General features: G+C 39.9%; 3 protein-coding genes across 11 annotated transcripts; 2 read left to right on the top strand and 1 right to left on the bottom strand.

The window, feature by feature from the left end:
• The first annotated feature begins 3,975 nt into the window (after positions 1-3,975).
• On the top strand, positions 3,976-55,147 carry MARCHF6 (membrane associated ring-CH-type finger 6). 7 transcript variants are annotated; one of them, XM_074899507.1, is made up of 27 exons: positions 3,976-4,047; positions 8,824-8,920; positions 9,708-9,781; positions 17,552-17,695; positions 20,428-20,500; positions 22,516-22,684; positions 24,093-24,285; positions 24,590-24,651; positions 26,682-26,714; positions 28,389-28,440; positions 30,871-30,903; positions 31,815-31,873; positions 32,560-32,640; positions 33,826-33,894; positions 34,007-34,081; positions 34,858-34,992; positions 35,476-35,595; positions 37,700-37,800; positions 38,481-38,618; positions 40,409-40,610; positions 44,834-44,903; positions 46,074-46,270; positions 47,638-47,772; positions 49,536-49,625; positions 51,064-51,196; positions 52,098-52,233; positions 54,391-55,147. In XM_074899507.1, exons 1-27 carry the CDS (start codon positions 4,029-4,031, stop codon positions 54,479-54,481), a joined length of 2,781 nt encoding a protein of 926 aa, XP_074755608.1. In that variant the 5' UTR covers positions 3,976-4,028; the 3' UTR covers positions 54,482-55,147. The 7 variants fall into 7 exon arrangements, with proteins under 7 accessions (XP_074755608.1, XP_074755612.1, XP_074755613.1 ...); XM_074899506.1 differs by having other exon boundaries at positions 4,020-4,047; positions 8,821-8,920; XM_074899508.1 differs by having other exon boundaries at positions 4,020-4,047; positions 8,821-8,920; positions 46,089-46,270.
• A 6,183-nt stretch (positions 55,148-61,330) lies between these two features.
• On the top strand, positions 61,331-74,587 carry ROPN1L (rhophilin associated tail protein 1 like). 3 transcript variants are annotated; one of them, XM_074897845.1, is made up of 7 exons: positions 61,331-61,378; positions 63,725-63,882; positions 66,437-66,560; positions 66,722-66,883; positions 69,215-69,390; positions 71,696-71,783; positions 74,451-74,587. In XM_074897845.1, the coding sequence occupies exons 2-6, from the start codon at positions 63,752-63,754 to the stop codon at positions 71,757-71,759; spliced, it is 657 nt and encodes a 218-aa protein (XP_074753946.1). In that variant the 5' UTR covers positions 61,331-61,378; positions 63,725-63,751; the 3' UTR covers positions 71,760-71,783; positions 74,451-74,587. The 3 variants fall into 3 exon arrangements, with proteins under 3 accessions (XP_074753946.1, XP_074753945.1, XP_074753947.1); XM_074897844.1 differs by lacking the exon at positions 74,451-74,587 and having other exon boundaries at positions 71,696-72,038; XM_074897846.1 differs by lacking the exons at positions 61,331-61,378; positions 74,451-74,587 and adding an exon at positions 61,521-61,531 and having other exon boundaries at positions 71,696-72,038.
• On the bottom strand, positions 73,360-81,556 carry SNRNP48 (small nuclear ribonucleoprotein U11/U12 subunit 48). Its single transcript, XM_074897843.1, has 9 exons — positions 81,472-81,556; positions 81,268-81,381; positions 80,978-81,038; positions 80,198-80,272; positions 77,356-77,544; positions 76,310-76,431; positions 75,750-75,865; positions 74,510-74,674; positions 73,360-73,641 (listed from the first exon to the last, which is right to left on the bottom strand). Exons 1-9 carry the CDS (start codon positions 81,505-81,507, stop codon positions 73,602-73,604), a joined length of 918 nt encoding a protein of 305 aa, XP_074753944.1. The 5' UTR covers positions 81,508-81,556; the 3' UTR covers positions 73,360-73,601.
• Positions 81,557-124,183: the final 42,627 nt, after the last annotated feature.

Raw genomic sequence — 124,183 nt, forward strand, 5'->3', positions numbered from 1 at the left:
CCAGGAGCCCTTCACCAAGCAACAGCATGACAGCAGAATCCCAACCAAGTTGAAAGGACCTATGTTTAAACAGAAAATCCACTGTAATTAATACATGTGAAGAGATCCCTGCTGTGTTTAAACAGTGTCATTTGGTGATACACATTCTGCAGATCTTGAGAAGAATCATGAAGTTCTGAAAATATTTCCTTAATGCATGGAAATGGATAAGTGTCAATCATCCAAGTATTACCTAGCTTCTTGAAATCTAAACATATATAAACAGCCTTGATTTTCTTCTCAGTCAAACCTATTACACAGTGATTTCTCCTGTAATATCATTTTAGACTAGGTAGTTTACACTCTAGCCAAACCTCACCTCTTAATGAAAATGCTAGAGGGCATAGTTTATTTTTTGGTTGAAATGTTAATAATCCATAGGAAAAACACCAGTGCACAGCCAAGCATCTAAGAAATATTTTCTAAAATAAGCAGATCTAGACCCTATATCATGGCTTTGTCTGATGGTGCTGAGCCATTATGTCCATCCCTACATTTATTTTCGGTGAAGTACTGCTACACATTTTATAGCATACAACAGGTGTGCAAAACATGAATCACAAGTCACATTTTCATTCAGAAAGGTTGATTCCTCAGGAAGGTTGATTCCTCAGGAAGCTACTAATCATAGCCTAGGCTCGGTAAGAAGCGAACATCAGCTTAAAGGAAACACACGGGTCCATACTAAGGCTTTAGAGTCTGTATTTAGCATCAATACAACAGTTTGGGCCACCCTCCTGGAGCAGCAGTAAACTTTGTTGCAGACATAGTATATCTGAGACTACTCTTTGTCTCTGTGTCAGGAATCCGCTGGCACAGCAGCTATCTGCTGGTTAGAAGCAGCTTTATGAGATGGCATGGCAAAATGTCCAGTCACCAGGAAACGCATCCTCTAAAGGCCCTGCAGTGCAAAGGGAAGATCCAGGGTGGCCGTGGCTTTCACCGTGTGTTTTTGTACTCCACAGACTTTCGTGCTTTCTGGTTGTGCCAGGCTAATTTTCTGTAGGCCAAACTTTGTGCTACATGCCAGAGCTCCTGCTCTAACAGTTTCTCTCCTGCCATGGAAGCTCTAGACCTCCCTAGTGGTGGTGCATCAGTTGTTTGAGAAATAGATACATGTTTACCCCAAATACTGCCTGATTTTTTAAGACACAGTGGCATCCATTCAGTTTTCCGTAAATTAATCCATTATGTTTTCCACATCTCTGTAACTTGCTGTTTATAACCAGCTGAACCATTTTTGTGGTGAGAGTCAGGCACTCACAGCTGAGGAAAAGAACTAGGGCAGCACTGAAATAAATCAAACAACTGATTAAGAAAATAAATGCATTTTGAAATGTTCAGCTAAAGAAAAACTGATAAGCATTAGCTTTTTTCTGTTTGGCTTTTTCAAAATAATTGTAAAAGTGTAAGGGAATAATTTTTATGAAGTCATTTTAAAATGGGAGAAAAGATAGAAATGTCATATGCTGGATAGTTCAACAGTACAAAAGCTGGATGGTTTAAATTTTGCAGTATTTACTTTGTATTCTCTTAAGAGAACTTTGGAAAAAAAAAAAAAGACAATATATTTTCTAAGCATTTAAAAGTTACAAAACTAAAATGTTTTACCAAAATAAAACCGTGTTCAAAAGAATCTAGTATTTTTTCTGCTCCTCCCACCCACTCTAAATATGCTCTTCCTTTTGCCATAAACTTCTGTGATTTGTGGTTACATCTATTACTGTCTTCAGTTTCCACCTGTAAAATGTCCTTATTTCCTCTGTTATCTAGACAGTAACTTCTTTGGAGCAGATACTTTTTTTTCCAGTATGTTTGTCCAGTGCCTGTTGGCACTAATTCTTGACCTTGATGACAGTCAGAAGCTAATAATAACATCTTCCTTTGTACCAAAGATTAAGAACTACTTAAGACATGGGTATTTCTGAGGTGAAGAAGACCTAACGTATTAACAAATAGATGAGGATTAATAATATGATCACCAAAAACACCAAGAAGGCCGAGAGAGACTTAATTTAATTCAGTTTACAACAAATGATTCAATTTTTTTTCTTTTCTGTTGAAAATATAATGGCCTGCCTTCAACTCACGTTTACTGGTAAGCTGTTGTGTAGCCCATGCTGAAACACTGAGCAAGAACAAAATTTTGGGATTAATTCTCTCTCAATGCTGAGAAGATGGTATACATGTAAAGTTTGTTAGGCAATTTAAATGGCTGACTAGATAGATCCAGACAGGAATGAAATTATTCACTGGCAATATATAGCAACTCATTTCAAAAGCTTTCATCTAATTTAAAAAAGCCTACCATGAAAGACTGAAATGGGAAAATTATATACATTAATCCTGCCATGGTCTTTTGAATGTGAAAGCTAATTTAGAAAGTTTTATATGACATTTAATTTATATTTATTACAGCAGAATAACAACAATGGTTACATGTTTGGGAAATAAAGAGTGGGAATTACAAATGCACTTGAAAACCGAAGGGCCCCATTTCTTGTTTTCTTCGTCTGTTTTTTTCATCAATTTTCCTTTGTTCAGACAAATTGAATATACTGACATTTCTCATATCCTCAGTACTATGCTGGCACTTTTTTAATATGCCAGAATAATTTGCCAAGGGGAAAACAAGCTTACTTTTACAATAAACTTTTTTTAAGTTAAAAGTGGAAGCTTTTTTACCCTGCCTTTCTGAGAGGGAGGACATGGAAGAGGTGAATATGATAGCATAGCCCATGTAGTTTATTGCAGCACTTTAATTATACACTTACTGGAGAGCCACACCAAGCCTTCATATTTTCCTGATATATTTTGCTTACACTGGCCAGTATCATATACCCTACCAGCTTGAAGAAGGTAAGCTTAAAGGCACTAATGTGGTTAAAATTGAGGAAGAAAGAGTTGTAAATTGTAACTTAGGCATGTGCCATCTCTGCATTTTAAGTCCAGACTTGAACTACCATCCACTTCTACTGCTGATGGCCGAAGGTTTAATGCAAAGGATTTAATGACTGGTTGGACACAAAGGGTCATATGGTAAAGAGAGCTGAAAGTTGCTACGACTTGTTGATCAACTAAAGGGGTTAAAATTGCTGCCACAATGGAAGACTAGAATAATACGCACATGCATTTCATCACTATAGAATTTCTCTTTACCCTTAATAAAATGAACTTGTTTTCTTCCTTAATAAGATTCTTGTCCACTCACCAGAGTGACACCCGATAACTCTGTGCACCCTGCAGACTACAAAGATTTAATGAATGCTGTCCCACCTACTTAGGCCAGCAAGACCTGAAAACATAAATGATTAAATTAAAAGAGATTTATGTGTTTTACTGAAGAGTTTAATAGTTCTGTTGAAAATTTCAGGCTTGGGAAGGAGAGCTGGGCTTTGAAGAAGCGCATAGTTTAACGGCTTCCCCCGGGGAGGCGGGGGGCTGTTCCCCAAGAAAACCTGCGGCCTGCGCTTTCCCGATCCCTGAAACACTGACCCTGCCGAAAGCTCGGCCGACTTCAAGTACGAATGCGACGTTTGGGGTAGAATTTAGGTTCGGTTTTAGCTCTATTTTGTCTGAATTCCGTGCTCTTCCCGGCACCGCCGCTTCCCAGAGCACGGACGCGTCCCTCCGCCGCGCCAGGCGCCGCCGTGGCTACCAACCCTCCTCTCCCGCTCGCCTTGTGCCGCCCTGACTCGCTTCCGCCCGCAGAGGCAGGGCCAGGCGCTGCCGGAGGGGGGCAGTCACGGAGCAGCTGCCGTCGGGCCACCTGCACGCCCGCCGCCCGCCGCCCCCGGCCCCGCACGGTGCCCCGCTGCCGGGCCTCCCGGCCCCGCCACCGCCACCAGGCGGCGCCCGCGGCGAGGGCGGCGCTCTAGCCCTGCCGGCTCGGTGGTGCGGTCTCTACGGTGCCCGCACCGCTTCCCCGCGCGGCCCCGCCCCCCGCGGTCACACCACCCGCTCGGCCGGCGCTGCGTCAGCCACACAAGATGGAGACCGCCGAGGAAGGTACGGCGCTCGCTCCGCCGACGACACCCCCCCACAGCCCCCCCTTCCCCGGCCCAGCGGGGGCTCTGCCCGCGCTGCCGCGAAGGGTGAAGGCGGGGAGGGGGCGCGTCACCGAGCCCGGCAGCCGCTGCGCGGGCCGGGGGCTGTTTATGCCCGACGGGGCTTCGCTTACCGGGGCGGCAGGTGCCCGGGCCGCCCCCTTCCCCCCCGCGCCCCTCCTCTGCTGGGCCCGCCGGGCGGGAGGGGGGGGGGGGACACGGGACACGCGGGCGGGCGGGCGCGCGCGCGGGCGGGCGCGCGCGCGCGCGGGCTGGTGCGCACGCGGGTGCCCCTTACATAACCGCGGCCCTTGGGAGCCACGCGCGGCCTGGCGGTGGGGAGGGTGGTGCCGCGGGAACACCCCGCCGCGGCCCCGGCCCTTACCGGCGCTCGGCCCGCCGCCTCGGGCGGCCGGCACTCGCCGCAGGCTTCCGCCGGCCGCGTTCCTTTGCGGCTGGGGCTTCGCGCGGGGCGGGGGGGGGCTCGGGGGCGAGTTAGAGGTTTTGTGAGAGGAAATGCCGGCGCGGGAGGCAGAAGCCGGGGCTGCCCCGAGTCGCGCAGATTTCGTGGCCGGACCCGCTTTTCTCGTGGCCGGCAGACGCTGTCATACCCGCGGCTGTAACTTCGCGTGTTTTAAATTTCCACTCTCGGCTGAATAGTAACAGCAGGTTTAGCTGCTGCTTTTGCAAGGTTAACTTTGTACGCTGGAAAATCTACGTGAAAAATTGAAATAGTAAAATGATGCAGGAGCTGACGTGTTGCTCTGTCTCTTCCACAAGAGAAACCCAGTAACTTTCCTCATTTTAAAAAAGTTGACAAAGAGATCATAGCCATGGTGGTTTAATGTGTAGTTTCTTTTTATAAGGGTATTGCTTTACTTGAGGTCAGATGTGGGTATGTTTTGTCAGCACTTTTGCTCTGCTCAGATAATGTTCGGGAACTATGTAGCTCAAGCTGATAATGCAGAATTTTCATAAACCAGGACTTCATGTTGTAGCGTAAACCAAAATAAATAGAGGATGTGTGTTGTGCTATGTTTCTTGCAGTATTTGGGTTTTGTTTGTCATCTTAAGCAGTAACTACAAATACACATTGCAGTAGTGAGTCAGTTCCAAGGAAAGTGTTTTGTGTCTTGGCTTTTGTTACTTTGGCATCATTTTCAATGTAGCTTTTTATCTAGTGGCACTTGATTTTCCAGTTTGAGAGGATTAAAAAGAAAAAAAAAAAGCTGGGAAAACACGAAACACCAGATGAAATGACAGCACCTTTGTAGAAATGTCCCTTGGGTTGTGCTGTAGACATCTTTAGTATCTGTGAAAGCAGACGGTTTATCAAAATATTGGTATTTTTAAGATCTAACAACTTCTAAAATTACTTGCTGCAGTGCTGTCGTGCCTCTGCAGACCAGCACTTACACTGATGAAGTTAACGTAGTGAAACTTTGATTGCTTGACCTCTGGTTGCCCAGAAAACTAGATTATTGTAAACTGTGAAGCGGATACCTGGAAATGACCAGCTGAGTAGGTAATTTTTGAACGACCACTTCAGTAGTTGATTAAATCCCTCTCTGTGGATTTAATTGAAACAACATAGTTGATGAGTTGTTACAGGCTGTGAACGGTGGTAGTCTTTGATCTGACCTGCTTTTACAGGACTTAAGTTGGTGAAGGGAGAGACAAGGAAGAGAAAGAAGAGGGGGATGTTAATTACATCCTAAGGCATTGTCTTCTTTACCTAAATCTTCATGTTAAACTCTACACTTGGAATTTGGACTTTTCTGGGTTTCTATATAAACACAAACACATATACATGTGACCTTATATATTATATTGTAGTTTTATCAATATTACCCTCAAAAGCTCTGAGTAGTGGGATGAAAGTAACTAGTCTATATACTCACTTTCCATAAATACCACTAGAATGTTACAACTTCTACAGTTTCAAACTATTGGAATTTCCCACTATTGGAATTCCACAACACTTGCCAGAATGCTGAAGAGACTTCCCAAGGTTAGAAAGCTGTAAACACTAGGAGCAGGAAAGACCGCTAGTGCCTTAAGGGAGATGAAGTCCATGCTCTAACATTATCTTGTGCCTGAACTTTTGCTACAGTGTCAAGTGGACTTTCCTAACTATTGCTAGCCCACTAACAGTAGTACAGCCATTTGATTTCTGGTGGGTTTCTGCTTGACTGAATTATACTGTGGAGCTAGAAAACTTTACTGGGTGGTGAGAGGTCAGGTAAGAGGCAGTTTAGGGTAATAACTGTCAGACCTAAGTGGCAGCTTCCTTGCCTTGGAATGAATGTGAAAAATTGCTTCTCTGTAGAACCCAAATGCACCAGATACCAGGTTTTGATATATCTGTTTCTTTCTAGTTAAATCAGCTACATAACATAATCTTTACTTTTGGATACTACAGTGATGAACATCCAGTTAGAGAGGTGATAGGCAGAGAATCATTCCCAGGGGGAACAAAAAAGGACTGCATTACCCAAGGTCATTCTTTCCAAAACACACACATGAAGAATGGGGTGCAGAGTGTATGAGCAAGTGGAAAAATAGCATCTGTTACACAGTGGAATTCCCTCTGAATGTGACAGTAGGTCATAAGGTGCATATCTTTACATGTACTTCATCGGGGTTTATTGATTTGAAGCGATCGACTACTTAACAGTCCAGATTGTTGCACTCATATGTTTGTTTGGATTTATAAAACAAGCGGGAATAGCTAGAAATTCTCATAGCCTTTGAAAAAATATAATTGAGATTTACCTTGTTTTAGTAACTTAAACAAGGAAATCCTTTTTCAAATAAAGAATTTATTTGTTTTCAGTAAAGCAAATTATGTCTTTTTTTCCCCAGCAGTCTTGAGAATAAGTGAACAGTCTGCTGTGAAAGCCAATGGACCATTAATGAGTGGGTTCAGAGAGCTATGGGGGTCTTTCAGAGAACAGTGTGCTTTTAACTTGCTTTCTTTGGTGCCAGAGAGCATTCTTAAAGCAGCGGTTTCACGTCCTGTCTCTTGTGCTGGCTCTAGCGCTTGTCTGACCCTTTGTGAGGCTGATTCAATGTACAAAGTTGTCAATTTACTGTAGTGAAATAGCTCGGCTTGGAAGAGTGCCGCAGGAAGGTGGGCATGCCACAGCTAGTGGGTAGGTCCTGCCCGTCAGTTGAAGAGACCTGTCCTGTGCAGCTACCTGGAAGTACTCTCTAGGATAGAAGAATCACTTGTTAGGTGAAGTAGCACTTCTGGTTGTTCTTGTTGGTGGAAAACCCAGGGGCTCTTGATGTTTGCAGTGATATGTCGTTGCTCAATATGGCTGTGACAGAAGTACTTTCTATGTCTCTCTGTAGCGTCACTGATGTGGTACTGAATGTGTGTTTCTGTTAATTCTATGGTTTTGGCCTGCCTGAGTGAATTCAAGCCCTTCTTTTATAGATAGAAAATTGTTTTTTCTTGGGAATCATTTGAATTCTATGCTTTGTGCGTAGAAACTGTTCTAATACTGAGCAAACTATAGATATGGTCTTATTGTGACTTCTACAGAAAAAAGTATTTTACTGTTTTGTATCTTTTAGAACATTGTGTAGACAAACGTTGACTTTTGGAAATTTCAACTAAGAACAGAGATAGGTGATTCAAACTTGAAATTGCGTATTTTGAGTCCTCTTACATCAGTACTTTAAGCTGCTATTTTTTTAGCAAAGATCTCTGATGTGTATCTGTTACACTCTTGCAGACTTGCTGGATATTGTCGATTAGAGAAATAATTAACAAAAGAGAAAATCCTAAACTTAAGTCTTCTATAGAAATGGGCATTTTATGTTCATTTCTTTAATAGAATTAAAAGGAGGAGTAAAGGGAAGATACCACGCATCTGTCAGTAAGCAAATAAAATACTTAATTTTTATTTATATCTAGTTGTGTGTTTAAGTGATCTGGATAACTGAATGGTATTGAAATAGATATCTGTTCTTTGGAGGGAGAGATTTATGCGCACTTCTTTGTCCACGAAACATCCTGCAATCTTCAGTTGTAAGAAAATGTCAAAAATAGACAATAAAGAAGGTGCAGGACCTATGGATTTAAACTGAAATAAGAAACAGAAAATGTCTTTCTTCTTGTGGCTGGACTGTAGACTGCTAAATTGATGGCCTTATTCCACTCAGGTAGCAAACTCACAAAATACCTATTTCTGTTTATGATGTGTTTGTTTCCCTTTCATCAAGAACACCAAGGAATACCCATGTTAGGTTCAAGAGTAGCAAAGGTTGTGTTCAGGTCATTGTTAAACATTAGTAAATTGCTTCTGCTCAGCCTCTGTTTAACTTGTTCAAATCTCAGATGGACTTTTTCCATTTCTAAGTGTTCACTTTCAGGAGGATTATCCTAAACAATCTGTATGTTGTTTTACTGGTAACTTTTTTAGGCAAAGAACACCTCTGCATATCGTCTTACTGTGTCTTATTTCCTAGAAATCTTAAAAATATAATTAGACATGGTTTGTGTTTCTTACAATGTGATCGGGCAGATAACATTCTTGTTGCTTTTTCTGGTGATCTGTCTAGTCTTTCATGTCTTGCATGAGATGAAATCTGTCTTTCATCCTCTTTCAATTGATTTTGGCTTCATTTTGCTACATAGCAAAGTTTCTAGAATTTAATTGTATAATTTGTGTTGTAAATTTGAGTTCTTTAAGCAGTAGTGTAATAAGCTTTGTGTCCTTGTCAGCAGATATATGCAGAGTCTGTCGGTCTGAAGGAACTCCTGAGAAACCCCTCTATCATCCATGTGTGTGTACTGGCAGTATTAAATTTATCCATCAGGAATGGTGAGTTCTGTGTTTGTGAGTTTTTAAATTTTTTTAATATAACGCATTAACATGTCTCTAAAAACAGTATGTCCTAAGTCTTCAGGTTAACTAGTAAGTAATCCAGTTTTCAGTGGAAACGTCTTGGGGATTTTGATGTTTTTTACATGATGGTTCATTACACTTCACAAATAATTAATTATGAAAAGTACTGTTAATTGTTTGTGTTTAGGACTACAGTTCTACTCATATGTCAGCTTTATGAAAACTAAGCAGAAAAATCAGTATGTTGGGGCTTTTACTGTCCATTTATAGGTATGAATAAAAAGAAAGCTAACCTCATAGCAAGAAATAAAAATACTTTAGTCCTTTTTGGTCATTTTGAGGTGTATGGCTGATCAGGGAAATGCTAAAGTGAAAACTATAATTCTGGTCTATAGCACACATTCCTTTTGATGGCATTTTAACAACCATTTTTTCACAAATACAACAGTTCTGAATCTTAGCTGTGTATGTGTCATATCTTGAAATATTTATAGGGATTGGTGTCACTAGTGGGTGTGATTTATTGGTAATGTAGGGGATGTAACTGAAGAGTCACTATTACTCAGTCAGCTTAACTTTTACTTTTTGAAACTTACTTGATGGCCTAAATGGACATAATAAACATGCTAATTTAAGGCCTGCCTCGATAGTACCAACATCCTCATCTATATTTGAAAATAGAGAATTGATGTGCTTTCCTAATAGGAGGGACAAGGCAGAGAGATGTAATAGCATGTTTTAATATGATCCCTTTTTATTGCAGCTTAGTTCAGTGGCTTAAACACAGCAGAAAAGAATACTGTGAATTATGTAAACACAGATTTGCTTTCACACCAAGTAAGTACATTTTACTGGTGGGGTTTTTTTAGAATTTCTTTGATTTTTTTGTCTTAGTATGTATGAAGTGATTACGTTTTCATTCAGCATGATAGATCCAAACTTGTGTTTTAACTTCTATATTCTTGTTGAATTGCAGTTCTTGTGCATATTATTGCAGACTGTGTGTGTTGTTTAAATAATGAATGATCTGGTTCTTTCATAATCTTACGTGAGCCATAAAAGAAGTATTATTCTGTACGTCTTCTGACTGCCTCAGTCCCATTCTTTTGTTGCCGGCATTAAAGCATATGGCATGTTTTCAGCCTCATTGTTAAATGTGTGTGTTTGGAAATCTGAATGTTAAGGTGAAACCCCTGCAAAATTCGAATTTGAAAACCAGTTTTCAGTTACCTTTGTACTGTCCACCTGCAACACTACCATATGACTTTGGTCAGTTTCAATTCATATGGTCCTGATAATTATTCCACTTGCATTTCAATCAAAATACAGTAACTACCTAGTATTACATTGCCTTTTATGTTGAGATTCAACTAAATAAGTTAGGCTACTTGTGATGAAAAATGACCGTATCTTTGTATAGTTCCCCGAGGATTCTTAATTACATTTTAACAAATAGTAGTAGAAATAAGTGAGGTCCTTTGGTTTGGTGGCAGACTAGGCTCATTATTGCCAACTTACTGCTTGTTGAACAAGTAAAGTAGTTCTTGTGCTACATGTTTTTCTCATTATGATTACTTGTGCTGATTTATTCTTTACAATTGCTGAGCTCAGTTCATGGTGCAGAATGTAATTTAATTTTTTTTTTTAACTGAGGAGTATCTGCACTGTAGAAACTGTCTTGAGATGGGAAAGATGATGAAGTTTGACTATTTTATGTGTGTGGTACAATAAAAATCAAAGCTCCTTTTTTAAGATAGTAGGTCCCAGTTAGAAGAATAGAGTGCTTATCTTCTCTCCTGCTCCCCTCTAACCCTTTTTGGGTTATTTTTTTGCTAGTTTTCTACATTGGAAGACTGAGGCTAAATAGCCAGATGGTTTAGTTCAAATATTTTCTATTCTAAAAATCCTGTAATGTACCTTCCTTCCATATATTGAACCTCAGAATTTTCCATTTCTGCCAACAATTAAACACATTAGACCGTTTTTTAAATGATCAGTAGAAAAATGTACAGTATTAACTCTGTCTTACCACTGTGAGGAGAACAGCATGTTTTACGTTGATCAAAGCAATGCTTTTAGGTTTTTCTTTTTAAATACATTTCTTGTACAGGTCTCTGTAGTAAGAGAGGTGTCATCTGCTTGTAGGTTTTATTTGTTAAACATTTTTGTAAAGACATAGAAGCTTTGCAGATAGAGAGTGATCCCCAGTTCTGGAGCTTCCTACAAGCTCATTAGCCACCTTCAAAATTGCATTCTCCTACTAGGTCCTCTACAGAATTTTGTGTGCAGGACCAGAAGACTGCATTTCAATTATATACTTTCTTCTAAGAAGAAAGAGGACTTCCTAGTTTTGTATGAAAAAAAAAGAAAAAAGTGTATAGTGTTTTCCTTAGGATATAGGAAGAAGAGTATGACAAGTCTTAAATGAAATACACTTTGTATGTGTGTTACTGCTGATACTAGAAAGCTTATTCACTGCCCTTATCAACAGAAGTGTTCCTGCAGAAGTTTAATCCTTGACTGACATGGCTGTTACCAGCACAGTTTGTAATGTAGTTGCAGATTTATGGACACGTGAGAAAACATAATTGAATTACTATGGTTTAACAAGTTACCATTTGTTATTGGAGCCATGAAATTGATAAGCAAACCTCTTTCTTTCCTGTGTAATAGAGTACTTCCTCCACACTCAGCCTCTAGCAAGGGTCTGCTTACCTTCCTGTTACACACTGGCCACTCCCCAGACTAAGCATCCTCAGCTGATAGTGTTTTCTTCTTAGCTTCCCACATTGCACAGCGTGCTTTTTTCCTACCAGGCTGCACACATTAGTAGCATGTGTCAGGTGCCTAGCACAGATTCCTCCAGCCCTTTGTGCCCAGTGTGTCTTGTTTCATTGTTTCTCTTGCAGCCAATACTCATGCAGTTATGGTTTCCTTAGTTTCTCTTATCCCTCTTTATTTGGAAGACAATGTGGATTTCCAGTCTGGAAGCTGGATCTTCTGCCTGTGGGAGCTGGGAAAGTGTTGCAGGTGCTGGAGAGAGAGTGACAAGGGAGAGGTGGGATTGAGGTCTATGCCAGTCATCCAAAACAAAGATGGATCTGGCCTATAATCATACAAGATTTAAAACGCTTTCAGATAAGTTGATTCACCATGGGATATGGTCAAATAAATGCATGTACATAATTAGTATCTGTGCCTCAACGGACAGGCACTAAGTTGAGAATAATAGTGCAGTAATACCAACAACTCCTCTTTTAGTTTAGCTTGGTTCGCTTGTTAAGGCTGTTGCTGTCATTCTGTCAAAAATGCTTCTTTGCTGGTATAATTTTTTTGTCTATGGAGTATTCATAAATATTCCTAGCATATATTCTTTAAGTCCTTCACAGTCTTCAATTTCTGTAACATCTTATGACTTCTTTAGCACCTGAACTACTAGGTTAGTTACTGCTTGGAAGGAAGGAAGGAAAGAGTAGAAGGCTCAGCTTGCATCTTGGCAGGAGTACAAAGGAACTGATTTTTCTTTGGAATAATAGAATCGTTCTCTAAAAATGTTTTGTCATGTAAGCAAATGACTGGATTTCCAAATGCACACTTTGAAGCTAGATTTTATATGTTTTATTATTAATTCATTTTCTGCAGTTCTTTAAGTTATGAATTAATACTACTGGTTTTTTTAAAAAGTAGCTTTGGTCTTTTTCAATTATGTCAATGTGCTTGTTCATTTTTAACTCATACGTTTTCCTTCTGAGTTTTTAAAGAGCAACTACTTATATTGTTTTCCTCCCCACACATGCACTTTCCTTTGTCATGTGCTAGTATGCACTTTTCTTGATATCACACTAAACGTTCGTAAGCACTGACTCATGATAGAAGGTGAGGCTGTATTTCCTATGAGAAGATAGTTTTCAAAACTTCTAGTTTCTGTACAAAGGTAACATTAATATAAATATTTTCAAAAATGCAAATATAGAAGTAGACTAGCCTGATCTTTGGCTGGAGATTGGGATGGGTTCATTCTGCTTCTTAAGCATCTGTATTGCTGCTAAGTGATTGATACGATGTCACAAGCTTAGTTCATACAAAGATTGTAAAACGCAGGGAAGCCACATGGGTAGGATGTTCTCCAGTTTATAAATCATTATAATCTGAAACAAGCTTTTGATTCATGCATGCAAAATTATTAATTCAAGGCTTGCGTGCACTTAGACCTCGCTGTTTTATTGTTGTAGTCCTGGTTTGTTACTATTCTTCCTCTTTCTTGTTGTTGGCCATGTTTGTTCACATGTAACTGTAAAATCAAAGTTTGTTGGATCAGGAACTATTTGTTCCTGTGAATCATTTGGACTGATTGAGCTCCTCAGCTATCCTATAGCATACTGAAATTCTCTACATTAATTACTAAAGGTTGGGGTTTTTTTAATTAATCCATAAGCCTTGATACTATTTGATCATCTTAAAGCCTTCCAGATATGACTAGCATATCTAGCTTATTGTGAAAGAGTTCAAGGTTCATAGATTTTAAGGCAAAGAAAAATGAGAATCATTCTGATATAACTGTAAAATACTAAGTTATATATTTCTATTTTTAAGTAATTTATGAAAAAAACCCCCACCATTTAGCAATTGCATGTTGTTTGTAGTAACGATTTATTAAGTTCTGAACTTTCGGATCTTTAATGTTGTACAAAATGATCTGTAAGAAGCTATGTAATTATACTGAAATAAGTGGGCCACTTTGTTGGGATCGTGATTTGAAGTAATTAAGATTTTGTTGAAGGATATAATGGGCTGATCTTTAAATTTGTTCATTTTGACAAACTTTAACACTCTAGTCCATAACTTCAGCATTTCTGAAGAGTCTAGTTGGGAAAAGCATAAACTTCTGAAACAAAATAATACATGCTGGTACAGAATTCAACGTATTTGCTGCCAGTTACAGGGTGCAGAATAAAAATGCAGTTGAGATGCACATGAGTGTCATTTCATATGTTTTGTTAGACCTGTGGCTTGCATGATAAGGGGTGGCATTTTTCTCCTTTTACCTTAGCAGTCTGGAGTGAAGTCTGTGTATGTCTCAAGAATGTAAAACAGAAACATAGAATGGTTTAAGTTAGAAGAGTCTTTTGAAGTTCTAGTCCAACCTAAAGAATAACTTACAACCCCCGTTTTACCAAACCAGTGCTTTAACCCATGAACTATAAAACACATGGTTTTTACCAGTGAGTAACATAGTCATCTTTTGTGATCAGTGTACAAGGATGATTGAGGTGGTGTATAAATGGCTTGTAAGTGGAGTATGCTGGTTTTGTGACAGTTTTACCTAATCAAAGGTAGATGTTTTGCTTTCTTCCACACTAGGCAATGCACCTGATTAGGTTATGGTCAAATAAATAGGCTGACTTGCATGGGGAAAGAGTGAGAAATGAAATAGGATACAGTTGCATTGTGACAGTTGTGGAGAAAAATAAGACTTATAACAAAATTTGAGCCTTCATAATAAATAGTGGTAGGGGTTTTTTGATACAGCATATGTCAGAAGGCTGTTGCTTTTCTAGTGTCTTTCTGCAGCTCTGCTTCCTTCAGTGAAGAGTAAGACTATAGGAAGGGACTTGTGGAAGGCATGAAATCTGTAGGTATAACATAAACTGGGGAAATACGTTTAGGATCTTTATTTCCTTCTGGGGGGGAGATTTGCATTTTTAAAATGCTACTGGCCAGTGACATGAAAACAACAGGAAGTTATCCATAGTATTTTATACTAGTTCATAATGATCATATATCTGACTTCTCTGCAAATGTTTTCATGCTTAAAAAAGTATCCACTTTTTACCTCGTGGCAGAACTGGCCATAAATGGGGGAGATACACATATTTAAACCTGCACAACCTGTCCTTATTCCTTGGGAGTAAGCCCTTAGGAGACAGGAAAAGTCTTGGATGGTTGTTTTGTGATCAGTTACACATTATTTGGAGGAAGTGGTAAATAATGCAGGAAAGTGATTTCTCAAACTGAGTTATGAGAGATTACTGGGATGGGAATTAAGGAATGGAGGAAAGATGAGAAGGACACGTGTGCGAAAGGGAATGAAGAGGATGTATACCGTGGAGGCAGGGGTCAAAGTCTCAGACCTCATAGTGGTAGTGGGGAGTGGATAAAAGGGGGTGGCATGTGGAGAGAAAATGGCAATAGATGACAGACACAAGTGAGGGGGATTCGTTATGAAAATCACTGGCAGCAAGCTTCAGTGCTGCAGTATTCTTGCACACCAGGGGTTCCTGTCATGCTAGGAATTTTTGCGTTTCACCCACATGAATGTTGTAGAACATAGAAGGACCTTATCATCCTGGTATAAAGCTTCTAGTGGTGGAAGCTTTATATACTTTGAGGTGTGGCAAAGCAGAGAAAAAACAGCAATCTTGCCCTGCCCCCAGCTCTTGAAATCATCAAAAATCACCAAACTATTAAAATTTGGGTAATGTAGCTTGTCTTCTCTGAGTAGTAGCTACATTGGGCATTTATTTGAATGCTCAGCTATAATCCTAAAGCTGTTAGAAAAACGAGCATGTAGAGATGCTAACATTTATTACCACTTCAGCTTTACTGAGTTAGGATGGGCATCCTTTTTTACAGTCCCCTGTGTGAGTGCTCAGTAATTCCTGAAAGATGCATTTTAAAAAAACTTTAAACCCACCCCTAACAAATAAATCGTTAATGTAAAGTTAATGTTTTCCTTGTAGCCTCTGTTGCAATCCCAAAGTTCTGATGAAAATACATTTTTCTGAAAATGAAAAATAAGCCTCAAGATATCTGCTTAGTTCAATTTTGTCTGAGTGATACCATAAATGTATAACAAATATACTCTAGGTAGGTATTCTTGTAGCACCCTTAACAAAGGTCTGCTTGTCTCCTCTGATAATTTTCCAGAGTATTTGTTCAGCGTGAGCTGAGAGATCATTACGAAGTCTTCAGTTAGCATTTTCTATGGTACTACCAAATTGTATACTAAATCTGGTTTTGTAATAAGAAAATTATAAGTTGGCAGTGTCAAAATATGTTTGTGTCCTGCTTTCGATTTACTGCTTTATGTTCTCATAACTACACTTCCCTAGTGCTATATTTTTATTTTTTTTTTTTAGGAATTCCAGTTCTTTGCCAGGTAGCAGACAACTAAGAACTTCTGAAATTTAAAACGAGTTACTATTTGTCTTATCGTTACTGTTTTGTTGTTACTTTGTGTCAATGCAATCCACTTGTTGAAATGCACCAAATTCCACCCTCTTTTGGCTACTTGTGCATGTTGATACTGCTTTTCTATGTTCTTGAGTTCTCTTCACAATACAGAAACTTAGGGAAATAACCCTGAAGAGAAGACTTTTTTTCTCCTGTAGAGGCTTCCTCTCTGAGATTAGTAAAAGGATGATTAGGAATGTAGGTAAAGGTAGTAGAGAAAAGGGGGGATGCAGGTGGATTGTATGAAGCAGTATTTCTCAGGCTTCTAAGTCAAAGGATTGTCCATGAGAGGAAAGCAAAACTTTTCTCGAGTAGTTCTTATAAAAATTTAATTTTCTTATATACTTAAAAGTATGTGGTATTTTAAAAAATAGTCCATGAATTAAATGTGTTAAAGTCTTCAAGCTCAGCTGTTTCCAACATAACTGTTAAACATCCAGGCAGAGATGTCTTTGTGCAACTCCTAGCTGTAGTTTATCTTCATTTGAATCTATTATTGATACTGTGCATTACCACTTCACAACATCCATGTGAGTGTGTAGAAGCTAACTAAATGCCATGAAATTGTTAGAGATGTTTTCTAATCATTTACAAAAGAAGCAGCCATGTCACTGTTTTTCTTGGCTTTTGAGAAGGAACAGGTTTATGTGATATATAGGTGTGAAATTTTAAAAAGTCAAGAAAATTTACTACTATGAAAATGTCTATACAGGCTGAGACAATTGCATTATGTTCTGTAGCAGGAGTGCCCTTAGAAGAAATCTTGCATGGTATGAAACAGATACCTGTTGAAAGTAGAAGTCATTCTGTATAAATTTCAATGGCTGTAGATACTTAGTTTCCTTCAGTTTTCCTGTCTGTGTGGTGCTTTCATTTTGCTGATTATTTTTTTTTGTGTGTGCTGTTAAATAGCAAGTGGAATCTAAATTATCTAGCAAATTGACAGTATGCAAAATTAATAAGTGCTCTTGTTCCTTGTGCTCTTTCCTTGAACTAGGTTTATAAATAACAGACAGGGATATCTTTGAGGTAGTGCTTAGTGGGAGGGCTGTTGAATTTAGAATCTGCTTTTCCTTGCAGGCTTGAGCTTATTTCGAGATAATCAGAGTTTGCAGTTGATAAATAAAGCTAATAAGAAAACTTCTCTAAGTCAAAAACTAGTATGATGTTTATTAATTTTTGCCATTCCACTCAGTACACAATGTAACATGTGTTAAAGGGTTTTTTTATTTGTTTGGTGTAATCTCTTGGAAATCTATAAAATATGCATATTCTTCTATTCTTGCCCAATACAAGCATTTTGTAGTTGCCAGGACTTTTACATAAATGCTTCTTTAGAAGAACAACTGTTTCATAAGTGCCTTTTCTACACAGTTTATTCCCCAGATATGCCTTCACGGCTTCCAATCCAAGACATCTTTGCTGGACTGGTTACAAGTATTGGCACAGCAATACGATACTGGTTTCATTATACACTTGTGGCCTTTGCATGGTTGGGAGTAGTACCTCTTACTGCATGTAAGTATTAATTTTTTTTTACTGTAATACTCTTATACACAGGAAAACATGCCTCTTCCTGCAGCAAAGTTTTATGAGACCATGGTTGGTTTATTTTAGGAAAAAAAAAAAAAATCAAATACATTATTTCACTTATTTTCCCTCAGAAAATGATAATAATAACTCAGAAATTTTCACTAGCTATTTGACTCTTAAGCCAGTGGCACAATGCAGGAAGGTGGTGGGAGACAGAGAAAATGCTTAAAAGGGCTTTTAAACTTATTCCAGTAAAATGCGTCTTTTCAATTATCTTCCTTAAAATCTGTATGGAAGTTTTTATTTGATACCATTCATTAATATTAGGATAGAATAATTGTCCTGGTTTTTCTAAGCCATCTATAAATCGAAGTGCGATATTTTGTTTAGTATGTAAAGTGAAATTCCTTTGCAGTCATACATAAAGTGATTAATAAAATACCTCTTAAAAAGTCTTAAAAAAAGGTCTATAAGTAGTAAACGAATTTAACAGAAAAAGAGTGCACATTTGAATTAGTGCAGTATCCAGTTTGAAATACACTTTTCAGATACAAATGGAAGGCGAACTATTGATGTTTCAACAAGCTAAACATATAAAGATGAAAAAAGTTAAAGAGGATATAGTGTTCAGTCAAGGAAATGATTGGAAGTGCATCTTTACAAGCAATAATATACCCCTTGAACAAAAGAGCAGGGAGCCAGTAAATGCATCTCCCTAGACAGTTTCTCAATACATTCTGTGCTTTTATTTGTAGCTGGCACTGGCTTAGTTTGAGAATAGCACAATACTGGCATCAGCTACAAAAGAGTGATCCAGTTTCTGCAGCTTGTCCTTCCTGTGCAAGGAAAAGAGATGTTATGGGCATGGAGCAAGCAAACTGAGGCATTAAAACTAAAAATATTTCAAGTTTCTTTCTTGGGTTTTTAGACAAATGTTGGTTTTCTACTGTTGTCTTTCAAAATGCAAATGTTGTACATTTTTCTTACTAAAGCTTCTGAAGGACAGCAAAATAATATTCAATAGATTAATTAAGGTAATTATGTTTCATAACTGTCCGTAAACCTAATGCTGGCTCTTGAGTAATACTGAAATGTTATCAGAAGTCACCACCTACAACTTAGTTACATGAGACCTTTTCATTGCACATGTACCCCTATTTATGTATTCCTTTAAGAATTAATGCATTGTGAAGGGTCACAAATTTGCACAGGAAGGTACCCAACCTGACAGAGCCATTCAGTCTAACAAACCTTGAAAAAAACATTTACTTTTGAAATTTGTCAGGATCTGTCGTATGGGTGTGATTTTTTTTTTTTTTTTTTTTGTATAGATCTTGTCATCTTGCATTAAACTCCTTTAACGTAATCTTTCATTTTCTATAATATTGAAATACTTTTTAATGTAGTCTTTTGCCTTCCCTGTTTCTGTCATAGCTCACATAATCGTGTGTGGCTGGCTTCACAAAGAAGTATTCCCATTATTTTATATCTGGAAGAAAAATGTGCAGCATAAAAAAAACTGTCAAACATACCAAAGGAGATGTAGGGTTGAAGAAATCTGTCTTCCAGATTAACATGATACTCATGCAGTTATCCCATTATGGGATAAATTCTACATTCTTTTTTGGTAGTGTCACTTCTTTATTGCATACCCATCTTATGTGTTGAGTAAAAGGAATTCATCTCTTTGTGCATACCCTCAGCCTACTTCCAGCAGGCTCTGGTATGCTCTTGCTATTCTGTTAGGACAAAGCATATTTATGTTAATGGATGAAAAGTAGGATTAATTGGGCCAATTTAATCCAAAATGGGTTTATTCTCTGTGATAATTGTATTTAGCTGTGTGGTTCCGAGAGTGAAATACCCAAGGTACCTACACAGTATGCAGGGTAAGAAAGAGGTGTACACACTGAGTAAAGTGAATGTGTACAGTGAGGCAGTAGGAAATGCTAGACTGAGAGTTGGATTGTCTGAAGTGCCTCCTTTATCTCAGATTTTAAAAATCACTGTTCGTGACCCTGATATGGCACGTGAATGTATTTTTCTGGACTGATTCAGTTGACATTTTTTACCAATAAAAGAACTCATTAAAACAGGTAATGAAATGGTGAGAGTCCTTGCTACAAGGTGTCATAATACCAAAGGCTTATACAGTTTCAGAATATCACAGAATCGTCTAGGTTGGAAAAGACCTTGAAGATCATCCAGTCCAACCATTTACTTAACATAGACAGTTCCCAACTACACCAGATCCCTAATTGAGCAAATTAATTCTGGGGGGAAAATCCATCAAGGATTAATTAGCACTGAGATACTATGGCACAGGAATTGAGCTGCTTTGCATGAAGCATGTGAGGATGTACTGAGGAGGTATTGCTGCAAGTATTTTTAACCTGTTTCCATATTCTTCCTTAGGCATCCATTGGTGTGACCAGTGCTGGAGATAGGACTAGATGAATCTTGGGTCTAACCTAGTATGGCAGTTCTTATACTTTGAATGCATACTTCATAAAGAATGTTCAGATAAAGTAAACACAGTTTTGTTCTACGTGGTTGCATATGGTCTTGAGTTCTGTTAGTTCATTGAAAGTTGAGATTTTTTTCCCTTGTCATAAATTTAGCTAGGACACCGAGTGAAAAGAGGGTTCCTATGGTCTTTTCCAAGTGAGGCTGTAACCAAAATCGAATTTATATCACACTTCTCTTTTTTCATGCAGGTCGTATCTACAAGTGCTTGTTTACTGGCTCTGTGAGCTCACTACTGACACTGCCATTAGATATTCTGTCAACGTAAGTACTTAAACAGTTTGATATAAATAACTTTTCTAGTCAGGTTACCATCAAAATGGTTGCTTTGGAACTTAGTGTCCCTTTCTTCTTGACATGCTTGTTATCTTCCATCATCTTACATGAGTAGCTGCTTGTTACCCTTGTATAATTAGACGTATGGCAAACAGTATTACGGTAGAAATCATCTCACTTTGAAGTTCTGTTATGCAGGTTCCTTGGAGATGGAAAACTGGCTTTACAAAATGGGCCCTGGTTAATGAAGATTTGTATTTGATGTCAAGGAAACTTACACTGCAAAATTAAACTTAATAATAATTTAAAAAAAAACCCCTATGGTTTAAATTGGATGCCATATAGTAGAATGTTAATATATGTTGCTAATAATATTAATGTCACGTTCTGTTTGCTTTGTTACATTTTTATATTTTGAATTTAATCTTATCCATAATGAGTCTGCTATGTGGTAGGGATTTCTTTTTATCAGATTGCCTTCTAGCTGACAGATTTTAATGCTCCAACCATATGCTATCAAATATTGTCTGTCTTTGTCTTTTTAAAATCAATTTTACTTAAAGAATCAGTAAATACCAACAGAACAAATTTTCAGTCTGGTTCTTACTTTTTTCATTATCTTGAACCTGAGGAACTGAAACTCAGTTACAATCAGTAGCACATCCAGCAAATTTTGAATGAATGGCCTGCATAGTTCAGCTAAGTCATCTCAGTTGGTCTGTTTGATTTAAGCCATCAGATCATGTTACATTTAATTAATTTTTATTAATGGAGAGAGATGCACACTTGAGATTAACAGGAAGAATACTGTTATTATTGCCCAATAAGTGTAGATTTTATTTTTCTGTGAAGAATCTGAAACAACTGAACCTAAACTACCTCTTCTCATATCTTCTAGAGTCTAGGGAGAAAATAAATGACTCGAGTGTGTGTCAGATTTTAATGGCATGTGAAGCTGTTCTTTAACATGTATTTCTTTGACAGAGTCAATTTCAATAGCATCTTGTGTCATCTTTTAATTTTGGACTTCTGAGCCCCATGTTATTCACTGTGCTGTGCAGGCACAAGTGTTTGTGCAGCTGCATGGAGAGCCAGACTGATACTTCTTTGGGGATGACAGAGTACTATGATGACATATTTCTTTCTTATTTTGAAGAACATATTGGAGTTGGTTAGCTTTGTGAGCAAATTCACTGTGGTCAAGGAGTAGTGCATGGGTGGAAACAAGTGGGAAGCGGTACCTGGAGTTAGGGATGAGGGTTGCTTAAGCTAGTGCTTAAGGACCTCTTGCATTGCGTGAAACCCTAGTTTCAGTTGGCTAACTGAACCTTGTTTTGCTACTGCTTTACAGTTACGTATGACTTGTAGATTAGGATTTTTAAAGTATAGAGATAGTCTTTGGCCCCAGATACTATCTGACACATAGAGCAATCAAAGGCAAACCTCGCAGTTCCATTCTTTTGGTTAGGGTAGCTCAGCAGAGAAAATATTTCAGTGGACTGAATATTATGCATCTAGCCGTTTAAATAGGCCTTTTACTATAGCAAGTCATTTACTTAGCGACTATTGTGTTTTCTTCACTATTCTTGAAGATTGTTCTTCCTGAACTACTCTTGAAGCTTTTCTTCATATTGAGTCAGATCCTGTTTTGCAGGAATATTTATGTTAAACAGTAGTAATTTCACAAACCAAACCAGAGGGAAATAAAATCTTTTCCAAATCATTGTTTATCTTGGCACTTAAAATCATTTGTACACCGGTATGTATGGCCTTCCTAAAAGAAACTTTGCTTGAACAGATTTATTTTTTTTTTAATGAAAATTAGGTGAAGAAAGTATCTAGCTGTAGACACATAAATTAATTCAGCTTTTTGCACAAATACCAGTTTATTTGTTGATTTGAACTAAGAGGATTTGTTTTTGGTAGTTAACAATGATTAAGTTTAGTCTTATTAGTAAAATATCTTTTTCATTGGTGTTTGGTTTTTTTCCTTTCTTTAACAGGGAGAACTTACTGGCTGACTGTTTGCAGGGTTGTTTTGTGGTAACATGCACTCTGTGTGCATTTATCAGCCTTGTTTGGTTACGTGAACAGATCGTCCATGGAGGAGCTCCACAGTGGTTGGAACAAAATCAGCAACAGCCACTCAATGGTGTTGGTCAACAAAATGAGGTAAAACTTAACTGCTCAGTAGTTCACGATAAATTTAGAAAATGTGTTTTTGTGAATAAATAGGTTGTCAGAACCCAACAGTAATGTTGTTTTGCTGCAGGGTATCTATTTGTATGTTAGCAGAAGTTGAATGTGTGTTCCTGTATAAACTCAGTGACACCACTGTTATATTTTTGGAGTTCTGTAAAATGGAATGTTAATTTATTTGTTATGGTATAATGTTTGTAAAGTAACTTTTAACATTGTTTAGATCCTTATGTCTGTATCTTTACACTTTTTTAAAAGATAATTTTGTACATATAAAGCCAAATTGTCATCCATAATCAATGAAGATGCAGCTTGCTTTTATTTTGTCTTTTTCGTAAGTATTTCAGTTAGTTCATGAGGTAACAATTTACTGTTCTCAAAGTAGTTGAAGATTTTCTTGAAACCTCTGAAGTTGGAGCTTCTCTGCCCTCCCCCCACCCTCCAACACACACATGCACCTCTTTAGTGCTTACAGGATCCTCTTGGGCAGGAGGAGATGTGATATAAGCAATACATGCATGGGGGGGAATAATTAAAATTTTGTTTTTCTTTTGTAATAAATGTCAATTTTTTTTAAGACAGTTAGAGGTTCTCAGCTTGATGACTGACTTGTCTTGTCCTTGAATTATCGTCTTTCTAATACAATGATAGCTTTCATAAAGTCAAGAGAGTTCCCCTCTATGGAGCACTAGTGAGGCTACATCTGGAGTGCTGTATTCAGTTCTAGGCTCTGCCAGTACAAGAGCAAATGGACATAGTGGAGTGAGTGCAGCGAAGAGCCACCAAATGATTGAAGCACTGAAGCCTCTGACGTACTGAGAGGCTGAGAGAACTGGAATTGACCCGCCTGGAGATGAGAAGGCTCAGGGTAGACATCATCAGTGTGTATAAATGCCTGATGGAAGGATGTAAAGAAGACATCGCCAGAGTCATCTTGGTAGTATTGAGTGACAGGCAGGGCAACAGGCAGTAGGCTCAAATTAAAAAATACATAAAATTCCATTTAGGAAAAAAGAAGTGGTTTGGTTTTTTTTACTGTAAGTGTGATCAACTACTGGAACAGGTTGCTTAGAGAGGTTGTGAATTTTCCATCTCTAGAATTACTCAAAAGCCAACTGGAAACAGCACTGAGCAACCTGCTGTAGCTGACCCTGCTTTGAGAGTGAGTAGGTTGACTAGACTATCTCTAGAGGCCCCTTCCAACCTCTTCGTCATTTAAATGTTTCTCTTCCTTATTTAAAAGGTTTAGTGGTCCCAAATTTAACGCTTATCTAAAAAAATACATTATTAACATTAATACTCTTCATTTTTTCTATACACAGGGTAAAAGTACAGAGAGAGATTGATCAATTTAACTGAATACTAAATCCTGTTTCTGTAGGCTCAGGCTGTTGTAAATGGAGGTGTTGAAAACGCTGTGCTTGATCAACCTGCAAACCCAGCTGCTGAGAATGTAGTTGTAGGCGAGAACCCTGAAATTCAAGAAGAACAAGTAGATGAAGAAGAGGATGATAATGAAGATGAAGAAGATGCTGTAGTAGAAGATGCAGCAGATGCAAACAATGGAGCACAAGGTAACAGGTGACTCAAAACAGTAATGTTCTAGTTCTTTTCAAACATAAATTAAACCACTAAAAATCGAACTTTCATAATTCAAGGAAGCTGTATAAATTCTCACTTCAGCTAATTTATCTTGGTTTTGCAAATTTCACATGCTGCTTTTCAGTACTGAAGCATTTGCTTGCTGAAAAGCTGTCAGCAGTTAATGAGTTGAATTTTAGGCCCTTAAGTCTTTTTGTTTGTTTAAAGCATAGCATGGAGTGGTTACATCTTGTTTTGGGTGAGTCTGAGCTGTAAAAATGGCTCTTGTGTCCTCAGATGACATGAACTGGAATGCTTTGGAATGGGATCGAGCAGCAGAAGAGCTTACTTGGGAGCGAGTGAGTAAGAATCACTTTCTTGAATTGAATAATTCAGACTCATACTTGAAATTATTTTTAATACTGCTTGTGTTAAAATCCGTTTGAGATTAGATTTGGATGCCATTGTCTAGTGTGAAAACTATGAGTGAGAGGCTATAGTGACCTAAAAAAGTAATTGTATTGAAAACAAAATTGTTTACAATAATGAAAAGTTATTGAAAACAAAAGTTATTCTGCTACTTGTTAACTATCAAAAATACATTTCTTTTGATTTGAAATATAGTAGCAACTTAAAACATGGCTTGGCACAGACTTTTTTGAAGTTTTCAGCTTGGCCATGTTTAGAAATGAGTTGCAGCCTGCAATGAGGATATGAGGCCAGATTAGGAGCACATAGGTGTTGTGTTATATATAGTTTAATGATTTTTTTTAATTAAAGCATTAAACTAAAGCAATTAAGGAAAACTTCCAGTTCTGTCTCTTACTTTATTTACAAAAGACAAATTCTGTTCCTTAAACATGATGGAACATTTTAATGTAACATTGCTTCTGTTTTGTTTATGGATCACAGATTCTATAATTAGAGCATGAGATGCATGTACACCGTAATCATAGAGCAGTGTAGAAAAGAACTAGGCTTTTTTGTAGCTGTTTTGGAAGTAGCCAACATCTGAGTTCAAAGCTCACCACATGCAGCAAACTCTACCGGAAGGTAGATACAGCAGCTTCACAAGATTTACTGGCATTACTAGTGCTTATGGCAGACAGTTGTAAAGCTAGTTGCTGTATCCCTAGGCTATGTTATAGTTGTTGCCTTGATTGTAGTGTAGTAGAAATAGTTTTCATCACTAGGGAGAGGTCCTGATCTTTGTTTTGTATCTAGTGAAAACTGGTTTTGTTTTGAAAGATACTTGATAAAAAAGGGGCATATATAAATTCAGCTTTCTGAACCATTCTACTGTGTATCTCAAGCTGGAAGTGTTATATTTCTGAACCCAGTTTATGTGCTGGGAAATGTTGATGTACTCCTAATTGAAAATATTTTGATGCTTCTCCACTAATATAGAAGTTAGTTTTAGCAAAATCTCATAACCCTTTCCAGTTCTATGTGCTTGCATAGCCAATAGACATCTGGTTGGCATTTAGTATCAAAACTGGGGTAGGTTTTTCTGCTATTTCATCTTGTGAAAATAGCGTGCAAGCTTTCTGAGTTTTCAGAAATATTTGTATTTTGCTTTACTTCATAAAATATGTACAACTTCAATATCTTGGAACTTAGTGCAAAATCCTGGTACAAAGTAGCCTTGAACCTGGTACTTTACCAGTAATCATGGAGTAGGAGAATCTGGATTCAAATAGTAAGAAAATACTTGAAGTGGGGGGAAAGGGGAGATTTTTTTTTAATAGATGCTCTATTTTTGGCTCATCTGTGGACTCTCCTGGTAACAGCTGTGCAGTGATAGAGGATTTGTGTCCTGTCTTCCCTAGCTGTAAACCAATTCTGTTCTAAACTTAACATACAGTGTAGCAACATTATCTTGTTACTAGTTGCTTTTATACTTTGAAAGTAAAATATTAACCTTTGACTTTTCTCAGTGCAACATAAACTGATACTTTGTAATTAGGAAGCAAAACCCCCACTTGCTCTTATATATTAATATTGAGTTGTTTAAGCATGTTTTTAAATAAGAGTTCGACCGCTAAAATCTTTTGCAAATACAAAATCTTTGTCAGTCTTGAAAGTCTTGGAGAGAAATAGCCTATAAATTAATTGATTATATGTTTGGCTTGCCGTATATAAATACATGTGTATTAAGATATTCCACATGTGTATCACCTTTGATCAACTGAGTTTACTGTGTTGAACAAGAACTTAGATTCTGTCTTCATCTTTAAGAATTTATGTCCAGGTTCTGTTGGTTGAGCAATAAAAAAAGCTTTTGACTCATTTGAACATTAAAAGTTAGTGTGAAAGAGGCTTCTATGAGACTTATTTTAGATGAGTGTTGCTTGTTTTTTCTGATCAGTAAATTAACTTACCTTCACAGATGCTTGGACTTGATGGATCTCTGGTTTTTTTAGTAAGTAACATCCTGCATTTCAACAATTTCTATAGAAGACTACTTTAAAAGGAAACTGTATTTTTAAAAACTACATCGTTCTATTTGAAGTCCCTATTTTCATATGATACGTATTCTTTAAAGAGACTGTCACATGATATCATGTTCAAACAGTGTTTGTTAGGAGTTTCACAGAGTGGAGTTGTGTGTGTGTGTGTGACACAAAAGTGGAATTTCTTAAGAGACATAGGTAACTTTGGGTCACATACTACAACTGTAAATCAAAGTTAGACCCTTTAAAAAAGCATACACTGAAAATATATATCTGTTCTAGCCTTAAATTTTGCTCTTTATGATTAAAATAGTGTCCTCATTCAGACCTCTCTGATTTGCCCTAATGCCACAAGAACACCACTAGTGAATTTTTAGTGTAGACTAGATTTTTAAATTTAAGATATTCATTTATGTTTCTTGACTTTACTTAGGGTTTGGATTTTTCTTGTTCCTCCCTGAAATTTTTCCCTTCTTGAATATTATTTTAATTGATATCAGTATCAGATATTTTTTTTAAATTTCACAATAGTCAGTCTGTCTTATGAAGCACTTATCTTTTAAATTGGTTCAAAAAATCTTTATGATTCTGATAATATAGCAAAGCACTCCTAAAAAGGCTATTGGCTTTTTAACACTTGTCTGTGGGTCAACCTGTGTTGACTATCTCCCTGACAAACTCTTACATATATAATGCATATCTTCTTGTGGGTTTTGTTATAATCATTTATTTGAAGGCGCTCTGCCTATCCTACCTGACTCTAGAGATGTCTCACTCTGACTTCAGGGTCGGGGGGAGAGAGTGCAGAGAGTCGATGGCAACAAAACTTTAACCCATCCCAGCTACATTCACAGGGTATCATATGCCAGATCACTTTTTTTTTTTTTGAAAGAGAAGTCATTTATAAAAGTGAAAAAAGATCTATGCTATCTTCCAGCAGTATTAATTGTATGTTATTTAATGTGTAAAAGAAATATAATTCTTAAATAAGAGTATGTTTATTAGATACTGTAGTGTATAAATATCTTGTGTCTGAAATAAAATGTCTCATATTTTAAGGTAATATCTCATGTTTAAAATAATGTAGCTTATTATGTCATGATTGACCTAATTAAATATTAATATAAAAAAAATAAAATTTCTGTGTACTTGTGGCTGAGTTTACATCTTAGCTAAAAGTAATATTAAAAAATAGAAATGTGCTGTCATTTCTAGAATGAGAGCTGTCAGTTTTGTTAATTTTTTTAATGACGAAGTCTTAATTATTAAAAGTTCAGGTGAACATTTGCTTGTTTATAAAACAAGTATCTACATACATTTCATGTACTTGTTTTTAGGGGTATAACTATTTGTATTGATTTTAAAATAAAAGGTTCTTTTACAAAATAGTGTTAAAGCAAGTACAGATGATCTTATTTAGGTAAATGTCCATGAACATAATCATATGCTTTCATAATCTGTCCTGCATGTTGGTCTTTGTGTTAGAGCAAATTTCTTGGTTGTAACATGAGATGTGCAAGTTCCAGTAATAATAGGCAGTTGAAATAAGAAGTTTAGATACAAAAGTGAAGTCACTTATTTAAATGGCTGATTGTACTGTTTCCTTGTCGTCTTCCTCCCTCCTTCCCCCATACTCCTTGCAGGAACATGTCTTTTGGGTGGTATCTTTAAATACGTTGTTCATACTTGTGTTTGGTAAGTATCATTTGCTCTTAGGTTTTAAAAAGATCCTTCATTGTGAGGTGATAATGCAGGTTATTTTTAAGGCTGTTCTCTTGGATAAAAATGAAGTTGTGATATATAAAAATGGAACCACAAGCTAACTGGGAATATGAATAATTAATCTTTATTGCTTCTAGTTTTGTAATTTTAATTTCTTTTAAGTGAATAAGTTTAAAATAGGAAATCTACCAAAAGCTTAATAGTGTCAACCAAAGCACAGAAAATAATACTTTTTTGGAATACAGTTAAATTAAAGGACAGGCCTCCTGGAATTTAATTTATGAGCAAATACAGTACTTTCAGGAATAGCTAGGATTATTTTTTTTTTTCTCCTTACAGTTTTCACTAGTTATATAGTTAAATGACTTTTTCCATCAAGAATCTATTTTTGGAGGTCAAAATTGCAAGGGATGGGATACACAAAAATGTAGCTGATGTGTATGTTGTCAAATGTACTTTCATTTTGTGTCAGAATTGCTATGGAACAACTTTCCTTAGTTCATAAAATTAGACTTACTTAAATTTTAGAAAACAGTAAATTCTAATCAGTGGTGTGTTTTTATTTTGCTTTCCTTTCTCCTTCCTGTAGATGCTGAAGCTTAACTGCAGCTTTAAATGTTTGCAAGACTCTTTCTATTTCTTGTACAAGATAGGAATATTGCCATGTTCTGATACTGTGTATAATTAGCGCTAGGAAAATTTCCAGGACATAAACTTGTCAAAACATTTTAAAAAATTAAAAAAGAAAAAATCCCAAATAGTAGGTACATATTTCTCAGTCATTTCAACCCTAAAAGTAAAGGGTAAAATGCCTGCTTTATTGTAAATAGCAGTCAGATCCCCCTAGAGAGTTTCTGGAATTCCAATTTTGTATTTACTGCTTAAAAATATGTAGGGTAACTCTGCATTTCTATTCTGGTTTTACTGTAGAAAGGAGGGTAACAAATTTAGAAAAAATTTTTTTTGATCCTCCTGAGAGTCATTAGACTATGATTCAGGTTCTTTTTTATTTTTATTTATTGTACCTTATATTTGTTGAGTGGCATGGGAGAATAACAGCTCTTCCCTGTGTCTCAATTTTGCCTGTTTAGCTGCTAACAGAAGCTTTTGGATTATGTTGGTTGAGCTCATTAGTGTTGTTAATTTGATGCAATTGTGTGCAGAAGCAGCAGCATCTTAGTGACAAGATAGAGCATTTTACGCACAAGAAGAGATAATGGACACAAAATTTCACTTGCTCTGAATTAGTAGTTTAGAAAGGGATTGGTTAGGTTGCTTTGGTTTTTTGAGTGGTCTTTCTTGGCAGAAGAGTTTAAGATTTAAAAACTGAAGTCATACTGTAGATAAGAATTTTTTGATTACAAAGTAAAGCTCACAATACTGAAGATTTGAGCATCTAGTTAAAACAAATCAGCAGACCAAAAGAAAATAAGAAGAATTATCATGTATATTTAATTCACAAAAAACTATGTTTGAGTGTAAAATACTTTAATTATTTTTCTGATAATTAGTCTATTTTAATCTGTAGTTATCAGAAGTTAATTAGGTATTTTAGCTGCTATAAAATTTAGACTTTTTTAATAAGTAGATAATAAATATGAAATCTTTAAATCCTTGATTTAAATTCAATAACGAGTAATAAGAATAATTAATATGGTTGTCATATAGATGTTTTCAGTAGCTCGAAGTGTGCTTTAACAAGTAAAGAGAAGGGGAATGACATTCCCAAGCAAGCGAGCAGGAGATCTGGGAATTGTGCCTCTCAACCATGTTTTTACTATCTTTTCCACTAAGTAATACTGTCTAATTTACAACTGCAAAATCTCTTGTTATTCATAATTACAGTCCTGATGAGTTCAAATGTCACAGGAGGTACTTTCTAGAAGATAAAAGAGAAGGAAGGCATTTGGAACCTTAATTACTGGTCCAGAAATTCTCCTATGATGTTTTCTTAGACAAGTTAATTAAGTTCAACTTAATTCATGTTTTTTATAACTCATTTTAGTACTCAGAGGGGTTTGTACTCCTTTGTGCTTTTTATCAAAAGGGATCTATTATAAATTTTTAAATAAAGTTATTTTAAAAAACATGATAAATGTATGAGATTACAGTGCACAACACTGTCGAAAAGATACAACTTTTAAGTCATGAGTCTGTTTATAGGAGTTGCAAGTGTGGGGGTTTGGGTTTTTTTTTTCCTGTTTTTTATCTTGGTTCTCTTCTTATTGGGCAGGAAAAGCTTATGTCCTCGGCTTTTATGTTTGTGCTGTTCCCGGTAACTGCTGATTTCTGTGAAAGGGACATAAATTAAAACTTTCTGATCATTGATTGGGGTAATATGGGTCCTGCTAAGTATTTTCTATTTTTTTTTTTTTTACATATTGGTTATGTGGAAATGAGAAGAAGAGAGAAAATCATCAGGGTTTTCATTTGAGGGTATGTTTAGTCTACAGTAGTCCCCAGAGTGGATTATTGTGATACAGTGAAGACACTATAGCTGAAAATAAAAGCTTGCAGTTACTGCAGCCCCTCTACTTCCTATTGACTCCCTCTACTCCTGTAGGAAAGTCATGTTGAATTCTGTAGTCCTTCATAGCTTGGTTAGAATACCACAGTGAGTTAAAACAGCTACTTAATCCTGTTGCAAATACACAGGTGTCAAAAAATAGGGAAAGTGCTGTGGTTTTTAATTCATTCCGCCTGAGACTTCAGCATTGGCAAGAGTGAGTTCTCAGGAACGATGACAATTCCTAGTATATTAATTCAAAGTAAAAGACCTTGCAGTTGCTCCTTATCCCTTCACTGGAGCATTGTCTTTCTCTACGTCATCTTTTCTTCCCTTTGCAAATTTCTGTAGGGCTTGTGTTTTTCACAGTATTCTTATAAGTTAAAGCATTAAACCTAAAACCTTGCTAAAACAAGTCCCATCTGACCAAGATGTAAAATGGCTACTTAAGTCTTTTAGTGCATGGGAAAAAATGAATATACAGAACTGATTCCTACAGCAGTCTGAGTCCAATGCCCCCCCTAGTATGTACAACTGAGAAATTGAACTAATTTTACACACAGCAAGATAAACTAAGAAGGAAAAGACTCTCCCTTTTTCTATATAGTTTTATATTGTTGTAGTCCCTCAGTGTGAACTCTGATCTGATTTTCACTGTTTGTAAAATTACACAATATAACACTTGCAAATAATTTGCACAGAAAGTAGTTTTTGTTAGTTGTTTTCACAAAATTGATGAGAGGTAGAATAATTGCCATGTTACAATACACATCCTGCAAATACGATCCATTTTGCAGTTTTCATGGCCTTTTTTCCCTTTCTTTCTGCTTATGTTATGCAGCATTTTGTCCGTACCATATTGGTCACTTCTCCATTGTTGGCTTGGGCTTTGAGGAATATGTAAGTACTGTTTTATAATTTCAGAAAGAAAAAACTGCTGCTATTTATTTAATCACAGTTTCTTTGCAGCATCCTTCCACTCTTATTTGTGATTGCAAAAGTAACCTAGAGTGTGTCTCATTTTTTTTTTTTTTCCCTTCAAACCCTTTCTAATCTATGATCAAAAATGTTCTCTCACACTTTCCCACTTCCTCCGTTATTTACAGTTCAGGAGAGGGGAAACCTTTTAAAAAAAATGCATACGTTTTTGTTTAGAGTTTTTTTTTTTCTTAACAGCCTTTTTTGTTCCTGATGTACAAAAAGTCACATGTACATTTTTAATTTCTGTACTGATTAATTTTCTTAGTTAATATTACTATTAACTTACTAAATAGTTAATAGTAATATTAACTACGGAAAGCTAGGAGGTAGTGAGGCAGTATAAGGTGACACTTCTTGTTTCATATATAGAGGTTGTTTCATGTTTGAAGAAAGTAGTTGTTAGACTTTTCCAGTAAAATGTAAACATTTTCTACTCCTGATGGAGATACCAAAAAAATAGTAGATTACTAAAATATGTGAAAACTAAAGAAACTTGTAATTCTTCTAGAAGAGTTGAGATTTAGAATTTATCTTAATGACATAAAATGGAGATGTTCTCTTTAGAAGATTGATAAACTCTCCCTTTTTTTCCTCTTCCCCTCCAGGTTCAAGCTTCTCACTTTGAAGGCCTGATTACAACTATAGTCGGATATGTTCTGCTAGCGGTGACTCTTATTGTTTGTCATGTATCCTTTTATCAGTAGTTATCTGGTTCAGATTTTACATATGAATCATATTTCTGATTATATTTTTAGGAGGCAGAGGCAAGATACAGTTGCAATTAATTTACTGTTTTGCTCTGCTCTTTTGGTGAAATTAGAAGAGAAGGTCTCTTCTCTTGGATGTTTAAAAGTTGTCAGTGTGACTGCATTCTTCAGAACTCTTGCACATGTTCAACACACAAAATCATAGGTTTTTATGACTGTTTGAAGGCCTCCAAACAGATTTTGAAGGACTGTTTGGGAAGAGCATAGAACAATTGTTTTTTCCTCACTGTCCTTACGTTATTTCTGTGAGCTACATAGTTGCAACGTAAAGAGAAATGGGATTATGAAAATATGTAAGGTACTATAGGAAATTTATTCACATGTTTTTGATCCTGCCAGATCTTTAGTGTGGATTGTTTCAGTTTCTCTTTTATGTCTCTGAACCACTGAGAGTTTGCAGCAAGGATTTCTTTCAGGTGATAACCCTCATTATCACAGAGAAAATTAAGTAATGGCAGAGTCCTGAAAGCTAGAATGATTTGGTCGCAGGTAAAAGGTCTACATTCTAGCTGCGTGTTTGTAAAGGTACTACACCAACTTCAATTTGAAAAAAAAAACATTTGTTAGCAGTTTTCTGTTCAAGAGTACACAGAGGAGTACATCAACTTTAGACTGCGCTATACCAAAATGCAGTGCAAAGGTGGTAAAACAGTGCTTGTCTCTGTTTTGCCTCTTAAAAGAAAACAAAACAAACGCCCAAACTGTAATATGCATCCAGCTTTTCTTGGAAAAGGTGAGAATTCATTTCAGACTGCATGAAAAGGAAAGCTAGCATTTAAGGTAGGCACTTGCTTACTTGTGTCAGATGTTTTCAAAGGCAGCTGTTTATTGCTTAGATTATTTCTTCAGTGCTTAATTTAAGAAGGGTGGTAATATTACTTATAACTTATTTTAGATGCATGTTTGGGGGGGTTATCCAGCACTTCAGATTGTAGATTAGAGTCAGTTTTGAAAACAGAGTCCCAATGAAATATGTACTTCCTATTTCACTTTTGTCTTTTATAAACTTTCCTGTTGCTAAAGCCACATAATATAGTATTTCATATTCATCATACTATGCGATGAAGTATTCTTCAGTGTTATTTTCTTGACAAAACTATTCAGGGTTTGGCAGCACTTGTTAAGTTCCAGCGATCACGTCGTTTATTAGGAGTTTGCTATATTGTTGTCAAGGTAATCCCTATTTTTTTGTGTGTAGCAAAAAACCCTCTCAATTTAACATTATAGTTTTCTTAGCATTTTCTGTTAAATTAGTGATATGTTATTTTCTCTTTTTTTCTTAAAGGTTTCCTTGTTAGTGGTGGTTGAAATTGGTGTGTTTCCTCTCATCTGTGGCTGGTGGCTGGATATATGCTCTTTGGTAAGAATGGAAATAAATGGAGTAAAATATTTTTTAACAGTTAAAGGAAAAAAATTTCTGATGAGAAGAGGGTTGTTGATAAGGAATTCAGTAGCACTCTTCTGTGTTTCCACAGGGAAAGAGGGTTTTTAGGTACTGCTTAATGCTAATTTTGTTTTCTTTTATGTTACTAATTACAAATTAACATGCTGTTATTAAAATAATAAGATCCTAATCCTTTTTACTGCATTTACAAGACCACTGTGATAATGAACTTGCTTATAGGCAAACTATAACTATAGCCATCTTATGTGAAATGGTAATGACTGCATATTTTAATAGTTGTCCAATCTCTTTCTGTTTTGAACAAGATACATGCTGTTTGCTTGGGATTGAGAACATTTTTTTCTGTCCTGCAAAAAAATTAAGTGATTTATTTCAAATGGGGGAAATTAATTTCTTCTAGCCTTAGTAGAAATAGAATTTTACTTAAGGGAATTTGCTTCCATCACAGTGCCACTTTATTTGAACTGATTTATAACTTATGTAATGTCAGTTAGTGCTGACTTCTTCTTTCTGTCAGAAGAAATAAATTGATCAGAAATTAATCAGTATTTGCTGTACTTCTGTAAATTATTCTCTTTTTTCTAATTAAATGCTATAATTATTTATGCATTAGCACAAGGCAGACATTTAATTTAAATGTTTAGCAGTATATATGAACTAAGGTAAACAAAGTGAGTAAATATGGAGGTTTTCCAAGCATTATTCATGTTTGTTTATTACTTACTTTCTAGGAGATGTTTGATGCCACTCTGAAAGATAGAGAATTGAGCTTTCAGTCTGCCCCAGGTACCACAATGTTTCTGCACTGGTTAGTTGGAATGGTTTACGTCTTTTATTTTGCATCCTTCATTCTTTTACTGAGAGAGGTAAGTCTGTAAGAACAAGACTGGTATGTAACATAGTTAGCGAAGTTTGAATGTTGAAATGTTAGTTAAATCTTTCATGTGTGGGTATTGCTGCTACTGTGTTTTGTAGGTGTATATTGGATTCAACTTTATGCAAAAAGGGTCACACTGATACTGCAGTGAAAAGTGATGATTGAGAGTGTATTTTACTTAGAGATTTTTAGTTTACAAAGAGCCCTTAGACATGGGTGTTGCCTTCAAATGAATCTAAATACATTTCAGTTGTTTGATTAATATTTAAAAGTTAAATTTGTTATTTGTTACTGATTCTACGTTTCTGTATTAATGTTTCTTCATTCTATTTCTGTACCATTTCGTGGAAACTTGTTCAACAAATGCCCTTGTTATGTTTAAAACTTATTTGCTGCAGCAGTCTTATCTAAAATAAAAAAGAATACACAGATAACTTTTTCTTTATGTATTGTTCTCTCTTTCCTACTTCAGGTATTGAGACCTGGTGTCTTATGGTTTCTCAGGAATTTGAATGATCCAGACTTCAACCCTGTGCAGGAAATGATTCACTTGCCCATTTATAGACATCTCAGGAGGTTTATCTTATCAGTGGTAAGAACTTTTCTCAACAATTTGTTTATTTCTTATGTTAGCTCACACATATGCTACCACATATTTAAGGGAAAACGTTTTCACCATGGAGGTAATTAGACACTGGAACAGATTGCCAACAGGTTCTATGTCTTTTGAGATAATCAAAACTCGAGTCCATGAGGTTCTGAGCAACCTCATGTAACAGCATCTGCTCAGAGTAGGGAGCTCGTTTACCAGCTGGTTTACCTCTAGAATGTCCCTTCTAAAACAATTTTTCTGTGGTATCTTCTCCTTATGCAAATCACAGTAAATGTTTGTGTGTACAGAAAAGTGTTTATTATTATGGATATTGTAAATTGGGTAACTTTTTCATGAAGCTCCTATTATTGCAGTAAACATTGTGTGTCCAATTCAGCTAAAGCAGTACAGCAGAGGTAGAGTGTTTTGGATTGTATTATGCTGATCTAGCCAGTGGTGTCTGTTTCCAAATTATCATGGTAAGATATTGAATACAGTGAAAGTTTTTTGCTTGTTTATCTGAAGTTTGCCTAGCATACAGTAAGAGAAGGCTGTTTTTGACATAAATGTCACATCAACTGTGAAAACTGACACACACCAGAAACATTATTATTTGACATACTGTATTAAACACCTAAAGTGCTTTGAGCAGTAAAAGCTCATAGAGAGATCTTAGTTCTATTAGAGAGCCCTTTAGTACATGAGAGGAGCTGACTTGTCCACCTTTCAGAGTATTTTCTCCTTAGATAATCATAATGCTTTAGCTGCTTGAAACTGTGTCACAGCAGGTGACCCAAGTAGAAGCAGCAATGTGCTTGTGCTAAAGGTCTTAAAGATATGTTCTCAGATTGTGCTGGAACTGGCAGTTACTTGAACTTTTGATTTGCTTAGCTAATTAATTCAGAACTTTTACTGGCCTCATGCTAGAATATGGGACCCAGAATAGCAATCATTTACAGGTTATTGTTTCAAAAACAAGTCTCACTTTTCAACTTGTGTTTCTTTCTCAATATTTTTAAGAAATTTCTTGTGCAGTACATAAACTATTAAATTTCAAGAAGAATGAGATTTTATTTTTCTTCTTCATATAGTTAAACACTTTTATTTTTAGTCTCTGATGGTGCATTTATATGAAATGTAAGAATGTGTTTAAAATATACTTGATTTTTAATCTGGTTCCTTAAGGAAACAGGATTTTATAGAAGTGCAGGATCTTCATGCACCTGATCTCTCCTACTAAATTTTGATCTTTCAGCCAATTTAAAATGTGAGCAAATAAAAACGGAAAGATCTTTTGAGGCTTCTACAAGTCGCTTGAAAACTTAGCTGCGAAGAAAAGAGAGGAATCCAAAATTAGTAATCCTGGTGCTTGGGGGACGGGAAAGAAAGTCTGTCTGACATTATCCTAACGGTCAGCTGGCCAGTCAGTGCTTGTTCAGCTGCAGTCCTATTTGGCAAGGGCATCACAGTGTACTGATCTGCCTGGGATGGAGTTAATTTTCTTCATGGTAGACCATGTCCTTCTGCACTTCGTTTAGGGGATGGAAGTGTTGCTAACACACAGCTGTTTTGGCTATGTCTGAACAGTACTTGCACAGTGTCATGGCTTTTTCTTTATCCTGCTCTGCCCTGCTCACTCACTGTTCCAGTGAATAAGCTGGGGGTTGGGAGGGTGATATGCCTGGGACAGCTGACCCAATCTGACCAAAGGGGTATCCCATACCATATCACGTTGTGTGATGTTCATGGTTATAGTGTTGGTCTTCCTGAGCAACTGTTAACATGTGCTAAGGCCCTGCTTTCCAGAAAGACGCTAATCATCTGTCTCCTGATGGGAAGTAGTGGCTGAATTCCAATTTGATTTGCTTGTGCACACAGCTTTTTCTCTATTAAACTGTCATTATCTCTTTTCATGAGTCTTCTTGCCTGCCTTCTATCTTCTCCCCATTCAGCCAGAGAGGGGGATGAGTGAGCAGCTGGGTAGGTGTTTGGCTATTAGCCAGGGCTAACCCACCACACACAGGAAACATGTCAGAGATGGGTGGGAAACTATGTTTGGTTGTTTCTGCTATTCAGACTAACTTGTTTTACTTATTTGTTGCAGATTGTCTTTGGATCAATTGTACTGCTCATGCTCTGGCTTCCTATACGCATCATTAAGTATCTGCTACCTAATTTTCTCCCATATAATGTTATGCTCTACAGGTAAGCACTTAATGTAAGAAAGATGTTATTTCAGTCTCTCTTTAACTAGAAAAATGTGTATTTGCACTCTCAGCATTAGTGTGGCATTGTTTGGTATGTTTTGTTTGTTTTCAATTAATCTAAACTTCATTGTTCTAGAATAGTAAAAAGGTAGAGGATATGGATACGTTATACAATTTGTCAAATAAAAACCTACTAATAAAAGGCATTTTATGCTGTTTGTCTAATGGTAATTATTTGGTGTTTATATGCACTCAAAACCCTTCATTTTTTTTGATAGTGAAGTGCTGCCATGTTTGTTTTTCACATTCATTTCTGATTATTATTGTTTCAAGAATAAAAGAATACCCATAACTGCATTTCTTTTTAATGATAATGGTATCTTTCTGTTTCTAAATAATGTTGATACAGCAATGATAGAAGAAAATAGAAGAGCAAATCATATTCCCTGATATAATCTTTCTCAACATTTTTTTCTTAAATTTCTTGTGCACCTAAATGCCGAAACACTCACGAATGCTTAACCTGTGCTCAGAGTAGTATATAGGGAAAAATGTCTGCAAAATCTTAAGAATTGTTCCTGTTGACATCCAATATATTTTTTTATTTTGGTGGTGTTAGTATGATTACTATCAGAATGGTCCTTATGTTTGATTTACTGCTTTTCCCATTGTTTCTAGTGATGCTCCAGTAAGTGAACTTTCCCTAGAGCTCCTCTTGCTTCAGGTGGTGCTTCCAGCTTTACTAGAACAAGGACATACAAGACAGTGGTTGAAAGGTCTTGTACGAGCGTGGACTGTTACTGCTGGATACTTGCTGTAAGTACAGAAAGCCAAAATCAACTAGAAGCACTGTGTCCAGCTTAGCTTTTTAACTTGACAGGAACATGCTTTCAGAAGAGTTATCCCAACAAGTAGCTTTAATACCTGTTTTACAGATAAATACACGATGAAAAACTTCTATAGTGATTTCCTATGGAAGTATCATCTAAGTAATAGTTTTACCAACTTCTGGACTAGTCTTTGACAGGTAATTATTTTGGTATGCTATTACAGCATTTGCTTAGTAAAAAATCTATAAAAATACAACTAATAGCTTGTTAATTTCCTATTATGTGGAAGAATGAAAGAAGGAAGTGTCAGCAGAGCATTTCCATGAATCATCTAAGTAAAATTCATGTGTACTTTTTGCATTTCTTACTATAAGGGGGGAAGGAAAAATTATTTAGAACATTAAGCTGAAGAAGTGAGTGCCTTTTATATTGGGTATTTTAAAGGTAAAAGGTCAGTCTCTAAAGAAGGATAAAACTATCTTTGCCAGCTGAAGTAAATGATTATACGAAGTGAGTTTCTTTCATTTAGACTGCCAGGCAGAGTTCTAGCACTTGAAATTATTTTTTAGTTCGTATGTTGTTTGTCAAATTACTCAAGAAAAAATTAAAGTTGACTTTGTTTCTATAAAGTTTTAAATCTAGCTTCAAAGTATATTGGCATTCTCCCACCATGTCTTGCTCATTGTGGGTCATGTCAATGCAGCACTATTGGTATGAAGATTTATTCTTTGCTAAATTATGCCTGAGAAAAAAAATGAAAGACCTTTTTCTCCCACTGCAATCCAAAATATTTTTTTTAGCTTCTCATATGGAAACTGCCCACCCCTGTTCCCTTAGTTTGCATTTTAGAAAGTTATTTTTTGAATGAATTTGTCCATGTTTTTTCGTAGTGCTTGAGTATGACGCAAGAAGAGAATTTTGGAGATGATGGTAGAAATGGCTTTGCTTTTTGCACTCTTGCAATTAAGAGCAATTGTGAAATATCTCTTCAGCAATTTTAGTTGAGCAAAGATGAAAATCCTTTCCTCTGCTTTTCTTCAAAAGCAAACTGCTGTGAAAATTATTTCATTGTCTGCCAGCAGAATACCTGCATGCATCTTACTGCTAATAATTCTGCTAAAGCTGAGGAAAACTAACTTCTAAATATTTATATTGGGTGTTGGGCAATAAATGCCTATTAAATAAATATCTAATGGTGTGTGCAGAAAATACCAACAGAACTCTTTTTCAAGTAGATTGACTTTTCCTGGATTGATGTTCTTAGAAAGTTGTGACCAGGTTTTGAGCAATTTAGAATCTTCTTGAAAGACTGTGACTGTACTTTCAAAAACATGTCTTCAGCAATACGGTACTGTCGTTGTCCAACTGAGGTTTAAAGCAGTTGTTTCCAATAGAACTTAGTAGCAGTAAAATAAAAGCTGTCAGTTGAGCTGCCTGCTTACACAAACTGAAACATCAATGCAATTTTCCTTTTATATGCACAACAACTTTAATACCAGACATTATTTTTAAAGCAATCAAACAGATAAGTGATCTTTATTTGTGGCTGTATTCCTACTGTTCTCATCTGCATCCACGCTACCATTTTTCTTATAAATTCTATGTTTAGAACGACTGAGTACTTTATCAGAAAATGGTTTATTTTACTTTACCAAGATTCTGCCAGTACTCCAGTATAACTTTTGTACAACTTGTACTCATTCTGAGTAGGCCTGTCTTTCTGTAAGATTTGCATCCGTATCAGACAGAACAAAACTGAAATTTTGATTCTTACAGGGATCTCCATTCTTACCTACTTGGTGACCAGGAAGAGAATGAAAACAATGCAAACCAGCAGCCTAACAACCAGCATGCTCGCAATAATAATGCCATTCCAGTTGTGGGAGAAGGTCTTCATGCAGCTCACCAAGCCATACTTCAACAAGGAGGACCTGTGGGTTTTCAGCCTTATCGTAGGCCTTTAAAATTCCCGCTCAGGGTAGGTATATCTAATGCATTAAGAGAAAAGGGAAAGGCATTTGAAAAATGGGTAAATTTTTTTTGTAAGAAAGATTTAGCCTCCATGTTATCAGAAGTCAAATGGTGGATCATGTTGTTTTTTGTTTGTATAGTTTGCATCTTTCTAAAAAGTAGACTTACAGTTATTCTCACATATAGCTTTTTTCAGCCTATAACTTAAGACTTTCAATTACCATTTTATTTATAGATCCCATACATGTTGTGTATTATCTATTAGTTCACATCTTATTTTCCTAATGGAGAGAAATATAATAACTGCCAGCAAACAGGTAGTTCAAGGAGTGTTTCTGACAAGGCATGGCTTTCAAGAGGGCATACTTTGGTCTTGTAGCTGCAGTGTATTTTAAACTATTTTGCTTTATTAAGAAATTAAATGGAGAGCTTCTCTTGCATCTGTATTAAACATAGAGAGGTGTTCTAATACTTGAAAGTCCTAAATCCCTATGATTAGAAGGGAAATGTTGGCAAATACTTCAAGTTCTAGAATAATATATAGGTCAAACTAGATAAATTGTTTTGTTGTCACCAGAACTGAGTTAATCAAATACAAACTTAAACACAGCTCATTTACTGTGGTTTGAGGGACAACTCAAGAATGGAAGTAATGGCTAAAGTTAAACAGTGTAGTATTGCTGCTGAAGTTCCCTTAAAATACTGAATCTGCCACAATTCTCATAACAAAGTACAAAATAAAGCACGCTTTTTTTCGCTGTAAATCTCAACCTAGTAGAACTGAAGGCAAATTTTGAAAGTATTTTAGGATTTCACAACTGTTTTGCTTCTGAGTGTTTGAAGTTGGAGCTTTTTTGGGGGGTGAGGGGCGGTGTTAATTCCCTCCACTGCTGTGTTTACCCTCTAAATGGTTCTCCATAGGAACACAGGAGCTGCAATATTGTTGTAGAGAAAAACAGTGGGAGGAAGTAGCTCAGAGATGAAAAGGCTGGGAAAGCAGAATGAATTTGCCCCTCTTACAGCAGCTGCTGCCATACCTCAGTTTGGTCATAATAGGAAGTCAAAGCATGCTCTGACTGAGACCAATTTAATCTAGCATAAATATGAGCTTACTGCTAAAAGGAGTGGTGCCAGTCTTTCCACAGCAGTTGCTCCTTCCCTTCTTAGCATGAATGGCTGTGCTAGAGCATACACATGATGAGCTGGAACAGGAAGCTGGTCCAGCTGAAAACTGAGGTAATATGCAGAGGGCATTAGACGTGTGAAAGTTCAGATAAGACTTAATGGTGTTATTTTTAAAGAAAACGTGATACTTGTAACATTTTTACTTAGACTGAGTGAATTTCATATGAAGTTGCTGGGATGACGGACAGGTTAAGTAGAATGAGTTCCCTGTTTGACTGCTAAGGAGGTGATTAAAGTGGATTCTCACTGACATGCTGCTTTCAAGGAATGGGTGTGTTAACTAGGGACTCATTAAATCCTTTCTAGAACTACCTTTGCATGGGTTATTTTGTTTTTTGTGGATGCCTCTGGATAAGGACATGTGCTGAAATCATCTCTTCTCTAGCCATTGCATAGTATAAGCTTTCAGTAATTTGGGGTGCTAACCTTGAACTGGTGATGATAACTAAGCAGATTAATATTCAGTTGTCAAAGACACTTTCTTCTGGTCTACTTACCTTCATCTAGATGTTTTTAAGTTGTTCTTGGAGACTTCTACAGAATGTAGAAATAAAAGAAGGTGATTTAACTGAATTTCTTTCCATTGTTTTCATCAAGACGAGCACTTGCACAGTCTCAAACACATGGTAGCTCACTGAAATGATACTGTGTCCCTGGTTCCACTTTAAACAATGAATCATTCAGGATCACTGTAGGTGCTTCAGTTGTGATTTTTGGTATATTGATGTTGGTTCTACTCGGTTAAGTTCATCTTATGGAAAGTGTCTCCCACACAGACTTCTGCTATGGAACAATATCATATTTTAATTACTTTTTCAAATGGGATTTTAAGCATTTGAGAAGAAAAACAAACAAGAAGTTGTAAACATCTGATCTCCTCTATGCTTTCATTAATTTTTTTCATTTTAGCCAGATTGTAAGAACCTAAAGGTGGTTTGTATTCAGTTTTTATTATGTATAAATTTTTTTCCACTAGAACTCACTCATCATGTCCATATGGATTGAGCAAAAAGGACTGATCCTTCATGTTATTTCAGTTACAAATAAGCATATAAAATTATGGTTTTGATTATTTGTTTAAAAATTTAAGTACATACTGTTAATCTTGAGAAAAATAAAGGTTATTTTTAATTATTCTACATAAAAGCCTATCATCAGTTTTACTGGGTAATCTAGATAATTCCTCCAACTCATTACTTTTTAAAATAAATGTTATCTTGTGGGGACTTCCCAAAGCCTCTCCGGAACAAATGCTGATGTGTAGAATTTGTTGAATTTTCCTGCTGCTTCCTTGTCTTCCTTTAGCCTTCCTTTCGCAGTTGTCAGGAGAGCCTACAAACTCTCTGGCAAGCTTTCTTTTGAGGATTTTTAGATTTTGCTACTTTATTGTTGATACTTCAAAAAAAAACCTCTATGAAAATAAATTTATCATTTCATAGACTTGGTATGTTATTTCTAAAATCCCTTTTGGCTTGTCCTACTGTAGTTTTTAATTTCACTTGCCAGAGTTCATCCAATTTCTGTTTTGGTTTTTTTTTTTTTTTTTCCCCTGTGGATTTATTTCCAACTTCTGGAAATATCTTTTTCTGGAAGCCATTTTTATTTTACTGTTTACACTGACAACTTTGGGGAGACTTTTTTAAGTTTTATGATTAGTAGTGTGAGTTTGTGGCAAACCTTCACTTCAGTGTATCTAAATGTATCTCCTTTGAGCATTTTTCCTTTTGACTACTGTTTTCAATATTCTTTTAATAAATGTCCTCCATTTAGCTAGCTCTTTTTTTAAAATAATATTATGGTTGATTTTGGAGAGAGGAAGGCTGTCCTTGCAAGATCTTTGAGTCTAAATGTTTTGCAGTCACTGTCAGTGCTTTTGTGATATGCGTGACTAGCTGCCTGTGAATTGTTTAGGTCCAAGTCAAGAGTTGCTGCTCTTCTTTTACATTCTCTTGCTCACTGATCCAAGAAGCAGCCATGTATAGCATTTAAAACTCCTTATCAGCTTTAGTCCTTCATGTGTTGTTTATTCCCACATGGACTGACGTTTCCCCAGCATTCCCTAAGTAGCTATTTAGACATTATTGGTCTCAAGCAAGTCACACCACGTGTTTCTCACCACTGAGAAGCATCTTTGCCTACAGTCCAGTTGTCAGCTACTCTGGTTTTCTTCTTTCTGTCATTTGGGATTCCTAACCCTACATTAAGTATTCTGTGTGAAAGACGGTATGTGGCTGTCACCTGTCAAGTAATTGGGTATTGTGGAATCATCCCTTTTCACACAGGCTAAGTCTACAAAATCACAAGATGTTTTTGTTCCTTTAAGCAGTGTTGAAGATCCCAACCTAGATATGAGACTGATCTACATTATCCCCAAAACTCTCATCAAGGAAAATGTGTTACAGATTTTACTTTCTCTTAGTAATCTGTTATGATAAGGGGTTAGTTTTCCCATAGTAACCTGGCTTGTTGTGTGGCTTTGATTAGTGAAGCAGAACTTCATAGCACATGGTGCTTGAGACATTCAAATATTTAAAGAATTCAAGTACGCTGGAATTCTCTGATAAGATGTAAGCCTGACTAAGGAGCCACCAGCTTTGCTGTCAGCTGCTGGTCACATAAACCTGAGGCCATCTGGAAGAACTTTATCAGCAAGGTTTTCTTATAAAACCACTGTCTTGCTTATCTGGCATACAGAGCTGAAAACCTTTCAGGGTTAGTTGAGAGTCATTGTGCTTGTCAGTGCAGTAGAGATTGTTTTTTTAATGTAACATAACAAAGAACTTCAGTCATTCTGGATTCAAATGTTTCTACTGTTGTGACAACTGATGCAAACTCTTAAAAGAAATACAGAATGCTGTAGGTGTGCTTCGTGTACTGTGGATAGGTTTCTTGTTCCTGAGTTATTTATCCAGTGAAACATCAGCTGGTATTTCAACATTGTAGTTTAGCTGCCTTTCTAGGATGATACATTTTTTTTTATATGGGTTTTTTTTGCTTTGGTTAAGTAACCTTCTAATAAACTGTTTCTCTTTTTTCTTGTTTCAGATATTTCTTTTGATTGTTTTCATGTGCATAACATTACTGATTGCTAGTCTTATCTGCCTTACCTTACCAGGTAAGTCTGTTATTGTAAAACTGAAATTAAAAACAACTCAACATGTTGCCATGCTCAATAATGGCAGATGTTTTAAAACCATCGTTGAAGTTAAAAGGAGAAAACATGGGAAATTGTCTCATTTTTAATGGTACATCATCAAATTTTAATCATCTAAATGATAGAGATAATACCTGTATTTAAATGATAGAGATTGACATTTACTTTGTTTTGCTATAGAATAATTCTCTTTTAAGGCTAGGGCTCCAAGTGCTGAGACAATCTTTGTAGTAGTATTGAGAGAAAAAGAGAACTGAAACTCTTGCACCTGCTTCACCGTTTAGGGAAGGAAAACATGTAGGTTGTTACCAGGCCTTGTACAGCATCTTCTTTAATTTAATATTCTGAAGGTGTCATTACGACAGGTCACTATGAGGCTTTGAAGTGATATACATGCCACTATCCAAATATGTGTGAATAAGTACTTCAAACAAATCAAAGGTGCTTTGAAGGTTTTTAAAATAATTTGGAATAAATTAAGACGTGAACTCCTGAGAATTTTATAACCTGACTATCATCTTACCACTGCATTTTTTACCTCCTTGTATTAATGATCCTTAAATCAATAATGTGTTGAGATCACTTACAAATTTTGTGATGGTTTTAATAGTAGTAAATAAAATAATTTCACTACAATACTAGTGAGTCAAAGCACTATTAAAAAATGAAATGTAGCAAATGAGTCTGCCACTTTTGCTGGAGAGCTTCAGAAGCCCCACTTTTAAGTAAGTCTTAAATTACGAGGCAGTGAAGTAACCCAAACATAGCTCATAAGGTGTAAGTTCAAGCTTATGCACTAATCCATTATTGCCTTTGCAGTTCTGAAGATTAGTGTTTAGGCTCTGAATAGTGCAGTATTCAGTGCATTGTTTTGCTGTAGTTCAGAACGCATTGCTGGTGTAATAAAATTTTCCTAAAAGGAAAAACAAAATCTACATATGTATTTGGCATCTTATACATAACTATTTACATAGTGCTTCACACATTCATGCCTTATGGGTATAGTACCAAAATACTGTTTCATGCTGAATACTGTATGTGCTGCTATTTATATTTAACAATAACTTTGGTAAGTATTTTTCAGTAGGCATCCTTCCTTAATACATCAAAAAGCATTACTCTATTTAACAGTGTTTGTGTTTTCAGTATTTGTTGGCCGATGGTTAATGTCATTTTGGACGGGGACTGCCAAAATCCATGAACTGTACACAGCTGCTTGTGGTCTTTATGTCTGTTGGCTATCTATCCGAGCAGTGACAGTGCTGGTCGCCTGGATGCCACAGGGTCGTAGAGTGATTTTTCAGAAGGTCAAAGAATGGTCTCTCATGGTGAGTCTTGTGAAAAAAATGTACTGAATTATCAAAAGAAGTAGTTAACAAGACTTGTTTCATCTTTTGCTTGCATGTTTTACTCTGTAATGTATACTACATTTTCCTGTTCAGACTATTTTGAAGCATTTGCAGCTTCTGTTCTCATTGCATAGGCTAACTGTATTTTTGGAAACCATTTAGCACAATGTTAAGCAATCAGTGTAAATAACTTGGCCTATATAAACATGTGTGTTCATATAGACAAGTACATTTTTCTGTTTTCCTTTAAAAGTTAATATGTTGCGTTATAGTATCACATATGTGATGTGTCCTTAAATAAATTTGTTTTCACGTACACCTGAAAGCTTAACTATTACTCATTTAGCTACTTGACATTATCAAATAAAAAAACTAATAAAGCTGATAAATGATGAATGTGTCTCTACAAAGTAGCTTGATGCATATTTTCAGAAAGATCTGTATGAGTTGTCAGATCTTCGTGTTGTTCAAATTAATGTTTTTAAAGAAAATATCCTTTTTTATTACCAGGAGTTCAGATTCTCACCATGGCAACAAATTTATATCCCACCTTTTTATCTTGGTTTTGATGATTTCTATAGTAGATTTCTTGCCTAAGTATAGTAATTTTAAACATTCATAGCATAAACTGTATCTTGTGGTGGATATGCTTGTGTGCTTGTTGGACTATTAGAAACAGAAGAGCAACATAAGTGTATATTTCATGTATTAGGATGTTTTCCAAATATCTCATCCGTCCTTTTCATTTAAGAAAACTTAAGCTTGTTTAAGAAAATTCAGCACTAATCTTCTACTTGTCCTTTGTCCCTTCTCCTGATCATGTTAACTCAGACTAGTTTTGTGTCTGATTTTTTAGGTGATATGTATAAGTCAAGAGAATTGTAGAAAAAAGAAAGATTCAAGTGTGGTATTCCAAGTCTTTAATTTTTAAGTTGGAACTATTCCATAATGAGTGAATTCTTCAGGTTTGGATTTCACTGGAGAAAAATGGGCAGTTTTTCAATGACTCTTCTCTAATTTTCCAACATACAAGAATGCTCAATATAGTGAAGTGCCGTTGGATAGTATTCCCTACTGATAACAGTCAGAGGTGACTTTATAGTTTAAAACTATAGGCAGGAGACAGTCATGCCTTTTTGTGGCAGGGACATGGAATATGACCCAATCTTGAAAACTTGCATTGCAAAACTATCTATGTAATAAATTATTTCTAAGGATGTATACGTATGAATTAAAGTTTTGTGCAGTTTTTTTTCTCCAGCTTTATCTGTTTGTGTAGTTTGTTTTGAAATTTAAACAAAACAAATCCTCTGATAAACATGTTAATTAGTATCTCGGGTTTTTAGATAATGAAGACATTAATAGTGGCTATACTGCTAGCTGGTGTGGTTCCACTTTTGCTTGGTCTTCTGTTTGAACTGGTCATCGTTGCACCTTTGAGAGTTCCTTTGGATCAAACACCTCTGTTCTATCCTTGGCAGGTCAGTTGCTTCCATTTTTCTGCTGTTGATACACTTCTTTACTTAGAAGTGGGGAGTATGGGAGTTCTTGTTTCATGTTGATTTGTGCCTCAGAGCATTTTCCATAAGTATGTTGCCATGTGGCAGAGAAAATGACAGCCAGTCTGGGTGTGAGGATTATTTAAACCAAAATAATATGCTTAGGAACTTTTAAGTATGAAAAGCTGAACTTCGTGGGATGATAACAGAGGACCTTTGCATTTCAGTGATCAGATAGACACTTTTTTTCAGTAGAATAATTGTAAAGTTATGTACAGAAGTTAGTATAGCTGTATGTACATACGCACAGATGTACATATTGTCTGACCCTTCTGGAAAACTTTCTGCCTACAGTTATGTAAGAAGAGGTTTAGTTGATCTTTTTTTCTATACAAGGTTTTATTTCAGTGATGATACACACTATGAATGTAATTTTGGTAGGCCTTAGGGTCATTCTGGTTTTAGGTTGAAATGTCAAATCATTATCTTTGAACACCACAATACAAAGAAGAATGTGACTGCTAATTTAATTATTCTGTTATTTTATAATACGAGTATACTTTGGGGGTGTCTATTTAATTAAATGACTAATAAGTCAGGATGTCATATGATTGTAGTAGTAGATGGTCATGATTTCCAAACAGTTTTGGAAAGAATTTGTAGTGCTAGTGATTCTAAAAATTCTTAAATTTTGCATGTTAATTCTTTAAAAGTTTGGAATTAAATATACAGAAAGATTTTGTTTTCATGTGGCAGAGCTTCCTCAAAATACCAGATTAGAGGGATTTGAGACTTGTTTGAAATTAACGAGGATCTATTGAAATTGAGAATTGTTCCATTTTTCACAAAAGAGAGTACAAGGGTTATACAAGGGTTACATGCTTGAGCAAACAGAAAGCAACTTTAATGCTGACTTTTTTTGTAACAAGTTTTTAAATTTTTTAATGTATCTGGGGTAGTAGATGTTAACAAAAGCTGTCTTTTTTAATAATTGGTTAAAGAAAAGGTATTTCCCCAGCAGTTTAAGAAAGTTCACCTATGATGTCTTAACTCTTACTGTTTCTGTGGCTGTTTGTTCTGCCTTGTCAACCTATGCTTTGCATTCTATTTTTAGTGGTTTTTATTGAAGAATCTCTTACAAATGTGTGTAATACAGAAAGGGTTCACTCATGATGGGTTTACTAGAAGCCGGTCATTATATTGTGCTCTTTTAATTCCATGCCATAATAATTGTGGTATGTGTTAAAGCATACACTTTCTTCTGAATAGTGTGTTGTTCTTTTGTGAAGAGCATTGCCTTGCTTTATTTAGCTTTTCTCACATCAGGTAGGGTTTTGTGAACAATTCAAATTTAAAAGAAAAAAAACCCCTTGTTTCCTGACTTGTGTAAGCATCTTTGTATCTTGTTTCTCTTCTTTTTTTAAAGGAAACAAAAGAACTTATTTCTAGGTAAATGTTACCAGTGTTAATCAGTTTGTACCAGAATGTTAGTCTGTTGCTTTAAGTAAGTGCAAAGCTTTTATTTTGTATTTGTTCCAGGTAGCTGAATATTTTACAGATGTCAGTGAAGTTTGAGAGCAACTTTCTTAGGAGTCTCCAAAATATGTCAACTCTTATAAACAATATACTGTGTAAATAGAAAAGTAATTACCTTTTCACCTATAAGGAACAAGTTGCTCTAAAAGCTTCTGGTTGTCAAACTATTTAAAATTGTTAATGCTAACAGTCCATTTTTATGAAATTAGGACTGGGCTCTTGGAGTTCTGCATGCCAAAATAATTGCTGCTGTAACACTGATGGGTCCCCAGTGGTGGCTGAAAACTGTTATTGAACAGGTAGGAAAAAAGTGTCCATGTGAATTATCTGTATAATACATTTTGAACAGTTTTTGAATGTGTGAGTCAGAAAACAGAGTTACTTTTGTAGTAATGGAGTAGTTGAGTAAAACTCAACTTGTCTTGTAGAATCCTTTTAAACTGTGTAGCCTAATCCATTAAGGTACACTGAACAATAAGACAAAAAAACCCCTTCTGAAATCAAGAAAACGCTGCGTATACATCTGTGCAAGTTTATCAGGTTTGTATTTAAAGTGAGAAACATCATTGTTTGTTCAGATGAATTCACATGTGTCCAAATTCTGGACACTATTTATGTCCACCACTCAAGAACAGAGAATTGCTGCCTTCTCCAGATCTGTAGAGATTACCTTGTTCATAGATAAGTGCATATGAAAGACACCATTTCCATTCCTCTTTGATTATTAAGCAAGACAGGAAAGCTTCTGTGAGCAGTTCTGAGTCACATGGCCTGTTGCTTTTTTTGGCAGAAGTGTTTTCTTGATTTATAACCTTTAAGTTCTACACTTACTGTCTCAGTGAAGTATCTCAACTGTTGGTCAGAAAGTAACTTTTCAGCCCTGCGCTATATGTAATCGCTGTGGAGCACATCATGACCTCTGTACAAAAGGTGCCTCTCTTGTTTAAGGCTAGCATATAGTCCTAGTTATTAAACCATTTACTGATCACTTTAGGTGTCACACCGGAGAAATGCAGTCTTTAATTCTGTGAGTACCTTTTGAGGCATACCATGGCTCTTCTATTTTGAATGCTCTCCCTGGACTTTTTTTGTTATATACTCGCTCTCCTTGAGCCATCCTTAGAAATGGTTACATCCAAGCTGTGAGACAGAGGCCGTTGTCTAGATGTGTGTGGTAACCATTTGAAATTGGTCTTTTCCCATGATTAGTCATGTTGAGACCTTAGTAGCTGCAGAATAGTAGCTGCAGAAACTCAAGAATTGTGGAGGCCCTGTCTTCAAGCACAGACTCCACATGCAGAGGCTCTGGTCTGCCCAACCAAGTACAAAATAAGATCCTATTTTCTGCCTGTGTTACTGAATTTAATAGATTTGTTCTATAAGCATGCACAGGTTCCTTTTTCAGCAGGTTAACAGCACAAAGCTATCCCAGGTCACCTACAAAACCACCATCCACAGCTCTATTTAATGATCTTTCATCTGATCTCTTGCACTTATGCAACCAAATCATGACACTATTCCAGATTAAGTTGCTTTCCTGGGCACTAATGAAATGACTTTCTGGAACCCTCATGATGTAGATTGACACAGAGTTTTTTCTTTTTGGACTGTGGCCATCCTGGTTTTCTTCAAATTGGATACACAAGGAGAATTGTGTAAAACCTTGTAATTATAACTGTAAATGCAAAGCATGGCTTTCTTGATTGATCCATTCTACTTCTAACTTGTTCTTCTTAGGTATATGCAAATGGGATTCGTAACATTGATTTACACTTCATAATCCGTAAACTGGCAGCACCCGTAATCTCCGTTCTGTTACTTTCACTGTGTGTACCATACATCATAGCTTCTGGTGTTGTACCTTTATTAGGTATGTATACATTCAGAATACCTCTTTATCATCTGGTGGTTTAGAGCAATGTACATATATCTGGAAATAAAATGTCAAGCTCTAAGTTACTTAAAAAAACCCAAACAACCAAAAACCAATTCACTATTCTGCCAGCAAATGTAAATGCTTAAAGATTGCTGTTTCATCTTGAAAAGTTGGGGATTTTTTGAGAAATGCAATACATTGTTCTGACTGGGTCTATATTAAACTAAATGCAGAATACATCAGTAGTACGGGACTACATAATATCTAACAGCAGTAATGTAGGTATCTAGCTAGTCTGGGAAAGGGGTGATTAATTAGTTTCTTTGGACAATGAACGTTTAATTTTAGTCTCAAAGAGCTATACTGAGCTGAGGACATCTTTTCTGACTTGTCACATTCTAGAGGAAGCAAATATAGGGGGTTTTTTTTTAGACTTTTCTATATTCATAACTGAAGGAAATAATTTTATTAGAAGCAGGGTAGAAGTGCTTTTTTCATCAACAGTTGTCTTTTGCTAGTTAGTTTTGATATTAACAATATGTTCAAGAAGTCCTGTTTTATTCTTCGACCTCTCACGTTAATGTGGACTTCTGTGGTGTCAACTTTTTTCTGATGTGAGCTATACAGTAATCAGTAAGTAAGAAGAGCTGATAAGCCCAATTTTTTTACTGTGGATTTTCACTGTGTTAATGGAAAACTTTCAACTTTAATGCTTCAGATGAAAAAAATAAACAGCAGCTGTCATGTTGGATCTATGAGAAACTGATGTGTTTTTATTTCATAGTCCTACTGAAGCTACAGTATAACAGAAAGCATAGAAGCGGGTACAGAAGCAGAAATGCATGTGTTACTTTCACATAACCTAACATTGCTAGAGTTTTGTCTTGTTTTGTAGGAGTTACTGCTGAAATGCAAAACCTAGTTCAGCGACGGATTTATCCTTTTCTGCTTATGGTAGTGGTTTTGATGGGAATTCTGTCCTTCCAAGTCCGCCAGTTCAAGCGCCTTTATGAACATATTAAAAATGACAAGTAAGTATATAGCGTGGGTGTTTTTCCACTCTAAATTGTGGTAACTTCAGATTTAATTCAAGAGTTGTAGATACTTAGGTCTAAAAAGAATCTTAAGAAGCTTTCTAGACAAATGACCCTCTGAGGCACACCTAAACTCTTCTTGCCAAATGTTTTATCTGTGGTTCAGGTAAATAAACACAGGAACAGACTGTCTTTATAAATGTAAGACACCTCCCCTATGTCTAACTTGAATGCATTTTATCACAAAACAAGCTGATTGCTTGTTTGTCTCCCCCTCTGTGGTCTTGAATGACAAGTGAATGTAATAATTATAATGTATCTGGAATTAAAATCATGTCTCACTGCAGCTTATAAAACCATTTCTCCAACTTTGTCTGCATAACTGTTTTTCTTATTCTTTCTACTCATTAGTCCAATTAACCTGCAAAGGAACATTCAGTTGATTTGATAGAGTTTGTCCTTACCAAATCTTCTACTGTTTTCTGATGTTTTCAGTAATTATTACTATGTATTACTCAGATACATGATAAAATATTAATTTTACCAGTGTTTTTTCTGGTTCTCTGGCTTAATTTCTAAGGTCTTTTTGTGTTATCCTTAGTATCTGATTTTTTGTTACCCTAATTACCTTTTGTGTTGGTTATTTAGAAAAACAAGTTTTGGATCCCAGCAACTAGTCTTCCCAGGCGGCTTTTGTATTGAAAAGGAATAAATTAGTTTGTTGTGTTCATATCCTGAGTTAACCTAGAACAGTTTTGCTTTCCACTGACTATAAAAGGAGTCAAATCTAAAATAAACTTGTTTGAATCGTAAATGATAGATGACTGATACATTAAGTGTTGGCTGTAAATGTGAAATTAATAGTATCTACAAGTATTAAGAGAGTTGTAACTAAAATGAAACTCTGAGCAGATCAATTTATATTTTAGCACCTTTTATGGGATCAACTGATTTTAAATCCTGTTCCCCACCTCCCTTCATAACGTGTTCTGTAGTATTTGGCCTACTGTAGTAAGTATAGCTGGTAAATATTTATGTTTACAAATGGGGTTTGAGCTAGATGTTAGTATTTTTCAGGCAGAATGTGTATTGAATAGCAACTTGCATTAATGTTTTAAGTTGCTTTCTTATGTAAATAAGGCATGTAAACAGTATACAAAGCTGTAAAAATATATCTAAGTGAAAATTACTTTGATATTAAATAAGTTTATTAAATGTTATAAGCATCCTTGTAGACAAGAAGTTTGGAGAACTTAATGATCTCATTTCAGGAGTTAAGCAAGCATAGTCATGCCAGCCAGTAGAGATTTATGGTTTAGAAATACACTAAATTAAATCTTCCATGTTACAAATTTCAAAAGCATATACAAGTTCTTGTGACATTCTGAAATGTACAAAAGTACATGGTGTTGTTTGGTTATGGTACTGTGAGAAAAGGAGCAGTGGTGAAAAAGTTTCTGAAGGAGATGGAAGGTTTCAGGGAAAGAATTTATAGGTATATTATGGCTCATCTACAGGTAGATCCAGAATACAAATAGGAAGCAAGGGAAGGAATTTAGATTGCAAAAAGAAGTGTGAATCAGTGATATAGAGGAAGTAAGGAATAATGTGAAAGGTAAGAAAACTGCTAAACCGATGAGATGGTGAGATGTTGAAACAGAATTTAAATAAAGGAATCTTGCAGCCCTTAGGCTATCTTCTCTCCCTTTAAGAAAGATTGAGCTGCCGTAAAAGTTCTTACTTTACAATATTTACTCTTTTCACTCAGGGTGTTTTTCATTTGATATGTGAGCTGAGCCTCTTACTCTTGCCTAATGCATGTGCTATATAGTGGCAGATTCCTTTTTGGACTTAAAACCTCATTAGCACTCTTAATTGGTTTTATATCCGAGTTGTTCCAGATGTTCAAGTGGCAGTAGCTCAGACAGACACTGCAACGAAGATGCTCTTAAAAGTATCATGCAGCAAAAGGGCTGGGTATATAAATAATGCAAACACACTATATTTCATATCTTTATTCAGATTATGCCTGAATTGTATGACTACCAAAGTCATACAGTGAGACAGCTACTTCTGCAGCAAAGGAGAGTGAATTTGTGTTACAGAATTGTATTAACTTTTGTTAATTTCTCACTGGTTTTTTTATAATCCCAGGTACCTTGTTGGTCAGCGACTTGTGAACTACGAACGAAAGTCTGGTAAACAAGGCACATCAACAACTCCACCTCAGTCTTCACAAGAATAGATGGTCATATTAAACATCGTGACCTTCCCTTTGCCTTTGTGTCCTTTTTTCATAGACTCTTCTTCAGTCTTTGGATATCTCTCCCAATAATACTCTCAGCAGTGTTTTGGCTTCTGTTAGTAGCATCCAGATAGCATTTAAGGCTCTGATCCTTATCTGCATTTTCTGATGTTATCAATGCTGTCTGAGGTCTGTATATGTGTAAATAGAAGTACCCTCACACCCTAAAACCTTGGATTAAAAAGAATGTGCATTGTACATCTTTAAAAAAGTATATTAATTTATTAAATCTAGTTGTCACTTTATTTTGGACTGCTGTTCTGTTGACAATGTGCCACAAAGCAATAGTGCGAAGAGGCAAAATGTTTTTATAAAATTTGGAGCTTACTTTATGGTGTTCATAACAGTTCTTATTGTAGTAATATAGTATGTTTTTTCATGAGTGGAAAGGTCACACAGAGAATATCAAAAGTAAATAATTGTCTTACAGTCAGCAGTGAAGTGGCTGTAGTGAGAACATAATGAACTATGTATCTTGCTGTCAAGTCTTTTTTATTATTTTGTATAACACCAAAGCTGTTGTACATTTTTCTATTGCCTGATTGTTTTTCATGTGTCTGAGTTTGTAATATTGTACAGTTGCTGTTAAGAAAATATTTCCTCTTCTGAGAATTCAGATGTAATTGTTGAGGCTCAGCTGGGTTTTGCTTTAGGGTGGGGGTGGGAGGGGAGGAAGGGGAACAGGCAGAGGTTAGCTTTGGGAATCAGGATTTCCTGAATTGAAACAGTAAGTAAAAAATTTATGGATGCTAGATGATGGAAGCATTTAAAGATACCAAGGAAAATTAGATAGGTTCACAACTTAAATTGTAGCCAATTTCTTATCAATAACAGAATTTTTAAGGCCTTCAGGAGGAGGGAAGAACCTTATCTGATGTGTGTGCACAGAAACAGAGTGTAGTGTAAGCGATGTTCTGACCTGGTCCTTAATTAAAGAGCTTGAAAAGTGGTTTTTTTTTTTTTTTCCTGTAAGTTACCAAAGTTGCGTATTGTAGTATGAATTTTATATTGCACAATTACTTAAAAAAGGACCCCCAACAACAAAAAAAACTCTTTCAGAATTGGTCGCTGAATTTTGGGGGGAATAATATTGAAGGAAGTGATTCATCACGTACCACTTATTTCCCTGCCCCACAGGCAATATATACACTGTTAAACAGAAAATGAAGAGTGAGTAGATTTCTTTGCAAGGACACAGTCAAACGAGCCACCAGGTCAAGTCTGTGTTACTTCCATATGTAGATAGAGTTCTTTTGCAGTAATGTTTGGGGTTTTTTATGTAGATATTTTAAAATACATAACAGTATTGCAAAGCTTTAAGTAGCATCAAATCACATGCTTAGATCGCAGTATCTTTCTTAGATTAAATGGGGGAAATGTGAATATCCATCGCAGTAACCAGAGAATTGATGGAACATTTAACTTGCTACTTGGTACACTGTCCTTCAGTATTCTGTACTTAACCATATGGGTATATAATTAATACTTGAGAATCTGGCAGGGGCTTTGAGAGTGTCATCTCCTTTTATTGATGTTGCATCTCTAATCTGACATGTTTTGAGTTAATGTGGTCCAGGCTGTGGTGGTGGTATTTCACTTTTTGGTGTCTGGACTCATGTTCTAAGGCAGTGAGCACAAGCTAAATGCATCTGAATCCAGTGGCAGAAGGATTGGGCTGTCACTGTCAGAAGGTCAGAAACTACTATTTTACAGAACTTCTGTTGTCCTGATGGTTTTGAACCACAAATAGTACCCTTTGGAGTGATTTATTAGGAAATTTCCAGTGAAATCATAGAAAAATAACCAAAATATTTCTCTCATTCACTGTTGCTGACTAAATGCTAAAGTGAGTATTCGCCCCATATATTTTTGATGTGCATAAATAATTGCATTTGACTATTTACAGTGGTGTACATTGTGGGACAGGTATTTTTTCACGATATTAAATTCACTGGTAACATACATTATTACTTATGACAAGATTCTGTCTTTGACATATATTTCGTAAACAGTTCCAAAAATGTTTTTTGCCACTCAAATATTGCAAGCACTACTGTGCATCGTGCAGAATTTGCAGTAGTGTGGTTCTTGTAGCCTTGTGTTTTTATCCAGACAAACTGGTCTTAACATTAAAATTTACTAAGAAAAAGCCTTTGTGCTGTTTCTTATTACTAGTTTACAAGTCATGACAGAAAAAATTGAATCAGGGCAGTCATGTAATGTGAACTGTAGCTATTTTAATGTAGCTTACATTATCTGTGTCACTCTTTGTAATGGAGAACTGGTTTCAAATCAAACTGTTGTGTTTGCTTTTGCACTGCTTTATAGATCCCAGGTGAAGTTTGTTTCTGAAACTGTCCATTGTGAATTTTTAGAAAATCTCATCTCCTTATCTTCTTATTTTTACATGTGTTTTGGGAAAGATGATGGGGGTTGTATAGAACAAGAATCAAATAACACTACTTTTTTATTGTTTTAAATTTTAATAGTTTGCCTTGTTGTGCTGTGTGTACTCCTGGGATAGAAACTTGATAGTAAGCATGTAAGTTAACTGCCTGTTACTAAGACAGCTGACGAGCTCTGTACCAGTGGCTCCCATCTGTGCTAGAGTAATACAGCATGCAGTGGTCTTGTATTACTCTTCAAGTGGGAAAGATTCTGTGTGGGTGCTTTCAGCACGATTTGTGTTGAACCTGGGTTTTGAATGGAGGGGTGGGAGATGCGTACTGGCTTCACTGTATCCCCTTTGTGGTGTTGAATCTAATGCTGTCGGTAATTCTGCAGGCCTTCATCCAAGAACTGTCAGATGGCTCTGTAGCTATCTCTTGCATGCTGAAAGAAGTTAATTGCAGCATGGCTTTGACTGTTTTTACACAGATTATTTTATATTGATTAAAAATAGTTAAAACTCTGCATCCTTTCTCTGACTCCCCCTTCTCCACTGGGTAAAGCCTAAGTTACTTGTTTTTCTGTCTGAGGGCCCTCTGGAACCTATAACTATTTTCTGTGAGTAACTTCCTGGGTAAGGTGCCAACTCCAACACCAATTACAGTATTCACATCACTTCAGCTGAGTGTGTTAACTCCTTCCTTGCTTTCCCCTAAGCTTGAACAAAGGTCTCTAAAAAATGTGCACAGCAGCCCCACTGGTTTTTTTAGAGGACTCTAAAATACCCTTTACCTTACAAAGCACAAATTACTTGTCTGGTGACTCCAGTGCCTGGCGTGCTGATCAGTGTCATTCTGTTTCCTCGGCTGTCTGTCTGTTTATATCTGGATTGGAAATTGTGGCAGGGTCAGTGTTCTTCTTCTGCTTGCCTTGTGAGCGGGCACTGTGCAGCTGGAGCAATGAGTGGGGTTCTTGGCAGGAATGATAGTACAGATAGTAAAAACGTTAAACAGGGAACTGAATCTTGGTAGTATAATAAAGTTCAGGATGCAGAAAAAGCCATCTTCTGAAACAGATAAGGAAACAACCTTTACAAAGCATAACGGTAAATTAGATCTCTCTTGATATTTCAATTCTTAATTAGATTAACTAGAACTAAAGAATTGCATAGTTAACAGCAATTTTATTAAGTCTCTGAATATTCCAGACAAGCTATGCTTCTTTTGCTTAATTTTAAATTGAGAAACAATATGCGAAAATCAAAGTTACTCAATAATGGAAATTTTTGGAAGTTGGTATTTCCAGAGGTCAAATACTGTCCAAAATAGATTGAATGTCTTGAATTCAATATAATACGGAGGGATGGAGCAATGGGAAGATAATTTCACAACTCTGCGCATCAGTTTCTCTGCTTAAACGGTTGCTTGGTGTTACCTCTTGTTGAGTAGTGGTCAGTGCCAAAGCTGCATAGGTGGTTGGTTTTTCCCCTGTATAAGGAAAAATCAACCATCTAGTTGTCTGATATTGTGGGGGTGGGGGCATTTAACCTTACTTGTCTGTATCACTTGGCTTTAGAGGACTGTTTCTGTTCCTGGAAAATGACCCTACTTTTACTTAGAAGAGACTTCCTTGTTGCTTACGAAAGCAGAGAACACTGCAAAGCTCATTATTTATTTACATTGAATGGAATTTATGTATCAAAACCTGAATAGTGAAGATCCTCATTGGTGTGCCATGTTCAGCAGGTGCCAAGTGTGTAAAGGCCTGATGAAATTCAGTAAAAAAATGTGCTGAATCTAAAATCTGCTGCATTGGAATGGATGGAATGGATACGTGGGATATTTCGGCTAGTTGTGACCAGGGGTCATAGAAGCAAGAAGCAGCAGCAGAATTTTGAAGCTGAAATGAGACAATGCCACTATAAAGCAATAACTTTGTCCATGGATATACTTTGAAATGCTGTTTAACAGAGTAATCTGTAAAATGCATGGGGGGTGGGGGTGCAGCACTCAGTGTCTAAGAAGAATCTGAGTTATTTCTTTCACTGAAGCTACACTTGTAGTACCTGTGTCTTCACAGAGTTTGATCAGCTTTTTCTTAACATATTGTCTAGGCCTTACTACCTTTCTGACTTTGGGCCAAGTTTCTCATTATGATCCATCAGCATCCCTTTCACTGTGCCTTTCTGTGATCTCTCTTCCTCATTGAAAGGGATTTGTCAACCTAACAGCCACATTACTTACCTGTGTAATCCTGAGTTTCTTAAACAGCCTTGCATTAACCTGTGTATAACTAACAACTGTTGTCACACCATCAATGATTGAAACCAAAGCTGAAGCCTCCCTCGCTCACCTACTTCTTGCTCTTAATTTTACTCACCAACTATCTCAGAGGTTATTCCTCTCTATTATTTGTTACGCTTAGTCTTCTCCCTTCTATATCCATGAATTTCAGTAATCTTTAAGCAGATGTTTTAGTGTAATTGTATGTGAAAAGTGTGCAACTTGTAGCTAAAAATTAGTTCCCTGAAGTATAAATGACTTCTTAAAAGGGACTCAATATCCCAATATGCCAGAGTTAAAACAATATGTGTAATTATGCACATAGTTTGTGTGCTGTTAACACAGGAGTATTGAGTAGAAAACATGCAGTACATCTGGTTCTGCTTATAAATCAGGAGACTGTGTAATAAGGATGATTGTAATTCATGTAACTGCAGGTTTCCATCCATCCCAATTCATCCGGTTGTATGTGTCCATCCTTCTTCTCCCCGCCACCCACAGTTAAATACACGATCATCTCCGGCCAGTTGGGGTCAAAGGAGAGAGGATAACAGTGCACATGCTCTTCTTTCTGTGAAGAGCAATCAGCGTATTCCCCAGAGGGTTTTTTATTACTGGATGCAGTATGTCTTGTTAATTTTTGTTGCATGTAAGCATTTAGGTTAATTTAATCATGTCTTTATAGATCAAGCATGTTCTGGAGCAGCATGTGATCAATTGGTCTATTTTCCACTTATTTTTCACTCATATATGAAAGTACTAGCCTTTTGCTTTTTCCACCAGTTTGCAATTTGTGTAACATTAAGAATACAGTTTTTTGTAAAATACTCATAGAAAAACCTACATGCTGCTTTTTCTCATAATATGGTCTAGCAGCTTTATGCATGACTTCACTGCACTGGATCAAATATCTGAAAGAATTGAGGGTATGGCATTTATTTTTTTGACCATTTTTAGGATAGTTCCTAGTGTGTTCAAAGACTGAAGATGGAAGAGATATGACACTTTTGCTGTTTAACTGTTATCCCTAAACCCCTTTGAAAAACTGAATTGTGAAATTAATTTATTAGATTCCATTCTGTAAACCCCTGCAGGATAATGTTTGGTACAGATATTTTTTTGCTGTAGTGTTCCTAATTGCTTTAAAGTATCTACCCATTTAAAGAACAGGTATGTCATGATGTCAAAAGTTGCTGTTTTCATGTAGTTGCAGGACTACATTAAATACTTGGCCTGTACCAGAGTATTCATGTTTTATGGAAGATTAAGCAGTTCTTAAAATGTGTGCTTTTTGTTTTCCAGACACCACCATTCTATCTTTGTCCTGCATGTTCATCTTTGGGGATATAACGTGGATTAAGAAAGGCTGGCTTCAGATAAGATTGTGTTCTTTCTCAGTAACTGTTTGGCCTGTTTTAAGCATGTGGCACTAAAGTTTCTTAGAAGCAATGGCTTGTGAAGGCTTTCTGAAGTGAATAATCCTATTACCAAATTCACTGGAGTGCTCGGGCTACTTCTAGCTGTGTCAGAAGAGACAGGAGGAGCGTTGCTTTATAATCAAAAGATACGCTGGTGTCTTTACAGAGGATGGCATTCAGGTTACCTCCAGTGCTGTTTTTATCGGCAATGGAAATAGCAGAGGTCTTGTAGTCCTCCACCAAAACTTTGAGGCGGAGAGGGCCCTTTAGCACCTTGCTGTCCCAGAGTAGGGGGACAGCCCCTGCTGCCTCGTCAGCAGGTGTGGTGCCAGGTTTGGAGCAGTGGGTGCTGAGGAGCAGCCGGCACTGGCCCTGCTGTGCTTGGCGGGGCAGCCCAGGCCGCCAGCGGCATTGCTGAGGCCGAGGCACCAGGCCGGTGCTCGTGGCCGAGCCTGTCCTTTGAAGCAGCTGCTACGGGTAAGTAACGGGAGTTACAGGAGGCAATACGTTACCCTGTTCTGGCAGCTCAGGCAGTGTTTGTTCCCCTCTTATCCGAGCCTGGGAAGGAGGTAGGAGAGAGCCGATGCCAAAAGGGATGTGCCACACTACTGCTGCTTCGCAGGCAGTGCAGCATCCTGGCCGGGGGACACGCTGGGGGGACCGGGGGGCCCCGGAGACCCAGCGCCCCACCTCCCCGCGACGGGCTCTGCCGCTGACTTAGCGCTGAGGTGCTTCAGGTTTTGTCAGAGGTTTGTAGAAAACGGGTGTTGCTCTTGCATTTCCAGCAACGTTGGCAACAACCCTCTTCCCCCGCCGGGCCCCCGCCTTGCCCGTTAAGCACCCGGGCGGCCTCCCGCCCCTCCCGCGTTGCCGGGGCAGCGGGGCCGCGGAGAGAGGGGCAGGTGAGGCGGCCGGGCCCGCCCGGGCCTCCCCCGAGCCCCGGGTAGCCAGGGGGGGGCCCTCAGGGCCGGCTCGGCGGGTGTTGCCGTTGCGGGGTGGAGGGGGTTGAGTGCCCGGGGCCGCTGCCCCTCCGGCCGGAGCCGTGGGACGGCGGTCGCGGTCCCTCTGTTCTCAGCTTTCCCGGCGCCGGGGCCTGGCGGCGGCCGAGGAGGGCGAGTGCGTCAGGCGGCTCCTAACAATTGGGGTGTCCCGGGAGGAGGGGGCGGCCGTGGGGCCTGGGGCGGCCGTGGGGCCTGGGGCGGCCGTGGGGCAGGGCAGGGCAGCCTCGGCTGCCCGCTCGTCCGGCTGGTCTCGGCCCCCAGAACGCCTGGGGCCAGTTTTGGGTGCGTGAGCGGAAAAACAGAAAATAAGAGCGAATAGAAGGAGGTGGGGGAGATTAGATGACCTTTGTGTTCAGCAAGAGAGCAACCCGTGTTGGAGTACAAGGGGTAGGTATTGCTGTGGGCTGATGGTGAAAAGCTGTGAAGGCTCTCTGACCTGAACGTGTTTTTCTTTGCTCATGAGGCGTGTATGTGTGGAGGAGGTTCCCTTTGAACACCTGAAAAGCCTTTTTCACTGTGAGGGTGACTGAGCACTGGCACAGGTTGCCCAGGGAGCTCGTGGAGTCTCCATGCCTGGAGATAACTCCAAAGCCGTGTGGACACCATCCTGGACAACTGGCTGTAGGGGGCCCTGCTTGAGCCAGAGGATCTCCAGAGGTCCCTGATAACCTCAGCTCTTCTGTGAGACTCTGTGATTAATGACTTACTATAGAAAAGCAGGTCTCATGCTCTTCGCCCCCCCCAAATTTTTCTTTTCTGATTAGTTTTTTTTTTTTTTACTGCTCCCAAGGACATGTGCACACTCTTGTCTATTCCTTCCTCGAGGTTTTCCCGTTCTCTAGGTTATCCTGAAATCCTGAACTTTTTGCCTTCAGCATCGGTCCCTTGGCTAGAGCTGCATTCTTGAATCATTACTGGAAGTGCATGACCAATGTAGCAATTAAATCCACACTCGGAAGACTGTCCCTGATGAAATTTGCTGCGTTGGAGTAATGAAGACACTGTACCCTGTCAGAGTTTCTCCAAGAAGTGAAGTTCTAAGTATGGTTTGATCTTCAAAGGAGCCTTGAGTCACAGCAGTCCTATTGCTTCATCGCTGACTTTCCGTTTTCTTGCCATACAGGAAAATTCACATGATAGGGGGAGAAAGCCATCTGCCAGATACTCTTATTTTAATTTAAGAAATTCAAAATAAATGTAAACTTTTAAAGGATGGTGCTGTTACATTTATTTTTACATTGATGCCATTGCTTTCACTGCTCTTCCCTTCTGCAAATAGCTTTTTTCAGATCTTTTTGCTAAATCAGTTTAAGTAGGCCGTAGTTTGTCCTTGAAATGATGAGGAAAGTGCCCAGATTTCCCACCAAATGTGCTCTATTGCTATAATGGGAGAATGGCAATACAATAACCTATGTCTGTCCCTTCTTTTGGATCCTGGGGAACAGGATTCCTTGCAACAAATAAGTTATACCCTGAGACAAACCTACCTGTAAAACTATATTAGTAAAGTACAGTGCGTGATTGCAGCACATGTGAATGTTTTGTTCATCACTGTAATTTTTTAATGTGAAGTCTGCCAGCAGCACAAATTAGGAACTTTTTGCTACAGTTTTTTGAATATGTGAACACAGCAGAAACTTGGTAGTCTGCATACTCTCGCTTCTGTACCGAACTGACAAGACTCTTCTTCACTTGCAGTAGCGAGTTGTCAACATCGTTAGCTTTCACGTTGGCATGTATGGTGTGACTTGTCTGCACTACCTGTTTTATAAATTCATATTGTGGTAGGTTTGAGGAGAAAAATACATTTAAAACTATCTAAAGATATCTGTTAAAAGAGTAGTTCTCCTCACCCGGAGCTGTGGTTGCTGTCTGAGCTCCAGTCTTTTTCCTTGGTGTTGCCATCAAGTATAAGTTTTTTACAAGTGTGCAATGCTCATCTGTTTACCCTTCCAAGTCAGTCAGTTCTGCAGTAGCTCCAGCTGTCGAGTAGGACAGGAGGGAGTTTGGGTACAAGTACTGTTGGCCCCCATGTGCACACACAGCTTTCCATTCACATTTTGCATCTATGAACTGCTCTTTTATTTCTTTCAGGTCCCTGTAACTGAACACAAAGAGACCATGCCTCTTCCAGAAACCATGTTCTGTGCTCAGCAGATCAAAATCCCCCCTGAGCTACCTGATATTCTGAAGCAATTTACTAAAGCTGCTATTAGGACTCAACCTCATGATGTTTTGCAGTGGGCAGCTGCGTAAGTACGATGTTCATGTAATGATGTAGTGCTGTGCGTATGGACCCACAAAATTTCACTGCTTCTGTTTATTGTACAGCGGAGCTGGCTGAGTATTAAAGCAACCTGTATATTGCATACATGCTTCTCTGTGTTAAGGCAGCATGTGAGCCTTTTAAAAATAGTGTAGTAGACTTATTTTCTGTTTTGCTGAGGTTTAGGACTGGCATATTTCTGGAATACGTTGATATCCATGCAGAAAAATGCATCTTAATATTTTTTTGGTTAATTTTTCTATCCTAAAGACAAACCTTTTTTCAGTTGCTTTTTTTTTTTTTTCCTCCTCTTGTGTGAGACTTAATTCTTGGAATTTAAAGGAAACTAGAAAATAGCTTTCTAATTCTTAAGCTTCCTTAAATTTTTTTTTTACCTGTTTCCAGAACAAAATTAAAGGGTCTACTTAAATGTTACTGAAATAGGAAAAGAGCCTGAAAAGTTGCAACTTTTAGGTGATAGTCCACGTAATAGATCTCTCACTGTAAAGTTGATTGAAGAGATTTAAATGTTTCTTCTTTAACTTTTTTTCTTTTACCTCAACTGCTTGCTATCGTTTCTTCCTGTCCTACAGTTTGTGTGAACAAGCTCTTGGAAGGGTATCTGTGAGATGTTCTCAGTTGGGGGGACTGAAATACGGCTGTACTGTGTACATGAGGGAGGGGAGGCTGTTAACTAAGCCATGCTGGAGTCTAGCTTGTCCATTAAGAAGAAAAAAAAAAAAAACCAAAGCTGAATTGCTACCGCTGCAGTGTTGGAGAAAGGTAGTGGGAACATCCTAAAATAGCATGACGTTTCTTAGGAACATGATGGAGGTGGGGTGAGGCAGACCTCCCGGCAATTGGTGTGCAAGGAGCTTGCCCCCACCTGAGCAGTTGTAAGCAGCAGCCACCAGGTAGCTTGAATCTGCTGGGACCTGGGGCTGGCAAGAGCAGGGGCAGCATGAAAACTGCCATGGCCACGCCACCAGCCAGACCCCCGCCTCTGCTTAAAGATAGCATCAGCTCAGTCGGAGGAGCCCCCGCAAATGGATAGGTGGCTGCTTCTGATCACAGAATCACACAATTGTCTAGGTTGGAAAAGACCTTGAAGACCATCCAGTCCAACCATCAACCCAACACTGACAGTTCCCAACTACACCATATCCTTCAGCGCTATGTCGACCCGACTCTTAAACACCTCCAGGGATGGGGACTCCACCACCTCCCTGGGCAGCCCATTCCAACGCCTAACAACCCCTTCTGTAAAGAAATGCTTCCTAATATCTAGTCTAAACCTCCCCTGGCACAACTTGAGGCCATTCCCTCTTGCCCTGCCACTTACTACTTGGTTAAAGACACTCATCCCCAGCTCTCTGCAACCTCCTTTCAGGTAGCTGTAGAGGGCGATGAGGTCTCCCCTCAGCCTCCTCTTCTCCAGACTAAACACCCTCAGTTCCCTCAGCCATTCCTCATATGACATGTGCTCCAGAACCTTCACCAGCTTCATTGCCATTCTTTGGACATGCTCGAGTAATTCAATGTCCTTCTTTCTGGAATATGCTCTGGTGTGAGAGCACCTTGGGCTGAGCACGGTCTGGACCTGGGAACCATGCCAAGCAGAGCAAGCCTGAAGTTTCACACTGCTGACGGTGTTGTAGTGCTTGTCCCTGTGAATAACCAGATGGGGAAATGGATCTGGCTGAAAAATAGCCCAGGCATTATACATACATATATACTGTGCATCTATTTCTGTACAGTCACGCTACTTCAGTTCTGCAGTGCTGCTTGCTGTGCATTTTGGCAAGTGTTTGCACAGCATGGGATAGCCTGGGCATGGACATGGGTGCGCAGGGCAGATGAGGGAGGACAAATGGAGAAACCCTTAAGTTAGTCCTGCTATCGACTGAATGAAAACAAAGGGTTGGTTTTTTTCTTTTCATGGTTTGGAATTGCTGACCAGTTATGGCAGAGGTGGTTGCTCTTAAGGTGATGGTAGCCTTATAAATTAAAAGGATGTGCATCTAATTCCCTTTCTTCTTCAATTGTAAATTTTACTTTGGAGTGGACAGAAATAGCAGAAATGCTGATGAGAGAGCTGCAGTGCAAATAGCCATTTGTGCTTTTCAGGTAGGGTGTGAGGGGAATGTTAAACAAATCATCCCTAAGGTGCTTATCAGTCAAATGGGAAAAGCCTGCACTTTGATTTGAAAGCCCACTCTGATGCTGATAAATCACTCCTCCTTTGTCAAGAAAGTTTGAGTATATCATGCACAAAGTAAGTTAAATGCCTGAAGAATTATTAGAATGTCGTAAAAAGGAGAGTGTAAAGTCTAAAGACTGTGGTTTCCACTAAAAAGAAAGGTGATATCTGGGCACGGGGAGATGGGAATTGCACGGCGGGGTGGGGGGCAGCTTGCCGAGTGCTGCTGCTCCTGCGCTGGAGCGTGGGCATTCATACACTGAACTGTAAGAGCATTTACTTCTGTGCAGCTTATAACAGCCATGGGCACTGAAGTGTGTTGCTCTTCTCATTCACTTAGGTATTTTTCGGCGTTGTCAAAAGGCGAGCCCCTTCCTGTGAAGAAAAGGATTGAAATGCCTTTAGCAGCAGAGAAAACAGATGCTGGTTTGACCCCAGGACTCCTTAAAATCTTGCACGAGCAGGTACAAACTGGCCTTTATCAAATGCGGAATGCTGATGTGCCAGGGATGGCTGGGGAGACTGACTGTCAAGTATTTTGGTGTATTTTGAGGAGGGATTGTGTGTTCTCAGTTTCATTTTGGTTTTTGGAGTTCTTACTGTGGTACCATGATTTTGTTTAAAGCTGTCTCCCAAAGGCATGGTGAGTGTTGCACAACTGAAGGAGAAATGGAAGCACTTGTGCTTGCCAGAAGAGCAGCTGAAAGCTATCTTGCAGTTGGATGACTTCGGTGAGGAGGTGGAATGGATGAAGGTTCTGGCACTTGGGTGCAGCGTGCTCGGCAGGGTATGTTCACAGTGGGAGCCCTCGTATCCAAACGCAAACAGTCATATACGATTGTACATGAGGTAGACCATAGAACAATTACTGCAAATGGACTTTTGGGGAATTCTGATTGCTTTTGCAGCAGCTGGCAAAGTGGCTTGTGTGCTTACTTCTGTTCCTCATCAGCTTTTGGCCAGGAGAGCTTAACCAGAAAGAGGGCTAAGTCCTGAGTTTGCTGGGATGGCAGTAGAAGAGCAAGCATGTCTGCAGGGAGCTTAGACCATGGGAGAGAAGATGATAGAGGAATGATGCTTACAGCATCAGTACAGATGTCCGGAGGAGAACTAGAGGGAGAAATTAAAACATCAATTTTTAATTGATTGTGTAGTCAATTAAATTTTCACAAAGCAGTTAATGTTACTAAATCTACATTTAATTCTTTTAATGTCAGTAATAAACTCTCAGCAGAGCATTTCAACAGAATGAGAGATTATAAAATGTACTAAGCTGATGTTCTTATGAAGTATAATATTTTTAATAACTTTTACAGTAGGGAAGAAGGGGTACTGAAAAGAAAATACATGTTAAATAATATTTTGAGAAAGTTGCAATATCTGGAAGCCCTGAATGTTAACCTGGTCTGATGATGAAATCATGTATAAGTATTTTAACTGTATTTCTTGGTTTCATTCCTCTTGCCAACATGATTTTGTAGTTTGGGTCCTTTTTTTCATTTAAAAATAACAGCAATGTTACTTATTTAAAAAAAAAAAAAATTGAAACCAGAAACAGTGTCACAAGAACATTATTCTGATGAAGCTAGACAGTCTAAATTTACCTCCATCTATCCATCCTTTCAGATATTAAGTGAATGATTTGATTTCTGCTCTACATATTGAAACCTAAACTGAAGTTTTCTAAACCAGAGAGCAAGTTGCACACAAAAAATGTACATTAATTTTCCTGCAGCTGTAAATTGCTTTTATAGCTGAATAGAGTCACGGGTAAGATACAAGAGTAGGCACTTATGAGGTTCTTAATAACACCAGTCATCTGAAGTATCTTTTTGCAAAGCACTGACGTGTTTTTACAGCCTTGGAGAGATAACTACACAGGTAGCTTTTCAAAAGCAGTGAAATCGATGTGAATAACTTTGCTGTGCTGTGAGAGCGAGCGAGTGGCAGCTGGGAGAAGCAGGAGCAGGAACGGCAGTAGAGGGGTAGCAAATAGCAGAGGGTAGAGTCTGTCAGCATGTAGGCAGCTGCCTCTCCTTACCCATAGAGGCCTACTGGGAGAACTACATTAAGTAAAACTGTTAAGGGATTATAAAATGACATTTCTCTGGCCTGTGTTCTAGATCTTGAACAGGTATTGCATTTATTTTAAATACTGCTTTTTTACTGTTAGTAAATACTTATCTTTTTACAAAATCATCGCTTCCTTGTTAATGAAGAGGTAAGGGTAAACTTTGAAGAAGTTACAGCAAAAATATTACTACTTGAGTTAAACACGTGTGATTTCTTTGGGTTTTGTTCCTTTGTTTTAATGGCATCCAACCAGTCCTTGACTCAATGAAGCTCAATGCTGAATTTTCCTGCATGTTTTCCTGTATAGCTCAGCATATGTAGGGCACTAGGTTATAGACACTGTACTGAATAAAGGATTTTTCCAAAGTATATTTGGAACTAATACTTTGAGGCATGTTTGTTTTTAAGGGAGCTCAGACATTATTGGGCTTTGACTAAACAGAAATATTTGTGAAATGCTTTTTGCCTCAGTGCTTTTTCTACTAACTATTAAAATGGAACTTGCATACAACCAGAGAAAATAGTAAATATCAGCACTCCTAAAAATTAATATCATATAATATTACATCATAATAAAAATCATCAAACCCATATGAATTTTCTGAGGTTTGTAGATTTGTCTGTCTTAACTGCTGCTGAGAATTCATTTAGATCCATTGAGATAATAAGGAAACACACACATGCATGCACACACACGTATGTATATATATCACTAAATATAGTGATACTGGAATTTTTACAGTAGCAGAACAGAGCAATTTGACCATACAGGAGACAGGGCTCAGACTACCCAGTGTAATCTTTAAACATCATAAGATTCTGGTATTTCTTTGCTCCTGTCTCTACTAGAACTTCATTATCGTTTCCATTCTTGGACCTGCACTGGAGGGTAAATTTGATGTTGAAAGCTAGGTAACAATGATAAAGCCTTCATCTCCTTTACAGTCACTGTTAGTGGCTTACAGTGTGGATTTTGTCAGGGTATGGAAAGAATGTTCATGGCTCTGATACTGTTCTTCTCATTTCTTGACGGAACCCCCTGCAGTCTTTACTGAGTTCAATGAAACACGCCTGTGAAATCTTAACAAGGGAGCCAGAAGGAGGAGCGGCTTGCATTCCCTTTGAAACATTCTCATTCCTCTACTCCTATTTAGCCAGTATTGATGGAGAGATACCAGAGGAGAAAACTGAAGCATTCCTCCACAGAATTAAAGAACAAGCGTAAGTAAAAATCTGTGCATAGAATTTTAATGTATGGATCACCTTTAGTTTCTCCATGAACCTTTAATTTCAGGTGAATAGTCTATCTTCACTTTGGGTGTAGCCATAATGACAGGAGTAAAGGTTGACTAAGGTTATAGTGAAAGTGTACAGAGTAATTTTTTATTAAGTGGTCAACATTAGTGTTTGAACTGTTAAATGATAAATTATTATTTACCCATCTTAGAAATATTGAAGTCACTACCTGGTGGTATAATTTTTCCTGTAGGAAGCAATTATATACAGGTTGGTATCACCTGCATATTACTGGTACTGGAACCAGCATCATATTATGGGCTGCTCTTTTGATTTAACATAGATCATAAACCAGAGAGAGAAACTAGGAGTTCCCGCTTGAAGTCTGATGTTTCTATTGCGTTTTGCCTGAATTACTTCTCCCTTGAAATTTTCTTGAGAAAACATGTAGTATGCACTTCGTCTTAAATAGTTTGGCACTTCAATTTTTGTAGTGTTAGCTATGGTAGATTGTCCTTGGAATGCTCTTGGTGTTCGTTGCTTTCTGTGGATATAAAGAGCAAAGGCAGGGCATAGTCCCACCCAAATACTTCATCCCGGTTTGCTATTTGTACCAAGCTGGGGTGGTTGGGTATGTGTCTTGTCTGTTGTGTTCCTCTTTCTGCTTGCTCTGAGGTGGGTTTATAGTTTGGTGTTGGTCTTGTCAGTAAGCCATAAATTGATGCAGTTCTTCACAGCAGGAGATGCGTAGGTTGAAAGTTAAGCAAAAACCTGGCTGGTTTGCTATCAATGGTGGCTGTTCAGGTATTTTCTGTGCTGTTGTGCAATCTTTGGCTTGCTTCATAATGAAGAGGCAACCCCGTTCTCACCTCTTGACTTCAAGGAGTTTGTTAGCAAATTACAGTTCCCCCCAATATTATTAGGTGTCCTTCTTACAGGTTTGGCTAGAGAATACCCTGTTGATGATCAGTCTATTCAAATGCCACTTTCTGATGTGCTGTCACCATTGCTGGTACTCACAGCTTGTTTGTTGTGAATACTTCTGGACACCTGCACTTTATGATGATCAACAGGCTATTTGCATAGTTTGGCTACCTTTTTTCTTGAGCTCAACAGCACTATTCTGTTGCTTTAGACTGATGGCTGATCACATTTTTGTCAGCTTCTACAACAGCAAAAACTTGAAATTCACAGGCTTGTACTAACAGCTCTACTAACTACACCTAACTCATGCTAACTGCTACAAATGAAAATCTCAACTCTAATAGACTTTGAATGGTTATGTGAAGTCTTGTGCCCACAAAATTCCGTGTCAAAACCTCTTAACTTTTTAGCAGATGGAGGAAAGGATCCACTGAGAATCTGCATCTATTCCTGCTAGAATTAGCATGGAATTAGCATTAGGAATATATGGAAATGACAGTGTCTTCAATCCAGCTCTCGTTGATAAACCACCACTCATATTATCCATAGTTACACATAGGTCATAAAAAATGCACTTGATTTTAAACCAATTTAAAAAGATCCAAAACAGGCTTGTCTTCCAAGAGCTACCTACCAGATTCAACTATCGAGAACTGGTCTTTCTGTCTGTGATGGGTTGACCCTGGCTGGATGCCAAGGTGCCCACCAAAGCTGCTCTATCACTCCCCTCCTGCTCCAGCGTGGGGTCCTCCCCGGGCTGCAGGTGGATCTCTGCTCCACCGTTACCCTCCATGGGCTGCAGGACACACACAACCTGCCTCACCATGGGCTGCACCACGGGCTGCAGGGGGATCTCTACTCCAGCTTCTGGATCACCTCCTCTTCCTCCTTCTCCACTGGCCTTGGTGTCTGCAGAGTTGTTTCTCTCACATATTCTCCTCTCTCCTGCTGCAATTGCAGTTTTCTTTTCCCCCCTTCTTAAATATTATTCCAGAGGTGCTACCAGTGTCACCAATGGGCTCAGCCTTGGCCAGCAGCTCTGCTGGACATGGGGGAAGGCAGCTTCTCACAGAAACCGCTCGTGTAGCCCCCCTGCTCCCAAAACCTGGCCACACAAACCCCATACATTCTCTGATTGCAAAAAGGTCCATGTATATGGGAGCTCAAAAATGCACGAGCACACAAATGAACTGATTTAGTTTGTCATTAGGTACCAGATTGATAATTTTTAGTAAGAAAGAACCACTTTTTAATAATACTGCTCTTGCTTGAAATTAATATAACCCTCAATGGTATCTCATCCAACATGCTAGGATTTACTCTGTTAAGAGTATTGTTCTAAAGTATTTGGTTTATTCCTTTCCAGTGACCAACAAGCTGGCATGGTGCTGCTCAGAAACTTTCTGACTCAGCCCTCAACACTGTTTTGACTGAAGCCTACTCTTCAGCACCAGGTGATGGGGGGGGGGAAAAAAAACAATATGTGCAAGAAAATAATGTGTTCAAAGGACCGTTATTTGTACATTATAATACAAGATCTTCTCTGTCACTTCCTTTCCTTTATCCCACTCTTGAAACTGCCCTTCAGTGGATGTTAATTGAATACATGGTTCTAGTGCTCTCCTGCCTCTCAACTACCTGTGCTCACACCCAGGGAGTGGTACCTTCACTCATCTGTTTATATTGAATAAAAGGTGTTTTGTTATGGATCTCCTTACTTACACTTCATCAGTGATTTTAAATAGTGAAACACAGAATTAAACCTAGAGAACGCTGGACAGCTACAATTGCTGCATTTCTTGTTATGCTATGGTAGCACTGACACTTTTATGCAGTAGATTTTCTGGTCTGAAAACAAGACATATTTTAAAACAGATCCTTAGACAAGTCTATGTAAGAATGGAAAAAGATACTTCAGTTCTTGAAAGGGTCCTGAGTGAAAACAATATGGAACCATTGCTGTCCTTCCTTCCTTGAGTTGATGTTTCTTCTACCAGCTGAGGCACGGGGTTCTCATGAAGTTCTCTGGAGCTTGCTAAAACTATTAATTTAATAGGTCATGTTCTTGCAGACAGGGTAGTCAAAAGACAAGCTGTATTTGTGTAAGACTCTTTTACCAAGCCTTACTCCAGAGAACTTCGAGTTGAACAGCTGTAGTAGGCACAGAAGTCTAAATCAATCAGAACTAGACTAAGTATTTAGTAACAGATAATGACACTCAATTGCAGAAGCGATTGAGGTAAGAGACATGGACTGAGGCCAAAACCAGGAGCACATGGAGTGCCCTCTCCTGGCAGCTCGATCAAACAGAAGAAAGTAGTGTAGGAAAGCTGGATTTGCAAGCTTGTTTGTTGAGGTAACAAGCTTGGCTGATGATGACGTGACTTTGCTGTAGTAGACTGTGTGTGGAATTAACAGCACTAGAAATTGATATAATAAAAGTCTCACTGAAGTTATGTGGAATCCTCCTGCATACCCTTAATATGTACTTGCATGTCTTAAGTCTTACTGTTTTATCAACCTCTATCACTAGTATTTATATGTTAGACTACAGGATGGGAACTCCTGGTTCTTTTTGGAAGGATATGGGCATATACCTGGTGTTTGAAAATGGCAGTCAGTGAAACCAGTCCTTGGTGCCTCCCTACTAGTTTATGTGGAAAGCTGTATTCTCATCATCTTTGCCAGATGACACTGATCTTAAATTTCTTTAACATGAGCTTGGGAACAGTAACTTTCCTGTTATTGCCCTTTTATCACTAGCTGCAGTTGAAGGTTTTTTAGCCAGTTGGAAAACTCTGAGATCTGCCCTCTCACCTCTGGTACATGCTGTAACTAGGCAGTAAGTGCTGTTTTTTCTGGAACACTGTTCTCAGAGAGGACACTAGCAGGTGGGAGGGGAGCTCTCTTCATGCCTTTTCCATTTGCACTTATTTGGTCCTAGACTCCAGGGATTAGCTCTGTTCTATATCCACTAATTAGTACAGCCTCTCACATTTCTTTCTTCAGCCTTGACAGATTAAACTCAAATAGATAAGAGATCAATATAATTTATTAATAGATGCATTAGTGTTACAGATGCACACATTTTCTGACTAGCATTAAGGTTTGTCAGGATAAAAGCAATTAATTTTTGTCTCCAACCACAGCTGTGATACAGCACCAATATTAGGTCCATGGTGTTACTGTCCCTGGCACAACAGCAGTTATGATGGTTCCTGTGTGAGTAATTCTTTCAACAGCTGAAAAACAAAATGATCAGGTTCTTGTTTCTACTTCCTTCTTTTATGGCTGTGATACTTGTCTTCATCCCTGAAACAAAAACACAAACATCATGTGGGCTGTTAGATTCAGACTGACAAAATCTGAAGGTGGAAAAAAAAATACTCAGAAAATGGAAAGCTCTCATTAAATGTAATCATGTCCTCTTCTAAGGGAAGAAAGTAAACTCCTTTAAAACAGTTTACTTCCCATGCTGTTTTAATCAAAGCCTTGCCATTCAGTGCCATAGTGGCAATTAGTTTAGGATGAATGGCATCACTGTGTAATGAGGCAAGCAGTCATTCCCACCCATGCAGTAATCTACAGCACTTTCCCCATGCTCTAGAGCCAGTGCAGCATTCCTACAGACTTGCAGATGCAAATGTGCCCTTGTTGATGGTATTAGGTGTGGCCTAGATTTTTCTTTTGCCTAAAAATGTCCAAAGCTACTGAAGAGCAATAGCTCTGTTTTGAAGCATCTACCACAGAAAAGCTAGTCAAGTGATTGTATGTATATACATATTAGTGAAACAAATAATCCTGCTTAAGTCCTTGTGCAAACCAGAGCAGAAATCATCATTAGATATAAGTGCCCTTAGCTGGTTAAATGGGCAGTATGTTATGTTGATTGAGGAGTAAAACAGCCTGTAACAGCAGTGCGCTAATCCTATCGTGTGCTGTTGAAAATGTCACCTTTCAGACGTGAGAGTAAATGCTGAAGCCTGGTCCACAGTTTATGATCTCACAGCATGTTCTGTTTAGTATTAGTAGCCTCATGCCCCTGACTTGTTATACTTTGAGATGAGCCTAGCTTTTTAATTGGACAAGATATTCTAATTCTCTGCACTCCATTCTCACAGACTATGGCTACAGCTGCCTGATTCAGAAGCAGGAGTCAGCTGTCACTATTTATGCTCACCTTTCTCTTTTTCTTCGAGAATCTCTGTCTTTGCCTCTTTCGTGACTCCTTTTTCGTTTATTTGGACTCCTGCTGGTCTCTCTCCTATGTCTGGTGCGTTCAGCATCCTTACAGCTTCCTCCAGACTGCCGTGAGTCCACTGAAGCTGACCGCCTGTCTTCCTTTCTGAAGAAAAGATTATTGATCTCATTCAATAAAAATAGTTTCACAGTCACTATTGTTTTCAGTACCAGTTTTGTAATATAATTACCTACTAATGGTGTCAGACAGAGGATACATCTTTTATTAAGCCTCTCTATCTCACTAAGAAATACAGTACCTCCCAAAAGAGGCCCCAAGTCCATGCTCTTGTATGTGTGCATCTCGGCACACTGTTTAATCCAGTTACTTTTTACAAACGCTGTCCTACCTCTGCTCATGAAACCGGAGACAATACAAGGGATTCCCTCTGTTTTGCTTTAGATCCCTGACTCTTCAACCACCTGCCTTAAGCTGCTCCCTACAGCTGGAGATCCCAGCAAGCCTGATCACCTGTACAGCCTTTTCATTCACCTTCATTTTAATGCTGAAAACAAACACCTCAAGTGTCACCTTTTAGTTTGTTTCAATAACCTTTTCATCTCAAAGATCTCCTGAAGCACAAATAGACTATCACTAGGTCATGATTCAATTTTCATTTCAGTGACAAATGTTTGGAAGAGGCTGCAGTGCTGCTTGACACGGGAAGAAATATGTATACATAAACCACACTCTCAGGCACCACAGCAGCATTCACAGTCATAAGAACTGTAAAGGGTCACCATATTAGTAAGTTATGAAAACCTTTTCTCTGAGGTATTTCACATTATATCTGCCATAGCATGTCCTGTCATGTGGTAGGGAGGGGAAGAAATTGCGTACTTCTATTTTCAAGTGTCCTCTGTCCCAGCTATCACGTATACGTGTGCATTTGGAGAAAGAGGGAGCACTATTCCTTCCCCAGCTCCACCAGGAACTATCTCTTCACCTGGATCACTTACAATCTACCTCCTTACCACTGAAAAAAAGTTAGTAATTCATTTTTCCTCATCCTTCATACAGACAGAGCTTCTCAAGCGAGCACTTAACAGAATTAATATAAAACAGATTGTGCATACATCTAAACCGAGGTTGGTGTGTGGCCTATTAGAAAGAGGTAATAGGATAACATTACAGGCTCAGGCTGCTGACATCCCTGAGGAATTTGCCAACTGCGACATACCTTCCTGAGGGTTTTGACTTCCCTCCTTCACTTATGTCTGCGTTATCCAACCGATTCTCCTCCTGCCAGTGATTGCTGAGTTCTTCCATATGCACACCAATCACATCCCGAATCACCTGGAGATTAAGATACATTAAAAGCAAACAACAAGAAAAGCAGCATGTCATGGTAGTGGCCTGAACAAGCAACTAGACAGCAGAAGGTAAACATCTCAGAAAATAAATTCCCCTCCGAACCCTGTACATCAGATGTTAGAATGGAAAGTCTTATTTGCAGAAACAGGTATTTCAGCACAAATTTAAATAGCACTGTTTTACAATAGACAGTGAACTATATCTTGCTCGCATTTTCACATTCAAAATGTACATCAGAAATGCTCCTGTTATTTGCAACAAACCAGAAATAAAAAAAAAAGATTCCTCTATAGTTTGCAACTCTAATAAACCAGGGCATAAGAAATGGAAAAAAGAGAGACAGTTTCTTTGTCTGAAAGGGCCTATCATCGTTTCTGCTGATATACGATAAGCACTTTTGTCCAAAAAACTATTTTCAGATCTCACCTCAGTGTAGGACTTCTTTGTTATATGAACATTCTTAGCCCTGTATGACTGCCGCCGCCTTTTGTAGTCTCGCATTTCAGCCAGAATTTCAAGATGGGACTTTGGACCTTTCTGGCTATCATCTAGCAAAAAATTGGAAGCAAAACACATGGTCATTAGCAGGACATTAGCACCTGCAGGTATGCAAGTCTAGTGCTTTAGTGATAAAAGTCTAAAACATAAAATATAGTGTTCTTTCTGAAGTTTCTCCTGTATTTAGTAACTATTATGAATTTAGCACAACTTTCCTCTCCAACCTCCTTGCTAGTTTATACAAGACTAAAAAGCCACCTAAGCAAGTGCTGTTATGTGATCTCAGTCTGCTAACAGTGATCCAAATCAACATAGGAGCTTGTGATTTAGTGAAGTGCCTACAAAATACAGGCCATGTTTTCAAAGCCAGTATTACAGTAAGACACAAAGATTGAGAAAGCCAGATTCTGTAAAAGATTTACCTGTGTAGATGACAAACACTATATCCTACCTCCTAGGCACAGCAGGACCGAGAGGGTAACACAGGTGCTTATGTTGCACTTAGTATAGTTACAGACTGGCATGACTCAACAGGGATGAAAGGCCTCAGTCCAATACACCCATTTGTATTTTGCTCAAGAGCTCCATCAGATGACTGCCAAGCCTTCTTGTTCAGCTTTTAGTCTTAAGTGATCATCATCTCTCACAGCAAACACTGTTCCAAACTGCACGGTAAGTTGGCAACATTATGCAACTTGAAGTGAGTTGCAGTAAAGACAAAAGATCCATCCACTAAGATACACACAATGTGTGTGCCAAGAGCAGAGCACTGAGGCTTCCTCAAAAGTAAACAACATAAATAATACCAATCCAGTGTGTTCTCATGTCAGGCTGTCATTGTGGCTTTTAAGAACATTATGCTTTTCACAATAAAAATAGCACCAGCAATTCTGTTTGGCTTTCAACAAAACTTATCTAACTAGACAAAGTGAAAGTTCTGAGCCATAAATTCAACAACAGATCATTCTTCAAACCTTGGGTGATTTTTGCTGCTAAATCCACAAAGAGATCACTGTCATTTTCCGTTATTTGGGATCTAGACCTCTGTTTCTTTGTTTCCTCAACAACATAATCATAAAGAGCAAGGCGATCAGCTTGAGTCAGGTCACAGGTGAAACGCTTGTGATTCTGAGGAACTTCTACAGGCAGTAATGAGTAAGATCCTGGAGGTTGAACAGAGAGCTGTTATTAGTAAAAGAGCATATCTAGGAAAACACTGAGAAGCTCAACAAACAAACAATGCAGTAAACACCCATGCTGTTTTCATCCTTCCCCTACATATCTGTAAGAAGTTTCAACCTTTTTAATTTGAAAGGATAAAAAGTGCTCAAAGAAAAAAAAAAGCCCAAATCCTTCCCCAGCCCCACACAGGCGGTAAAACCTCTCTTGACAGCTTACACTGTTAGCTACAGGTTTTCATATGCTTTGAAGGGATTGTAGTAGATTAGACCAAAAGAACAGTTTGTATTGTCCCATCAATTTCAGCTCTTGGTTTACAAACTAAAGCTCTAACTTGTGGGTTTGTCTTAATCCTAGAATTTTCTACAAGGTACTAGCTGCAAAATACCCGTTCTGCCAACAAGAATGAAAGCTTCTAGGAGATCAGATAACTGGGCACTGTGCAAATCAGTCTCATACTCAACCACTTTCTCTGTAGAGCTTTTGGAATAGACTGCCACAGGCATTTATAACTAAAAGGGCTACAAAAGCACTTTCAGAATGTTCCAGATTAGTTCAGATAACTGAAGTTACGAAAATAAACACACTGCCTGCACACTCTTCTATCCCTGAACGATCAGCCCAGTGCTCTTCCCATTCCCCAGTTAAAACAAATATCCTCCCAACAAACAATATATCCATTCTCAACCCATTGCAAGGACAATGCCAAGCAAAGTGCCTTCCCTCAAGATACAGGATAAAGTATTCTAGGATATTGCCTGCAGTAAAGCATTTTCCTTGAAAACATTCAAATTCCCAGCAGCCATTGACCTGACCTCCATAATCCTGCTCCCCATAAGGCAACCTTCTCCCTGCAAGGTGCAGTCCCACACAGACGTATATCTCCAGGCAGACAGAAGAGCTAACACATAAGATAGGGTGTATGCAGGAGCCTTCAAAACAGCAAAGCTACTGCTTCTCTAGATTATTCAGCACTTAACGGAAGCTGGGCAATCTTTCACATCCTGGTTTAACTAAAGACACCAAAGATGAGGAAGAGGAGCCACAGTAACTCTACAACAACAAACCTAAAATTCAAGATTTCCTCATTACTGTACTTGAAGCCTAAACCAGAACTTTTCTAATCCAAACTCAAATATTTAAGCATGAATACTAGAATTTTATTTTTAAAATGTGCTGTTCTTAAAGGGTCACGGAAGCCCATAAAAGTGCCCTGATAGTTACGTGTTTGTGGTTTTACAAGAATTTCACAACTTGTGATTAAGACCAGCCTTCCTGTCCTATTATATAGCTATTCTAATGTTCTAAATATGGCTAGAATTTTTTAAAAGCAAAGAAAGATAATTACTTCCTTTGATAGTCAGTCAAAAGGAAAGTACGATGAAAAATGCTTTCCGTTCGTTTCTGTTGCCAAAGACTAAACAATTCCAAGTCAGTAGATCTTACAATAGGCCAGGATGCCACAGAGAACCAGCCCAAGACAGTTTCAGTGTTATCTTCAGAGAAATGCAAGCTTGTGTTGAAATTGGACGGCAAACACTGGCATCTAGTGGCTCACTGATGCATGCTGGCCATGCACCACCTGAGAAAGGGTTTAGCCAGTTCTCTGCTTGGATGTCCTTGTGTCAAATTAATCAATCAGTTCTCTCCAAAGGAAATGCACCCGACACGGTCCAAACAAGTGACCATCACATGAAAGCTCTTTCCCAAGCAACTGTCTGCTAAGGCTCCATTTGCTATGCCAGAGAAACAAAGACAACATGAAAAACTATGCATGAGCAACCTACAAGGAAAGTAGAACAAATGCACTTTTTCTTCTGCTCATATAGGTTTACCAAACTAAAGGACTGCAGACAGTCAATGCTGTATCCTTCAGGTGTTGCAATAATTTCAAAATTATATGCTGCAGGTGTGAAATAGTTTCTATAGGTAGCCCTACTTTTCTGCTCTGTATTGGTCTGAATTCTAAAAGAGAAGCACTGCTCAGTCTTAACCTGGTTCCCAGACTGGTCACAAAACCCACTGAAAAATGAAACATAAAGGAACTAATGAGCTGAGAGCAGTGGAAAGGACACAATCCTATTTGTAGATGTATCAGGATATTTCTTACACAACTTCTTAGGACAGTCTTGAAACAATCCAACCTAATAATACACATGTTGGGTTTTGATCTGAGAAGTAGTGGACAAGCACACACAGCTCATGTCTAGCAATTAATCCTTAAATGAACCATCACATGAAGAACACAGCTGGAGGCAGCATTAAAAGAGTTTGAGCCATAAAGACCAGAAGGATAATATCGGAACACACAGGCAGAAAGCAAAGGGTAGGTAGTGGGATGGGAAGTGAAGGACGCGTGCTTTAAGAGACTCCTGAATTTTGTACTGTTGATTTTCCACTCCTGAAGAGAACCAGAGATGTGAGCATAACAGACTCGTATTTTCTCTTATCTAATTGTCCTGAGCAGAGAAAGTAGTTATGCTCCAAAATATACAAGGGAAGGAATATTAAAAATAAATTTTAAAAAGTCTTTGCAGCAGTACACAAGTGGAATGAAGGCAGCTCCGAGGGGGGAGACAAGTGCAGCTCTCCACATGAGAGCTGACAAAGTAATCTCAGTATCTGCTTGTTACGTACCTTCACTGTAGCCTGTACCTTCTTTTGCACTTTGAGCTCTAGCTTGCTTAACAATGTGAAACTGTAGATCTTTATCTGCAGACAGAGGAGTCAAAAATATGACAGAACTTTTACATCAAGTACTCGGTAGAGTTAGTCTTTATTCCCCAGCCTCTATTATGAGACGTATTATGTTACAGAACACTGTGGTTTTACTTATGCATAAGGGAAGGTCTGAACTAAAAATATAATCTATTCCATATTTGAACTGAGGGAAAAAAAAAAAAAAAGAAGGATTTCTGAGTTACAGAAAAATCTCCTTCTGTGCCATTCCTATACCCCCAAATTCTAGGGCCAGTCTTTCCACCTCTGAGCATGCATTTTAGTGCACTTTCTGCACTTGATGCAAGGAGAACACAGGTAGAACCTGGAAAATAACCTAAGATGGAGAAAAAGATCCTCCTTGGATTTGAAAATGAAAACAGCCTAGTGACCTACAGAGCAGAATTACACAGCGACAGAAGCATACCAAGGGTAAATGGATGGAAACACTGTATTTTTAGGAGGCCTTGGAAAGTTTACAACTGATGAGGCAGTGGGGTGTGCTACCGCGGGGACCTGGACTCTGCCCCCTCCGCCTGGATCTCCCCTCAGCCCCATCCCCTGCCCCTCTCCGGGGGTCTCTCCTCAGTCCCATCCCCTGCCCTCTCCCCCCGGGTCCCCCCTCAGCCCCGGCTGCCCCCCCGCCGCCGCCGGGGGACGGGGACGGCCCCGTCAGGCAAAGCCCCCGCTGCCGCTCACCCATAGCGACGGTGGGAACCTTCAGGTTTTCGTAGAAAAATCTGGAGTCGTACATCTCGGCCTGCGGGACCAAGCGGCTCAGTCAAGGCCCCGGGGCTGCCCCAGCGACACCGGCTCCGGGCTCGGCCGCCCAGTCGCCCCCGGCCAGCGGGGATCCCCGCCCGCGCCCTCAGGCCGCTGCCGCCCGCTCAGCCGGGCGGGCAGGCGCCGTCCCCGGGGCAGCAGCGCCAGCTCCATGCCCTCGCCCCCCCGAGTAGGGCAACCCGCCCGCCGCCGCCCCGGGCGCCCACCTCCTCCTCTGCGGAGTAGCCCATCTTGCGGAGCCGGCAGGACGCGACGTGCCTCTCCAGCGACGCCCGGGGGACGCGGTGGTGGACGTCGTAGGGGCACGGCACCCGCTCCACCTACCAGCGAGACACGGGTCAGCGTGCACCGCCACCCCTACCCCCTACCCCCGCCCCACGCCCCCGGCGGAACCCCGGCCGCCGCCTTACCGCGTCCCCCAGCCACACCGCGCAGGGAGCCGCCATTGCGCGGCGGGAGGGTGGGCCGGCCGCCGCGGCCCCGTGACCGCCGGGGGCGGAGCCGGCGCCATATTTACTGAGGGCGCTGCTGCCACAGAGAACGGTCGGGCTGCGGCGCCACCTTGCCCGGTTCCAGGAGGGGAGGACACGCTGCCCGCGCTCTGCGGCCGGCAGCCCCGCTCCTTCCTAGCGCGGGAAGGGATTGTAAGAGCTCCGGCGCGCCGCGGCGGGAAACCCGAGGAAGAGTCAGGGCGGAGAGGCGGCAGGGGGCGCGCTGCCCGCCCGTCCGCCCGCCGTCACCTGCGGGCAGGCGGCCTCCGGCCCGGCTGCGACAGCCGGCAGGGCCCGCAGCGCGGGGGGAGGGCGCCGCCTGCCGGCGGGAGGGCGCAGCGGCGGCGCGGGGAGGCCGCGGGCCCCGCCGCGCTCTCCGAGTGCCGGGAAGCGGCGGCCGGGACGTAGCCGGTACAAAAGGGTCTCGTCAGACACAAGGACCGCTAGTCACCGGCTACCCTGTGTAAGGCCGATACTTCGTGCCTCTATTGTGTAAGCCTGATACGATCCAGGCCTCGCTAACGAATTCACTATTGAAGAGATAAAAGATTAATAAGAGGTGAGCATCCTGCCCCAGAAGGCGCCAGAGGCTGGATGATTGCCCAAGAAGCATCAAGTCTGCAAAAATATGTAGAAACGGGGGGAGAGGTAAAGGCGACAGGAGCAGATCACAACCACTGCTGACTCAATTCAAGACCGAAAAACTTGTCCCCTCCCGCAAGTAGCACGCGTGCTAATTTCCACAGCAAGTGAGGCTAATTTAAATATAACTAACCAATAGCAGATGGATTGGTAATTACAGACCAATGAGTGTAAACTTAGATAGGTTTTTACTATTCATGTAATAGGAGAAATAGGCTGTAGTTCCTTGGCGTGGCATGCTGGCTTTCTGGAATTACCCCCTAGCATCCCTCTTTGCTTAGCTGTGGGATAAAACCATTACCTTGGCTCTGAGTGTGAGACTGGCTTTTGCACACTGGGTTACAAAGCCTGTTTGAGGGACAAGGGGGAGACCCACAGAGCCCAGAGGAAGTCCTGTGCCCAGGTGCTCCAGGAACATGTTTGGTCTCTGAGGGGCAGCAGGGTCAGCGGTGCGTGGGGCCGAGGCCAGTGGGCACCAGCAGAAGATGGCAGTGGGCTGCCCAGCGCCGGTGGAAGGGGCTGGCAGCCACAGGAAAGCATCTGCAGCCAGAAACCTGGCCCCGGGTGTGAGCTCAAACCTCAGCAGCAGCAGGTCAGGCCCAGGCTCACTGTGAGCCTGTTGTGGGGGGTGCCCCACACCGTGTGGCCTCTGGGGAACAGGAGTCTGGCAGCAGCAGATTTTCTGTGAGGGTGCTGATACCTTGCTGGGGATTTTGGGGCTTCTGGCATAAAGGAGCAATGCAAACGCTGAGGGCAGCCTACTTTTTCTTCGCTAGACCCAGGCCTGGACTGCTCACCAGCTTTAGCAAGGACCGGTTTTTCTGTGCAGCGTGTGCCTGCCTGGGCGCTTCAGAGAAGGAGCCAGCCCACAAAAGCATGTGCCTGTTAGCAACAAGGCAGGAGGAACATTGGCCTCCTCAGCGCCATCGAGACCCTGATGCCAGTTTCCCTCTTGGGACACAAGAAATGTGGTACGAGCCAGCAGCCCCTCCAGCGGCCTCCCGCCACACACGAGGTGAGGGGATCCACGAGGAGCACGCTACGCAGTGCCGGGCCAGGATGCATGTTTCTCCCCAGCACTGCTCCCGCGCACATGCAGTGTAGGGGTCGGTGTGGGAGGGAGCTTCATCTGGAGCACACCTCTGGGAGGCCTGCCTGTTACTTGGCCAAAATTACGAGAGGCTTCCCCTAGAGGCTGAGGGACCATTAGGACTCAGTAAGGCTGAAATGGAGGATGAGAAAAGAACGTCTGTCCTAAGGAATAAATTTCACATGATTGACATTTGTGCTTGCCTATTTTTGTCATCTATGAGAAAAGCACATATGACTAGGAGGAAGAGTGGGTTTAACAAGGCAGGGTTGGGGGCAGGCAGCATGACAGATGTAGCTGCCAGAATAACTCTTGTACATCTGTTTTCGTTAGCAGATTACAGCCCTTTCTCTCCTGCACAGTGAATCTGAGACTCAGCTGGGATCTTAGCCCTTTGAGAGATTTGCTGTCTCTAGCTATGTTTGCCTGAGGATCTTTGACTTCACAGGATACAGAATACTTATAGTGAAGACTTCCCAGCTGCCCTTGCAATTTCATCTATGCTGTACTAGAGTACGCTCGCTAACATTAGCACATTTTATCAAATAAGAACAGCTGGGAAAAATTGTTCTGACCATCTCCACTGGAAAATACCATTTCTTCAAAATTATGAAAGTCGGGTTTGACAAAGTATCCAAGCAGATTTTTTTAAAAGTAAGGATGAAACAACATTTTGATTTTGTTTACTTATAGATTAAATTGATAGTTGAGAATCATGATCAGAATAGATGTTTTGCTCTACTAAACAACATTTTAAATAATTCAAAATTATCATAGGGGGTTGTTTTCCTTTAAAAAAACAGTTCCTGGTATCACGAAACAATAAAAAAATACCGTCTCTCTCTTGACTAATCAAAATAAGGCTGCCACATGAAGGCCGAGTCTAGGACACTGTCTGGGACCCAGAGAGATGTACCCGCAGTACTTGGGCTCTGGAGAGGAGGAGAAACCCTCTTCAGGGTCTTGAAAACTGTCTCACAAATGCATTAGCACAGACCACAGTGGGGCTGGGAACACCACAGGGCTAAGATTAAGCCTCTGAAACAGGTTTACAAGAAAATCAAGGACAGTGCAGGGTAAGAGCATTCCGTGAGCCACGTTGCTCCTTTATATTCTGGCTGCAAACTTTGCAGGAGCAGACTGTTGGGAGACAAAGGCTGTCACGTTACAAAAGTTCACACCACCGCTTTTCCTTCCAGGCAATGGCATGTTTATGTTGGTTTCCCATCATATAAGGAGTGGGATCGCCACAGACTTGGCAGTTACATCACCTTTCCCAGCTGGTTGTCTCCAGTCTGTGGCATACCCTCTTCTGCAACCTAGCACTGTGCTGGCTGCAGCCCAACAACGTTGTCACTTTGTCAGCAGGCAACATGGTTAATAATGCCCCTCCAAGTTTGACACATCTTGGTCTCCATGGCCCCTTCTGAAGAGGAGAGAGGAAACTCCACAGCTGGCATTTCCCTAGGCAGGACTGCCAACTGGTTGCAGCTTCCCAGCATGGGGGTATGTGAGTATGGCCCATCCCTTTTGCAGAGCTGCAATGCTGAGCATGCCAGTGGTGTGGTGTTTTTCTAGAGGCTCTTTCTGGGCAACATGGATCTCCAGAGAAAGTCTCTGTGGGAACCATCCCCAAATATCCTCACAGTGCAGCAGAACAGTCCTAAACTGCAGGATAAGCAGAAGGTATGACAGGGAAATAGCATATACATTATGCCAACATAAAGACCATACAGCACTCCTGGAGAACTCCTTAAATGTAGCACCTTGTGTCCTCCTCCAGATGGAACTCATACTGCTAGATAATCCAGCTTTTGACACATTGGGGACCATACCCTGAGGCAGGAACCTTAACACAGGTTCAGTGATCCCAACCCAGCAAAGCCACTTGGTACCCCTCTAGAGTGAGAGACTGAAACCATGTGGAAATCACACTGCCCTTATGGTCCAAACCTTTCTGACGGGTATCCACCAGGAGCAAGAGGCTCATCCTGAGCAACAACACCCTTCCCACATGGCTAATATATGGAGAAGCATTCCTCACCTGTGGCTTGTATTTGTTTTTTCCATCACTGATAACAAAACCTTGCAGGCTTTCTGCAGCCACTTATTTATTTAGTAGTATGTTGTCTACTTGAATAAAATTATTTTTTCTCTAATGTGGAAGAGCAGACAGTTTTCATATTTAGCATTCCTTCTATTCCTTAGATACAAAGCATTACTTAGAGTTGTATTATGTTCACAGTTCCTCCTGAAAACAAGGAAAAAAAAAAGTGAAAGCTCAAATTATTCTTTCTTTTAAACATGCTTCTGGTAAAGAGAAGTTTTGTAACAGCTTTCTCAGGCCTTACCATATTTCACATGCATGTTTCTGGATGGATAGAGGGCCACAGAGCAGGGGAAAGCAAGCTGAAGGATGAAGAGAAACTTTTTGGGAGTATGCAAAAGCCAAAATAGAAGCAGCCTGGCTTATGGCCCCAGACAACCCATGCAGGCCTGGCAGGCAGAAAAGACAGCTTTCCACCTGTAACTGTGACAGATTTTTGCTGGGCTCCACCCCAACATATCTGGCAAAGTTGGAACCAAGTCCTCTGCATCTAGCCTTGCATAGGGTATGGAGTAACCACAACCTGTCCCGCAGCAGGGGGTTACTCCCCCAGGGCATATGCTGTGCAGAAACCACCTTATCTCTAGCCAGAGCTTAAACAGCAACTGCTTTGTTATCACTCACCCATTGGGCTGCAGAAACAGGGGAGATTTAATAGGGATGTGGGGGGTCCCAGCACTCTGCTGGTAAGATTGACCGTACTCATCTCAGAGCAGCTCTGCTACTTTGCCTCTGTAGTGGTGCTGCTTCTTCTTCCTTACCCCTAGAGCCCATGTGTCAAACTCATTTTCTCTGTGAAAGGAGATGTGGCTGATAGCCTGGGCGTCACTCAGCAGAAGTTACTGAACTAGAGAGAGATTTTGTAAAGATGAAGCATACAGACATTTGAATTTCAATTTTTTGTCATTGCTGCTATTACTCCCTGCTTCCTTAAACTTCAGCTAAGATGCCATGCTTAAAATCTGTAGCACAGATTCAGCTGAATCAGCTTTGTTTTTTACAGGGACATGAAGTGAATTTCTCTACCACACATGAATCAATTTATAGAAATATTCTTCATGGTATAAGCGGATTTCTCAAAATTCCCTTCAACAGACCCCTGACCAAAGTCTAATTTTCATCGTTTGCTCTCTGAGTTCTAGTTTTGTTGCCCTTCCAGCTCATCCCAAAGCACTGGTGTGGAGCAGTACAGGTGCTGATGGTAAGTAGAGAAGTGAGAGACTGCTTAGACCTCACTGGTTCCTCTTCTAGAGGAGTGCAGCTGGTTTATTCCTTTAACTGTGTACCGCTCAGAGCCTGCTGCAAGTCCTCGGCTCCTGGATCTGGATGATTATTCTTTTGTAGCTTAGTCCAGTTCACAATTACAGCCTAAGGTGTATTTTACAAATTGCAGTACACTGGGCACTTCCAAATTGATTTACAGGCAGCAACTCTAGCATCTGCTAATGCCTTATTGATTCCTCTTTCTGTATCTCCATGTGATCTCTCATGGATTCATCAGGTTTAGATCAGTTTATCAGGTTGGTATCATCCTTATCTTTAAAGCTAAATCAATTGAAAGCTTGGTTTTGCCCTCACATGCCGGATTTGTATGGAAGCTACATAACCATCTGTGCTTAAACATATTTGTCATAGTTTGAGCCCAGAGAGCAACTGAGCATCACACAGCCACTTGCTCACACCTTCTCCCTCAGGGATGGGGAGGAGAAAATAAAACAAAAGTCTTGGGGTTTGAGACAAGGACAGAGAAGGATGACTCACCCATTATGGTCACAGGCAAAAGACAGACTCATTAGGGGAAGAAAAAGACAATCAGTTTAAACACCAACGCCACCACTTAATTATCAAATCAGAGTAGAACAGTGAGAAATATAGCCACATCTTAAAAACACCCTCTTCCCACCCTTCTCTTCTTCCAGGGCTCAGCTTTGCTCCCGATTTCTCTACCTCCTTTCCCTGAGGTGCAGGGGCAGGGGATGGGGGTTGCGGTCAGTTTGCCATTCGCTGTTTCTGCCACGCCTTCTTCCACAGGGAGAGAACTCCTCACACTCTTGCCCTGCTCCAGCATGGGGTCCCTCTCATGGGAGACAGTCCTCCATGAACAACTTCTGATGTGGGTCCTTCCCCTGGGCTGCAGCTCTTCACGAACTGCTCTAGGGTCCCTCCTGTGGGCTGCAGTCCCAGCAATGAACTGCACCAGCGTGGGCTTCCCTCAGAGTCCCGGCCTTCTTTGGGTGCAGCCACCTACTCCAGTGTGGGGTCCTCCATTTGCTGCAGGTGGACATCTACTCCACCGGTGACCTCCATGGGCTGCAGGGGCACAGCCTGACCTCTCACCACAGGCTGCAGGGGTTCTCTGCTCTGGCACACCTCCCCCTCCTCCTTTCTTCCACTGACCTTGGTGTTTGCAGAGGTATCTCCCTCACAACTCCAACTCCTCATCTCAGGTTCCCCTCTTAAATGTTATCACAGAGGTGCAACCACCATCACTAATTGGCTCAGCCTTGGCCAGAGGCGGGTCTGACTTGGAGCCAGGGCAGCTTCAATCAGCTTCTCCCAGGGGGATGCTGCTGTGGCCCCATCTGCTATACTGAAACCCTTCCATACACACAAACCAAAAACAGGAGTGACAAGATGTATCACTGCAGGAATATTGACAGAAAACATTCTCACTTGCCAGAGCTGGGAACTCACCGTTAAACACCCAGAAGAAAATCAAATGGCCTCTTGCATGCTGAAGTTTTAATATGTGTGTTCTTGAGCTCGCATGGGTTTTCCCATTTAAGCCCTAGCACCTTCACAGTTGCTGCACTGAGATCCTTCTTCCTTTGCCTGTTCCTTCTACCCTTCCTTTGCTCTGAGCCCTCTGACCAAGCAGTACTTGCCCCTGCTCAGAGCCAAGGTTCCTCACCTGTCTCTTCTAGAAACTCAGTATAAACATGCACCCCTTCTGGCAATACCCACAGGTACTCTGGATTGTACATAGCCTCAGGCTGCAGCCCCAAAGGCATGGGCATGAGGGCAGGTGTTGCAGGTTTGGGAGAGGTGTGAGGTTGAAGCGGGGCCTCCTGTGTCAATGTCATAAACCAGGATTTCAGACAAAGGTACTGGATGTGTTCACTGGAGGTGGCCACTTACCAGTGGTGCTTCTGTGGGAAGGTCTGAGAGCAGGGTCTGAGGATCCAGAGGACAGCAGAAGCACAATAACATGGGACCATCTGCAAAAATACATGATTTACTGCCTCCGCTTTGTTTTCCAGAGTAACAGGTCCCCACCCCAAAGCAAGGGCTAATGAATTAAGTATTTATTAATTTGTTACATGGCTGAAAGTCGTTAGACACAAATTACATTTCCCTCCCTCTGTGAATGCATGTAAGGCTACAGCAGCAGATGAGTGCTGCTCCACGTGTTACTGTCCCAGCTTTCTGTCAGGCCTTTGGCCTCGGGTCACTGTTGCCCCTGCCTTGTGTGCATTAATAGGATTGTATTTCCTGAGCACGGGGAACTGCCCAGCCGATCACCCGCCAAAGATCAGCTGGAGCAGGCTGTCCCCTTGCTGCCAACCCAACCCTTTGTCAACAGGGCACATGAAGTGCCTTCCAGAGAGGGACATCATCCCTCCCTCTGTGTCACCTACAACCTCTGAAGCACCTCACGCTGCCAGGCGAGCCAGCTGAGTCCAGTCCCACATCACTGCACCACAGCCAGCTGGAGCCCTTCCACATTCTGGCAGATGAACTGCCACACAGGGCAAGGTAATGGGGAGCCAAAGCAGCACGGACCTTACAACATTCTCACCACTTCAAAAGCTTTAGTGCAACGCAGAAGTCATGTGTCAGCTGCACATTTCAGCTGGTGCTGAAGTCCCTCTTACACTTACCATGGGGCCATGTCCTAAGTGTGCTCCACTCTGTGCTGGTAGATAGAACTTCAGCTCCTCCTTGGGGGCCCTGTGTGTACCCCAGTCCCCAGGGGGTACTTACCTGCATGGGGCCAGCGGTCAATGTCTGAGCACATGGATCAAGCCGCCTGCTTTTGCTTCATCTGCAGACTTGTACAGCTTTAGAGGTTGCTTCAAAAATGTGGCCTATCACGTTCAGCACTATTAGTGCAGTGAATAATGATGGCTCTCCCTAGGTACCATTTCTTCTCATAAGGGTGTGTGAAACAAGTAGTATTACTTTAACTTGAAGCAACATTACAAAGGAGGTCCACAGGAAGGAAAGACTTACTCACCTGCAACAACTTCTTCAGAAACAAGAGTCAGACACAACGACAGGCCAGGTTTTATAACAGGCTTAATATTCTGTGTGTGGATTTGCAAGTGCTGTCTACAAGTATCCTCCTTATTGCAGGAGGATTAGCACAGGGGATTACAGATGCCCTTTGAAGAGATTGCCATATGCTCAGATGGTCACACCATCTTGGGCTTCCCAAGCACGTGGCGTGGGAAGAGAGAGAAAGCAAGTGTAGGGGAGAAACGGAGAGCCCGCTCATTAATTGCTAATGGGGAAAACAGTATTGCTTTAGCTCTCGTAGGGACTCATAATTCAGGATCACCATATTTGCTGAGCTCATCAGTGATGGGATTTCATCAGGCTCAGCACAAAAACCGCACCCCAGTGGCATCAAGTTCAGAAGCTCAACCTCTCAGCTGAGACGTGAAACAGAAGCGCTGCTTGAGTGTGGTCAGAAAGGGTCCTCAGGCACTTGCACGTGCCTGAATTAGTGTCAAACTCCATGTCTTGGCCAGTTTCTCTTGACTCTACACACATGCACATGTGTGTCATTACAAGTTTGCAGGTAAAGTACTACACTCACCACACACACACACGCTGTGGTCTCTACATCCCTCTGTTCCTTGGTGCAGGCTTCTTTCCCTTCTCTGTTACTTCTTTGTAGTCTTTCCCCCATTTTCTCCCCACTCAGGCCATGGTTTTGCAGTCATCCCCACCTCATGAGTATCCCTACCCATCACATCAGCAACTGCATGGTCCCAGGTCTTTCTGATTCTGTTTACTGATACTCAGAACCTTCACTGAAAAGCAGGAACTGCTCCACTGTTACATTGTTACAGTATTACCTCCAAACAAGAAATGCTCCCCAGCACCCCATTTTGCTCAGCTCTTCATTAATTTTGCAGTTACGAACCATCCTGCTGCACATCTCCCAGCACACACTTTGTCTCTCATGACATGGCACAGCCTTGTAAAGCAAGAAGTGGCCTGACTGTAGTGAAAAGGAAAAGCACCCACCCTCACCCACTTCACCAGGTGCATCTTCCATCCCAGTGCACACAGCACCCCAGCACACGCTTCCCTGGAAGTGTGCATGAAGAATAAGGTTATTTTAACAGTTGTTTATTTCACTTTCCAGACATTCAGGAAGAACTTTGCATGTGCTATTCTTCATGCCTTTCAAATGCGCTGTGCAGTGAAGTGTCTCACTTCAGATATATCTCTTGCTTGCTCCAGCAGAAGCAATATAGAAACACTAATAGGACATATCTGGAGACAACTCCATATCAGCAAAAGCTGTTAGCAAAGCAAAAGCATGTCAATAATCAATCCAGGGTCCGCCTAATACATACACACAGTCATAAACTGTGTTAAAAGAGCTGCTTTAAAATGACATCATTTAAACTGCAAACTCAAACGTAGGAAAAACTAGATTTGTAGCTGAGAGTCCACATGTGGTGCTACAGCCTCTCACATCTGCGGCATGGATGGAGAACAGCAGTGCCTTGGCAGGTGGGTGGCAGATCACACCCATATGCATTGTACGTGGCAATGCCCCAGCAGAATGAGATGAATTAAGATATCATGCACGAGGCTGTGAATTACAAAACAATCTGTAAGGCTTCTGAGCACCAGGATTACTCTGGTCTATTCCTGGCTCTCAAGGCAGAGTCTTAATGGGTACAGCCAGAGCGATTATGAGCGGGATAAGCAAGAGCCCACGGCTGGAAGGGCTGCCTTTGGGAATTTGAAGTTGTTCTGCAAGCCATACCTCCTGTCCCAAGCCTGGCAGGGATTCCCTTCTTGCTGAAGTAAGAAGTAGTATATTTACATGTCTTACAGGAATGGAGATGCAGCCAGGGAACTCAGGATACCTCAGGGTTGCATTTCCTAGGCTGGAGGTGCCTACATAGGAAACCAGAAGAGTCAGGTAGAAACTCTGATTTAAGCTCAATACTCATGCAAGGTATAGTAGCATCATCTCTGCTCTTAAAGTTCCTCACTGGATAGTGGAAAAAAGCAGCTGCTACTGTGTACAACTGAAAAATGTGAGATACAGCAAACCAGGCTTTATTTATATACAGACATAAACCCCAGAGCTGAAGATTCAGGATCCCATTCCCCAATACCTGGGCTTCCCCCTGGTTCCTCATGGGATTGCTCAGGTGCAATCACCCAGGCAGCAGCTGCAGGGAGGAGGCAAAGAGCTCCTTGGCTACCTCCTCCATCTCCTCACCCTGGGATCTGTAGGGGCAGCAGTGCAGCAAGTTGTAAACACAAGTTACTAAAAAAAGCCTTAGCTGTGGCTCCTCTTGCTTATAGAAAGCAAGCCCGATTAACTGAGTCAGTGCATTCTTCTACTGTATGACCCTGTAGCACAGAAGCACACTTCAGGTTGCACCCAGGGTTTGTTGCTGCTCTCGGCCTGGTCATGCTGATAAATGAGAAGGCCACCACCAGTTTACCCCAGTAAGCGATACTTGGCATTAAGAGTCAACTGATCCTTTCTTAGAAATCCCAGCTGCCCATGGCATTTGCAACGCTAAAAAGTCTTTGGTACTAACGCTGCTCCTGGAAAGGGCCAAAGCTGCCCTGGGCAGGGGGTGGTGGTACTCGCCAAGCACCTCAGGAGATTTTGACGGAGAAGTGGGTTGTGTTAGGCACAGAGAGAAGAGCAGAGGGAGGTTTGGGGATGGGAACAGCACTGGAAATGCCTCCCTTGCCGCGGCCCGACGCCAGATGGGGCTGTGAAAGCTCCAGCGAAGCCCAGCAGCACCCGCTGCCTTTCTCCAGACTAGGTGTCCACGGCTTCACCTTGCGACCCTGGCTGCTATTTGTCGCATCCCTACCTGCCACAGGCCATGGTAGGGCATCTCACACCTGGCTGCCTGGGAAAGGCAAAGCACCAGAGATGCAGTGATATTTCAGTAACGAAACAGTTGCACAAGGCCTTTTTCCTTAGCTGCTGGAGGGTCCTGGTGTCTTTACATCACCAGGGGTAGCTCTCAAACACCTCCCAACATAAACCTGGAGCACATCCTTCATCCTGCCTTTTCCCACTTTATTTGGTGGTTTTCTTTCCCAACCCCACGAGGGACCCTGGAAACCTTCCCTGTCTCACCAGCAGCTCAGGGCTCTCCTCTTGCTCTCCCATCGTCATGGGGGACCCACACAGGCTCTAGGAGCAGACAGGGATGACAGAGGCCATCCTTGGGGATGCAGGCAAGTACCTATGGTCTGCCTGTAGGAGAGTAGGGGCAGGGGAGACATAGCAGCTCTCCCAAACCCCCTGCCGAGGGCCTCCCCAGCCAGCCTCAGCCATGCAGTGCCCTACTTCCAGCCCAAATGGAAAAGCCTCCAGGCTGATGTTCACATTTTGCCTGCATTTTTCCTCTCTGGGGCTATGAAATAAAGATACAAGAAGATTTTAACCAGAGGAGCTCACGCCAAACTTGGACTGAAGGCACCACGGGACAGGCAGAATGGCTGCGCTCAGGCAGATCCCACAGCAGTAACGTGCCATGAGCAAAAACCCTGTTTCCTGCAGCCAGCGAGTGAACTTTGTGCTTTGAAAATTAACGTCTCAAATTAAGATCGCTCCTGTGCTTGTCAATGGTTTGGTCTATTGCAACACTATTTCAGACAACACAGAGGATATTAGAAACTGTCAACTATTCCTTGACCTTTTTTTTTTCCCCTCAGTTTGAAATGTGAATTCTTTAAAGCCCCGAGTATTTCACAGGACTCCATTATGACAAAATGACAATGGGAGGGAGGCAAGGTTCCTTTATCTTGGCATTACTCTTCTGTTTCTGAACTATTGTTTCTAAAAATCTTCCCACAGTAGCAATTCCCCAGTACAGCATTCTCTAGCTCTTGCTCAGAGTCTGAAATTATATTTAAAAAAAGAAATTTCCAGAAACAAAACAGGCCTGCCTCCAGGTTCATCTGTCTGGAGATATATTTTTCAGGAGGCTCCTAGGAATTTTCTAATAACTCTGTTTCCCTTACAACACTTCTCCAGCCTCCGTCATGACCTGTGAGATTTGGAAGCCAGAGATTTTTCAATTAAAGAGAAAATCCCCAAGGAAATGAGACAGGGTTTTTTTTTTTCTATTGTACACATATGATGTATATTTGTAAAAATTATATATTATTTATGTATACATTTTAAAGGTCAACAGTATGTGTATATATGTATGAATGTGTGTGCATATATGCATGAATGTGTGCATATATGCATAAAAGGTCAACAATATGAATAAAGAGAGTTTCAATATTTTTAGCTGTTCTCTCTCATGGAAATAATACTGCAAATCACCTAGGATGGCAGTACAGGCTTGTAATCATTACCCTCTTCCACAGGTTTTACAGGCTTACCTGCAAAAACCTTCCATCTTTGGAGAAAATTCCCCTCACATCCTTTTTTCCACTAAGCCTGATAAATTCAACAACCCTCTTCATCATCAGATGTTTCCCATCTAACTGGGGGGAGTGGGGGTGTGGAACAACAACTGAGGATTACAGTATGATTTTCTCAAACAACCTTAACTTAAAATGAACTAAAGGGCCTATGTGAAACTAATCAAGGAAAGAAAGAAATGAGGTAGATAACAGATGGTCCCACAGATAGGAGAAGCTCTGAAATTAGCTCAACCAGACTAAGCCATTAGAGGCTTCCAAACAGATAGGCCACTGCTAAATACGGGAATAATTTTCAAATATACAAATCTGCCTGTAAACAAGACAATGTTCCTGCTGAAAGCAAGACTAAAAAGTACAACCTCCCTAGTCTGCATATTTACCATGTTTATGAAAAGCATGCATTGCTCTTCTTAAGGGCCAAATTTTGTAACATACTTCTCTTTGTCCTGTCAGCCCAACACCAGCGTGAAACCAAGAAATACTAGGTTTATCCTTCTTACTAGGAGGCAGAAAAATCTGGTTGCAGTTAATCTTACTTGTATTCCTGTATTCACACCTCATCTAAAGATTAAGACCCTGATCCAGCATAGCAACAAATGCACACTTAGCTTCCAACAGGCCTCACTTCATAGTTTCCGTGACTTCAAATCAGTGGGAAGAGACAGGTGCTGACAGTGGGTGCTGGAGCACGCCTGGCTGCAGGCTGCCACACCAGCATATCCTGACATCCTCGGGGGACCACCGGGCTGTGCAGGTAGCCAGGGGCAGAAGCAAGACTCAACCACGAATGCCTGCCAGAGGACAAACTTCTGGATTTTGAACAAAGTTTCTAGTCACTGCTTTTCCCTCTTACTGCAAATGTAGAGCAGTCAGTGCAACATGCCAAGTCTTGAATTCTCCTTTTGTTGCATTTTTTACCAGTTTCCTAAGTTTGTAAGGTTACTGTGACCATATTTGGTACATTGCTATTTTACCTCCTTCCCCCAAATACACCAGAGACAGGATTTGAATTTAAAGTTAACAAATTGAAGAAACACACTGCAAAAAAGCAAAGATTAAATTTTGTCAAGATAAGTGCAAAGCACTACCCTTGAGCAGGAATAATCAACTTCATGAGTACAAATTGGGACCAAATAGCTAGGAAGTGTTGGAGAAAAGGTTCTGAGAATTACAGGGACCATAAACTGAACACAAGCCTATGACAGACAGCTGTGCAAAAGGTGAGTGCCACGCAGGACTGTATGAACAGGAGACTAGTGAACAAGACCTACAAGTAAACCTGAAAGTACTTCTTTCTGCTGAGTGCTTGTAAGGCTCCTGCTGAAGATATATGCCTAGATGTGACACTGTCCTTCAAAAGTGATGGAGATCTGAAATAAACTGATGTTCAGAGAGACTGTGGAAACTTCAGCGCTAGAAACTTGTAAATACAGATTAACTAAATACTAAACTGACATCAGTAATACTCACTCCTTCGTGAGTGCTTAGGCAGATGGCATCCTGGAGTTCATGTCACCTCTGTAGTGACCAACCATAAAACATGTGTTCACAGGACAACAAGGCTTCATGCACTCATGCTGTGCATGGAAGCCCTTGCTTTTAGCTGGTGATCAGAGCACAGCATCTTTATACCTGTGTGTCTGAACTTCAGAAGACAGGTAACTAGCATCATTGTGCTTATATTAAGGGGGTCAGAGAATCCCTTAAGTGTAAGAGAAAACTCCTGAGAGATGGATAAAATCATAGTCACCAAAAATCTTGTAGAAACCTCAGAGCAGCGTCACAGAAGAATCCTATGGACAAAGAAAACAATGTTTTAAATCACCTGTGCATGGGTTTCTTTTATATAAAAGCATGCTATGGCTGGCCCCTCTCAGTTCTCCTTTCTCCATTTCACACTATGATTTGTACGCAACAAGGAAGATCGCTGTGCTGCTCCTCTGCACAGACACTGATGGCAGGGGCCTTTCCCCTGTTCCCTTGCAACGGATTTCATTGTTCTTCTGCAAAACACTGTGCAGATAAAATACAAAGGTGCAGCAATGTAGATTAGCTAATGAGATTATGCTCTTGGCTTCCCTAGTGGAGAAGGGTAACGGGAGATCCAAGACATTCCTGCCTGACCACATGTTGCTGAAGAGTGATTTCCACAAAACAGTTTCTTAACAACATGCCAGACAACTCCCTCACAGACATGCTTGTCTTCACCCTTCTAATCTTGGTAGTAGGAAGGAAAATGTGATTGCAATTAATCTTACTTGACAAACAGAGCAGAGCCAAATAGCCATCAGGGCATACTGAAGGCATTGATGCAGTTGAGCAGCAGAGCTGGGATGAGAATGCAGTCTGACCTGACTAGGACTACCCTGGGGGTCATTGCTTCAGGTGCAAGTGGTTTGCACCTCCCCTTGCAACTGTGAGTAGAAACACCATAAGTGTCCATAAAGAAAGCACACTTTTTCAGCTCATGTTCAACTCACTACCAAGACAGTCAATAAATATTCTTATCACTTTTGCAAATGAGTCAGATTCTACATTACTTACTGTGTTAGTTCTGTCAATGTCTACTCCTCCCATGCTACTGCACAGAGCAGCACTCTGGCTATCTCACACTGAAAAGGAGATATTTTGCTAGCAAAAATGAGGCTTGGCAAGCAGCACTGATATTGCACACGTTAGGCTGGACTGGGGGTTAAGGAGAAAAGCTGACAGAGGGGAAAGTATAATATTGCACAGTATGAACAGTACTCCAAGATCTCATCTTCTATATTTGTAGCAGTACAACTACTAAGTGCTGGTATGAGAGAAAAAATACTCATGTATACATGCATAGAAAGAACAACATATCACTGTTTAGTACAAAGTAAATTGCAGTCAACATGTAGATTTTTTCCATAGGAAACAGGTTGGGTTTATACCTACATTTTTATCGAAAAGACTACATAGGGACAAACTATTTAACTGTTCATCATGCTCACCTTAACACCTTATTCCTTTTAAATGTACATACTTTTAAGCTGCTATATATTGCTTTATGTACTTTTCACTGGTCATGTTGGAAGGTAAACCTGCCCTAGAATAATTGATTATATCATCTGTAAGTAGCACAGAGACTAATACAAAGAAGTTTGCTCTTTCCAACCTGTGATAGCCAAAATCATAGAATCCCAGGTTGGGGAGGAAGTGGTGGATTCCCCAACATTGAACACTTTTAAGATTCAACTGGAGACAGGGTGCTGGGCCATGTTGTCTAGACTGTGCTTTTGCCAAGAAAGACTGGACCAAATGATCCTTGAGGTACCTTCCAAGCTGGTATTCTTTTTCTAAATAACCATTTTAATGGTTTAGCTATTTCAGATAAGCTCAACTATGTTGCTACCTTGCTTTGAAGTTCATTATTCCCCAGCTGGGAATATAGCAGACTGTGGGTTGAGGCAGCTGGCAGATGGACAGAGAGGAAGAACTGCCATCCCTCAACAGGCTACACCCACACTTGCTGGGGAATTGGTTTCCTCAAAGCACAGGCCCAATTTAGGTTAGCTGGCAGCAATTCAGTTTTGAAGAAGTCTTATGATACCCAGTGTTAAAAGAAACAGTCAAGAGCTCCAAGATGTATTGCTACATCTTATCCACCTTTAGAGCAGCAAAAACCCCTACAATATAAAATAAATGAACAAAAAACTCTACAACAATTGAAGATACTATTTTTCCTCCTCACACTTCATTTTCTTATGTTTTAAGCTATGCACATTCAGAACTAATGGAAAAATCCACGCAGTTAATTTTCATTTTAGCATGATAGCTGCATCAATTGCTTGATACAGTGGAAACACCAGTTACTCCAGACAAGTTTTTTGAGGGATCAAAAGAAGGAAATACAAGCATTCTCTTCTAGAAGTCTGAAGTGGACTTCTTTGACTTTAGGAGTCAAAGTGGACTTTAAAGTGATGAAACATGGTGATACCCAAGAGCTATTTTAATGGGTGCTGTCTACAAACAAAAGCAATAAATAGGGCTTATTCTGATCTTCCACTTCAGAAACTTCTTGACTACACAGCTGGGAAAGTGAGTTTCTTGTGCATATGTTCTCTGTTTTCCAAAATACAGAAGAAAGTGCTCATAGTGCACATGGAACTTAACTCTGCAGCTTTCACATAGGCAGTAAAACAAGGGAGTGGACTGGAAGACCACAAGACTGGTCCATAAACACCGCTGCTGAACAAGCACTTTGGTTTCAGCTGCCTTTCAGAGCCCTGAAGTGTCCCATCCCACTGGCTCACAGGTGACTCCCTTTGTCCCCTCCAAATGAGCCTTCATTCAGCTGGTGTCAAACTGTGGTGGCTGTCCAGAGAATGGTGATTGCAGATTTAAAAATAGACAAATAAAGCATCAGATCACACATGGCAAAATTTCCCTTCCACTGACCTGTTAGCATAAAAGAATGCAAAGTGCTATGCCTTCACCAACATTAGTCACTATGATTAAACATAACTCATGACTTTAGATATTTATCCCGCAGTAAAGTTGGTACTAGTAAATTATGGTAATTATTTACTAAGGACAATTTTTAGACTACTAGTAAGATTGGTGCTTTAGGGGTTTCTGTCTGTCCAGCTGGAGGGCAGAAACTGTAGGCACTTTAGGCAAGTTGTTCATTGCTCTGTACTCTCAGCACAGTTGCCAGCTGTAAATAACCATTTCCATATGAAGGGAAAGGCACGGTCCTAGAGACCTTCTGGGACTTACAGAGACTCATCACAACAGTATTCACTTGGCAATCACAGTGAGTTATTGGAGCTGCCCTACTCTTCCTAAAGTGAAAGCTGCCTTGACTTTACAAGAAAAGAAAGCGTATTAGCTAGATTAAAATAAATGAGCACTGGGTCCTACCAGGCAATTTTCAGTTCTGCTCTAGGAAGGCCATAGTCCAGTGACTGACTGCTCCCATGCAACTGGCAGCATTGGCATTGCATACAGATTAAGAAATGCACTCCTATACTGTAAATTACAGGACTAGAGCCTTAGACTTTAAATCCTTCAGGACAGGAGGCCTCTTTAGCAGGAGTTATATACAATGCATAATAAAAGCCCTATGCATAGCATAATAATGGCCTCATTATGTCTACTCATTATTATTGATGATCATATTACAGTATTATTAACAATTTGCTGTATGCCAAAATTCCCCCAGAAAGCATCTGGATTGTTGAAGGCACTAAAATTTTTTCCTTTGCTATTATAACCTGTGGCACAAATATAGAATGCTAAAACCCTGTAAAAAAAACCCCAAAGCACAGGCATTCTTCATCCTCTTATTAAAAGGCACTTTCTTAGGGGGAGGTTAATTACTGAACAAGCAATTTAATTCACCTCATCAACCCACTTTGCTTGGTCTTCTGCAGCTGGCTGCTCTGTCTGCTCTCAAACTGCCAGCTCCATGCAGCCTCAGTGTCACCAGCTGCTAGATCCATGGCTGTCACCCACTAAGCCGTGGGCACCAGCCCTACCACCATCCTGCAGAGCTGCTGCATGGTCCCCAGAACATCACTTGCCTGCACTAGGCAGCACCTGGCCAAAGAGCTCCCAGGCACTGGACAGGTGTGAGTGGGGGCCTGCTCCCATTGGCAGTCTGGATGCAGCATGTGGTTTTGGGAGGTGGGAGGGAAGAGCTGTATGCACACACACTCTACCAATATCAGTTCAGCTCAGAAAAGAGGACTTGACTTGTTTTAGTGACTGCCACAGGTGTTGCATGTGGGTCTCAGTGCACTGCAGCACCCTCTTTCACCTCTTCACATCTGAGCACACTACTACCCTGACTGGAGCCCTCGTCTTCCCAGATGTCTAGACCTGGGACATGATCCTACATTTAGGCATGAGTTTTGACTTTCCCACCCCAAGCACAGCAGAGGAAAAGCATGCATCTGTACTATATTCCCTTGAACAACCACCCAAGCAAGCTCCTCTCTGCAGAACTGGAGGAATGGCAGCAGGTATGGCTGGATGTGTCTTGCCTGAATCTACCATCAGCAGCCCTTGCTGTAACATCATACAAGATGGCTCTAGGGTCCTTAACAGGAATGGATTTATTAAGAGAATGAAAACTTCTCCTTTTAGCACTGGCTGATGCAGTCCTGAAGTATTGAAAGATAAGAGAGTAACAGACGTAGGGACCCTCATACAGCCAGTTCAGGATTGCATCTGTCCTCATTAAAAAGAAGTCAAGAAAATATGTTTGCATGTAGCAGGAACCTACTTTCAGTGGGTGTCTGAGCCTAGTCTTGGAGCAGTGCAGGGACACCACATCATACAGGTGACAGTCAACAAAATGGACAGATAAAGCAGGAGGACAGCAATAGCCTCCAAGCATGGTTCTGCAGCATGGATCCTCTTCATGAAATTGTGGCTCTGCATCCCACCTGCTGAACTCTCTTCCATCTGATTCTTTCAGCACCTGCTCTGATTTTAAAATGGTTAAAAAAATTAATCAGCATTTTTTTACCTTCCCAGATTTCTTTAAGTCTTCCTTGATGAGTCTGAGCAGATCTTGTGACTTTGCTGGGAAAATTTTTCTAAAAATTTAGAGCTGTCTTTCCATGGAAGAGCACTTTTGGCTCTGTGAGCATTCGTGTTCAAGTCCAACACAGAGTAAAAGGATGGATTAGGCAGAGGACTTCCTTTCAAAAGAGAAACCTGTGGTTTGAAATAGATAAGTATTGAAACCCCCAAGTGCAATTAATACCCAAGCTAGACAAATGCATTTTCTAATCCAATGCACTGTATTCTATTCCTAAACATTGTAAAAATTATGAAAGAGAAAAAAATGCTTTAAACAGCCATTATAGACTGTTAAGCATACTTTAGCAAGACAGTATTATGTCTAAAAGACAACCAGAGTCCTATGAAGGAATCAAGGGAAAAATTAACAGCACCAGAAAGAAAACTCACTGCTGTGGAAATTGGTCATTAACAATATGGTAGTACTGCAGCAGTTCAACCAAACAGTCCAATTTGACTGCCAGCCTGCTGATTGTGACCATTTTCAGGATGTAGCTGGTTGTAATAACTTACAATTTTTCTTAACACTGTAGGTTAAATCCTGACCACTTAATATCTGTTAGCAGTAAAGAAATATCATACTCAAATAATAAAAAGAAGCTATTACTCAAAAGGTTTCTTTAAGATGGACCTATGCATTTAGTTACATTTTTAATAGTATCCTGAATTAAGGCTTCTATGTTGTTTTTAACTAAAAGCATGTTAACTGCATATGAGGCAGAACATTCATTCAAACTTAGTAAAAACCAAATGGACCTGATTAATAAGTACCTGCTGAAATACTCACTTTAATCGGAAACTTCATATAAATATTTTTAGTACATCAAAGATCAGGAGAAATGGAGATTCACTGATTAGCTTATTAGCAGCATTCAAACCATGTCTGCTTCTGCGCTACAAACTTTGCTTTGGTAGATTAAAGCATTTCTTGGCTCCTAACCTAGATGTTATTTTGTCAAGGAACTTCAGGAAAGGAGGGCTTGTAGCTAGTGGAAAGGTCTTATCTGTATTTCTAAATGGAACATAAATAAAGAGTGTGACCTGGGGGAGCTCATTATACTGTTGGTTGCTTCATTTTCCTCAAAGAAACTGAATACATCTTTTATTTACTGAGGAGATTATTTCATCAATACTTGTAAACAGAAGAAATCTTCAGTGGAAGACCCAAGTGCTGTTTCTTTCCTCTTTAGAAAATTTTTGGAGCATAATGAAATGAAGTTAAATTTAAAACAGATTAAATTTATAATTTTGCTTCTGGGTGAAATGTATTTTCCTGATTTTGCTCTGTTTACTGATGTTGAATCCATGTGTCAGCCCCAAATTAAACTCAACTCACTGTACCATTGACAATATGGCCACCTCTATTTTTAGGATGAGTGTGTGCACAGCCAGCATTCTATGTTAGCCGCACATAATACAAACCTCCTTCCCAGCAGCTGAATTAAAATTACATGTATACCGCCATAAAATGGAGTCCACTGACAAAGGCCAAACCACTAGGGCTGCTGAGCAACTGCCCATTTGATGCAGCATGGCCATCTTTGGCACATTACATGTGAGGCTACACCTCTCTGTTAGTCCCAGCTTATTCCTTAACCAGGCAAAGGGCTTTTTTAATGCTCTAAGGACTTTTTTTCAGACACACTCTTCTGTGTAGGACTAATGGGCTCAGACAGCTCCATCTGTAATGAGCATATTCTCATTAGAGTATTGTCTCAAGGTAGCACTCTGAAAATTTACTTTTCTGATGTAGTTAAAAATTTGAAGTGAAATCAAAACATGAAATACCATTTCTAGTCTTGCCAACAGAAAGCCCTGTGGCAGTAACAGGAAGAATCACAGAAAGGTTAAGGTTGGAAGAGACCTCCGGCAATAATGTGGTTCAACCCCCCAGATCAAGACAGTGTCATCTAGAGCAGGCTGCCCAGAGCCATGTCCAGGCAGCTTTTGAATATCTCAAAGGATGGAAATGTCACAACTTCTCTGGGCAACCCATGCCAGCACTCAGTCACCCTCACAGTAAAAGTGTTTCCTGATGTTCAGAGTGAACCTCCTGTGTTTCAGTTTGTGCTCATTGCCACTGGCCCTACCACCAAGCACCACTGAAAAAAAGTCTGGCTCCATCTTCTTAACACCCTCTCTTCAGATATTTATATAGATGTACTGATAAAATCACCCCTGAGCCTTCTCCTCTCCAGGTTGAAGAGTCCCAGTTCATTCATCCTTTCCTCTTTTGGAAATGATGCTCCAGTCCATCATCTTTGTAGTCCTTCACCAGGCTCTCTCCAGTAGGGCTGTCTCTCTTGTACTGAGGAGCCCAGAACTGGATACAGTGTACCAGGTGTAGACTCACCAGTGCTAAGGAGAGAGGAAGGATCACCACCCTTGACCTGCTGGCAATGCTTTACTTAATGCAGCTCAAGCTAGCATTTGTCCTCTTTGCAGCACAGGCACATCGCTGGCTCATGGTCAACTTGGTGTCCCCCAGAACCTTCTCTGTAAAGCTACTTTCCAGCTGGGTGTCCCTCAGCCTGTACTGGTGTATGGGGTTGTTTCGCTCCAGCAAGGTGCAGGACTTCACACTTTCCCTTGATGAACTTTGAGATTCCCGTCAGCCCATTTCTCCAACCTGTCAAGGTCCCTCTGGATGTATCATGACACTGTGGTGTATCAGCACTCCTCCAAGTTCAGTGTCATCTGCACTCTGCCACATCACTCATATCATTAATGGTGTTGAACAGGATTGGACCCAGTATTAGCCCCAGACTACACTGCTAATTACCAGCCTCCAACTAGGCTTTCTGCCATTGATCACCCCTCCCTAAACCCAGCCATTCAGTCAGTTTTTCAATCCACCTCACTGTTTACTCATCCAGCTCATACTTCATCAGCTTCTCTATGACCATCTGTTGGCAGACAGCATTGAAAGCCTTAGTGAAGTCTAGGTAGACAATATCCACTACTCTACCCTCAAATATCAGGCCAGTCCTTTCATCACAGAAGTTTATCCAGTTGGTCCCACAGTTCTAGAACCCAAAATGCTCTTGCTAACATCAGCTTCACAGCAAGTTACTCCTCCTCCCCATGCCCTTTCCCCTCACCAGAAGGATAATGAACACCACCTGGGCACCCAATGCCTTTGAATACCACCCCTAGAGTTCTGTAGTCACTTTTGATACCATCCAGGTTTCACTGACAGTATCATTTCATCCATACAAAAATCCAGCAGGGGATAGTAGTCAGAGGGTTAGATGAGCTTCAGTAGTCCCTCCACAGCATCCCCAGTCCTGGCCCCAGCAGGCACCTTTCTAGGTGATAGGTCAGGTCAACAGATAGGTGCCTCTGTCCCTTGTGGTAGGGAGTCACTTGTTTACACAGACTAATTTCCTCCAGGTGGTCTTGCATGGTTTAGGGTCAGGTAGACCAGACCCTTTGTTTGAAGGCATATCTATCTCCTCTTCAACCTTAAGGGTAGAGAACATATTTTGCAGTTGTAAGCCCTTAGGTGGGGGCAGGAGCCTTTCTCTTGGTGCCAGAAGTCACTAACTTCCATCCTTCTCATTCTCCAGGAGTTGCACTTACCTTAATATCAGGTGTGGACACTGCCCATTATTCTGCTGCAGTTGGGGTGTGGAGCTCTTCAGGTACTGTGTCTCAGAGAAGACCCCATATAGCTCCCTTTTCATTCTCTCTGATGCTGCACAGCAGTTCCTCCTGTAACTCCTCCGTTTAGCAGCAGAGTTCTTCCAAGATGGCACACATCCTGCAGGACATCTCTCCTGGCATTAGAGAGAAGCCCTAGCTACTCCCTGCAGCTCAGGACTTGTGAGAGCTGTAGCTGCTATCCAGAGCTCAGTCTGCAGCAAAGCCTCTGCCCTAGCAGGGACAGCTATTCCAGCACCCACTGGGTATACTTCCTAGGGCACATCACTACCAGAACTTAGACAGTTATAACAGTAAAAATTCAACTGAAGTCCCCTTCCTTATTTTCTGCTGCATAAATGGCTAGCTCTAGGAGCTGTGCTCTGGGCCATGGCTCTTATATAGTCCTCTCCTGAAGCACTGGCTAAAGGGTGCTTCACCCTCCCTAATCAGGGGCAGCTGCAACAAAGGCTCCAGGCACTCTGGGTCAAGGGCAGCTGATTATGCTCTTTAGAAGGTGCTAGAGCTTCCTTGGGACCACACTCTGGTGGCTGCCATTCCTTCATCCTTGCCTGGCAGCAGTAGGCACCCTCCAGTTTCTCAGAGGGTCCCCAGGTGTACCCAACGATCCTAGACCTTGTCCTCCAAAGGTCCAGAAACTCCCAAAGCAGAGTGTGGGGTCTGCTGCCCAAACTGCTACCTCTGTTGGCTGCACCCAAAAATATCTTACTAAAATATCCAGACACTTGTTCCCAGAGACCTTTGTGTGTTCTGTGTGTCTTAAGTATGCATTTAATCTGTGTGAACAACCTTAAAATGTATTCTGTATATATATGTAAATGTATATGTAAGTCTAATATATATATATATATAAATTTCAGGCCCCCTTTGTACTTGAAATGTAGGCAACCTAAATCACTGTTCGGTCTCCCTGATATGTTCAGTTGCCCATCATCAGAGCTGTGCATAAACATTTCTGGAGAGCATGCTTGAACTCTCATTATATTTGGGACCCGAAAGACTGCTGAGAACACAAAAGGTGAAACTTGAGGGGGTTTAAACATAGCAGCATAAGAACAGCTGCACTACATCAGACCAATTGTCCATCTGAAAGTGTCCTATACCAGATGTCTATGGAGGAGCATAGGGGCAGGGCAAGCAGGTATAGGAACTTCCCCAGCCTCCAGAAGTCTGTGCAGCATAGAGAGTCTCCTTGACTCACTTTATAACCCCTCTGTCCAACCATAGATTCAGGCTGGGGTGAGTTAGGATTTATTCACAGATTCAGCTTCTTTAACCACATGAATCGTTCAGGGTTTACTGACAGCCATTAAAACCAGGTGAGCTAAATGTTTTATCTTTCAGAGCTGTCCTTAGGGTATTTCATTAAAAATAGGTTCCTGACCAAAATAATTTTACCAGATTATCTTTCATGAAAGCATTACTGTGAAAGAATGTAACTGCTTGGGAAAGACTTATACCACAACATGTTCTTCTATTATAAAAGATATTTTCCTTCAACATTTCAGGTATTCTGCCATGAAACAAAGGACCATAGCTATGTATATGGCCTTTTTTCCTCTATATAATGTTTTAGGATGATTTGACAAAAAACTTTTTTATTTCTTCATTAAAGCAGAAATTAAGCTCTTGGGTCTCATTAAAGTCTGTGATGACCAGGTTAATACTGAATTGTCAGTCATTTTCTTGAAAATAGAGTAAAAAAAAGACTTCAAACTGCTTATACATGTCAGAGTTTGTTTGCTTTTTATTATGCTTACTTGATTTAAATAAGTAAGGAATACTGTGAAGAAATCCCATCATCATAGGATCCAATTTAAAAAAATTGTGAATTCACATCTGTGAATTTATTCACATGTTTATAGCTAGGGAAATGAAGCCCAGAAAGAGCAAGTGATCCATCTATAGCTACACAGAAGGTCTGCACAGCACAAACCTCAGTCGTAGTCTCAAGCTAATGTGTTAACTAACTTCTGGGACATCCCAACTCACCACCCACCAGCCCTGAAATCATGCTGTTACAACCGAAAGCCCAGACTACTCTTCACAGACTGCAGTGCTTGGTTACTGAGCTGTTTGACAAATAGAATTTCTGTTCTGCAATGAAATCCTGGCATTTTCAACTTTGAATTTTTATATTACAATTTAATACATAATAAATTAATTAAAAACAGTATATTCTGATAGTTTAATACCACATACAAGTCAAAATGGAATAAATTACAATCATAAAGTTAGAAAAAAATGTATATTGTTTTGCTTTTAATGTTTTTTGAACATTATTGAAATACTTTGGTGAGATAGTGAAAGCCATTGTATAGATTTGCTTGCATCTAACATGTTAAACAAGTTTAATGCTGCAAAGCATCTAAAAAATCCACATTTTTTTGTGGGAAACAGGTCATTCAGAAAACTTCCTCTAGTGCAAATCAATAAATAAGGTCTTGTAATGCAAATGCTTTCAGTTGTGCTTGTCCAGTTTCATTGTTTGCAATGATGTGTTTACAGCATAATCTTTATCAAACACAGCTCATGAATGGACAGAGAACAACAGGCACAGTTAAAAATTACTATTACAGTAATCTTCAAGAAACAGGATTTGGTGGATTTACTGGAAATCTGGTATTCCCCACAGTTTTTCAGCCATGATGCCATCTCGTCACAAGGAGGAGTGTTGGCGTTACCTCCATTTCTCTGCTTGTACAGCGTTGGCATTTTGTTATGCACTGACAGTGGGGCGCTGCCCCATTTGGGAAGGAGCAGCATTTTCCTCACTGTGATTTAAAGACTTGTTTGCAGCCAGTTACTAGTGGCATTGCTGGTATGTAGCAGGACAACCAGGAAAAAGCCCGGACCTTGAGGACCATCCATTTAAACATAACAGTTACCTTTCCCAGGTGTAATGTGCAGGACGGATGGCAAATTGTAACAGGAAATCACATCCCTGGGCTAACCAGTTTGCAACACAGTTCAGGTGTTGTTTCTGCCCATTTCCCTATGTATAGTCTAATGGTAGCAGGTCTCTCTCTCTACTTAAGATGGATTTTTTCAAGACTAACTTTACTGCATAAGTAAATCTCAATAACAGTGACATCCTCTTGGTGAATTTGGGCTGCTAACTACTGCAACATTGGAATAAACACCCCTCACCACCACCAGCTCTCAACGTCATTGCAGCAATTTGGTATCTATTTGGAAGGCTCTTCTGCCTCAGGCTGCTTCCAGAAGATGCCTTATGCCTCATGTCACTGAAATCTACATCACTTCTGTTTGGAAATCAGATATTTGGGGTAGTAGTAGAAATTCTCAAGTCTCTTGAGCAGACTGTGTGAACCTCCTCCAGGTGGAAGGCCTTTGCTTACCCAGCCATTGTTCCATGCTGGCAGAGACTCAGCTGCCACTGATGTACCTTTTTTGCTTCCACATGTAGGTTCCAGTCTGGCTGCTTGAGGGGATATGAGTAATTTGAAAGGGTGATGGATTACTCTGCTCATCTGAGGTCTTCTGCAAATTCCCTGGTATCAGACCGGTACCATCCCCAGCCTCTCCTCAGAAGAGACTCTCCAGCTAAGACGGAGGAGATCCTGAAAGGGCATAAAGGACATGAGTATGCTGAGGTTGAGATCCTCCTCCACTACTCAAGGTGAGACGCTCATCCTGTAGCAAAGAAGCACAAATACCAGAGGATTCAGCAAAGTAAAGGGTGAGTGGAGCCATGAGTCACTTATTTAATCTCTTTTTGGCTGGAACAGTTTCTCTCCATCTGTATATACCTAGACTACGGTTAATTGATACTCCTGAAGCATGTTTGAACTGTGCATGCTCTAGAACTGATTAGGTCTTTTACCTAATTAGGGGAAAGGACCACATTACACCAGCAGTCCAGAGACTGCATTACTTTCATTTGGGACACAATTCAAGGGAAATTGTCCTCTGTTCATGCTAAATGCTATATGCCAGGCTTCACCTCCTCATTCCACTGGTTCTGCCATGACAGATGAACAGTTCAAGCAAGGGGATGACTTGCTTTTCCTCCAAACTAATGCCATGGATTTGTTCAACAGTGTAGTTAAAAAGAAAGTCAGGCAACTAAGTTTAGACAAGAAAGGAAGAGCATTTTAAAGGAGAAGCAACGAGCACTCTAGTTACCTCTCCACTGGTCCGACCTGTGGAATCTAAATGCAAGCTTGCTCCCTTTCTTTGCATTTGTGTCAGCTTGATAAAAGTAATGTTTTGCATACTTGTTCTTTGATAACTTTCTTTATGATCAAATAAAAACCCCACCCCTGTTACTCATTTGCCTGAAAATATTAGCAAGGCTGTATCTTTTACAAATCAAATCCTACATGAAGACTTGGCTCACCACCTTGATTTTGAAAAAAATGTCAGAATTGCCTTCCCACTTCCCCTGACCCAACCTTGGTAGTTTTTACTGTTTCTTCCCCACCTTCACTGCCTACGGAAGCTGTCTCACGGGTAATGGTTTCTGGACTAATGAGCTGTTCCATTGCCTCTTTTACTGCCTATTTCCAAATAAACCTGGTGCAATTTTTCTTAATGGTAAAGGGAATCAGCAAACCAATTAAACAGGGGAGCATTTTAACCTCCTGGGCAACATGCCATTCAGAGACAATATTTTTTCTCAAGAAATAACTAACCTCTATGGAGCACAGAAAGCACAGATCCTATGAACTGAAGCCTTTCTCAGATGTCAGATACTTATTTTTTTACATCCGTTTGCCCTTGGTGCACTTTATTAGGTTAAGTCCTCTAATGACACTATTCTGAGACCAATGGGATATCGGTACTAACACAGCTTTGCCCTAACAGTCTGTGCAATGAAGAGACAAGATGTTAAGACCTTAGAAGTATGATGTGCCAAAAGACACCACACACTGTGTAACAGCATAGGCCTCCAGTTAGGCAGAGACTGACCTTTTCAGAAGAAATAGGGCAATATATATTCATTGGAAAAAAGTAATTAAGGTGGGATATTTAAAAGCACAGTGTTGGCCTAAAATGCTGCTCACATTCACGGTCATGGCTGAACTGCCCTACTGGTAGAAGGCCAGATATCCTGGGTGCAGGTTCACAACACTCTTGAAGTGGTTTACACCCACAAGTTCCAATGCAAGTCTGATTCATAAGTGATTTAGATGTTTTACTAAAACCTCACTACTCTGTAGGTACACTTTTTACTCTCTTCCTATCCCAAAAGTACTGAAGGCTGACACCAAAAGCACTCAATTTGCCTGGATGCTGGGATAAAGATGTATGACTGTTAGCAGTAAGCACACTCCTCTTGCTCTCCAGAGTGCAGTATGGTGGCTAGAGGCAATACCAGAGCTCGCTCCTGTATACATCGGTAGCTCTGGGTTCAGCTAGGTTACATTAACCTTGGCTTAATCCATCACCATCACTTGAGTAACAGCATGGTTATTATCAAATGCTCAGTGTGGTCTTCTTTCTCTTGGAAAGAGATTATTACTTTCTTAGATGGCCCCTTGGCTGATATAATTCTGTAAGAGGCTGGAATAATATGTTCTTCGCTAAATTCGCCATATAATAACCTTGACAACATTACATCGGATCAATGTCCAGTTTCCCTCATTTATCCCCCAAAAACAGTGCCTTTGGGTAAACTGTCTTTCAGCATTCAGCATTTGATGATGGTAACTTTATTCACCACACTGAGAAGGAAACATTTTGTTTATTCCATATATAGCAAATATCCCAGAGAATTATTCCTAAATTAAACATTAGGAAAGACCGTAATGAAAGATCTTGCTTCACTGGACAACTAATTACGCTTGCTGGGGACAGAAGCTTAAAGAGTAATGTAAACAAACACAGTGATGCAGTAATTCCCCTCAGGACATGCCATGTGCAATTCTGTAGTGAACAAAGTCAGCTGAGACCATCTTGGCCAAAATGTCATTAGTGACATTAAGAAAATGCCAGTGCTTGCTGATTTATGCAAAGTCCAGGGACTCATCAGAACTAGAGAAAATGTTGCCTATAAATTTTAAGTCCACCAAAAATACAGTTTCAAATAGCTTTTGCAAGTATTTTTGTCATTCCAACACTTTAAAACAAACAAACAGAAATCATTATTTCTTACTTGATTCAGCCACTGAACTAAGAATATAATTATTTACACTGGAACAACAGACTTCACACTACAAGTTGATAGAAGTTAAAAAAAAAAAACTTTCTAAAAAAAAATTTAAATTCCCTATGCCTCTACAGGGAATATCTAGTTACACCAATCTTTCTCATTCACTTACCGTTTGCATGCATACTCTTTAGCACCTTTTCTCCCTGCCCTTAGACAAATCCTGAATAGTTCCGACCAACAGCAGTGATTCTCCGCAAAACAGCAGTCTCCAGATGATTTGTACAAGAAATATGTAATTAACATCTTTTGGACCATTGACTTCTGCAGCACAGGCAGAGCTGCAATACTTAGGCTAACTGCTAAAAGGTAGGTAGGATTTTTACTGCTTAATTTTGGATGGTCACAGTGCAGTACATATATCTGGGCCAGATGTAGGATCCACCTAATGCTGTCGGTGGAGAGTCACACCTAGTCTCCACTGACTGTCCTTGCAAGACTCCACTGACCGTAGGTGGAGCTCACATAACTGTCTCAGATGTAAATACAGGTAGAGCATCCCACAGCAGAGCATCCCACCTCCCTCCCAGCTGCTGTGTCAGAAGGGTACAGATATGCTGTGGGCCTTGTGTAGCATCTGACTACATGTGACCTCATGTAAAAATCCTAAGCATCATGCAACATGGATGTAGGGAGCTCATCACCACTTAGAACCACTGACCTGCTCCTATCACAGTGTAGACACAGCCTATGCTTTTTGCTTCCCTAAAGTTAAATAAAAACTATCCCATCTGCTTTTGCTCTGTTGATCTTATCAGTCTAACATAGCCACAAAGCAATCTAGAAAGACTTCTCACACCTATTGTTGGGGCTAATTTGTGTGTGCTGTATAGCAGTAGCAGAAATGCTGCAGATGCTCTACCCTCACTAAAACATTCATATTTGCAATCAGAGAAAATTGAACCTCAAATCAAATTCTCAAGTCTTTAAATTCCTGGGAACTCACAAACACCAGGATGCTTCAGTGCTGGAGTAATTCAGCTCTGCACCTCCTGGTTTGGTGTGGCAAAGGTGTGGGCAAGCCACAGGTCAAGTGACACTGCAGGCTCCTATGTTTGCAAGGCTTTGCCACATGAGGGGTAGCAACTTTTTTAGGGGTGCCAAACATCTTTTTGAAGAGCTTAAAGTCTCTTTTTGAAATACCTGGGGCTCCTTATCCAATACTTTTTTTTACTCAACGTCCATTATATTTCTTTGTGACTTCACGTCATGGCTTACTCCTTTCTGCTCTACATCAGATGATTTAGTTCTTCCCAGATTTCTTTACTTGCCTTCAAACCGACCACTGGATATCTGACCATACCACTCCCACAGTTAACCACACCAGGGACCTGACTTGGTACCACCTCTCTAAACCCCCATTTGACCTTTGCACCTGTTTTTTTTTTTAAAAAAAAAAACCCAAACAAACAGAGTAGGGGAAAAAACTGGTGCATGGCTTAGCCCCATACTGGAACAGCCAGATCATGCACCCAAATCCAAAACTTCAAAACACTTCTTTGAACTGCAACTCACTGCTCCAGTTCTTGGAAGGTTTTCCCCCATCAGGCACTAGAGCTGCCTCCTCTTATGACACAGGCATCCACTTATGATACTAACTGATCATGGAAGATCATCTTTTAAGTGGAGAAGGGAGAACAGTTCCCTGCTTGTATACACTCCAAAGGTAAATTTTTTTATCCTCACCTATAAACCAGACCTGAAATGGGGACGGTCAAACAGCTCTAAGGGCAATCCCTTCTTCTAGGAACTTCAGGCCAACACTAAGGTCCAGTACATCAAGAACTGGATATAACAGACTAGCAACAGATTGAGCAAGTTCCATTTGCAGCAGCTTTTCCAAGGAGCATGTTTTCTCCAAACAACTTCTTAGCATCTAAATATTAACAAGACATACAACGCAAGCAATTCACACACAAAATAATTTGGAAGACTAGCACCACCAGCCTATATTTGTCTCAACAGTGTTGGCTTCATCTTGTCTGTTCCTGAATCATTTTTCTTTACATTACAAAATCTAGAGTGACTGAATATCCTTGCAAAATCTGTGACTATTTTGCTAGTTGCTACAGATTTTCCTTATTTAAAAAAAAAAAAATCCCTTTTCTATTCAGCTTCTACAACTTTAAGCAGAAAAACTGCTCTTTTCTTTTTCAGTTTTTTTTGAATGTCATTTACCCATGATTCTGTTCAGAATAAAGCATAGGTAAATTAATTTCTTTTGTCTGTGGTTAATATAAGCAGAATTAATATAATTGAGATGGGAGTTCCAAATTGAACCTGCCTTTCAATTTCTTCCAATTATGTTTCATTAAAATTACCCTATGTCATTGGTAACAGTTATGTCAGGTCTATATGCCAAGGAGAGAAGCCAGCTTCAAATGACAATATTCTACCATACCAAAACCATAACATTTCTGTAACTACATTATTAAGCATCTTTATTATTATTCATCAGATGCAAATTCCTTTATGTCATTCCTGAGTAAATAAATGCATTATTCCCTAACAAAACTCTTGGATGCACCTCTTCATTTGTGCATGATTTGCTTACATTGTTTTAACTCATAATCAATAGCACTCTATGTCTTCGTATTCAAATGAGAGACTGTTTTGGGGACACTAACAGGAATTGCACATCACTTAATTCTGCTCTAATAGTATTTGAACATTTAGGGGAGTAGTCATCTTGACAAAAACTATGCAAATCTGATCCAGTCATAGTGTGAGGAATTCCTTTCGAGATGTCAAAGTTATCAGAAGCTATGTAATTAGCAGCATTGATAATTTTTATTCTTCATGTTGCTTACAATTTTATAAAAACCTTTGTAAGATCTCTCTTTAACTTGTTAACAAAAGTTATAGGCAATAAGATTGTATGCATGCAAAATGAGTGTTCATTCTACTGTTTTCTCTGGTTTTATCAGCTGAATCCTATTTTCTCTGAATCTTCTGATTTTCTAATTTTGTTTACTGCTATGGTAAATTTCCTCTTTTAATTACTTTCTCTCCACGTGGCACAAAGAGATCACCAAAAAGCTCAATACAGAGAAGTTTTGCAAGGTATTTTAAGGAAAAAAACCCTGAAGATGATCCAAAATCCAGTGAAGTCTGTGGAAAACCTCTCTCCCCCTGTTCTTTGGAATGGGTCACAAATGAGGTGCTGTACATTTGTGCCAGACTTCCCCTGCAAAAGGAAAGCAACAGTGACCTGGCTCCAGCTTCTGTTCCTTGCACAAAGCACTGGAGAAGTCATGGTAACACCTCAGCTTCTCATGCAATCAGTCCAAATGATGTTTATACAGGAACGTATGTGAGCACTTATATGCCAGCCCTGTTCTTAAATACTCTCACTATAGGAAAATGAGAAAATAAACTACTTAGTTGTGGAAGTAATTTCAGCTGGAGCCGATTATCCATCTGCTAATACAGTGCAGCCTGGAAGCTTTGCCAATGACAGATTAAGGTCAAACAAACGATCATTCCCACGAGATACACTCCTCTTCCTAAACATATTTTTCTTTCATTATGTTGTGAAATGCTGATCAAAGAGTCTACAATAATATTATAGAACTTTCTTGTAGTGAAGCTACAGCAAGTTTCTGGAATAACACTGGGGTCCAGACAAGCCAGACAGTGTGTTTAAGACAGAAACTCTGGTCTCAGGAGCTTACAGACCAAAAAGGCAAAACACAGGAAAAACTGCAGAAAGAAATGGCTTTCATTTCATTTTACAGGGGCAGAACTAAAGCAGAGGGCCTGTGAGAATGGGGGATAGGACGTTTGCAGCCACTGAAATAACAGTGGCACCTTTAAAGCCTTCATCCAGTGATAGGGTGAGACTGAAACTCCTCCATGATATGCTTAAGAATATTTTAAAGATCAGCTTGAGACAACTTTGAAAATCCCAACCTGCACAGTTGTGCACACGCACAAACTATATGCAACTAAAGACAGGTGTTAGTATGAAAAATGTTAGGCAAAATGAGTTATAGGGATTGTTACTTCTGCAGCTCAAAATATAAGATGTCAGAGACAGGTGATCAGTAGTATTTAATTTTATGACTGGAAGGTTACACAAAAGTAATTTAGGCATGTTTCAGATTCAGACACAGGTCTTAAGTACTAAATAGGTAAACCTTGTTCGCTCAGGCACATTGCTCGAGTGTTTTAAATCTTTGCACAGCTTTTTTGTGTGTTTTACCACTGCTCTGACCATGAGAAAATGCTCTTTCCTCCAAACCAGACACAGAATATGTAAACTGAAGATGATAACACTGACCTCTTTTTTGAGCAGAGCATTTTAATGCCTATTGATGAGAAATGCTGCCTGGAAGTGGGTACCATTACGTAAACCGAGCATCCTCACACCAGTAATCCACAGATGTCTCACAAATTCTTGTGTAACAGACTGGCAGGCGTGGTGCATACGTTGCTTCCCCTCAAAGAAGCTGCTTTGCGTGGAGGATAAGAGCCTACTTAGCCTGTCCCACAGTAGCTGAGCTCCAACGGTGCCCCATCTGTACGGCGCACGAGGCACAGGTAGGAAAAACAACAGCGTGTCACTGCCTAACTAGGGATCGTAGTGCAATGCCACGGACACGAGGAATCATGATTAAAATTGTTTTGAGCTACACTTTTGAAAGGGGGTGCTGGTAAAAACACGAATTTGCTGAAAGTGAAAGCAGTCTGGCAGAAATTCAGAGATTTTTACAGTAGTTCAGAAACTACTCTAGTTCCCATCTCTCCTTAATTTTCATATCTCCTGGTAAAAAAGGAGAAAAAAGGAATAAAAGGAGAAGTGAAGTCTGACTTTTAAAATAGAATTGCTCACTCTGAAACAAATGTTGTCACATGCTAAAAACACCTTTTCAAAGGAGATGAAGCACAAAGAGACAGGGGTCATGGGTGTCCACTAATTTAGAGCACACTGCCAGAGGCGCTTAGGACTCAGATTTTGTCAGTGCATATAAGGCAAACAATTTAAATATATTTAGATGCCTAATACATGTGCCTAATTACCTTCATCTTTCTCTTAAGCATTTTACATAATGCTCTCTCTCTCTCTAGCACAGCTATGTTTCAGCTGCAGTACTGAATGGTCAGTATTTTTGAAAAAAACAGATCAAGGACTTTGAAAAGAAGGAATCAAGACCCTCTGAAAATCACAAACACACAGCCAGTGATCACTAGTCAGCTTGGTTCAAAGGGCTGAAATATGGCACCACTGGGAAAAATAACTCATTATCTTTATGGAGAGTAAATTTGAAATTCTTTCAAAGAGGACACCAGAGTTTTGTTAACATGCTAGAACAGCACACTTGTCCTTTTTTTTCCCTTCTTCAAAATAGCCAGCCACATTACTGTAAAAAAAACCAACCCAGAGTCAAAAAAGCAGCCTTCCTAATACCTAAGGAGTTTTGCCTGAGCATTTAAAACTTGATGAATTTTTAAGTAACAGAACAGGGTTCTTTATAATGGGAAAGTGTTAAGCTACCTTAATTACATCAGGACCCAAGAGGCTGAATTTCTGTTATGGAAGGCTTGATACTGATCACAAACTGCAGGAACTTCTCTCTTAAAGTCCTGCACAGATCTACAGCTAATGAAACCTGTGCCCCGCTAATGAAAGGCTAGTCACATGAAATCACTTTATTATGCCCTTGGGCCACACATGAAAAGATTGCAATACAGGAACTGAAATTAAGGGTAGATGCAGAAAAGTAGCCAAGAACTTGTTGGGTTATAGATGCTGGACTGCCTATTATTTCTGATTGATTATTCTGCCTGTATAGCAAAATAATGGGGCAATACAGCGTGGCAGTGCCTGTTGTACTACTAACCCGTCAATATACATTCCTCACCAGAAATGTCAGCCAGGTGTACTTCCAAACCACTGACTCCTGACTTCTAAATTTCGCATTATGCAGAGTTATTACTAATTAATAACTAACTTGCAAAGTCATTGAGATACTATCATACTGTATCCTTCAGCAAGTATTGGGAAAGTGGGATCTGTATCCCAGATTGCAGCAGAATGAGCTCAGATAGACCACTAATTTGGGGGCTCCTCCCAATTTGCGCATCATTTTATAGGAAATGTATCACAGTGGATTCACAGATTTCAAGGACTGCCACACTCAAGCTTTCAAAGATCCTGTACTCAGCAACATAAATCACTAGATTATCTTCAAAATCATCAGGTATTTAAAATAGCAGACATTATTCCTTTTATCCACCTTTCTAGTTTAGAAATGTGATTTCCAGATAAGCAGGTGATTTCAGGAGCTCTGACTTTCAGCAAAAAATGAGAGCATCATGAGACTCTGCTAGAAACCGAGACAGCTGGTTACACAGGCCAGTGGCCTATTCCTATTATTCACAGGGATTTTTCCCACCAGTGTGTATCTCATTCTCAAAATCTACTCCCAGTGGATCTTAAAGCTTTTCAAAGCCCATTAATGCATCTTTCAGCATCAGCCTTTGCTCAAACCTTTGCTATAACCCTCCAGTTGTGTCAGCAGCCTCCCTGGCCACATGGGCCTGGGAGGTTCTCCCTGCTTCAGAGTCCCCAGCCTGGTTACTGGTATTGACATGCAGAAGGCAGTCCGCCTCATGCCCTCCAGAGCAATGAGGAACCTTTGCCCGCACCACACCTCGCTTCCCAACCAGACCACAGGAGCACCACCAGAGAAATGTGACCCTCCTCTACATTTCTAATTAGCTCGAATGCTGTTAATTTAGAAAGCACGTTATCTATTGACTTAATGAACGGTTAAAATTCATTTTCTCTCTAATCCCTGCTGACAGGCTAGATATACTCTGCTGAGTAGCCCCTGCCTGGTGTGGTTTTGAGCTGTGGTCCTGGGCTGGGGAGGTGTCCTTACTCAGCCCATCCCACCCACTCTTCCTCCACCCCTGGAGGAAGCAAACCCACCCGTTGCATGAAGCCGGGTGTTTCACTGATGGGGGTATGCACCATCTGTGCTGAGCCGACACACCACCACGCAGAAAGAGAAACACTACCTATTGCAGCACCGGTGCCAGCGCACTTGGCATACACAGCCCAGAATTACTCACTTCAAAACATTTAAATGGAGAAATTATGTGTGAATTGAACTTGGCTCTCACATCCCTCAGCTCTGTGTCTCTCACAATTCTGGCCTGTTTTAAACTGTTATTAATGCATTTTTCTTACCTGCCAGGGGATTTACTAAGCGGAGGTAAACACAACTGGGGTGAAAATCATGGAGGATGCCACTATAAGGAACCCTGAATCCCAGTAAGCAGCTACTGCTGTCACTCTGGGAAGAGGAGGATGTAACCTGCTCATAGGCCAGCCAGGTGACATGACTCTCGCCCCTGGTGCACAACGTTTTTATCTCCTCTCAGTCCCCCTCACCCAGGCTAACCTTCAGTCCTCCTCCCCATCCCCAGAGGGACTGTGCTGGCCTCACTCCTCATGCTCCTGGGTGTGAAACCACCTGGAAAGCTCACTCATTCTGCTCACTTTGTGAGTGTCAGGAGTCTTCTGACTGTGCTATTCAAACACTTAGGAATGCCTTGTGTGTTATAAAGCCGGTGACAAGTGTTGAAAACATGCATATGATACAAGATATACCTGTTATCCAAGACTCTACCCATTTTACACTGTTGTATCTTGCTACAGAAGTTGTCCCAATGGCATCAGCAAGGGATTGTCTCTGCAGAAAGATAGTGGTACTTCGCACACATAAAACCACCAAGAATCTCACCAAGATTGCTGTAGTAAGTCCTCATTTAAATGACAATATTTCTTAGCTATTTAAAGGGCACTTCATTATCTTTCACAACTATCATTCTAAAAGCCCCATTTTTTTTACAGAAACACATGGGATGCTTTTGGTTCTAACACTATGAAAGGTTTATAGTAGGCACAGTTCCAGAGTTAGGTTTAATATGGGTAAGCAAAAGGCAGATTTGTAAAACTAAACATTAGATCCCTATTTTTTTCAGTATTAAAATAGGTATTTTTAATTTAGCTAAGAACAAAAGAAGTGCAGCAGAAAGGTTTTTAAGTTGAAGGCCACATCTCTATTTTTGAATGGCAAAAACTTATCTCTTATGATTTAACTTCAGAGCGCGTCATACAGAACACAATGCAAAATGTTACAGCAGTGCTGACAGTTTTGTTATAGCTAGAATGGGTTTCCCTATCTCAGTAACCTTATTTGAATATATTTACCTTTAAAACAAAAATTAGCAAAAGTGTTTCTTTTTTAAATATGTTATATCGTATTATTCCTGAAACAACATTTTCAGCAGAGTTTGCAATCGAACACAGCTCAACATACAAGTCCCTGCTGGTAAATCTCATTGATAGGTGATAAGTAAGATGCTATTTTTATAAACCAATCAAAAAAAATTAAATCCACTTGCTAGCAAGTCCTCAGCTCTCTCTTACTATTTTCTAAATAAAAACCGTCCTGGAAATTACTAGGAAAAGTCAAGGTTTATTTTTCCTGTTTGCATTTTTTCCAGATCAGTTCGTTTACACTGAGCCCTTGTACCAATTATGCTTCACTATGTTGCTTGTAATGCTAATATGCTGACTGGTGTAATGAAACTTTTACAAGTAATACAACAAACTGCGTTCACAGTTAGGGCAAAGCACGTACCTTTCCTGGACTGCTAAAATACTATCTCCAAGCTTCCAGTAGGGAGTTATCATCTGTCTCAGCAACAGCCCCCAGCTTGTGTTCCCCCTTATCGACTGGCCATATGTGGGGCAGAATACAATCAGGATGCTCAGTGCCTCCATGACGGACATGTCACCTCCAGGCAATAACCAGAAAGGAGATAATACCTGACTTGACTCTCTCACTCCTCTGCCAGGGGAAGAGAAATTTACAGCACGGAGTCAGATCATGTGAATTCAGAGATAAGATAAAGGAAGTGCCTGTCTTCATCCACCTCTGATTGCTAAATTAGGCAGCATAACTGTATCTTCTGTGTCATGTCTGCTGAAAATGGAGAAACCTCTGCTTTGGCCACATGCTTTAATGTGGGGGAGAAGACTAAAAGGGCCAAAGAGTCCAAAACATAACGTTTTACAGTTAAACAGTTAAAACCCCAGCTTCTAAGAGTCGTACAAAATCCATGCATTCATGTGATGCATTTGGGGTGTCATCTGGGCAGCACCTTATTAACAAATTACTTGCTAGTGAAGAGAATATGACAGTTATGCGGCTCCTGGTCTGCATCACTGCTCGCCACCATACCTTGGACTCCCTTTCAACCAGGACTGCATGGATGCGGGAAAGAATGGAGAGCAAACCCTCTTCTAGAGAGCTGTTGTAGTCTGGCCCTGCCCCTTCCCTACTACTGTCCCCTGGGAAAGCAAGATGAGCTTTCTTCTCTCTTCTCTCTTCATCAGGAAAGTGCATGTTTTCCACAACCACCCACAGAGTAGATGATACATTTTCCTTCACTTAGTGTGTGAGTTCCTTCATCAGTGTGAGACAGACTGTAGTGAAGGGAACCAAAGAAATTGAAATACAACTCGAGAGCAACCAAGATATTTAAGGAAAACTTCCTCCTAAGATCTTGGTACTACAAAAGTGCGTATAAACAGAGGAGGGTAATGTAAATGCAGATATCTACTGCTGAACATAAGACAAATCTCCAAAACCTACGGATTCAGGATATCTTTGACCATGACCTAACATTGCCCTAATCACTACAGCAGGAACGTTTAACTTGGTTATAACACTTCTGACATATAATTAAGTGTTCAGATTTCCAGGACTCTCAAGAATGTGCAGTCCTTTTGATTTTGTAGGTTTCAAACGTTCGCAGTTCATGTCACTAATTTAGCTGTTGAAGTCTAACCATAGATTTTAAATTGGAAGACGTTGACCTTGACCTCTTTATTTCAGTTTCACCAACTGAAAAGTAGAGATAACAATATTTACCTATTTCAGTGTCTTCTGATTATTAATTGCTGCTTCTGAAGCAGTTTGACTATGAAAATGTCATCCCTCGATGCTGTCACCTTACAGAGGAAGTTAAAGACCTTCTTGTTGCTGGATATTCAAGAAGCAATCAAAAGGAAATCACATTAGACTCATAGAATGTTTCCAAAGAAAATAAAACCATATGGAAGCATCAATTTCCTTTACTGAATTGTAACAGGCTACTTGGAGTTGTAAAGAAAATGCAGGCAATGAAAACAGTACAGGAAGGAGATATCGCACTTTCTATTTGGTACTACTTGTTAGCTACATGTGTATGAGGGTTCAGAAAGACCCTCCATACATGCCCTTTATGGCATAATATGTTCTGAACAGTGACAGCTCTTCATTTTAATACACTATATCCATACAGAGGAGTATGGATAGTAACAGAACTGAAACCAATGAAACTGCATAGAATTCATTACAAAAGTGTAGTCAGTGTTATCTCCTGACATACACCTCTAACAACTTCTGTAGCAAATTAATGGAAATATATTTTCTTAAGTGGAAGAACTCTGATAAAAAGAGATGCAAAAGAGAGAGTAAGATATTTTAAATTGTTTAAATAATGATCACATGGGAGGTATGGTTTCTAAAGAGGTATGTTTTACAAATAATCTGCTTTCACTTGAGCATCTCCTGGAATAAGTCCCATGATGTTTGTGATTTGTGAAAATTGTGTTACAAAAACACCAAGAAACAAGGGAACCATTGGGTGAGATGAGTATCTATTTATTTTAACCTGGCAGTATGGCAATTTAAAATATTTCAGGAAAACATTAAATAAATAATCCCCTTGAAGAGCATTGCACTTCTGCAAAGATTAAAATTAGTATGATCCCACTGGAGACAAGGAAACCTAATAGATAATGTGCACAATATTAAAATAATAATAGCCCTACCGTTATGAGTTTCTAAAATGTTTTCAAACCACACACATCTTTATCAGGGCACCAGTTCTGTAAATCTTTCAAATACATGCACAAAGCCTTTTCAGGATATTTAAGCATAGCTGTCTTTCAATACAAGCCTCTAGTTAATCGTATGATTGCATACTCTGGTGAAACACCAGTTAACACCAGAAAGACCAATTATCTCAGGAAGAGGTGGGAGAGGAAAAAACAAGAAATGCTCTGAGCATGATTCATTGCACATAGAAGGAACCACATTTCCAAATATAGGGCGTTATTACTTTGGTAGTGTACAAAGAAGCGAAAACAAACTCTGTAATCCCATACTGAAGCAACAAAGTGGTCTTGTATTCATGTGGCCTTGCTGGAGACCACTTTGTTTCTTAGTGTCCTCGTTTATATTTAAGAATGTAGAAGAAATGGGAAGTGGGTGGAGAAAAATCCAACAAATTGAACATAACAACTGTGTTTGTTGTAAAGTGCCATTTATAATATTTGCTGGCCTCATTCATTATGTTCTGAAAAGAGAGATAGTTTAAAGATGACTACTTGTAGCCCTTGATGGAGCTATGCCATATGTAGTCAGATGGATTTCTCTAATGGTCTCAGTGAGGAGCCATACCCTATTCCTTATCTGCCTGGCTATATAGATTTTGACAAGCCATTTAAACCATAAGTCATTTAAAGTACTTGAGTGGTGCCAAAATAAGACATCTGTATGTTTGACTTTATATTATACAATGCTCTGCTGCGTTTGTATAGTCTCTAATTCAATTTCCACACCTATAAAATGATCATGATATTCACCTTTACAACATGAGCTGAGATGCTTTGCTGAAACATATCACTCAATGCAAGTTATACTCTATGGCACTCCAAAAGCACTCCAAATTTTCAAAGGAGGGTGGATAATAAAATGAGACGGTAGATATGAATAAATTATGACAACAAAACTTCTAGATTTTCCCTTTAATTTCTTTACTTTGTGAGATTTCTTCTGTTTCTGCTTTTCTATCAATGTTTCTCCAGTAATGGATTGCATTAGATAGCAGTGTCCAACCCCCAGTTTGAATTAGACAAGACTGAAATAGAGAGAGGATTAAAAACATGATATTTCAGAATTAGAAACTGGGTCACATATTAAGGCTTTCTCTGTGGTTTGACAGAAAAAATAGAATTAGGATTAATTCAGCACTGACTAAAGAAGTTTACTAAACAGTTTACTGATGTGGGGCAACAGTAAGGATACATGGACGTGTTTCTGGGGTACTTCCATGGCTTGAAGTCAAACACCATCTGAACCTCTATAAACCTGTAATGAGCTTAGGTCCCAAACATCCCAGAAGTAGACAGATGTACCATTATTGTCATTCAGAAGCAAAACCTCAGTGATGGAAAGGCTCGAAGCTCCCTACAGTCAGGCAGGAAGTCTGTAGAAGAGGAGTGAACTGATCTTGAGCTTCAGAAGTGCAAGGGTAGATGCTACATGCTTTCTCCACATGGAATAGCATCAGCAGGCTTATTCATGCCAGTATAAAACCAACCTCTTTTTGGCTGCATAATTTGACAATAAAGGAAGAGGAACAATTTGAGGAAAATGTGAAGCAAATACATGGTTTATTTCTCTGTATGTGGAAAGAAATTCCTTTAGGGAGGAAAAAAAGACTTTGGTATAAAGATAACATTACTTATTTATTTTAGATACCCGAGTGACATGTTTTCACACATGTATGTGGGGAGTCCTCTGCCATGCTACAATTCAAAAATAAAATAACAGTTCACAAGTAAATTCTCAGGTGCACTAATCTAGTCAAAAACCCCTGATGATCCAATGATTATAACCTAGCAATGGAATATAGATAGGATTTTTTTTCCCTAATCATTTTGATACAAGTATTGATTTCTAGTATTGTGTATTCTTTTGGTAAAAGATACCAAAATACAGGAAAAGAAAATTAAACTTGTCATCTGAGAAACATTTTGCTCTTCTACTCTCAGTAGTTGTGAGCCTTCGTCCAATGAAAAAGACAGCCATTAACATTTCAAACAGTTTCCACATTCTTATGTGCATGTGTAGCATTTTAAGAAATAATATGCAAAGTAAAATGAAAAAAGAAGTACTTTGAAGTGGAGGCATCTGTAATCCACTCTTCAAAGATGGCAGAGCCCTGGACAAAGATTTTATGCAAAATTCCGTTTTCCCTCAGTATTTTAACAAAGAAACATCTGAACAATAACAATAATTTTTCATCAGTTTTCTCCCAGAAATAAAAAGAAATATGAAAGCAGAAGTTCCATGCTGGAGAATTACTGAGAAGCCTCAAGGATGTTCTCCACCGCCATAATCTATATTCAAAAAGAGTAGCTCTGTGGGAACTCAAACTCTACCCATCTCTTCTCCCCCTTCACTTTCATTTGCTCCTCCATTGTCAGTCTTCTACCCACCACCTTCAAAAATATCAAAACAACGCATAGAAGCACAACATTAGCATATTTGATCTGCCTTACCAATGCTACAACAGTTTTTCTTTACAGTCCTGAAAAAACAATGCAGGGAGTTAATTAAGTGGCTATCAAACTTCCTCGAGTGAAGCTGAGCCTCACCAACCAACGTAGAGGTGGTAGGTGTGCACCTCCCAGGTGCTCCTCACTGTCAGGGAACGGCTCTACCTGCTCAGAATTAGCACAGTTTACCTTGAGAAATCTACCAGCCGCGAACCACTGCTGTCCTTGGCACTGGAAGGGCTTGCAAGGTTCGACTAAAAGCTAGGCCATGATCAGCTAGACCCAATACCGTGCCTTGAGGAGCTAATCTTTTTCTAGAAT

The sequence above is a fragment of the Athene noctua genome, chromosome 2, assembly GCF_965140245.1.
Source record: "Athene noctua chromosome 2, bAthNoc1.hap1.1, whole genome shotgun sequence".
Lineage (NCBI taxonomy): Eukaryota > Metazoa > Chordata > Aves > Strigiformes > Strigidae > Athene > Athene noctua.

Bases quoted from the DNA above. Each gene is read 5' to 3' on its own strand.
- MARCHF6 (XM_074899506.1), top strand. The intron at 9,782-17,551 runs GTAAGTACATTT...TTTTCTACACAG, and splicing joins CAGATTTGCTTTCACACCAA to TTTATTCCCCAGATATGCCT. The intron at 22,685-24,092 runs GTAAAACTTAAC...CTGTTTCTGTAG, and splicing joins GTGTTGGTCAACAAAATGAG to GCTCAGGCTGTTGTAAATGG.
- ROPN1L (XM_074897845.1), top strand. From the start codon at position 63,752: ATGCCTCTTCCAGAAACCATGTTCTGTGCTCAGCAGATCAAAATCCCC. The intron at 66,884-69,214 runs GTATGTTCACAG...AACCCCCTGCAG, and splicing joins GGTGCAGCGTGCTCGGCAGG to TCTTTACTGAGTTCAATGAA. The intron at 69,391-71,695 runs GTAAGTAAAAAT...ATTCCTTTCCAG, and splicing joins CACAGAATTAAAGAACAAGC to TGACCAACAAGCTGGCATGG.
- SNRNP48 (XM_074897843.1), bottom strand. From the start codon at position 81,507: ATGGCGGCTCCCTGCGCGGTGTGGCTGGGGGACGCG. The intron at 81,039-81,267 runs GTGGGCGCCCGG...TTGGTCCCGCAG, and splicing joins GCTACTCCGCAGAGGAGGAG to GCCGAGATGTACGACTCCAG. The intron at 74,675-75,749 runs GTATGTCGCAGT...TCTTTTCTTCAG, and splicing joins AAGTCAAAACCCTCAGGAAG to AAAGGAAGACAGGCGGTCAG.